This window comes from Notamacropus eugenii, chromosome 5, assembly GCF_028372415.1.
Source record: "Notamacropus eugenii isolate mMacEug1 chromosome 5, mMacEug1.pri_v2, whole genome shotgun sequence".
Classification (NCBI taxonomy): Eukaryota; Metazoa; Chordata; class Mammalia; order Diprotodontia; family Macropodidae; genus Notamacropus; species Notamacropus eugenii.
In genome coordinates this window covers 62,206,389-62,350,567 of record NC_092876.1, presented here as the reverse complement: position 1 = coordinate 62,350,567, position 144,179 = coordinate 62,206,389, and the positions used below count along the sequence as shown (strand labels likewise).

Here is a 144,179-nt window from a genome sequence, read left to right as displayed (position 1 = left end):
GGAAGGGAACTTAGAACATAAATGCTGGAATATCGAATGTCAGAACTAAGAAAAACATAGAAAATGAGTTGCCCCTCCCCCTCCATGACCAAAAGAAATCCCATGCATACCCAATCTTGTTCAGAGTCCACTTTTTTTTTCAGTTATCTGGGCAATGTTACTTTGACATGCTCACCTTGCCCTCTGTGTATACATTATCTTTTGCTCAGGGTGTCTAGTGAAGGTGGAGTCATGCTGCCCACCCCCATCCTGAACCCAGACCTGACCTTGCCATGGCCCTAATGCCCATCAGCTGGAGGTCAAGGCTGAGTGTGAAACAGTGGACAGACAGATGTGTCAGGAAGTTCAGGGTCAGCTGTTTAAATCCGCTGGCCTGTGCTTGCCTAGCTCCATCAAAGCCACTGGGCCCATATAAAGCCAAAGTAATATCCGCTTGTCAAAGGTGTAAGATCCACAAAGTGACTTCACTCAGACAGCCTGGAATGGAACCAAACTAAATATTCTGTGGAGAGTTAATTAACCAAATGTTGAAAATAATCAGTCCTCAGTCTATGCCACAGAAACAGAATGACTCTCCTCCCCCACCCCAATACACTTACGCACATGTGTGTCTAGGACTATGTTGGGCACCTGCTGACGGGTTCCCATGTGGCTCCACCTTGAATAGGACACTTGGCAGAAGTGGAACCAGGCAGCCTGAGTCCTAAGTCTGGTTCTACCAATAGCTCAATGCCTGAAATGAAGCAAGTCCCTTTGCCTCAATGAATCTCAGCTCCTTCACCTGTAAAAGCTGGGAATTAAACCATATCATCTCAGAAGTCCTTTAGAACATCAAAAGTTAGAAAGAGAAGTTAGAATACAAAAAGTGGAAGGGATCTTAGAATACTGAATGTCAGAACTGGAATGGCCTTTAGAATACAGGATGTTAGAGGTGGGAAGGTTCTTAGAACACAGAATGTCAGAGCAGGAGGGACCTTGGAACACAGACTATTAGAACACAGAGACACTCAAACCTGCCCCTAGACAGCAAGGCCCAGAGAAGTTTCTTGCCCAAATGTCACATATCTAACTCATAGCAGACAGAACCTACACCAGAACCCATTTCTTCTGATTCTGTCCTAGGCTTGACCTCTGACACAAGGCTGCCTCTCCAGTCCAGTCTCTTGTTTATCAGCCTTTAAGTGCAATCAGAGCCATCACCCTGGAGGAACACCTGTCCAAGGGGCCTGCCTGCCTGAGGTCAACCCATCCACTCCCCTTAGCAGAGCCTTCCTCATAAGCTCTGGGCCCAGTCTACATGGAGCCCAGTCAGAGGCTCAGCCCAAGGTACTGCCTCCTGGGCTAGAGCATCATCATCATCACTTCCATCACAGTGAGGATGTGTATGGTACTTTAACGTTCACAAACTGCTTTACAATTATGATCTCACCTTATCCTCTTAGCAGCCTTGGGAAGTAGGTGCCATTATTATCCCTATTTTACAGATAAGGAACAGGAGGCAGACAGAGGTTAAGGGACTTGTCCATAGTAGTAAGTATCTAGGTCTGGACTTGAACTCCAGACTTCTTGACTCCAAGTCCAATCTCTACCCACTGAGCTACCCAGAATCATCAATCCAAAGAACTGATAGCCAAGTGGGATCTCAGCTGAGGACTGGGTCCACCCTAACTAGAGGTTAGTCCCATGACTGTTGCATACAAGCTGGCCTGAAACAAAAACCTAGAAGGTACATAAGGCCACAGACTTCAGAGCTGGAAGAAACATTAGAAAACCATCTAATCCATTCTCCCATTTTATAAATGGGAGGAAAAGAGTATCAGACATATAGGAATTGCATCAGTTAATTCTCTGTTAGTAGCAGGATTTCAATTCAGTTCCTCTGTCTCCCGAGTTAGCACTCACAGGGGCCTCTTCAACAGAGCTTATCTGGAGAGCTGGTGTGTTCTTTTCAACCCGTGTCTCCTCAGGCTGAAGAAGCCACCCATCTACCTAGACATACCCTGATGGTACAGACCCTACAGCCCTGTCATCTGGCACTATCTGTGCAGGGGAAAGGAGAAAAGCAAAAGCCCTGGGAATGCAGAGACTTCCACTGACCTGCCCATGTAGAATTCCAGCATTTCCAAGCTTTGAAGGGCTCCCACAGACATCTTCCACATTCCTGTGTCCTGCTTCCCCAGCTAGACTCTCTGCTCCCTAAGGGAGGGAGCTCTGGCTTCAGTTCAATTAATATTTATTTCATCCAGGTGGGTACTCCCACTACTGAAGGAGAATATAACTACCAACTACATGAATAATGCAGGGTTCAAGTAGGGGTTCTGTGTTTTGTACATGTAGCTTATATGTGTTGTGTTCATGTGGGCCTGTCTGAATTTGACTTGAATGGAGCAGTGAAGAGATATCTCCATCTACCCTTCTCTGAAGGAGAATTCTATTCCACTTGGAGAGGAAGCAGGAGATTGGGGCCAAAGGCTGCAAATTTATACTGGATCTGATAAGGTGTCGTTTAATGATGGTCAATGTAAAGTCTTGGGCTCAGATTCAAAAAATCAATACCATAAGTATAAAATTGGGAAGGTATGCCTACATAGCCATTCTTCTGGGGGAGATCTTTGAAGATGAGTGGGTCAGGTGGCAATTTATAAAGCTCAATGAGATCTTGGGCTACATTAAGAAGCACCATGTCCAGATCTAGGATACAAGAGTTCTGCAATAGATTTTGATCACATGTGGAAAGTCACATTTGGGTTGGGTTGATGCATTTTCAGAAAGATATTACTAAACTGGAGAACATTCAGAGGAAGATGATCAGGATGGGGAAGGACGTGGAATGTATACTCTGTGAAAAACAAAAGACATTTATACCCAGACAAAGAAGACTTGGGGATGAAGGGCAAAGACACATAAAGTATTTGAAGGGCTACAGAAATGGGTATAGATTTATTTTGTTTGACCCCAAAGTGATGAACTAAAAGCAATGGGTCAAAGTGGAAAAGAATTCAACTGAGGCTTACCAGAAGGTAAATTGATACTTCCTATCAATGAGACCTATACAAAAACAATAGATGCCACCATTAAAAGGTGCCCCCTCACTGGCGGTCTTCGAGTAAACATTGGGTGACCACTTATGTGTCAGAAATATTGAAGATTCTTGTCGGCCTGTGAGTTGGACTATAATGGACCATCTCATTGCTTTCCAAGACCCACATTCTCTAATTCTGTGCTCAGATGGTAGAAAGAGTATTGGATTTGGAGTTGAAAGATATTGGCTCTGAACGCAAGAAAGAATAGCCACACTGGGGTAGGGTTTATACATGTTCAGTTACAGGTTCTAGTGAAATTCTTCTTTTTCTGGTCTTTTTTTTTTTTCTTTTTGGAGAGTATTTCACCCTAGCTGGAAGGGCAACAGCCAATCCTGGGTCCAATCCCACCACTGATCATCATGGAATCTTTGATCTGCTTTATTTCTGGCTTGAACTTTGCCTCTCCTTAGACATCTGCTCCAGGGGACTTATCCTCTGGGTGCCAGACTTAATGAAAATATCTGATCAGGTGTAAGCCCTGCTGCAGCTCAGAACTCTTGCGATCAAATGATGCACTAGCCTCAGCCTCCCCAGCAGTAAGGGTCACACTTGTGTCCTACCATCCCCCACTTCTGACAGTATTTTACAGAAACAAGAATTGTAGATCAAAGGATCAAAAAATGATTGCCCTAAAAGGGACCTTAGACTGTAGAACATTAGAGCTGAAAGAGTTAAGAATTTTAGGACATAGAATGTTAGAGTTAAAAGAAATCATATAAAATAGAATAACTCTGATGGAAAAGACATTGAAATAAGGGGTGTCAGAGCTAAAAGGGCCCTTAAAACACTGAATGTCAGAGCTGGGAGGGCCCTTAGAACACAGGATGTCAGAGCTGCGAAGACCCTGAGAACACCGGATGTCACAGCTAGAAGAGAATGTCAGAATCGGAGGCGATACTAGAACATTGTTGGAGCACAGAATATTTTGCAGAAGGAACTTCAAAAAGAGACACAGACAAGGAGGACAATATTGACACTCTATTAAATTTATTAATAATAGTAAGAATTTCTAGAGTTAGGCACCTTAAAAGTAGATGCTATTTTTACTCCCATTTTTCAGATGAGGAAACTGAGGCTAAGAGAGAAAAACAGATTTGCCCAGGGTCGCACAGTCAGCAAGTGCTTGAGGCAGGATTTGAACTGAGGTCTTCCTGACTGCAGGGCCAGAGCACTGTCCACCAAACCACCTAACTACCTCATTATAGACTTTAACACAAAACAAAGAATTTGACAAGCTGCACATAATAGATACTGACAATTTCACATTATCCCTTTTTTTCCTGTTCTTTGTAGAAAGAAACATTGCTGCTTATTAATGTTTGTCCAGTTTCTCATTTAAAAAAGAAAATTAAATAAAACTGGACTCAGTCTTCAAACACTGCCAACACAAAGAAGCCCAGATCTTGGAGCCTCTTTCCCCTTCCCCCAAATACTCCTTATGTCTTCCCATCTCTGTACTTTGTTCAGGTGAGTTCTTCCATCAGCAAGGCCTCCCATTTTTCTCCCCACATATGTGAATCCTTCTGTCCAAGAGGAAAGTAGCTCTGCCCCTAACTAGCCATGTGGATTTAGGCAAGTGACGTTCATCTCTGGGCCTCTGTACAGTCAGGGGGCTGAGCCCTGCTAAGATGGGTGAGTTCTAAGGTACCTTCCAACCCTGTTTTGATGGGTGATAAGGGAGTGTGGGAAGGGGCCATGTTTATAGCTGCCCTTCTCTAAGACACCTGACTAGGCCTCCCCCAACCCAGAGAGATCTCTCCCTACTGTGAATCACCAACTGGGCTCTTGGCAGCTGGAGCTTAATGTGGTGAGGTTGGTGGGAGACGAGTCCAGTATGGACATCTCCCGCCCAATGCAAAAGCCCTGGGTCGGGACCAGAGAGGAGGTGATGGGGACGTTGGCCCAAGGCCAGAGAGATGCGAGCAGCCAGGCCCTCTCAGGACAGGAGCTTGCCTCCCGGCAGCTCAGCTCAGCTCAGCCCTGCCTGGGCAGTGAGAGCCCATGCTCGCCTGCGGGTTGCCGTTACCATGCCGACCTCCGGGCTCTGTTTGCCGCTGTTGTATTTGATTTCATACGTTTGGAACTTTGATTGCATCATCTTCAAACTAGGAGTTGCTATGGCAGCTCGGGCCTGGGTTCCCTGGGTAGCTCGCACCTTTCTGGGCGGGGGGAGGGGACAGGCATGGCCCCTTTCCACCCTCTACTCTAAGCCCCTCCACAATTCCAAACACCAGAGAGGGAGAGTCCAGGATAATCATTCAGAAATATATCTGTGTAACCCAGTGATTGCCAAGGACAGAGCTGTCCACCTCAGCCTGCCCCGCCCCCACCCTGGGTTTGGTTTCCCCCACAAAAGAGAAGGAGAAAGAACTCCATTGGACTCACCCTCCAAAGATAACCAAGCCTTCCCTCGTTCTAGGTGCCACTCTGATGAAGAAGTACATGCCAACCCTACCTCCTCTGGAATTAGACACATATGCTCCTGGGCCTCAGTTTCCTTAGTTATAAAATGAGAGGGTTAGATAAGATAACCTCTAAGCCCTTCTCAGTTCTGATTTCTCACATTCTGTGTTCTAAGGTCTCTCCTTGTTCTGACATTCCATATTGTAAAGTCCCTCCCTACTCCAAACTTTTCTATTCTAAACTCCCTATTCCGACATACTATGCTACAAAATCCCTTCTAGCCTTCACATTCTATGTCCCAAGCTCCCTAAAGCCCTCTGGCTTTATTATTTTATTCATTCATCAAAAAAGCATTTATTTATAAAGGATCTACTATGTGCTACACACTGTACTAGGCACTGAGAATATAGACAAAAACAGAACTATCCCTGTTCCCAAGCCGCTTACATTCTGTACAGGAAATGGCATGCACATTTCTAAGTAAGCACAAAATAATTTGAGGCGGGAGGCACTATGAGTCTCTAACTCTAGCTCATCAAAGCAAAAGAGAATGCCGGTCACATTTGTGCAGGGTCCAGTCAAGCTGGCTTACTCGCTGTTCTCCTCACCCAACACTCCCATCTCCTGTCTCCGAACCTTTACACTGGTCATCTTCCATGCCTAGAATGCCTTCCCTCCCCTGCTGGTCCTCTTGGAACCTCTGCTATCTTTTAAGTCTCAACATAAACACCAATTTTGGCCGGAGGTCTTTCTCAGCCCCTTGGGTTGCTAGAGCTACCCTCTCCAAGGTTACCTTTTATTTGATTTTGTCTAAACCTATCTATATCTGTATCTATGTCAGTATTTATCTATGTCTATATTTGTCAATTTTTGCACAGTGCTCGTGACAGACATTTAAGAAATACTTGTTGGCTAGTTGGTTGGTGGATTTCACCAATCCATATCCACTGCATCTTCCAAATCATAGCACCTCTAAGAAGGCTTCCCTAGTTGACTGCACTTGGGCTCTGACCTTATACTATATTATTTTTGCTTTGATGAGGTGCTTTGTCATTGCCCAAGGGCAGGGATCTTGTCTCTGCCTCTTTTCTCAGGTATAACAAGTTGATTTAGTACCTAATGCTCTTCCAGCATCTTTCATATCTATCATCAGACACAAGCATGATCAGACTTCTGCTCCTGAAATTTACAGAATTCTTCCTGATTGCCTAGAAATGCAACAGAGATCCATTTGGACCCCTCCCTGTCTAAATATGCAAGCTCTCATGACTGCCCTTCACTCACCACCCATCTTTCTGCTGCTCTTTATTTAAGCCAGAGACTTATTTGGGGGCTGATGCTAGTGTCTGTGGTCCTGTATCCACATTGAAATAACATGCCAGCGTGTTGGGGTTTGTTTGTTTCACTTATGCTTGTATCGAACAGTGTAATTGACTTGACCAAAAGCATAAATCAATCATTTGTGTAATCAATGGCTCTGAAAACATAGTCTTATGGACATGTAGCAGGAAAGACCTTGGAATTCCTAAGAATCTAGAGAATACTGAAATGACATTGGGTATAACAGAACACATATAAGGAATGTTAGAACGCCAAATGGCAGAGCAGGAAAGGACCTTAAAATATAGGTTATTAGGGCTGGAAGGGTCCTAGAACATAAATTTCAGAGCTGGGAGGGTTCTTAGAGCATACCAGGAGTTCTTCAGTCACAGGATCTCACTTGAGGACCCAGAGGACCACATGTGGCCTCGAAGCTACAGGTTCCCCATCCCTGACATAGACTATCAGTTGGAGATCTTACAAATCCATCAGTGCATGTCTTTCATTTACCCACTGCTGCTTGGTACAAAGCACCACATGAAACATTGCCTCTGAAGTGAGAGGATCTGACTTCAAATCCCATAGCTAATGCTTACTCTCCATATATCCTTAGGCATCCCTTAACCTCTTGGCCTCAGTTTCTTTATCTCTAAATAGGGGAGTTAGTCCCTTTTAGCTCTAGAGTTATGAACTCAAGGTAAGAGAACTGATGCCCAGAAAGCTAGGTAATCTAAGGAATCCCAAGGTAACCTAACTGACCAGCCAGGACTCAGTTTTCTCATCTGGAAAATGGCATGGCAAATTAGATTATTTCTGAAATACCTTCTAACTCTAGGGGGAAAATAGGGATGATCCTAGGCCTATGATGCATTAGTTTGGGGAGCTAAAGGTATGCAGACTGCTTCCTCTGATTCAGGAGAGGACATAGAGAGTCTGAGAGTGGCCTGGGACACTGAGAAATTAAGTGATTTGCCAATAGTCAATAGCCGCTGGTATGAATCAGAGACAAGGCTTGAACCCAGATTCTCTTGCCCACCAGGCCAGCCTTCTGTCCACTACACCCCACAACTTCTAAAATTTTGTTAGTGACTATTAAGAACAGTAAGAAATCTCAAAGTTCTTCTTTAATATTCTAATTCTTCCCCAAACTGAATTTCTCATCAAATTTCTTCAACTCTCATAGGTTCCATGCTTTAATCTGCCAAAGTTTCAACATACTAACCATTTCTATAAAAATCACAGATGCTGTGCTAGAAAGGACCTCTGCGGCCATCCAACCCCTTCATTCTACTGATGAAGAAACTAAGACTTGGAAGTTGTGATTAATCCAAGGCCACGCAGGCAATAAGTGGAATTGGAACTGGGGTCCCTGAATTCCAAAGCCATTGTTTCTCCCACTAGGAGGGGAAGGAAGGGGGGAGGTGGTAAAAGAGAGAGACAGAGATAGACAGAGACAGAGAGGACTATTGTCTATAGAAGTTGCCAATAGCCAGATGAGCATCATCTATGAAAGCAAACAGCTTCTTTGCCAAAGCCCAGAGAATGCCCCCAAACAATCTCTATTGAACTTCAGCTAAGGCCACTCACATCCTTACATGTCTCCCCACACCCAGATCCAGGACAAATAGGAACTATTTCTCTCCCAGCTTCTCCACCCCCAACCCCCACACCACCTCCTAGCAGCACGTAATGACGTTTGCTGGAAAAATCAAACACTTTGCCACATGTGTGGGAGCAACATGTTCGACAATGACCCATCGGATCACAGCACATTCAACACGTGGTTCTGGAGCATGGACTGTGTGCCAAGCCTTATGCCTTAAACTCTGAGAGGAAATAGAAAAGAAGGATCTTAAAAACAACAATAATAAATCCATAGGCTATCAGAGCTGTAAGGGATACAAGACACAGAATGTCAGAACTGAAAGGGATTTTAAAACATAAAATGTCAAAGCTGGCAAGGGCCTGAGAACACAGAATGTCAGAGGTGGGAAGGACCTTGTAATGGAACACGTGAACTGGAAGGATTCTTAGAATATAGAATGTTAAGAACGTAGAACAGAGTACTAGAACATGGAATTCAGAGCTAGGAGGGACTTGACAACATAGAGTATCAAAGGTAGGCAGGACCTCAAGACAGAAAGTATCAGAGCTAGGGAGTTGGGGGCAGGAGACTCTGGAACATAGAATATTAGAGCTGGGAGCAACCTTAGAGTCCACCTGGTCAAATTCTCTTTACCAAGAAGAAATTGAAGCCTACAGAGAAAAAAATGACTTGCTCAAGGCCATGCATGTATAAAATGGAAGAGTCGTAATTTGAACCCAGGACCTTTGACACTACAAACCAGTGCTTTCTCCTCTATAAAAGAGTGCTATCTCTGTCAGAGAAGGGGCTAGAATGGTCCATAAAGGCTATGAGTCAAGTTAATTCAAGTCAACAAGCATTTTTAGAGCATCTACTGTGTGTTAAACAATGTCCTAAAGTGATGAGAGTGAAAAAACCCCACATTCCCTGTCCTCAAGGAGCTCACAGTCTGATGAGAGACACAACATGCAAACAACTACATACAAACATGATATAGATCAGCTAAATTGTTGTTGCTTTTGCTGTTTGTCCTTTGTTCTTGAAGAGGACCATGACATCAGGAAGAAGATGCCAAGACATGCAAGTGAATTGGGTTGAAGTGAGGCAGGGCTGTGCAAAGTCACCAGCTTCACTTTCTCCTCTGCCGCCATCCAGGTCCAGAGGCCAGGTATAGATCAGGATGACTGGAGATGGCCCAGGATGCAGTGGGGGACCTTGGCTTTTTCAAGCCAAAGTCTTTAATATGTCTCAGTTTGACTGAGGCAATGCCCTTTCAGTCATTAAAGCTTTAAAAGAATTGAGGAAGAAAAGGGCCTCTTTAATCAAAAAATTAAAAAAATAGAGAATAATTAGAGAGGAAAGTCTTCTTGGAGAAGGTGGGATTGGGTCTGACCCTAAAAGGAAAGGAGGGTTTTCTTCCATTTCATTCCAAGCTCACTTCTGGATGTCTTCAACCAATATTTCTTTTGTACCAGGCACTGTGCTAGGTGCTGGCAATACAAAGACAAAAACACCACATCCTTGCCCTCAAGAAGCTTACAGTCCACTGCTGAGAAGAACATGTACACAGATGGCTGAATACAAGGTAATTTAAAGAGGGGTAGAGGAGGCTTTGCACTGGAAGCCACCCCTAAGCTGAGCCTAGAGAGACTTTTAAGGATTCTGAGGCCTGGAAATGGAGGTTGAACAGTCAAGGCATGGAGAATAATATCTTCAAATACATATAGAGGGGGTGGCAGGAAGACAAACAATTAATAACTGAAAAAAAAAATTTAATTAAAAAATAAATGCACAAAAAGAGCAGATGGAATGAGAAAATCAAAGAATAGTTAGGAAGCCAGTAGCTGAGAAAAACATTATGCCTGAAAGGGACCTTAGAATATGGTTCAGTGATAAAAAGGGATTTTTGGGAAAAAGAAAAAAGCAGAGGACATTGTATGAAATAAAGCTGGACGGATAGCTTGGAGTAATAGTATAAAGAGATATGTGTGCATGTGTGTGTGTGTGTATTCACATATATATATATTGATAAGTTTATAGTTTACAGTGGGGCAATGGGGAGACATTGAAGATGTTTGAGCACAAAGGGAGTTTGATCATCAGACTTGTGCCTTTGGAAGATTCTTTTGTCAGATGTATGAAGAATGGATTGGAGAGGGGAAGCAGGGAAACTAAGAGGCTCTTGACCATTACAGGATCATAATTAGGTCATTAAGTCCAGATCCCTCATTTTACAGGTGAGGAAAGGATAAGCCCAGGAACACTAAATAGTTTGATCCAATGTGACACAATCAGCATTTGAATGCAGGTCCTATGATTTCAAGCCAGCCTCCTGCACCCTGCACCTTGCACCCTGTACCCTTTGAAGGTAGTAAGGATCTGAACCACGGCAGCAGCCATGAATGGAGAGAAGAGCATAGATGATGTGAAGATGCAATTGACAAGAACTGGTAACTGATCATACATACAGGGGGTGAAAGAGAAGGAGGTGAGGAAGCCAGACCCAGGTGATAGTCCAGGAAAGCTTGGGAGATGGTGGTGCTCTGAAAGAGAAAAGAGAAGCTTGAGGGAGGGGCCCATTGGAGGAAGGAGCTAATCAGTTCTGCCTGAGTCATGTTGCCTTGGAGACCCCAGTGGGCTAGAACGGGGTGGGGAGCTTACGTCCTTGAGCCCACATGGGGCCTCAGGTTCCCCACCCCTGGGCTAGATCCACCTGGGGGTATCCAGCAGGTAGTCAAGAGGTAGGACTAAATTTCAGAACAGAGTTTTGAACTAAAATGCTTAGATCTGGTTGCCGTCCATGTGAACTCAATTAAATAAACATTTATGAAGTATAGACAGTGTGCAGAACTCTATGAGGGCTGGTAGAGATGCAAATTTAAACAAGATATAGTACGTGACCTCACCAAGCTTACACTTTATTACTGAAAGGGGAAGAAGGCACAAACCGTTGAACAATTCAGAACAAATTCAACAAACATTTATTAAATGCTTACTGCATATAAGGTACTATGTGGGCCTTGAACACACAAAAAAGCAAAACAGCCACCCTGTTAGAAGTCACATTCATCTGAGGAGATATAACATGTGTACAGATAAGTAAATCAAAAGCATATTTAACAACTGTGAAAGAGCTGGGAAAGGAGGTGGCCCCCAGCTGTCTTCTCATAAATGATGATATGCCATGTCATGCCATGACAGGTTAAGATATGGTATAACATGTCATGACAAAACCTGAGACAACACAACACAATAAAACATAACAATATGCTATACTTATGATATGCTAAGATATGAAATGATATGATATGATATGATATGATATGATATATAATGGTCAGCAAGATGGCACAGCAGATAGAGTGCCAGACCTGGAGTCAAGAAGACCTGAGTTCAAATCCACCCTCAGGCACCTACTAGCAGTGTGACCCTGGGCAAGTCACTTCACTCTGGTTGCCTCAGTTTACTCCTCTATAAAATGATCTAGAGAAGGAAATGTCAAACCATTCCAGTATCTCTAGGAAAAACCCCAAATGGGACCACAAAGAGTCTGAAACAACTGAATAACAACAATGATACAATGTAATGTAACATAATATCACAGAACAATACAATATAATAGAGTATGCAACACAACACAATGCAACAGAATAAATGCCTTAGAAAGCTGAGTAAAGCAGTGTGTGGACCCCAAGTAAGTATGATAAGTATGTCAAATGAATGTTCCTTTTTGACCCCTGTCAAGCAAGGTAAGGGAGAGATAAATGGACGGAATTCAGGTTGCAAGATGATAAAATTGGAGTTGGAATGGACCTTAGAGTCTAGCTAATGCAAACCTCCCCATTTTACAGATGAGTACATTGAGGCTGAGAAAGGTAGTGACTTCCTTGTTCAAGGTCATGGTCTTTGGGATTCCAATCAAGGTACACAGCTTATGAATTCAATTCACTTTCTATCACAGAAAGAAGAAAATGGGCACCCTTTCACCAATTGGGGCAGGAGGAACCAATACATAGCACATATCTCAAGTTACGCTGGAACTATACCAAAGATACCACATTAGAAGGAGCTCTGATCATAGGAGACAAGATTTGTCCTGAGTTAAAATATGCACACAACAGCATAGGAAGGGTAGAAATAGGTCTGAATTTTAGTATAGACCATTCGAAAAGAAATATATTTTATTACTTAGAGAGTCAAAGAATCTCAGAGTTGGCATGAACCTGAGATGGCACATACTCTGAGCCTTCCTTGAGCTGGAATGCTCACCACACAAGTCGAACATGGCAGTCATGTGGGGTCCATGCTGCCTGAAACACTCCAAAATACAGCCAGATTAAAATGGAATTGAGAAATATTGGTAAACAAATTGGAATTGTGAAGTATTTAACAAAACAAACTGAAATCATCTTAATGTTAAGGATAACAGTATATTTTGATAACTAAATCAATATGCTACCTGTAGGGATCCTTACCTATGGAGGAGTGGTTCCATTTCTATTTGAGTTTGAATTTGACAGCCCTGGGGCATCTAGGTAGCACAGTGAATAACAGAGCATGGAGCCTGGAGTCAAGAAGACGCATTTTCCTGAGTTCAAATCCAGCCTCGGACACTAGTTGTGTAATCCTGGGCAAATCACTTAATCCTGTTTACCTCAGTTTCCTCATCTGGAAAATGAGCTAGAGAAGGAAATGGCAAACTGCTCCAGTAGCTTTGTCAAGAAAACCCCAGATGGGGTCATGAAGAGTCAGACTTGACTGAAAATTGACAACACCGCTTTACAACAGCCCACAAAAATGATCATCCAACTTCACCTTGAAGACATTCAGAGACGGGGAGCTCACTACCTCCTCTTTAACTGCGGGACATTTCACATTATTAGGAAATTTTTCTTTATATCAGGCCTAAATCTACCACTTTCTAACCTGCACTTTGTTCCTCATTCTGCCCTCTGGGGCCAAGTAAACAAACAAATCTTCCCTCTTCCACAGGCCTCTTCAAAAACTAGAAGATGGCTGTCACGTGATTCCATATCTTCTTTATCCAGGTAAAATAATCCCAGTGCCTACTCTCCCCACACCCCACCCCTTGGATGCCATGATTTTGAGTTCCTTCATCACCCTGTTTGCCTTCCTTGGGATTCACCGGAACTTTCTCATTTCTACAGTTACTCAAACTGCTACCCAAAGATTTTCAAGTAGAGATCCTGCTGGGTCCCCATGGATGAAGAGATAAGCACCTTGAGCACCAGTCACTGTACCAAAGCCTTTGTTCTCCAAAGTAGATCAAACAGGCCCCTACTAGGGTACCATTCTGGGCCTGCTTCTTTGAACACTTTCTTCCTCGATAGCGCAAAAGAAAACTTCAGTCCCGCCAGAGTCAAATTCTCAAAGTCCAAAGGAGTGGGGTCTCAATGAATGAGGTAATGCAAAGAAATGTGTGCCAAAATCTCCAGCAGCAAGTTATAGTCAGACTCTATGCAAATACGTCTGACAAACCCTGCAGCCTCAGCTATAAAGAGGTCCTTGGGGATGGCCCCACAGGCGAGGCAGCCTTAAAATAGGGTCTGCTTAGGATTTCAGAGGAAACCACATTGGATGGATTCAAAGATGGAACTGCCTTAAGGAGACTTTGATTTCTAGAGGGTTCATAATATATTAGCATTGGACGAGCCCTTAGAAATGGAATGTCAGAACTATGAGGGACTTTGGAACACAGAATGTCAGAGCTGGGAGGGTCTTTAGAACATGGAATGTCAGAGCTGGGAAGACCCTTGAAATACTGAATATCTCAGCTGGGAGGGCATCTTAGAATCTAGAATTTCAAAACTGTACAAGACTTTTAGAACACGGAATGTCAAGAGATAGATGAGACCTTGGAACATAGAATGCCAGAGCTGGGAAGGCCTTTAGAACAGAGAATATCAGAACTAGGAGAGACCTTAGAATATAGATTGCCAGAGCTAGATGGGACCTTAGGACTTGGAGAATCAGAGCTGCAAGGAATCTGAGACTTTCTAATTCAACAATCTTATTTTACAAATAAGAAAACTGAGGCCTAAACAGCAATGCCTTGACCCAGAAATCAGAGGCAGTACCAAGTCAGGCCAGAATCTACATTTTGTGTGTGTGTGTGTGTGTGTGTGTGTGTGTTGTTTTTTTTTTTTTTTACTAACTCCCAGACTGGGTTCCTACCTCTGCATCACACTATTTCAGGTCCCCTCAATTTCTGCCTTTAATATTTCAAAAGATCCATGATTTTACCTCTCTGGTCATCCCCACAACCAGCATAGAACACACAGCTTCTTCACAACTTAGTAAGCCATCTTCATGAGATACTGTGGCCAAAAGATCATCGTGTTGCCCAATTCACTGGTGGAAAGCTTGCCTTCACTTAGCTAGAATGGTCCCAGTCTCCTGTGAAGTACTTTTCTCACCATAGCCCTGGAAGCTAGGAAGGACAGATATGATTAACCCCATTTTAGAGATGAGGACACTGAACCTGAGAGAATTAGATAATTAGGCTAAGGTTATCTAGCTATTCATCAGAATCAAGCCTCTGATGGGTCTCCAAAGTCTAAGGCTAGTCATCAACACCAAAGGTAATGTTATTCCCCCCAGAGCTGCCATTTTAAGGAAGAAGCCCAGACCATGACGCGTTGTTCCTCTCATGGCTCTGTTTCTGACTTTCCCACTTCAATACCTTTACCCCAACCCACTCCACTTCCACCCTGCCCTACCTTTCCCTTCTACTGTGTGGTCTTCCCTCATTTGAATATATGTTCCTTGAGGGCAGGCATTGTCTTTTGTTGTGGTTGTTGTATTTGTATCCTCAGTGCTTGGTACACTGCCTGATACATAGAGTAAATACCAAACTGAGGCTTGTTGAATGACCCTTTCCTGACTGACTCTAGCTTATTACTCACAGTAATTATCTCGAACTTTCCCTTCTCTCTCCAAGATACTTTCACTCCCTCTTTCCCAATCCCTCTGAACAGATCTCATTTCACATTTTACTGAAAAAAATTGAGACATTCAGTTGAGCTCCTTCTCAGCTCTACTCTAAATCACCTCAGCACCAAACCCTATTTTCTCTTCTTTGCTAAGACCTTTCTCCTTCCAAGACCACTCTTTCTATTTTTTCCCTTAATCCCATTCCCTCTGTGTTCTTTGATCATATTTTCTGCCTCTGTTTCTCTGTGCCTCTGTTTCTCTGTGCCTCTGTTTCTCTGTGTCTCTGTTTCTCTCTCTGTCACTGTGTCTCTATCTCTGTCTCTGTCTCTGTCTCTCTCTGTCTCTGTCTCTCTGTCTCTGTCTCTCTCTTTGTCTTTCTCTCTCTCCTTCCCCTCTTTGTTTTCCTTCTCATAATTTTCATCCTCTCACTATCCACTGGCTCTTTCCTGCTACCTCCAAACCTGCCCTAATGTTCCTCCATTCTTTAAAAAATAAAAGATAAAAAACCACCCCCTTTCATTTGATTCTATATTATTTCCTCAAACTATCATTCTATCATTCTTCTTTATTCTTAGAGGGACTCCCAGCTCTTCTAGCCTTCCATATGGGGAGAAACACAATGAATTCTAGGAGTAGAAGACTTGAGAATTTGAAAAGCCAAAAATAACACTAGAGAGCCTTGTGAAGGTGGACCACACCTAGACAAGTGAGCCAGGCATTGTGACCACACTGTCTGCTTTCCTGCTCAGCTGGCCAGGTCCATCTTCCTGGTTTTCTGGTTGAGTCTCCTGTTCCTATTGCTCCAATTCAAAGGGCCAGGCAAGGTGAAGTGAGCCTGGGAGTCACCTCCCCCAAATCGCTCTGTCCCAAATGCCAGCTATCCTTAGAAAAGCTGTATATCTACTGCCTCTACTTCTTTACCAAGTATTTGCTTAGAGTAATCTGACTTCCCATCCTCCCACTCATTGAAACTGTTCTCCCCAAGGTTACCAGTGACCTCTCTGGTGTCAAATTCAGTGGCCTTTTCTCAGTTCTCACTTTTCTTGATCTCTCTCTAGTATTTGACTGCTGACTGCCTTCTCCTATTGGACACTTTATCCTCCCTAGCGTTTTGTGACACTGCTTTCCTGGTTCTCCTGCCTACCCAGTCAGATATGTCTTCTAAGTCTTCTTTATGAGATCATTATTCATGGCCCACCTCCATGAGGGTATAAGAGAAGGGAATAAGCTTTTCTATAATGCCTACCATGTGCCAGGCATGGTGCTAAGCACCTTTTTACCAATATTATCTCATTTAATCCTTAAAACAACCCCATTAGTTGGATGTTATTATTACCCCCATTTTCTGGTAGAGAAAACTGAGGCAAACAGAAGTTATGTAACTTGCCCAGGGTCACACAGCTGGTAAGTGTCTGAGACTGGATTTGAACTCAGATCTTCCTGATTCCAGGTCCAACACTCTATACCTGTGCCACCAACTGCTTCTAAGGTGCCCATGACTGTGACATTGGAAGTTTCAGACCTCATGAGGTCCACTGACCTCTGGTAGTTACTCAGTTTGGATTCCACCACACCTACCTCCCCTGTCAGAGAGGACAGGGGTGGATACTCCAATAATTGTGTCATCTCAGAAACAGGTGAGCTTTGAACCTCCCCACTGACCCTGTAACTGGTCCTGGGGGGTCTGAGTCATCATGAAGTCAGAAACTGAGGAATGCTGGGATAACAGAGATGATTAATACAGGTGTTCTAGCCAATCACATTCCAATGAACTATTCAGTACAGCAAGGTAATTCATGTCCTAGCACATGGCCCTTAGCAACGGAGCTTTGTTGACATGGTTACAATCAACTCTCTGTAACCAATGACCCTGCCTAGCATGTGCTCATTCTGTTCCAATACCTCTGTTCCAGAATCTCAAACCTAGTGTATTCCAATGATTTCCTAAAGGGTCTCTAGTCTTATAGGGTCTGTTTCCAGTTTGTTGCACTTCCAACACATTCTGCATAAACTGTTGGAGAAGTCTTCCTAGGGTACCACTTTAGTCATGTCATTTCTCAGTTTAAGAACCTTCAGTGGCTCCCCATTACTTACAAAATAAAAATCAAATTTCTGAAGCTGACATTGAAGACTGTCCACAATCTGGTTCCAAATGTTCACCCCAACTCAATGAATTCCCCTTCTTACTGAATTATAATCTAAATCTTAGAACTGGAAGATCTAGGTCTTAGACCTGAAAGATTTAGGTTTTAGATCTCAAAGATGTAAGAGCTGGAAGAGACTTTTAGAAGCTCTCTTGGGCTAGACTAGACTCTAGCAACTGGTTCAATCTCTAGATAGACAGACAGACAGACAGACAGACAGATAGATAGAAAGATACAGATAGATACAGATAGATAGATACAGATAGATATAGGTATATGAGGAAACTGAAGTCCAAGGAGGCTAGATATCTTCCTGAGTTGTCAAGGGTAGTGAATGTCAGAGGTCAAGTTACTGTGCATACCTGTATAGCAATCTCCAAACCATTCTCCAGATATGCCTGGCATTCTCCCACCTCTTTAACAGGTGATGCATTATAATGATGGGAACACTGTACCTATAATCAGGAGGCCTGGGTCTGAGGATCAGCTCAGGCACTTACTACTATATAATCATGAGTAAGTCAGTTCACATCTTTCAATCTCAGTTTCTCATATGTAAAATGCCTAATTCTTACACTAGCTACCTTGCAGGATTGTTAAAATTAAATGCTTTGAAACCAGTCACCAAGAGCCAAGTGATTAAAGAATAAAAACACAGTCTCCCCCAAAAAGAATTGCAATCTATTGACAACCAAATAAAAAAAATGCTCCTAATCACTAACAACAAGAGAAAAGCAAATCACAACAAACCTGAGTGAGAACTTCACACCCAACAAGTTGGCAAAGATTACTAAAGATGGGAATAGCCAATGTTGGAGGGGCTATGGGAACATAGGCACACTGGTATTGTTGGTAAAGCTGTATATTAATACAACCATTTTGGAAAGCAATTAAGAATTGTGCAAATAAAGTAAACCATCCATCATTTTACCCAGAGATTCCATTACTAAGGTTATCTGCCAAAGTAATTCATTGATAAGAAGAAAGTCTCCATAAATATAAAAATGTTTCTAGCAGCCCTTTATATGACATCAAAGAATTGGAAACAAGTAGATGCTCATCAATTGGATAATGGCCAAAGAAACTGTGGTACATGAATGTAATGGAAAATTATGTGCTAGAAGAAATTATATATGGATGAATACAGAGAAGTGTGGAAATAATTACACAATCTGATTCAGAGTGAAGTAAGCAGAACCAGGAAAACAAGATACAAAATAACTACAAGAATGTAAATAGAAAGAATAAAAGTGAATGTTGCAAAATTATAAAGACCAAGCATGCCCCCAAAGAAAATAAATGAGAAAACCCCTCCATCCCATTCCTTTGCCTCCAGAGGAGATCCACACTGTGGTGCATTACATATGCAGACTTTTCCCCCATGTATTGACTGGGGCTTTTCTTTCCCTCCTCTTTTTCTTTTTTTTCCTTAAAAAAGTTTGTTATACAAGATGGCGGAGTAGAAAGATACACATATGCAAGCTCCGAACCCACAGCCCATAAAATACCTGTGAAGAAGAACTCCCAACAAATTCTGGAGCAGCAGAAGCCACAGAACAGCAGAGTGGAGGAGATTTCTGTTCCAGAGAGACCTGAAAAACCAACACGAAGGGTCTGTCGTGCACTGGACCCAGAGCAGAGCCCAGCCCTGCCTTGGCGCAGCACTGGGGGAAGCAGATCTGAGCAGGCTTCAGGGACAAAATCTCCAGCAGCCGAGCAGATCCCTCCACCCACAGGCCCCAAAGGTCAGTGAGAGGGTCTTTTCAGCTCGCCAAGACGGGTGCAGGAGTCCCCACAACTCAGGCCCCCTTGGGAGGCAGCAGCAGAGGCGTCAGCAGACAAGGGCTCCCAAAGTAGGCAGGAGCTCAGATCCATTGTTGAAGGTCTCCACATAAACTGAGCCCCATGTGGTGGCCCTGCCCCCACCTGAGCACCTAAACTTAATCTCACACTGAATAGCAGCCTCACCTCGCCAAAAGCCCTGAGGCTGGGAAGCAGCATTTGAATCTCAGACCCCAAGCACTAGCTGGGCAGAACTGGAGGCAAGGTGGGTGTGGAGAGGACACTCAGAAGTCAAGTAACCCACTGGGAAAATGCCTAGAAAAGGGGGGAAAAAATAAGACCTTAGAAGGTTACTTTCTTGGTGAACAGATATCTCCTCCCTTCCTTTCTGATGAGGAAGAACAATGCTTACCATCAAGGAAAGACACAGAAGTCAAGGCTTCTGTATCCCAAACATCCAAAATAAATATTCAGTGGGCTCAGGCCATGGAAGAGCTCAAAAAGGATTTTGAAAATCAAGTTAGAGAGGTGGAGGAAAAACTGGGAAGAGAAATGAGAGAGATGAAAGAAAGGCATGAAAAGCAGGTCAACATCTTGCTGAAGGAGACCCAAAAAAATGCTGAAGAAAATAACACCTTGAAAAATAGGCTAACTCAATTGGCAAAAGAGGTTCAAAAAGCCATTGAGGACAAGAATGTTTTAAAAAGCATAATTAGCCAAATGGAAAAGGAGATTCAAAAGCTCACTGAAGAAAATAGTTCTTTCAAAATTAGAATGGAACAGATGGAGGCCAATGACTTTATGAGAAACCAAGAAATCACAAAACAAAGCCAAAAGAATGAAAAAATGGAAGATCATGTGAAATATCTCACTGGAAAAACAACTGACCTGGATCCAGGAGAGACAATTTAAAAATTATGGGACTACCTGAAAGCCATGATCAAAAAAAGAGCCTAGACATCATCTTTCATGAAATTATCAAGGAAAACTGCCCTGAGATTCTAGAACCAGAGGGCAAAATAAGCATTCAAGGAATCCATCGATCACCACCTGAAACAGATCCAAAAAGAAAAACTCCTAGGAACATTGTGGCCAGATTCCAGAGTTCCCTGGTCAAGGAGAAAATATTTCAAGTAGCTAGAAAGAAACAATTCAAGTACTGTGGAAATATAATCAGGATAACACAAGAACTAGCAGCTTCTACATTAAGGAATCGAAGGGTGTGGAATATGATATTCCAGAAGTCAAAGGAACTAGGACTAAAACCAAGAATCCCCTACCCAGCAAAACTGAGTATAATACTTCAGGGGAAAAAATGGTCTTTCAATGAAATCAAGGACTTTCAAGCAGTCTTGATGAAAAGACCAGAGCTGAAAAGAAAATTTGACTTTCAAACACAAGAATGAAGAGAAGCATGAAAAGGTAAACAGCAAAGAGAAGTCATAAGGGACTTACTAAAGTTGAACTCTTTACATTCCTACATGGAAACACAATATTTGTAACTCTTAAAACTTTTTTCAGTATCTGGGTAGTGGGTGGGATTACACACACACACACACACACACACACACACAGCACAGAGTGAATTGAATAGGATGGTATCATATCTTAAAAAAATGAAATTAAGCAGTGAGAGAGAAATATATTGGGAGGAGAAAGGGAGAAATAGAATGGGGCAAATTATCTCTCATAAAAGAGGCAAGCAAAAGACTTTTTAATGGAGAGAAAAAGAGGGGAGGTGAAAGAAAAACATGAAGTTTACTCTCATCACATTCCACTAAAGGAAGGAATAAAATGCACATTCATTTTGGTATGAAAACCTATCTTACAATACAGGAAAGTGGGGGAGAAGGGGATAAGCAAGGTGGGGGGGATGATGGAAGGGAGGGCAGGGGGAGGAGGGAGCAATTTGAGGTCAACACTCTTGGGGAGGGACAGGATCCAAAGAGAGAATAGAAGCAATGAGGGGCAGGATAGGATGGAGGGAAATATAGTTAGTCTTACACAACACGACTATTATGGAAGTCATTTGCAAAACTACACAGATATGGCCTATATTGAATTGCTTGCCTTCCAAAGGGAATGGGTGGGGAGGGAGGGATGTAGAGAAGTTGGAACTCAAAGTTTTAGGAACAACTGTCAAGTACTCTTCTTGCTACTAGGAAATAAGAAATACAGGTAAAGGGGTATAGAAAGTTATCTGGCCCTACAGGACAAAAGAGAAGATGGGGACAAGGGAAGGGAGGGATGATAGAAGAGAGGGCAGATTGGTGATAGGGGCAATTAGAATGCTTGGTGCTTTGGGGTGGGGGGAGGGGACAAATGGGGAGAAAATTTGGAACCCAAAATTTTGTGAAAATGAATGTTAAAAGTTAAATAAATAAATTGGAAAGAAAAAGTTTGTTATATAGCATGACTCACTGAGAATGGAAAGGGGGAGAAGGTATTGTTGTTCAGTTGTTTCAATCATGTCTGACTCCTTATGACCCCATTTGGGGTTTTCTTGGCAAAGATACTAGCATGGTTTGCCATTTCCTTCTCCAGCTCATTTTACAGATGAGGAAACTAAGGTAAAGAGGAGAAATTCTAGTGATATTAAAAAAGCAAAAGATATCAATAAAATTTAATTTTTTAAAAAGAAAAAAGAAAGGTTTTGGGCACCTTAAACACTTTGGAAATACTGGCTATTATGTAAACTCTTTGTCCTCTCATCTTGTTTCTAGGACACCTTCCTACTCCTCCTCCAACCCAATCTCACTTCTCATGGAATCTCTGAGTTAGACATCTAGGCTGACCCTCATCTAAACAGAAATCCCTTCTAGAACATTTGCAATGAGTCATCAACCATTTTCTAACTGAAACACTGTCAGTAACAGGGAGCTCACTACTTCCTATAGAACAGATCTCATAACTTGGACAGTCCTAATCTTTATGGTGTTACATTCATCTAAAATTTCACTCCCCTCCCCATGACCTTCCACAACATTTATTGTCAGTATTCCTCATTTAGTAACATATGGACTTGGGAAAGCTCCTCATCAGTCATCTTGCACTGATACTTAAATAGTTTATAAGTTAACTTTTCATATGTCTAGGTAATGGACTCATCTTTTCTGCTACTTATAATCACAAAATAATGGTGCTGTATAAAGGACATTAAAGCATGGAATTTTAGTAGCAAGAGGAGGCTTTTATAAAATACAAAATGTTAGAACATGGAGTGTTAGAGTCAAAAAGGAACATGTAAACATTGAATTTCAGATCTGAGAAGGGACATTTGAATAAAAGATGTCAGAGCTGGGAAGGGCCTTAGAACACAGAATGTCAGAGGTGGGGGTGGGGGTGGAGTGGGGATGTGGTGTCCTTAGACATAGAATGTCAGAGCTTGGAGGAAACTTCAAATATCATCCAATCCAGTGTCCCCATTTTATAGAAGAGAAAAGAGCATACACTCAGTGCATTCAAGGCAGCATGACAGAGTGGAGAAAGCATGATGATAAATGCTGGAGCTCTCCCATCCACCCCCACCTCTCTCTCTCTCTCTCCCTCCACCTCTCTCAAAAGCAAAGCAAATAACAATTTCTTCACTTTTCCTCCTTCAAATAATGGTAATTTCCTCCTTCAGAAGCTGGGAAAATGTTCTCTTAGGACATGCTCTCCTGACTGATGAATCGCTGGCCAGAACCATCACTTCATGAGGGACCCCAGCCATGCTCACTTCACTCCCAACTCCATCATTCTCCAGGCTTCCTTCCTCTTAGCAGCAGCTTTGTCCTCTTCTCCCCATCTCCCACCTCTCCCACAGAAAATTTCCCCTTTTTGTTCGAACTTTCCCTATTAAAATGTAAGCACCTTGCAAAAAGGAAACATCTTGAACTTAGCGCACTGCCTGGTCCATAGTAAACTCTTAATAAATGCATTCCCTTTCTGTCTATCTCTCTGTCATCTCTCTGTCTGGATGACTTCTTTCTATTATCAGTTGATTAACAGATCTCTCCATCTATCTATCCTACAAGGAGAATTTCACTCAGGGACTGATTCTCAATGATAGGGAGGAACTGATATCTAGGTTAGAAATACTGGGAACCTTGGGGGAAAGGGGGCCACTCCATCCTAGAGTTTTCAATAGAAAAGTAGAGGAAAAATAGGGACAGTCTGGCATGGACCCTACATTTTGGGAAAGCATATTTCAGAGGGTTCATACAAGTCAAAGTCCATGGTCAACAATTCTACAGGAGAAATCAGTCCAGGAGGAATGGAAAATACTCAAGAAAGAAATAAAAATATAAAGTCTTCTTCCTTCAAAAAGGCATGAAGAAAAATTATCTTGATGAAGAGAAAAACTGGTAGTTGTCTAAAAAGGTGGATGTGGACACACAGGGAACTCATCAACTAACTGATTTTTTTAAATGCCCAGAAGCTAGAAACAAGAAGAAGTTGAATAGAATGTGAGGTGTGACACTATAGAATATGATCAGGAGTGCTAGAATTCAAAATGAGCTGAGCTTGGGGATGGAACTGAAAGGCAACCAAAAGATTGTTATTTTTTTAACTATTCTGGAGAAAAAGAGGAGTCTCAGAGCAAAACAAAACAAAAAGACAGGACCGCTGCTTTGGGTAAATGGGATGACAACTGATGGTAGAGAGAAGACAGACTTTTGCCAGGAAGTGGTCAAGCTCACTGGCAGATAATTTGCAAACATCATTCGCTCCTTTATTGAATTCAGGATAATATTTACCCTTCTCCAGTCTCGCACCACTTCTCCCATTCATTATAATCTGTCAGACCTCACTGTCGGTGGCTCAGCTGTCATAATCAGTCCATTCAGCAAAAGAGGGTGTGGTTCATCTGGGTCAGATGATTTGAAGTCATCAAGCATGGTGAAGCAGGTACCGTGTCATTATCTTCCCACCCTATCAAAAGTAAGTAATTTTCCCTCTTTGCACCTCAGTTTCCTCATCTGTAAAATAAAAGATTAGAACCAGATACTCTCGAAGGTCCCATCTAGAGCTAAAATTTATGTTTAATCCTGAAGGTGATAGGGAACCATTGGAACTTATTGAGTGAGGGAGCTGGGAGGTAGTGTAGAGCTGGAGGGGAGGCAGCATGGTCACTGACGCTTCAGGAAAATCAATTTGGCGGCTGTGCCTCTCCTCACAAGTGAAAATAGTCTGTCACGGCAGTTTGCCCAGACTTCTCTTTTACACTTCACTCACCTTCCTTCATATCATGGTTGAATGTGCGTATTTTTCTGTTAGTTTGTAGATTGCTTGGGAGTCCAGTCTGTTGTATCTTATATCAGTTACATTAGGTACTTTATAAGTGGTAGCTGAAAATATAAGGAGACACTGTCTCCCTGTAGCTCCTGCATTTCCCCTCCTCATCTAGTGGTCCTTCACCAGCCTGTCACTTTGCCACACTTATGGCCAATCTGGGAGGGTCTTAGAATCACACCTCTGCACTGCTCCATCCCACTCACCTTCTCCTAGCCCTTTCTCCTCCAACACACACACACACACACACACACACACATACACACACACACACACACACTCAACTGCTTTTGTTCAAAGCAGTTTTCCTAGCTGTAGGAACCCCAGAACCCCATGTTCAGCCCTGGGGCAGACAATAAAAATATTCATAAGACAAGATCCCTCCTTTCAAGGGTTCACATGGAGTCTAGAAATGGAAGACAGCATACACCAACTATAAAATGAAGTTATATATTATTCACACATAAGAAAGGGGCAAACCAAGTTGTGGGATGGGGAATCATTTCTGACTGGGGGAGCTGGGGTGTAAGATCTAGAAAGATTTCCAGGAAGGATGATATTTGAGTTGGGCCTTAAAAGTTGGGCAGGAATCCAACAGAAGAAGACTTTAGGAGAGAGAATTCAGGATCTAGATGCAGAGGCAGGAGAGTATAGAATATGGAGAGGGGATGGCTGGCCAGCTAGTTGGACCTGAGCAAAGGGTATATGTCAGAGAAGAGGAGATAAATTAGAATGGTATCAGATTGCAGAGAGCCTTGAATGCCATGCTGAGGAGCACGGTCTTCAGCTCTTTCTGCCTCCTGTCTGAAGTGTCGTCAATAACACTTTGACAATAAACAGTTTTGTCTTCTTTTTGGACAAAAGCCATGATCTCATCAATGTAGGGAGCAACTGGTGAGAAATTTCCTCCAGTGGATAGAGTGCCAGATTTGGAGTCAGGAAAAGCTGGATTCAGATCCTACCTCCAATATTTACCAGTCATATGAAGTTAGGCAAGTATTTTCACCCCTGTAAGCCTCAGTTTCTCCTCTATAAATTAAGATGGCTTCTAAGGTCCCTTCGAGCTCAAAAATCTCTGATCCTCCCAAAGCAGATTGGAGCCTTCTCTGGAAATCATGGTCCTAGAAGGCTGCCTGGGGCACTGAGAAGGATAAGGAATATGCCCTGGGACAGAGCCCAAGTCCGGCCTTGAATATTCTTGACCCCAAGGTCAACTCTTTACCCATAATGCCACACTACAACTTTAGGGTCTGCCATACTCTTTCTCTGCAACAATGCTGTGAAGTGTCATCTTTCAATTTTCCACTTGTGTGACCTTCACCAAATTAGTCCCTGGGTTCAAATCTCAATTCTGCTCCCTCCTAGTGATGTGATTTTAGGGTGCATATCATGGGGTCTCTGAGTCTCCATTTCTTCATGTGAAAAATGAGGGAGCCATTGGGGTGCAAGGGAAAGAATACTAGGTTTGGGGCCAAAAGACTTTGGGATCAAATCATTTTACCTATGGAACCTTGAGTAAGTCCCTTAATTTCTCTGGACCTCAGTTTCCTCATCTGTAAACCTCTGTCAATGGACTAGATCAGAAGTTTCAAACATGTTGCCCAAAATACAGCCTGAAACATTCCAGAGAGTGTGGCCAGAACCAGATTAAAATGTAACTGGGAAACAAAATAAATAAATATACAAAAAGTGATAATTTGTGATTTTCTAAGTCAATATGCTACAGAGATTCTTATATGTGAGGTTTAATGACCCTACTTCCATTTGAATTTAACATCACTAGACTGGATGACCTCCAAAGTCCCCTCCAGCTCTAAATCTGTCAGCCTAGGCACAGAGAGGTTACACTACTTGTCCAGGAACATACAGCTAGAAAGTTGCAGGGACCATCTCTAGTCATCCTGACCACTGGACCCAGATGGTCCAGAGGAAAAAATGAGGCTGGTGACTTTGCACAGTCCTGCCTCACTGTAATCCAATTCACTTCAAAGTCATGGCATCACCTTCCTGACGTCACCATCCTCTTCAAGAACGAAGGACAAGCAACAATCTTATAGAGCTTGAATTGAACCTAGAGAGCTAAGCTGGACTGAGACAGGACTCTTCACAACTCTGCTTTGTCTTCAAGATAACATTGCTTTTCAAATCCAGAAAACATCCAAAGCACTCTGCCTAGAAGTTTCAAAAAATAGAAGTCCCACCTAAGCCCACATTCATGGTCCCCAAAACTGGGCCCAGGAGTCTGAAGAGGGGAAAATGGGAAATTCAGTGTATGTCATCTCCCAGTTTCCCCTGCAGGGTCCAGGGCACCATTTTTATGCACTTGTGAAATCACAACAGAGAAGTATCCCCTCCTAGGGCTCATAATTTCTACTGCCTCTCCTCCCTTCTGTACCTTCTTGGAATAAAATACCCTCCTCTACAGATTCAAGCTGAAAAATTCAGATTTATCGAGAGAAAAAAAGCCATCATCAGAGAGAACTGGATCCCACCCCAGGAAAATGTCAATGAGGCCAGATTTGGGAGCTTCCTGCAGCCTAGGACACTAAAGCTAGGAGGACCTGAGGATATCAGAACTCCAGGGAACTTTGAATATAGAATGTCAGAGCTAGAAGGACCCTAGAACACAGACTGTCAGAGATGGGAGGGGCACAGGATGTCAGAGATGAGAGGGGCCTTAGAACATAGACTGTCAGAGCTGGGAGAGTCCTTAGAACAAGGAATGTCAAAACTAGGAGGGTCCTTAGAACATAGAATGTCAGAACTAGTAGGGACCTTAGAACCCAGGGTGTCAGAGCTGGGAGAGGTTAGAACCCAGAGTGTCAGGGTTGGAAGGGCCCTTAAAATACAGGATGTCAGAGCTAGGAGGGACTTTAGAACATACAACGTTCTATATGCCAATACAAAACTTTACAAGCAGGGGCCATTCAATCCAGGATGTTCACTCTGACTGGTAACAACCATAGCTGCCCACTGACCCCAAGGCCCTTGGGTGGAGGCAGTCTCTGGAGACCCTGGGAAATGGGGCCTCCTAAGACCTGTAGGCCTAGTGGTATTTACTGAGTATCCAAGAGCTATGAATATTTTATGGCCTGTTCCTAACCTGAGCCCTTAAGCCAGGGACTTAGTCTCCTGGATAACCCAGAAGAATCAGGCAGTCTGCCTCTGATAACTAAGTATCCAAAGTGAAGTCTCTGGGTCTGGCTGCAGTTGCTTTTTCCCAGCAGCCCAGTGTACCCCTTCCTCCCTGCCCCCCACAGGTGGCTTTCTTAGGAGACTCCTCCAAGTTGGCTTAAACAGTCAGACTATTGCTCAAACTCTGGTTGGAACACTAAACTCAGTGAATCTGCTTTGATGGGGCTGGAGAACCATAATGAGGCTGCACCCACACACAGACATGCCTCCCTGCAAGCTGTAGCTGTTTCTACATGGCGCTCTGACACTTTCCCAACACCCAGACTCATCTGGACAATTTGGAAGGAGTGTACTGATTAATGAGCTTGTGTGTTACAATGGAAGATCACTAAGACAAAAAATTATACAGCTAACAACTTCCCCTTTCTGTGTCTCACTTTCCTTAGCTGTAAAATTAAGGGAATGGGCCCTCTAAGGGCCCTCCCACCTCAGACATTCTGTGTTCTAAGGGTCCTCCCAACTCTGACACTCTGTGTTCTAAAGGTCCTCCCACCTGTGTCTTTTTTATGTTCTAGCATTCTATGATTTTACCGATGCCCCCTTATAAAGAGACCTCAAAGGGCTAAATCTTGGTGTTTGAGTCCCAAACAGCCTTGCCTCATTCTAAGGTCCCCTCAAGGGCACAGGACAGACCCATAGCTCCCAGGGCTCTGGTTCAATCACTTTCAGCTCCAGTTGCCTGCCCTGAATCACCACAACAAACAAACCCCTCAGCCTCACCAAGCAACGAGTCTTGCCCGAGCTCTAAGTTAAGACAGAGTTCAATTCAACAAATATTATCTTTAGAATCTTTATCTGCAGAATCTTGGCTGAGCTGACACCTGTAGGTGCCCTGTAGCTTTTTTTTTTGTAAAAAATGCCCAAGTCTGAACCTGTTATTAGATCATTGTTAAGAGTTTCGGTGATTACACTCTTTATTCACGTAGTTACAGAAGTAGAGAATGACAGCTAGCTTCATTTAGCAATCTACATGATCTTCTAATCAAAGCTAGAAGAGGCCTTAGAACACAGAATGTCAGAGCCAGGAGGGACCTTGGAACATAACGTCAAAGCTGGGAGGGACCATAGAACACAGAATGTCAGAGCTGGAAAGGATCTCAGAACACAGAATTTCAGAACTGGGAAGGGACATTAGAATATAAGCTGTCAGAGCTGGGAGGGCCTCCTTAGAACACAGGATGACAGAGCTGGGAAAGAATCATAAGTTCATGTATTTAACACTGGTAGACACCATATAAGTCCAAATGTCTCATTTACAGTTGGAAAAACTGAGGCCCCTAAACAGGGAAGTGATTCTCCCAGTGCTACACAGCTTGTCCATGGCAAAATGAGGACTAGAGAGCAGATTCCTAGAACCCCAGCCCCTTGATCCCCAGTCCAGGCTTTTCCTACCACACTTCACTGCCTTAAGTGTTCATCACACCAAGTGCTTCACCATTAGAAAACTCAATGCCACTCACTTACAATGTGTCCTTGGAAAAATCTCCACCCCAAGTCCATTTTCTCAAGTAGAAAATGAGGGAGCTAGACTAGGGGACCGCTCCCAACTCTTCCATTCTAGGTTCTTAGGTCCCTTGCAGTTAAAACTGATGATCACTGGTGATGTTCTTTCAGGTCTACAGGTCTCTTTCTTCTCTCAATTCCTCCTTTCTCCTTCTCACAAAGGCCCAATGACTTCCCAAACAAAACGGAGGAATAGGCAGGTAGACAGTGTGTAGGCATGTTCCACTTGAAGGAACCAAAGTATTATTGTCCTCAGGTTCAAGGAAGCTCTTTCCAGATGTTGCTAAAAACTAAGTGTTCCTCCTGGCACACCCACCAGTGTCATGAACTCTCGCACTAAAGTTCCCTGAGCTGCTGAGAGTTTCTGAAGGAAGTCACTTTTTCTGAGCCTTGGTTTCCAAATAAGGCAACCTCACTCTAATGTCCCTTCCAACTTTACAGCTATGGTCTATGTTTTAAGACATCTGAGCCAATCGAAAATATATTTTGAGCAAAACAAGAACTTGAAAGTCTTGAATCATTAGAAATTTTATTCTATCTGTACAAAAATATTTATAGCAATGCTTTCAAGATGGTAAAGAATTGGAAACTAGGAAGATGTTCATGAAGTGTGAAATGGCTGGAAAAGTTATGGCATGTGTTCATAATGGACAACTGTTGTGCTATAAGAAAGGATAAAGAGGATGGTTTTAGAGAAACCCAGGATGATTTATATGAATTGATGCAAAGGAAAGTGTACAGAGCCAAGAGAACATCATACAACAGTATGATAATGACAAACAACTGTGAAAGACTTAGCTACTCTAATTAATACAATGATCTATGAAAATTCCAAATGACATGATGAAAAACACTATCCACCTGGGGAGAGAGAGATGATGAACTCTGGGTACAGATTGAAGTATTTTTTCATTTCTTAATTTTTCTTGTTTTTTTCTGCAACATGACAAATATGGAAATGTGTTTTGCATGGCTTCATATGTACAATGACTTCTCAATGGGTGGAGGAGGGGTACAGGGAGGGAGAGAATTTGGAACTGAAATTAAAATTTAAGGAATGATAAAGAGAATGGTTTTAGAAAAACCTGTATTTTAAAACCTGTGTTTTAGAGAAACCCAGGAAGACCTGTATGAACTGATGCGAAGTGAAGTGAGCAGAACCAGAAGAATGGGATGGTGGTGGTAGTGGTGGTAGTGGGGGGGAGGGGTGTTTGTCTTTCATTTTTGAAGAGGTCCAGTGGCATCACAGGGTATTGTCTTGACTTACAAGTGAATTGGATTTAAGTGAGGCAGGGTTGTGCAAAGTCATCAACCTGACTCTCTCTTCTAGAGTCATTGAAGAGTCCAGAGTCCAGTGGCAGAACAAAAGTCAAGAGATTAATTTATATGGCAACAGGAACATTATAAAGATAAGTAACTTTGAAAGACTCAATAACTCTGATCAACACAATAGAACCAACCCCAGCTCCAGACGACTCAGGATGAAACACGCTGCCCACCTCTAGAGAGAAAGCTGATCCTCTCAGAGGGAGGATTGAAGCAGCTGTCTTCATATATGATGAAGTAACATACATGAAACCTCATATTATATACATATATATTGGATATGACTAATGAAGAAATTCATTTTGTTTGACTTTACGCAATTGTAGTTGGTTTTGTTTTCAGATTTTCTCAATGAGTGGTGGAAGACATGGAAGAAGGTGAGATTCATACCTGAAAATAAAATATGGAGGGTTTGAAGAATCAGAGATTCACATTTGGGGAAGGAAGATTGGAAAGGACCTAGAAGAGGAAGGAACCACAAGAGCAGAGATCTAGAAGTGAGACTTCAGGGACAATCTGGTCTAACCCCCTCATTTTAAGATGAGGAAGAGAGACCCAGGAACTTGGGATCATAGAACCACAGCTTTAGAACCAGAAGAGGTCATCTAGTCTGATCTCTAAGTTATCAAGGATAATAAAGTGTTCTTTTAAAAAAAAAAATGGAAAGGCCTCAATAGGAAAACCAAGATTGAGGCTCCTACCATGGTCTATTTGGACTAGATGGCTACTGAGATCCCTTCCAACCCTGACGTCCCATAAAGGTCTCTCCCAGCTCTGATACTCTATGTTTGAAGGTCTCTCTCTCTTCCTCTCTCTCTCTCTCTCTCTCTCTCTCTCTCTCTCTCTCTCTCTCTCTCTCTCTCTCTCTCTCTCTTTCTCTCTCTCTCTCTCTCTCTCTCATTCTCTCTGTCTCTCTGTCTCTCTCTGTCTCTGTCTGTCTGTCTGTCTGTCTGTCTCTCTCTCTCTCTCTCTCTCTGTTCTAAGGATCCTCCCAACTCTGATAAGTTCTAAGGTCCATTCCAATTCTAATCTTATGTATTCTAAGTTTCATCCCAGTTCAAACATTTTGTATCCTATGAAGCCTTCCTACTCTGACATTCTAGGTATTGAGGCCTCTCCCAGTTCTGACATTCCATGTTCTGCTATTCTATGACCTAAGGTTCTTTCCAACTCCTCTACCACATTATAACATTCTATGTTCTAAGATTCTTTACAGCTCTAACATCCTCTGGTCTAATAGTCTCTGTTCTAAGGTGCCACCCAGGCCTAACACTTTATGGTTCTGTGGTCATTCAGGTGTATCTGAAACCTACCCAGCAATTTGAACATTCTCTCCTGGGCCCCCCTGCTTCAGGTTATTCCCTGGAAGGAAGGGCTGTCCAACAATACAGAAGCAGCAGAGATGGTGGTCCCCAATGTGTAAGAAAAGGAGATTGCTTCCAGGTGACCTTTGCCCCTGGAATACAGTCATAAAGAGGTGTCCCCACCAGAGCTTAGAAGACCTGCATTAGGGTTACCATTGGCCCAAGGTCATCCAGGTCACCAATGCCACCACAGAGTCACCATGGTTACTCCAAGGCCCTTCTGGCATCCTCCTTACATCTCAGAATAGCAGCTACTTCCTGTCAGTGATGATAGGAGGGTATAGAGACCTCCCTTCAACCTAATAGGTAAAAGTTCCCTTGTTCTCCCTGCCAGAACAGTGGATGCATGGAGCCAGGTGGACTCTAAAACCTGCTGGAAACCAGATCACCCAGAAGAAGGCTTTGTGCAGAAAGATTTTAGAAACATGAAAAAGCCAGGGTAGGAAAAGTCTAAGTGCTTGCTTCCAGAGTTACCACACACACACACACACACACACACACACACACACACACACACACACACACACACACACATTAGTGGCATTTCTGATGCTAAAAAAGCATAATACAGTTTGAAAAAAGTTTAGGTACCATTACTATGTCCCTACCAGAAAAATCTAAGTCTGAAGAAGGGGTGGCATTATTTGAAGAGGACCTACTGCCATCCAAAGGAAGAAACCCCCCACACATACACTTGTGGATAGAGCACAGAACAAATCCTGAATACAAACTTCACAGAACAAATTAGTGGGGAAACTTCAGCCTTGAGGCCACATATGACCCTCTATGTCCTCAAGTGCAGCCTGTGGAGTTTGGATTCGATCACAGGGCCATACTTGAGGACCTAGAGGCCTCAAGGTCACAGTTTCCCCACCCCGGCTAAAGATTTCCAGAGTAGAGGAACCTATTATCTATCAAGGCAGATCTTTCCACTGTTGGACAGGTCTGGGTTAGGAAGCTCTTGGGACCAGTATTTGGAGAGAGACAAGATCCTGGTATTAAAATAAAGCATTCCTACGAATTAGCTTTGACCGGTGCCATAACCAACATAGTGTCTATCTGATCTGTGATTAGGGAATATGTGATGAATAGACTCAACTCCTTTATTTGTTAATTACATGCTACTCACCAGGAGTTCTTAATCTGGAGTCTGAGAACTTGGTTTCATTTTAATATTGGATAATAACTATATTTCAATATAATTGGTTTCCTTTATAAACCTATGAATTCAATTGTATGCACTTAAAAACATTACTCCGAGAAAGGATGTTGTCAAAGATGTTGTCAGATTGCCAAAGGTGTCTATGACACAAAAAAAAGGTTAAGAGCCCCTTCTCTAGACAGAAATCTGATCACTGAATTAATTAATTGACAAGGATTAGTTAAGTGCCTGTTGTGTGTCAGATACTCTACTAGGCATTAGGATGCAAATTTAAAAAATGAAACAGTCCTAGTTTACATGGTATCTCCCCCATTAGAGTAGGAGTTCCCTAAGGATAGGGACTGTCTTCTGCCTTTCTTTGTATCCCCAGAGCTTAGAACAATGCCTTCTGCACAGTAGGTGCTTACTACATGCTTGTTGGCTTGACTTAATGAGCTTACATACATACATACATTTTTATCACAGAAAGCAACACACTCATACATGTAAGTAAATATAAGAAAATATATACAAAGTAAAACTGGATGGGGAGGAGGAATCGATAGTGGAAGGATCAGGCAAGGTCGCAAATAGAATGTAGCATTTGAGCTGAGCTCTGAATAAAGCAAACTATTCTAAGAGACAGAAGAAAGGCAGGAGGATATTCCATACATGGGAGACAGCCTGTGCAAAGGCATGGTGATAAGAAATGATTCTTCTATAAGGAAAGTGAGCTGGCTGATTTTGTTACAAAGGAATTCATGAAGGGGAATAATGTGTAAAAAGTAGATTACAGACAAATTGTGAAGGGCTTTAAATGCCAAACAGAAGAGTCTACTTTTTATCCCAGAGGTAATAGGGAACCATTGGAGTTTCTTGAGTAGGTGAGTGACATGGTCAGATTTGTACTTCAGGAATATCAACCTGACACTTGTGAGGAGGTTGAAAAGGAGGGAGAGAATGGAGGCAGATAGACCTGAAATGAGCTAGTGGGCTTGAGATCGGTAAGTAGATAAAGCATTTTTCAGACTTACAATGCCAGGCACTATGCCAAACTCTGGCTATACAAATAGAAGCCAATCAAACAGTCTCTCAAGGAACTTGTATTCTAATAGAGAAGACAACACAGAAAGGGAAGCTAGAAAGGGGAGGGGGAAATGGGAAGGAGAAAAGGACAGGGAAAGTAGCTAGAGAGGAAGCAGAACATCAAACAGTCAAAAGAGCTTTGGATTTGGAGACAATAAGGTCTGAGTTTGAATCCAGCCTCAGATACTTACTAGCTGTGTGACCCTAGACAAGTCACTCAACCCTGTAATTACGTGCTACTCACCAGCCACTAAATAACTTCTCTTTATTTGTATCTGTATCAGTTTCCTTATCTGTAAAATGAGGAGAATAATACCATTTACCTCCCAATGATTTTGTAAGAATAAAATGAGATAATGTTTGGAAAGAGCTCTACAAACGTGGAAGTGCTATATCCATGCTAGCTATGCATCATCACCATCATTATAGCCAGTTCTTAGGTGAGCATGACTGAGGCTCCTCATGAAATGGCTAGGAAGTCACCAAACTGGAGAGTGGGTCTCAGGTTATGACAACAAGCATTTTTATGAAGCCCCTGTTATGTGCTGGGCATTGTACTAAGCGCTGGAGATAAAAGGGATAGTCTCTACCCTCAAGGAGGAGCAAGTATATCAAGGAGATCTTTCCTGACATCTTGGTTCCAACCTCGATGTCCTCCTTGATGGCTCACTCTCATTCTCCCCTCTGTATCCAGTTTCTAAATATTATTATTTGTCTCACCACATCCACTCTTGCATTCATCTCCTTTTCTTAATTTATATGGCCCCCGACCCTACTCCAGAGTCTCATCTTCCCTCTCCTGGGCTATTATGATATTTTCCCGATTGGTCTCCCTGCCTCCAATTTCTCTGTTCTCCAACTCATCCTTCTCCTAGCTGTCAAAGTGATTTTCCTAGAGTGAAGGTCTCACATCACCGCCCCCCCTACTCAATAAACCTCAATGACTCCTGATTACCTCTAGGATCAAAAACAAATTCCTCTGTTTGACATTTAAAGCTCTTCACCTATCCAATCTTCTTATCATCACTTATCACCACACACTTCAGTATGACCAGACTTAACTATTTACTGTTCCTCACACCCAAAGCTTAATCTTCCATCTTTATCTTTTGGCACTGGCTGTCCCCCATGCTTCGAATGTACTCCCTCTTACTTCTGTCACTTCTGCATCCCTTCAAGACCTATCTCCATCACCACATTCTTCTGCACGAAGCCTCTTCTGATCCCGCCAACTCCTAGTACCCTCCCTCCTACCACAAACTTATAATCATTGTGTACATACATACTCCACGTGTCCTTATATACATGCCTGTTGTCTTTTCCATTAGATTATAAACTCTTTGAGGGTAAGGACTAAAGTTTTACTGTTGTCTTTACATCCCCAGAATGCACAGTACTGGTCTCAAATCTTAAAGTGTTATATAAATGGGATTTATTCCAACTATAATTCCCATATTCCCTAATTTCTTATTTCTAACATTTTGAGATAGAGTAGAAGAGATTCCTGGTTAAGTATAGGTTGGTTTGATGACTGATGAGGTCATTTCTAACTCTCAGATTCTGTGATCCTCATTTTGCAAATGGAGTAAAATTAGAGAGATGGTGAATTGTTCATGGGCTTACAGGAAATACAGCTGGGATGAAAACCCAAGTGCGTGAACAACAGGTCCAGCATTGTTTCTTCAACCCCACAACACTGCCCAAATCAAGAGCTAGAAGAGGAAAGAAGGACCACAGAGAGGAACTGATCTAGGATTTTTTGCCAAGGGAAAATGATCAGTACAAGAAATTCTGAAAGTGGGAATCATGCAAGACAAAGCAGCCAGCATAGAGAGAATTTTTCAAAAATTCAATTCAATGTTTATTAATTTCTTTTTTATTATTAATTCAACAGTATTTATTAAGCATCTCCTATGTGTCAGTCAGTGAGAATACAAAATCAAAGATAAATACAGTTTCTGCCCTCAAGGAGCTTATATTTTACTGGGGGAATACAAAGATACAAAGTTCATACAAGATACAGTCCTTGCTTTCAAGGAAATTATACACTTATAAAGAGACATACTGCATACATAAATAAACAAGATGTAAGCCAAATGTACAGCAGAGGTACAAGTAAAGTTTGGTGTGATGCCTGAAAGGGAAATGGTCGTTAACAACTCAATGAAATAACAAATTAGGGACATCACAAATCACAAGGTCACAAATTGAGAGCTAGAAGAGACAGAGGGATCCAACCTCAACCCCAGCCCAACCTGATAAAGAATCAGGGACAGTTTCATGGGAGAGGGAGCATTAAAGTTGAGTCTCCTAACCTCTCTTGACCCCAGCCTCCTCATTTGTAAATGAGAGGAATGCTTTCCAACTCTAAATCTTATGATGCTATAAAATAGGAATAGGGATTTAAAAAGTCAAAAGAGCAGAGAAGACATGTCAGCTAACTATTGTTGCAGGTAAATAAATGGTTATTAAGATTCGAATCCAGGTCTTCTGACTCACTATCCTGGCTCTTTTTACCTCACTACACTGTCTTCTTTTCTTTGGTTAGAGTGTCTGCCTTCCTAGAACTCACAGTCTAGGTTCTTAATAAAAGGATTTGTTCTGTGAAGTTTGGATTCAGTCAAAGGGCCACACCTGAGGACCTAGAGGGCCCTTGTTGCCTCAAGGTCACAGAATCCCTTCCCCTGTCTAGGAGGACCAACAAAGCATATGCAGATGACCAAAATAAATCCTGATACATGGTAAATGTATTAGAAAGGTACAGATCTAGAGCTATGTGAGTTGATGGTCCAAGGGGACTCAGAAAGGTCTTTACTGATCAGGGGAAAGACTGCGCAGGAGAGATTGTCTTTACTGGAACCTGCCTCTAGAAAATACATTTATTCAATAAATGAATGAATAAATAAATAAGAACTGGATGTCCTGTAGGCATCACAAATTAAGTTACGTCCAAAATAGAATTTATCTTCTGGGGTCCCCTCCCAAGACCTCCTCTTCCAAACTACCTTCACCTTTCCAGGTGCCTGCATTCACGGTCTCAGTTTCATCCTTGACTCCCCACTCCTGTTCATCCCACGTTTCCAATCAGTTGCCAGTCTTGTCATTTCTCTCCCCACAGTACCTCTCCTATACATTTTCCCCCTTTTACTCAGACAACCAGTTCAGGCCCTCACCACCTCTTGCCTGGATTAGTGTGTTTGCCTTCTAAGGGGTCCCCCTGCCTCAAACTTCTCTGCATTCCAATCCATTATTCATTCAGCTGCCTAAAGCAGAGTAAACATTCTTCTACTCAATAAACTTCAATAGTCCCCTATTACTACTAGGATCAAATATAAAGTGCATTTAAAGCATTCTACAGTTCAGCCAGGCTGGCCAGTGGGACACGAAGACTTCCCTGATCCTGCCCACCCAGGGACTAGTACTCCCCCCAACCCCAGTTTGCCTTGTATCATTTGTTTATATAAACTCTATTAGTAGATAGAGTTTTATCATCTGGGATGAGTGAAATCCCAGGCTTAGCCCCTACCCCTTTCTATTTTTTAGTGCATAAGCTCCTTCAGAGGGTTTTTACCTCAACCCTTAGCACAGTGCCTGGCACAGAACAGTTGCTGATTAATTAGTACTGATTGGCTAACAGATGAAGGAGTCATGGCTTTGTATATCTACTTCCAGTGCCCACTTCTGATGATGCCCTTTGTAGCTACAACTGCACGTGGGGCCGATAACAACCAGGAAGACTCTCTGGTGATTCCAAGCTCCCTCTCCTGAGTTATAGCTAAGCACTCAGGCATCTTCCTTATGGAAGGATAATAAGTGCACGCTTGTCTACATAACCTCATACCCCTTCCCCCATCCCACTCCAAAGTGTGCTGTAATTCCCTTATTCAAAATTACCCTTCCGCCCATCCCTGACATTCTAATGCTAGAATATTCTGTCTTCTAAGGCATAAATCCCCAGCCCCAGCTCCCTCAAAACACAAAACTCTCCAGCATGGAGAGCAAAATTAAAATGTAATTGGGATTTTTTTAATGCAGTATCACATAGATAATGTTGATTTTTAGTTTTCTAAGTCAATAATGTCAAGAAGTCAAAATTATAATACACTTTCTAAGTCAACACAAGGATCCGTTTCTCTCTGAGTCTGACACCGTTGGCCAAGGTGTCTTCTGTGTCCTAAGGTCCCTCTCAACTCTGACGTTCTATGTCCAAAGGGCTCCGACATTCTGTTTGAAGGCCTTTCTACCTCTGACGTTCTAATGTTTCTAAGGTGTGTTCCATTTTTAATAGTCTAGTTCCAAAGCCTCTTCCAGCTTTGACATCCTTTGTCCCAAGGCCCACTCACTCTCTTCTTAACCCTTTGGCTTCCAGCCTTGTCATTCTGCTGCTCTCCCTAAGTCACCAGTGACCTTCTGCTTGACAAATCCAATGTGCTTTTCTCATTCCTCATTCTCCTCCATCACTCTGCAGCCATTGCTAGCATTGATCTTTCTCCCCCTTGATACTCTCTTTTCTAAGTTTTCAGGACACCACTCTCTTCTAGTTCCCCTCCTACCTCTCTAAACACTCCTTCTCAGTCTCCTTTTCTGGATCCTTCTCCAGATCATGCCCATGGGTGTCCATCAGGGTTCTGTCCCTCATCCCTCTGGGCTCTCTTCTTTTCTCCCTCTATACTACTTCATTTGATGAGCTCATCAGCTCCCAGGGATTTAATGACCGTCTCTATGCTGATGAATCTCAAGTCTGTCTACTCTGTCCTAATCTCTCTGCTGGCCTCCAGTCTCTCATTTCCAACTGCCTTTCATACATTTCAATCTGGATGTCCAATAGACATCTTAAATTCAACATGTTCAAACCAAAACTCATTATCTTTCCTTCCTACTTTCCCTATTTCTGTGGAAGAAACACCATCCTCTCAGTCCCTCAGACTTATAACCTGTGTCATCTCAGATTCCTCACTATCTCTCATCCCCCAATCCTCACTATATCTCATCCAAGCTTTTTCCAAGATCTATTGATTTCAACTCTGCACCATCTCTTGAATACACCCCCTTCTCTCTTCTGACCCTGCCCCCCACCCTGGTGCAGACCCTCATCCCTTCACACCTGGACTGTTGCAATAGCAGCTGGGTCTGCCTGCCTCAGATCTGTTCCCCTGTTCCACTCTATCCTCCACTCAGCCACCAAAGTGATTTTCCTACTGAACAAATCTGACCAGGTCAACCCCCTACTCAATAAAATCCAGTGACTCCCTCTCACTTCCAAAATTGAATACAAGATCCTCTGTTTGGCATTTGAAGCCCTTCCTAACCTAACCCCTTCCACCTTTCCAGCCTTCTTATGCTTTACTCCCCATCATGTACTCTTTGATCCAGTGATGCTGGCTGTTCCATGAACAAGATACTCCATCATTCCTCTCCAGGCATTTTCTCTGGCTGTGCCCATGTCTGGAATGCTCTGGTTCCTCATCTCTGTCCACTGACCTCCTTGACCTCCCTGTTTAAATCTCAATTAAACTCTCCTCTTCTACAGGAAGACTTCCCCAACCCTTCATAATTCTAGTGCCTTCCCTCTGCTAATTATTTCCTATTTATCCTATTGTCTCCTTCATTAGAGTATGAGCTCCTTGAGGTCAAGGATTATTGTTTGCCTTCCTCTGTATCCCTAGAGGGCAGCTTGTTGACCTGGAGACAGAAAGACCTGAGTTCAAATCTAGCCTCAGACACTAGTTGTGTGACCCTGGGCAAGTCATTTCACCCTGTTTGCCTCAGCTCTTCATCTATAAAATGACCTGGAGAAGGAAATGGCAAACCAGTCCAGTATTTTTGCCAAGAAAACCTCAAATAGGGACACAAAGAGTTGGACATAACTTAAATGACTAAACAACAAAAAATATCACCAGAGCTTAGTACAGTCCCTGGTATAGAGGAGGCAGCTGCTACACATTTCTTAGTTGAGTGATAGTCTAACATTTCTTCCAGCATTAATGTTCTGTGCTCTGAGGTCTGGTCTTCTATATTCTAAAGTTCCATCCAGCTCGAACAGCCTGTGTTCTATGGATTCTACCTGGGAGTAGGAAGTGCAGAATCCCAGCATCACAAAAACATGCTGTAATGAAAAGGGTCCTGGACTGGGAGTAACCTGGTTTTGATCCCTAGTTGTTATTTAACCCCTGTGATACCGGGCTGGTCACTTAGTCTCTTGGAGCCTCAGTTTCTCCATCTGTAAACTGAAGTAGTTGGAGGAGATAGCTAAGGTCCCATCTAGTTTTAAGTCCAACTTAAAATGAAGTTCTTTAAAGAAGATGCTCAGGGGGTTCAAGTGACTTCCAAAGGTCATTCAGCAGGTAAATAATAGAATTGAGACTCAAAGTTCTCTCTTAGGAATCATTGGATCTAAAGCTGGAAGAAACAAATCATAGGGCTCTTCCAGACTTGATGCTATAGGATCCATGGGAATCACATCCAGCTTGATATTGGTCAAGTCATTTCATTACTCTTGGCCTTGGTTTCCTCATCCACTAACGAGGGGTTTAGTCTAGACCAGGGGTGGGCAAACTGTAGCCTTGAGGCCATGTGACCTCAAAACCATAGGTTTCCCCATCCCACCCCCTGTTCTAGACAGACTCTGAGGTCCAGCTCTCCCTTGTGAGCCTATGAACCTATGACTCTAGTCCTTTGACATCTTGCCATTCAATATGACACATAGTAGGTGCTTTATAAATGTTTACTGATTGATTGATTGATTGATTGGTCCTTAGTCTCAGTTTCTTCATCTGTAAAATAAAACTACTTAGTCTCATCATTTTTAGAAGGGGGATTCTTAGCTTTATTTATGCCATGGACACCTTTCACAGTCTGAGGAAGACTCCTCAGAATCATGTTTTTAAATAAAAACACAGGAAATACATCAGATTACAAAGGAAATCAATTATACCAAAATATAGCTACTGAAATATTTAAAAAAAAAAAAAGATCATGGATGCAAGGTTAAGCACCCTTGATTTAGACAAGAAAGAACCTCAGCCATGATCTAATATAACTCCATTTTATAGAAGAGGAAAACAACCTGAGGAATGTTTCAATGGTTTGCTGAAGGTCACACAGGTAGGATGTAGTAGAGCCGGAATTTGAACCCAAGATCTGTGTCTCTGTCAACTCCATGACACGGACTTCTAATTAGGAAGGAAGGGATCCTCTCCTCCATGCCCAGCTCTATGACAACACCAGGCTTGGGGCAGCTTTAAGCACTGAACTACAAGTATTTCTCCAAGGTCCACTCTTGGGGGGCATATGAGCAGGGACCATTCCAATGGGCCAAGCCCCCATTCATGTGAGGTCAACCTCTTCCGTGGCAGCTGGTGGCCAGTGGTTCAAGGTTTGGTTCTTCTCTTACTTAACAGAAATGGTGAGAGGCCAACTGCCTGCTGTCCTGGTCTTTGGGCCCAGGGTAGCCAAGGCAACCATTTATAGTTTACCCTCCTCATTTTTTGGCAGTGGACAGCCCACGTCGCCCGTCTCTTCCCACATCTCTGGCTGAGCAGCCTCAGTCAGAGAAGGTGTTTCCTGCTTGGGGGATCTCTTTGCCTGGCAAGACCCAAACCCTTGCCTCCCACCTCCAGAACTGGCCAAGCCCAGAAATCTCTTTGGATTCCCTGTCACGTCTCTGGCTTGCTGGCCAGTTACCTGGCACCATGCCCAGGTGCTTTTTGAGAGCCAAGAGGAGCAATGACTCTGTTTTCGAGGGGGCATAAAATCAGTATCCAAACTCTTCCAAACCCGTCAATCCCCAACCCTTCTTACTGCTACCAAGAAGGAGCACAAGACTGGGGGTCAAGAGAAGCTGATTCTAGGCCCTGCTCCTCTCCTGTGAGGTTTTGGCTTGAGGAAGTTGGGCAGCACAGTGGATGAAGCACTGGGCTTGGAGCTGAGAAGACTCAGGTTCAAATCTAGCGTCAGACATTTACTAGTTATTTGACCCTAGACAAATCACTTAACCTCTGTCAGCCTCAGTTTCCTCAACTGTAAAATGGGGATAATAACAGCACCTACTCTCAGAGTTATTGTGAGGATCAAATGGGATCATATTTGTAAAGTGCTTAGCACAGTGCCTGGTACTCACTATATGAATATTTGCTATAATTTTACATCAGTTCACCCCTTTGGGAATTGCCTTCAGAACCAGTATATGTTAAAAACAGCAGTAATAACAATTTTACTATCATTTGAGTCATAAAATCATAGCACGTCAGATTTGAAAAGGACCCTAGAATATAGAAGGTTGCAGGGTGAGGGTTTAGAGGAAAGGTAAAGAGTTTTGCTTGGGACGTGTCAAGTTTAAGATATCTACTGGACATCCAGGTTGAGATATCTGAAAGGCAGTTGGAGATGAGAGAGGTTGGGGAAGGACAGGTAGGTCTGAGAATCATCAGCATAGACCTAGTAATTAATTCCATGGAAGCTGATGAGATCACCAAGTGTAGAGGGAGAAGACAAGGACCCAGGACAGACCTCTGAAGGACACCTATGCTAAACCGCCTGATCTGAAGAAATATCTAACAGAGGAGAAGGAGAAGGAACAGTCAGACAGGAAGGAGGAGAACCAGGAGAGAGGAGCGTCCTAAAACCTAGAAAAAAAAAGAGTATGAAGGAGGAAAAAGTGATCCACAGTGTCAAAGGCTGCAGGGAGGTCAAGACAGAGCTGCTCAGTTCCTTCCAAGAACAACCTTTGCCCTGAAAAGGACAAAGCAGTAATGACTAATGGGGAGTCCCAAGTGGGGATACTCAAGATACCCAAGAAGCATAGAGAGATAGCAAGTGAGAAGCTTTGATGAGTTCAAGTCATCAAGTCCCAGATGAACTCCATCTCATATTACTAAAACAACTAGTGGGTTGGATTATCTCAGAGAATTCAAGAAGTGCTGCAGGATGGGAGAGGATTGTCTTGGTTTTCAAAAGAAAAGAGAAGAGAATGGAATTTGTGAAGTAGAGGCCAGTGAGCTTTTCTTCAATTCTGGGTAAAATTCTAGCATATATTGTTAAAGGGGTGGCAAATGAATATCTCGAAAAGGAAACAGTAATCCCATAGAGCCAGTCAATACGACTTGGTATTTTTTTAAGACCCTACCAACCTTGTACTACGGAAAGAGTCACAAGACCTGAGTCTTACTATGTTTTGTATTGGTTAGAATTCATCTATAGTATTACATTTACTTTAGGACCTTGTGCCCTCTGGTCTTCCTCCTCCTTTTCCTTCTAAACTCCCCTCCTCCCCCTAACTCTAGCTTCTGAACTGACCCCAAACTAGGCCACTTGGACCACTTCCCAGTCACCTCCAAACCAGGTTCAGAATTACGGTTAGCATCCTAGGAATTGGAATTAGTTTTGGGGAAAAGCATCCTGCTAGCACAACTTTCTCCTGAGTGTGCTGAGTTCTCTTGTTAGATTGTAATCTTCTTGAGGACAAGGACTGTGTGGTTTGCTCATATTTGTAGCCCCAACATTCAGCACAATGCCTGACTGATACTAAGTGCTTTTAATAAATGAGTTTTTCATTTATTCATTTATTTGTTCTGGGCACCACATTTTAGGAAGGATATTGATAAGCTGGAGAGGGAACAAAGGAGGGTAAGCGGGACAATAAAGGGCCTTGAGATTAGGCTGCAGGAGAACCTGTTGGAGGAAATAGAGATGTTTAGCCAAGAGAAGAGGAGGCAGTAAACATGACTGTTGTATTCAAGTATTTGAAGATGGTTGGTGGTGGTTGTTCTTTGTTCTCGAAGACAACCAAAATGACATCACTATGAAGTTTCAGTTTGTCTGACTGTGGCTGATCAGACCAATACGAGCTTGGAATGCTCTACCACAGGTTGGGCACAGATAGTCCTTGTGAACATTTGGGGTGGTTACTCCAAATTTGTGCATCCTACGTTTCCTTTGTGCTGTTTCAATTATGCTTTGCTCATAGAGCACAGCACCTTTTCTGTTGTGGGCACACCATGCTGAGCAGTCCTGTGCCAGTGTCTCCCATGTCCCACAATCAAATCCAAAGTTCTTGAGAAAGACCTTGAGAGTGTCCTTGTATCCCTTCTTCTTGCCACTATGTGATCACCTGCCTCATGCAAGTTCTCCACAAAATAGTCTTTTTGGCAAGCATACATTTTTTATTCGAACAACATGGCCAGTTCATCAGAGTTACACTCTCTGAAGCATAGTTTGAAGGTTTGGCAGTTTAGTTCAAACAAGGACCTGAGTGTCTGGTACCTTATTCTGCCAGGTGATCCTCAGAATCTTTCTAAGATAGTTCAATTGGAAGCAATTCAGTTTCCTGGCATGGCACTGGTAGACTGTCCATATTTCACAAGCATACAACAATTAGGTCAGCAAAACAGCTCTGTAGACCTTCAGTTTGGTAGTCATTATAATACCTCTTTTCTCCCAAACTTTGCTTCAGAGCCTCCCAAACAATGAGCTAGCTCTGGCAACATGTGCATTTAGCGTTAGGATTCTGGATAATGGACAATGCTCTCGTGCCTTCCCAGTCACCAGTGTAGTGAGACAAGGCTGTGTGCTTGCTCTCATGCTTTTTAGCATGATGTTTTCAGCCATGTTGACAAATGTTTTCAATGAGGTTGAACGTGGCATCAAGGTCAACTACCATACAGATGGCAAGTTCTTCAATTTGAAAAGGCTACAAGCCAAGACCAAAGTGGAGGGAGTGTTGGTACATGATTTTCTGTTTGCAGATGATTGTGCACTCAATGCATCCACTGAAGCCGAGATGCAACAAAGTATGGATCAATTCTCTGCTATCTGTGCTAATTTTGGCCTAATAATTAACACCAAGAAAACACAGGTGCTCCATCAAACACCGCCACACCATCCATATGTGGAACCATTGGATACAACAAATGAAAAAGTTCTGAACGCTGTGGATAAGTTCACTTACCTTGATAGTGTACTTTCCAGGGATGTACACATTGACAATGAGGTATTTGAAGAACTATAAAGTGAAAGATAGATTAGATTTTTTTCTACTTAGCCCTAAAGGGAGGAGCAGTGGTCAAAGTTGCAAAGAATCAAATTTAGATTTGATGTAAGGAACATTCCAGAAGAAACCTCAGAACACAGAATGTCAGAGCTGGGAGGGCCCTTAGAGTACAGAATGTCAGAACTGGAAGAGGCCTTAGAACTCAGGATGCTACGGTTAGAAGCTAAGATTCCTAAAATACAGAATATGAAAACTGCAAGAGATCTTAGACCATAAAATTCTAGAACCAGGAGAGACCTTAGAACAAAGAATGTTGGAACTGGAAGGGCCATTAGAATATATTGGTACTAAATGAGACCTTAAGGTCATGTAGTCCAAACTCCTTCCCTTTACAGCTGGAGAAATTGAGCCTAAGAAAGGCACAAAGGTATAATTAACATCATCCACCGAGTAACAACATACATGAGATCACAAGTAGTATTGTAGCATAGCCATAAAAGCATGGCAGTTGAAATCCCAGCCCTACCATCTAATAACTCTGTGACTTTAGGAGAGTCATTCAACTGGTGACTCAGCTTCTTCATCTATAAAATCAAGACAATTATAGTTGCCTTGCCAACCTCATAGAAGTGCACAGAAACCATAGAGCAGTCTAGACATGTGAGCTATTAGCTAGTATTACTTTTATAATTAATCCTAAGGTCCCTCCCAGCTATAAATCTTATGCTTCCATGTGAGTGTCAATCAGGCCTTCATCCACGGAATCTGAGCAACCTGGGCCTCCCACGTGGTGATTGTGACCTGTCAGCAATGTTTTCCCCAACCCAGAGTTCCTATGGAGTTTTATAAAAATACAAAGGTAATGACAAAAAATGCTTAAAAGATGCTTGATGTCATCAAAGCCCTATCTACGGTAGGCTTAGTGAAGATATAAACTGAGAAATGGACCCTGACCTCAAAAAACTTACTGTCTAGGCTGGAGATAGCACAGATAACAATAATAACATGGCTGGGTGGCCTGTTAGAGAGAGGACACTGGACATAATGTCAGGAAAACCAGACACTTCCTAGCTGTATGACCCTAGGCAAGTCACTCTTAACTTCTGCCTGCCTCAGTTTCCTCATCTATAAAATGGAGATGATAAGAGTGCCTCCTTCCCAGTGTGGTCATGAGGAGAGAATGAGATATTCATAATCTATTGCAAGCCTATAGAAATGTGACTTGTTATTATGTAACATTGAATGAACATGCATGGGACGCACATCAATTGGAGAATGGCCAAACAAGTTGTGATATATAATTGTGATGGAATACTACTGTGAAGTAAGAAATGATTAGCAGGCTGATTTTTTTAAAATGTGGAAAGATTTGCATGAAATAATGAAGAGGGAAATAAGCAGAACCCAAAAAAATGTTATATACAGTAACAGCAAACTATTCAAAGAATAACTGTGAATGACTAAGCTATTCTGAATATTATAAATATTCAAATCAGTTACAAAGGACCTATGAAGGAAGATGCTACCCACCTCCAGACAAAGCTGACAAATAGAAATATGCATAGTATGGTATGTGTATGTGTGTGTGTGTGTGGGTGTGTGTGTGTGTGTGTGTGTGTGTGTGTGTGTGTGTGTGTGTGTGTGAGAAATGGTGGCCTTCTCTAATGCAAGGTGGAGAGAAAGAGGCAGTTCAAAATTTAAAATATAAAAGAAAAATAAATTAAATTAAAATTAATTTTTTAAAATTAAATTGAAATTGAAAATTGAAAAAAGAAAAAAGAAATCATTAGAAAGATGTTAAACAATATGTTTTATGAAGACCAAGAGAAAAGGCCACTACCAAAACCAGGAACACAGAAGGTTCCTGGAAGTTCAATTGGTCAATCAGTTAACAAGTACTTATTAAAAGCCCACTATGTGCCAGGCACTGAGTTGAGCCATGGGACTCAAGAGAGGGGAAACCCATTCACTCTGTCATAAGGAAACTCAGCCATTTGGGACAACTCTCAAAGAGGGGAATTTTTGACTTACCCCTAATCTCCACCCCAATCCCTCTGATTGCTCCATCCTTACCCTCACTCTCTGTAAAATTCTACTTCCCCTATCCTAGATCTCATCATTTTCATTCTAATTTCCTTTCTCTATATCTTCTCTGCCATTTTGATGGAACTGATCCTTTTGTCCAATATGGAAACAGCTGAACAATTTTGTTTAATGATAGGTTAGTCAAAATTAGAGAATTCAATAAGAAACGAAGAAGTCAAACCATTTGTTTGTCATTGGGAGGCCCAAACCATCAGTGACAGGTATAAGAGCAGAAGAGCGCAGCTGGGGTCCAAAGCTATAAGGTAATTTTACAAATTCACCTGAGTCTGAATCAGAGTGTGCAACATTTAGGAGGAGCCAATAATTATTATATTTAATAATAATGACCACTAAAACGTCCATAATGCTTTAAGGTTTGCAGAACCCTTTGAAAATTTTAAATTATTTTATCCTCATAACAACCCTGGGAGGCAGAAGAAGAGAAAAGGGAACAAACATTTAACAAGCACGTACTGTGTGCCAAGCCCTGTGCTATAATCATTTTATAGATATTAACTATACAGATCCATCGGTAGGTACTATTATGATTTCTGTTGAAGAGGAAACAGAAGCAGAGCAAGGTTAAGCGACTTGCCCAGGGTCACACAGCTAGTAAGTGTCTGAAACCAGATTTGAACTCAGATCTTTCTGATTCCAAATACTAGAAAACAATGCTAGTGTACAGATGTGGAACTGGCCAATCAATGTTTCTACACCCTGTGAAGTGGGTAGGCTACGGCGTACATTGGTTGGAGTTCCCCTCTGTTAGATGTGGGGCTTGCCTGCCAATACTCAGGTAAGGAATTCTTGCGTTTTATCTGGGTTTCCTACATTTCTATACTCTAGGTCCTAGATATTCCAAAGAGAACATCCCAAAGTTGGATCTGAGTGATGATAATGTGTGTTACAAATTCAGCCTAGTGTTGTCATCTGATAAATGTTTGGGGGCGGGGGGGGGAGCTCCATCCTGGACACTGAGATGGAACAGAAGTCAACTAATCCCTTGGCAGTTGACTCAGACTGACCGTTGGTATCACAGAGACACTCTTAGGCTGTAAACTTCAGAAGGCAGGGACTCTGCTTTAGGTAAGTCCAGGGTACAGTCATACCCAATAAGACAGTGAATTTAGACTTTCTAATGGAGCTGGTGAGGGTGATAAGAGATGGTAACATTCATGTTAATGGGAGGAAGATGGGTAATAGTGATGGTAATGGTGGTGTTGATGGTGATACAGTCAGACGTGCTTTAGAAAAATCTTTTCAGCTGAGAATAGAAGCAGAATATTAATAATAGAATAGAAATATTAATAAGTATTTATTAATTGATAGGTGGATAAATTGAAAAGGCAATACTCTGTATAATAAGACATTGTATTTTAAAAGATGTCTCTGAAAAGAGGGCAATACTTAGACTAAAAAGAACCTTGTCTCGTTGACCTGAGCTGGAAAAGGATCTCAGAGAATTTCTAGTCAAAACTCCCATTTTATAGATGAGAAAACTAAGCCCTAGAGAGTTTAAATGCCCAAGGGCATGTAAGTAGTGTCATTGGTGGGATTTGAACTCAGGTGTTCTGACTCCAGAATCATCTTCTTTCCACTGCATTGTGCTATCTCCAAAGGGGACATTTTAGGCCCGTGGATGTTTCTGGTATAGAGGAAAAAAATAGAGGTACAAACCCTGGCTCTGTCACTTAGGAGCTTTAACAAATTTTATCCAACAAGCATCCATCAAGTGCCAACATAGCTACCATGAACTAGGCTCCAGGTTGGGGATGCCAAGGGAAAAAATAGGCTTCCAAGAGTCATAAGTGGTACCCAGGATAAAGCCCTGGGCTGTCAGGAAGACCTGAGTTCAAATTCAGCCTCAGACACTTACTAGCTATGTGACCCAGGGCAAGTCACTTAGCCTCTGTCTGCCTCAGTTACCTCATCTTCAAAATGAGATTAATAGCAGCACCTGCCTCCTAGGATCAAATGAGATATTTGGAAAGTGCTTTCCAAGACTTAAAGTACTGCATAAAGGCATGCTATGATTAAGAAGAACCCTCCATCTAGACAGATGAGTACAATGGTAGGTAGGAAGAAGAAGGATCAAAGGATTTCATTTCTTGGGACCTGTTTCCTCCTCAGTAAAATGGTCTCTTCAGCTCAAAATCCCTATGATCTTACCTGAATGAGGGACTGTTTTGGGCCCAGAAGTCCCTGAAATCTCACTTTCCCTGTGGTGGGGGCCTGTGCCAAAGGGCAAAGACTGACCTCTCCTCCCTGGTGCAGGTCAGCTCCTCCAAGATCCATGATTCCACTGCTTCCTCTGAGGTTTGCACTTTAGAGAAATGCACCCGCACTGAAATCACTGAGGGACAGCCCCATGTGAAGCTCTGAGTTTGTTCAGCCGTTTTGGGCTCACGGTGGCGGAGAGAGCTGCCTTAAGCAAAGTCCAAACTGACCGCAAGTTTCCAGAGAGACTTCAGAAAGGATGGTCTTATTTATATTTGGTGAAAATTATATCCCCACTTCCCGCCTTGTTTGTTTTGTCAAACTCTTCCTGGGTTTAGGAAGCATCCCTGCTTTCTACCAGTATCTGTTCTTTTCCCGGCAGCTTAGAATTGAAAGTCCAGGCTAGAGGATGAAAAGACACGAAGGAGCATGATGGAAAAAGCAAGAGATCTGGAGTTAGAAAACCTCGATTCCATTGCCAGATCCTAAGTCACTTTCAATCTCTCAGTCTGAAAAATGGAAGAGAAGGTTGAACTAGATGACTGACAAGATTCTTCCAGTTCTAATATTTCACATTCTAAAGTCCCTATCAGAGTGGAATAGCATAGGAGATACAGGAAGTCAGGAAGGCCTGGGTTCAAGTATTGATATATACTGGCTGTGTGACCTTGGCCAAGTCACTTTACTCTCTCCAGCAATATGTAAGTGTGTATCCTCTGTATTTTTCAGCAAAGTGAAAAGGTCTTAAGGGGCAAGAACAGAGGTGATAAGATCATTTCAGGTATAAATGAAGTATCCCATACCTAGGAAGTGGACTAAGGCTTTGAACGACTTAATTGCATAGAAAAAGACCATCAAAGACAATGAAATTTCCATAAAGGCCAAATTGCCTTAATTCCACAGTTCCCAGTCACTCACTTGCATAAGACCCCAATAGAAATCTGGGAATGTAACTGGTAAGTAAGAGAAGGAAGGAATCCAGCTTTGAACTAGGAAGAATTCTCTAACAGGACAGCCTATACTTCTCCCTTCTCTAGTCTTGGAGGTGACACAACTTGGCGCTGAAGCCCTGAGGGGGCACAAAACTGAGTGGCCAATCCATCACATAAACAAACTTCATGAGGTATCTGCATGAAGGAGACCATCCTGATGTTTCAAAGTTGAATTACCTTGGCCACTCGGGATCCCTACACATATGCCTCATTATTTGTGCTTTGTCTGTTCCTACTCTCTCCTCCCTCCCCCCCCTCCCCCATGGACTCTGAGTATATTTGTGAGAGCAATTTGGGGAGGAAATATTTGGTAACTAAACTCCTTGCTGTGCCATTTGGATAAATACCTTTGCTAAGAACTGAGTCTACAATCTGATTATTAATTGGAAACACACCAATGAGGGCTCATGAACTGCAGTTAAAACCAGTCAGTCAGGCAATAAACATTATTAACCATCTACTCTGTGCCAAGCACTAACAGTCCTGCTCTCAACGGAGAGTAAAAGGCAAACGACTATGTACAGACGAGATATAGACAGGATGAATTGGAGATTATCAATAGAAGGAAAGCCCTAGAAGGAAGGAGGGTTGGGAAAGGCTCTTTGCAGAAGGTAGGATTTTAGGTGGGATTTGAAGGAAGCCAGGAGGAAAAGAATTTCAGGCATGGGGACAGTCAGTGAAACTACCCAAAGTCAGAAGACGGAGTGTCATTCAAAAAAACAGCAACAAGGCCAGTGTCACTGGATCAGAGAATACATTGGAGTAAGCTGTAAGAAGCGTGGAATAGGTGGGGGTGGAGGGTGAAGCAGATTATAAAGGACTTTGAATGTCAAACAGAATTTTACATTTGATCCTAGAGGTGAGAGGGAGTCGTTGGAATTTCTGAGTAGTGGGGAGAAGAGGGTGACTTGATCAGACTTGTACTTTTAATCACTCCTTCTGAGGACCCAACTCACCAGCACAAGTTCAAATTTGGAGAAATAATCCACAAGGCTAATAGCAAATATATCATAAACTGGCAACTAATCTATATTGACAGAAGGAATTTTATGGAGCTGACAAAATCACAAATCTGAATGAAAAAGGTGTCTTCTATCTCTGCCACTCTCGGATACGACCAATCTTTTATGTTCTACATCCTAAAGTCCCCTTTGGCTCCACATTCTGGGTTCTAAGGTCTCACCCTCCCCGGGATTTTCGTTCTGTATTCTAAGATCCCTCCCAACTCTGACATTCTGTTCTAATATTTCATAGTTTAGGGTCCCAATCTAGCCTAATATTCCATATGCTAACACTTATCAGTTCTATGATTCTAGTGGATAGGGAAGATTTAATTGTGTCTGTGCCCAACACCCTAGTTCCCAGTCCCAACAGTCTCTAGGGTTCTGGGAGTGAAAAAAAGCTCTTCCTGGTATTGATGCTATTGTCATGAGTATATTACGGCAGAAAAATGAACCGCAACGGAAATTAATGAGAAAAACTCATGCAGAGTACATGTAACACAAACATGCTTATCCCCATTTGATAGATCAGGAAATAGAGTCTCTGAGACTTAAAAGTAATTTGAGGAGACTTGATGATACAGTAGAAAGAGATATGAACTGGACTGAAAAGACTTGGGTTCAAATCCTGCCCCCCCCCAACTATTACTATTCTGTGTAGTGTTAAGTAAGTTTCTTAACTGATGGAATACAAGTCCCTTGTGGATAGGGATTTTCTTTCTCTTCACTTACATTTGTAAATTCCAGGTAGGCAATAAGCATACTTTCCAGAGATGTCCACACACATGGTGGGGTTGATGCACACATTGCCAGAGCTAGCTCAGTGTTTGGAAGGCTCCGAAGAAAGGTTTGGGAGAGAAGAGGTATTAGACTGACTACCAAACTGAAGGTCTACAGAGCCATTGTGCTGACCTCATTGTTGTATGCCTGTGAAACATGGACAGGCTACCAGTGCCATGCCAGGAAAATGAATCGCTTCCATCTGAACTGTTTTAGGAAGATTCTGAAGATCACCTGGCAGGATAAGGTACCAGACACTGAGGTCCATAGTCAAACTAAACTGCCAAGCATTCAGACTCTACCTCATAGAGCTCAACTTTGATGGTTTGGCCATGTTGTTTGAATACCAAACATACTTTTGCCTAAAAGACTATTTCATGGAGAAGTCACCCAAGACAATCACTCACAGGAAGGTCAGAAGAAGTGATACAAGGACATTCTGGAGAACTTTGAAACTGATTGTGTGACAAGGGAGATGCTAGTACAGAACCACTCAGCATGGCATGCCCTTCATAAGAGAAGGTGCTACGTTTTATGAGTAAAGTAGAATTGAAAGAGCTCAAAGGAAACATGAGATGTGCCAAACGGTCATATTTGTGCCCAGCCTGTGGTTGGGTCTTCTGAGCTCGTACTGGACTGATCATCCACAGTCAGACACACTGTCCTTTGACTCCAACATCCAAATGATAGCATTTTTTTCCTCTTTGAGTATGAACAGCAAACAACAATAGTTTGCAAACTCAATGCCTAGCACAGTACTTGGCACATAGGAAGGACTTAATAACTGATTGTTCCCTTTCTTTTTAACTTCTAGCCTCAGTTTCCTAAACTGCAAAATGAGGAGGATTGATTAGATGGCATCTGAGGTCCCTTCTAGCTCTGGCTATGATTCTATGATCCAAAGCCTCTTACTTCGTCCCCTCTTCCTCCTCCTCCTCTTTCCCCTTCCCCTTCTCCCCAAGTGATCCTATGTGATTTGACCACAGTCTTAGAGCTAATGCGTCCCCACTCCAATCCTCCACTCAGCTGACAAACTGACCTTCCTAGAGCAGAGTCTGATTATATCGACCACTGGTTATTCAATAAGCCCCATTGGCTCTTTATTTCTTCCAAGATCAAATAGAAAATCTTCTGTTTGACTTTTAAAAGCCTTCACAAACCCATCCCTTCCTATCTTTCCAGTCTTCTTACACTTTCCTCTTGGTAGGCTGATTCAGTGACATTGGTCTTCTTCTGGCTCCTCCCACTCCACTGCTCAACCTCCATGACTTTCTGGGGGCTGTCCCCCACATCTGGAACACTCTCACTCCTCACCTCTGCCTTCTGGCTTCCCTCAAGATTCAACTCAAATCTCCCCCTTGTAGAAAAGGCCTCTCTCCCTCCCTCTCCCTCTCTCCATCTGCTCTTTCCACTCCCTTTACCCACCCCACCCACCCCAATCCCCCCAGTTCTTTCTTCTGTGATGATTTCCATTGACACATATACTTGAGATGTATTTGGTTGTTTGCCTATTGCCTTCCTGTTAGAATATAAGCTCTTTGAGGACAAAGGATAATTTTGCCTTTCTTTGCATCCCTACCATTTAGCAGAGAGTCTGGAACAAGAACACTTCTTGACTGATGCAGAAAGGGTTCAAACTCAGTACTCCTGTGCCCAGAACATCTGTTGGTGTTCAGTTGCTTTTTGGTTTAGTTTTAGTCATGTCCAACGCTTTGTGACCCCATTTGGGGCTTTTTTGGCAAAGATACTGGAGCAGTTTGCCATTTCCTTCTCTAGCTCATTTTACAGATAAGGAAACCAAGGCAAACAGGATGAAGTGACTTGCCCAGGGTCACAGTGTCTGAGGTCAAATTTGAACTCAGATATTCCTGACTCCAGACCCAGCATTCTATCCACTGAGCACCTAGCTGCCTCACTCAGCACGTAACAGGTGTCTGTTAAATGCTTTCCTATGTGGATGCTTGATTCAAATGTACCACACCACCACAATGCCTCTCCTTCAGTATGAGAGCCCTGAGGTGGCTTATAGGAATATGCGGAAACTTTCTGGGGGAGGTTGGCCAAAGACAGAAGACTGAAAGTTTGTTTGACCAATGGAAGGGGACAAATTGCTTTCTGCAAAGCCAGAGATGGGTGCTAGAGAAGCCAGGAAGCCTAGCACACCTGGAATAGGCTGAATTGTATGGAATTTGCTGCTGAGAGTGGAGGGGGCCAGCTGGGGGTCAGAGGCAGAAGCTGGAACAAATGTATAGGGACAACTGATGAGCGTGCCAATTCCAAGGAGCATGCCCAGGTCTCTGCCAGCCCTGAGACTCTCTGTTCCCATTAAATGAGCCCCTGGGGGTCAAAAACTGCTTCTTGCCTTTCTTTCTATCACTAATGATCTAGCACAATGCAGGCATACAGGATGTGCTTAATAAATGCTTGATGATGAGAGTGATGGTGGTGACCTAAGGTCCCATCCAGGTCTGGCATTCTGTGCTTGAAGGCCCCTCCCAGCAGTAATGTTCTCTCTTCTAAGGTTCTTCTTACCTCTGCCATTCTGTCTTCTAAGGTCCCTTCCAATATACTGTTCTCAGTTCTCAAGTCCCTTCCAGCTCTGCATTCTCTGCTCTAAGATCTTTTCCAGCTTTGATATTCCCTGTTCTAAAGTCTCTCCCAGCCCTGACATTCTAGATTCTAAGTGCCCTCCCAGCTCTAACATTCCCTGTTCTAAGGGCCCTCCCAGCTCTGTTAACCTTGGAACACTGAGTGCAGCAGGGTCTCAGAGGCAGGAAGGACCCTGAACTTCCAAAGTCAGAGGAGGCTTTGTGGAGAAGGTGGAATTTAGCTTCTGAAGAAGGAACAAGATTCAGGTAGGCCGAAAGCGGTAAAGGAGCTGCCACCCTTCCTTCCACAGCAGTTAGCCTTTTCTGTAAGATGTTTTCTACACCCACAATCCCAGAAACACAACCCCCCTCCCCCCTAGCCTGCCAGGCAAGGGTATTTATAGCCAACATAAAGAAAACCTGAAATGCCCATCTGTTTGCTTAGCAGCACTGTTACAGTGTGAACACTCCCAGAATCACCACAGACAGACCCTTCTCTTCCGCCTCTCCTATTTTTTCCTCCCAGTTTAGTTTTGCATCATCTTGACTTCCAAAATAAACCTCCTCCCCCAAACTGAACTGCCTCATTTTTAAGTAGCATCACTTCCGAGATCATCTCTCCTATCCGGCCTCCCCCATCTTCCACTTCCCCCCAAACCATTCCCTCCAAGGTAGTAGAACCCAGAGTTTGGCAAACTTTCTCTGGATTTAAAAGCAGTCACTTCCACTTTCTCCCAAACTGTCTTGACCACCCTCTTTACTAGACGTCATCCATAGGCAGGGTTCTCTGAGCCAAGACTGGATACTCTTCTGGCCCAGAACCCTGAACCTGCCCAGACTCAGCCCTATAAGTACAATGAATCAACCAGTCAATCACCAAATGCCTATCTACCAAGTGCCTATTATGTGCCAGGCATAGGGCTAGGCACTGGGGGAAAGAGAGCAAAGAATGAAATGATGCCTACTCATGATGTGGGCCCTCTGGCATAATCTGTGCCAAAGGATTTTAGGATGCAGAGTTAGAAGTAATATTAGCACAGAATTTCAGACTGTGCAAGGGATGTCAGAGGTTATCTGGTTCGGACTTAAGAAAGAAAATCTCTCCCCAAGGAGTGGTTCAACCTTTGCTTGGAGACTCCAAAGGCCAGTTCATTCACTCAATCCCAAAAGGTCCTGAACACAGGACCCTTCATCCTAGCTGCCCTTCCTTTCCATGTACCCCAGCGTGTCAGTGTCCTCCCTAAACTGTGGTGCCCAGAACAGATCATGAGATTCTAGATGTGATCGAACTAGGACAGAAGACAGCAGGACTCTCCCCTCCTCATTATTGTCTCCTGCTATGTACTGACACAACTAGCTTCTTCAGTTCCCTTGTTTTACAAAGGAGGAAATTAAGGCTCAGAATTCTTTACGCCTTAAACTCAATTCACGATAACCAAGTCAGGTTGCTCACTCTGGTTGATTCTTTCCTTTAATGTCGCTTAAAGCAACAATTCAACAGATATTTATCAAGCACCTAAAGAGTGCGATATATATACATATATTGCACTATGTGTTACATTCTGGGAGCTGGGATTACCAAGATGAAATTTTCTCCTACTTTTTTCCATTCCCTTGGTTGTCACCTCCAGTTCAGACTGGATCCAGATGACTCAGGAGTAGAAAGTGAGGCTGGTGACCTTGCACAGCCTTGCCTCACTCAAATCAAAGCCATGTCATCATCTCCCTGATGTCATGGTCCTCTTCAAAAACGAAGGACAAACACAACCTCCAGTTCAGCCTCCATCAACTTTCAACCAGCACTCTTAGCCATCTGAGTTGGGGCAAGTCACTTGACCACTGTGGGGTTCAGTTTCTTCATATGAGAAAGTTGGACTCAGTGACTTGGAAGGTCTCTTCCAGTCCTAAATCTATGACCTCAAGGCCTCCCTGCTGCCCAATATTTCCCCTCTGGTCTCTCCGACAAATCATCTATACACATGATCTTCCTTAAATACAGACTTTACTACATCATCTTTCTGTTCAGAAACCTCCATTGGCTCCCTAGGTCCTACAAGATAATTGGTCAGACTAGCATTCAGGGCCTCCATATCTGGCCCTAACCTAACCTTCCCATCTTACCTCCCATAGCTCCTCAGCATGCATTCATTCCAACCAGATCAGTCTGCTCACTGTTCCCATTCTGTAACCAATCAGAATAATAGTCCAAGTTCTGATTCTTCTACTTGCGTGGTTCACATTGGCCAGTCACTTAATCTGTTTGACTTCTGTTTTCTCCTATGTAAAATAAGAGACTGGACTAAATCACCTCTCTGAGTTTCTTTCCAGCTACAAATACTGTGATATCCCTTTTCCAATCCAAATCCATCTCTGAAGTTCTGTATTTTAAAGGCCCCTCCAGCTCTGACATTCTGTGTTCTAAGGGCCCTCCCAGCTCTGACATCTTGTGTTTTAAGGGCCCTCCTACCTCTGACATCCTGTGTTCTAAGGGTCCTCCTACCTCTGACATCCTGTGTTCTAAGGACCCTCCCAGCTCTGACATCCTTCATTCTAACATTCTCTGATCTAAGGACTCTTCTGGTTCTGACCTCCTCAGTTCTAAAATGCTTTCCAGATTTAATGTTCTCTGATTTTGTGATGTTAACAAATCCATTTTCAAATTAATGGTTTTCCCTGAATTATTCTGAATGGCCCCTGTTCTCCCAATAGTGCTAATTATCAATGACCTTTCCCTCCCTGATTTTTGGCATCTTAGGGCTATTTCTCAGAAATGATAATGAAGGTGTTACTATTATAGGTTGTGGACTGCTGTGGAAACCTAGCCCTAAGCAAACCCTCCTTGGGGTAGTCGATCAGTGACCTGCCATTCTCCTCCACACAACCAGGCTTCCTCCACACCCTCTGTTCTGGCGGCAGGAAGGGGCCTACCCAGCCTGGGTGCTAATCAGCCATACCAGAGATTGGCCAGAGGAGCCGAAGAGCAAATCCAGGGATAACACAGGACAAGTGCATATGCTGCTTGGAAATAGCATTGTAATTGCCTCTACCTCTTGCTTGGCCTTGACACCAGGCCTCTTGGGTAAGCTTAGGGCAACTCAACAAGTCTCTTTTGAGTGTTAGCTCAGTGTTGGGCTCTAGCTGAGGGGGAAAAGAAATGCTCCTTACCTTCCAACTACATGGAGTCTAGTTGGGAGATAAGAGGGACACAGAGGAAAGAATAAAGTAAAAATATTAATAGCTGACATTCATATACATAACTATATTTCAAAAAAATAAATGTATTTATATATAAGTATAGAGTTTAACATTTTCAAAGTGATTTTAATACATTTTATAATTGAGGATCAAATGAGATAATATGTCAATGGCTTCAAAACTTTTAAGTGCTATATGTAAATGCTGAATATTTTCTATCATTATTATTATTTAATCTTCTTTGCAACCCCATGAGGGAGATACAATTATCCCCATTTTACAGATGGGAAAACAAGTTGAGTGCGGATTTGCCTAAGGTCACTTAACTGTAAGAATCCAGGTCTTCCTGATTCCAAGTTTAGTGTTCTAACTACTGCACCACCTGACCTCTCCAAAGTAAGCACAAGGATAATAACAATCCTCCGGAATGTGTTGACTTCTTCAGTAAAAGGTGGAAAGAGTTTTGGAAGCCATCATGTCCAAGTCACTCATTTTAGAAATAGGGAAACTGAGGCTGAGAGAATTAATGGGATTTGCCCAGGGCCATAAACAGCTAGAAACTGGGAGGATTTGAATTCAGATCCTTTCTGACTCCCTTTCCAGCTCTGTCCCTTATACCACCTCTCAACAGCCTCCTGACTGAAGCAGTAATAATTGTCCCCTCTTTATATATAGGGAGAATGAAGTGTATACAGAAGTAACTCAAAAAGGAACAGAACAATTATTTATTAAGCACCTACTATGTCCCAAGCACTTTGCCTCATTCTCACAACAACCCTATGTAGGTACACGCTTGTAATATTTTATTCTAATAATTTATTATTTATTGCTATCCTCATTTTTTTTTACAATTGAAAAACTGAGGCAGACAGAAGGTAAGTGACTTGCCCAGGGTCACACAGCAGTAAGTAACTGAGGATAGATTTGTACTGAAGTCCTCTTGACTCCAGGTCCAGTGTTTCAGCCATTTCACCATCTAGGGTCTCAGGTAACAAAATTAAAAAATTAAACACCACTTCCCATTCCTCACCCAACACTCCTCACACTGGGGTATCCCAGGCTGCTTGCTACCTCCAACTCTTAGTCCTGAAAGGGACCTTCAAGTTCATCCAGTCTAGTGGTTCCCATCTTGTGGTTCTTAAATCCTTTGGGGATCCAAAAAGATGGTCCATAGGGGTAGCACTGAGAGTTCTCTAATGCTGCCTTAAGCAGTGAATAATTGAAGAAGAGTATGAGTAGTATATTAAATTACCCTGGGCATTCACAATGTGTTTTTTGTTATTGAACGGGGTTCAAGAAAAAAAACAGTTGGGAACCACTGATTCACCCTTTATTTTCTAAATGAAGAAACTGAAACCTAGAGACCTCAAGGAGATTGCCCAGCACCACACAGCAAGTTTACAGCAGAACAAGGACTAATATAGGGTCTCCTGGACTCCATCATAAGGGCTTTTTTCTACTATACCAAAAGCAAAGGAAGCATGTAATTAGGTCACCAGAGGAAAGATTCGAGGAAGGGAGAGATCGATGTAGGCCAGAGCAATCAGGGAAGGTTTTGTTGGAGAACCAAAGGATAATTGGCATCCCATTACGGTATTTATTAACTTCTGTCACCCAACTCCATACTGGAAGCAGCACCTTGGGTCTTTCTGTACAAGCGTCTTTCCTTCCCATCCATGACCTCACTGCTTTGTGAAGGAGTAGGATTTCCATTTGACAGAGGGAGAAATAGGAGGCTCAGAGGTGGGGAGTCAAGCAGCCAAGGTCACACATCGAGGTGGAACCCAGATCCTATGGTTCCCTGTTCCTCTCATTAGCCAGATAGCCATGGTCTCCATGGGTTTCTTATCCCCCCTGTACTGTGCAACGCTGGGCTCTGTGGAGGCCTTTCCCAGGACAGGGAATGCTCCTCAGAACACACAAGGTAAAAGTAGAAGAGGTCTCAGAACCGAGAGTGCGAGAGCAGAGAAATACTCCTTAAAACCAACAACGTCAAACCTAGGAAGGGTCATTTAGAAACCTTAGGGTTTATCAATCATTAATCGAAAGGCATTTATTAAGCTTCTCGATCTAGCCAGGCACTACCAGCCTACCCCTCTAATTTACAGGTGAGGAAACAAACTCCAGGAGAACTCTCATCTCCCGGCTCCCCCCTCAGGGTCCTTTGAGCCTGTCACCCCAGTCCCTCGGCTGCTGAATCATAGGATCCCCGAATGAGAGCTGGAAATCTTTGAAACTGCCTAGTAGGATTGCTAATTTGTGGTCTATGAATTTCTTTAAGAATAAATTTGAGGGGGTCCCATGCGTTAATTTTTTAAAAAATATTTTGATTACTGTTTTCAGTATTAATGATTTCTTTGTAATCTCTGATGTTATCACATAGATGTAAAAACCTTATTCTGAGAAGGGATCCATAGGCTTCAGACTGGATCAGGTCCATGACACAAAAAAGGGTTAGAACCTCTGATATAATCCAACTCCCTCACTTTTCAAAGAGGGAAAGTGAAGCCCTGGGAAGGGAAAATTATTTGCCCGGGGTCCCAGAGCGAATAAGTGAGGAAGCTGGGATTTGAAACGAGGCCCTTGGAATTGAAACTGTGTCCCTTTCCACTACAGCGTGAGAAAGTGGGGAAAGTAGGGCTGCAGACCCTAGAAAAGCGGTGAGGGCTGAGCCAACGCGGTGCCTGGCCGGATGCAAGTGGTCCGTGGCCAGAGCACCCAGAAGTGTAGGCAGCTCGCCCCTTGCTCCCCCTAGCCCAGGAGGGCACTGGCTCCGAGACTCGCAGGGCCCCGTGTGAAGGCAGGAAGAGCCGTGTCACAGCCCCCTGGGGCCTCGGGCTGGGTCCTCGCGGTCCCGGCTGGCCGGGGGAGCAGGAAGGGGAAGCAGCAGCGAAGCGCGCCGCGGACCGTCCCGGTCTGGCCAGCTCCGAGGCCCGGGCCGCGCTGACCCCCGGGCCCAGAGGGAGGCCGGGCGCAGAGGGAGCAGGGAGCGCGGCCAGCCCCGGGCCGGGCCGGCCCGCCCCCCGGGGGGTGTCCCGGGCCGCTGGGCCCGCCCAGGTAACCCCATCCTCGGCCCGCCTCCGGCCCGCCCCCCCGCCCGCCTCTCCGCTCCCTCCTGCGCCGCATCTCGGGACTCTGGGGCTGCGCTGACAGTCGGCTCGGCGCGGAGCCGGGCAGCGGGCGCAGCAGCCGCCGGGCAGCAGCCGCCGGGCAGCCCGCAGCGCAGAGACCAGGGAGCGCCCCGCCGGCCGCCGCCCGCCTGCTCGCCGGCCCCGCCCCGCCCGCCGCGCCGCCCCCTGCCCTGCCCTGCCCTGCCCTCCCCTCCCCGCCCGGCGCGGGCCCCGGCCGGGCCCCGGCTCTGGCTCCCGGAGTCGGACTCGGAGCCCGCGGGCTGCCCACCTGCAGCCCCGACGGGAGGGTCCCAGCGCGGCCGCTGCCCGGGCCGGGGGCGGGCGGCACGATGAGTCCGCGCTCCTGCCTGCGCTCCCTGCGCCTCCTGGTCTTCGCCGTCTTCTCGGCAGCCGCCAGCAACTGGCTGTAAGTGGGGCTGGGGGAGAGGAGAGCCGCCGAGCAGGGCTCGGGAGGGCAGAGCAGGGCAGGGCAGGGCGGGCAGGGCAGGGGCCGGCGGGCGCGGGGTGGTGCCAGGCGGCTAAGGGCACTGGGCACGGGGGGCTAGGGAGCTGGGCTGCCCGCACTGCGCCGAGCAGGTGTTCTTCAGACTCCCTCCCGCCTGCCCCCCGCCACGGAATAAGAGCCCCCAGCGGGTACCCCAGTCCTTCGGGGCCGCTGTTGGCCTGGGCAGCCCCGAGCCAGTGAGGAGCCGGAGCTGGAGCTGGGGGAGCGCGAGGAGTGGGAGTGGGAGATGGCAGCTGGGGCTGGGAGAAGGGGTTCCTGTCCCGGGCAGATGGGCGCAGCTCTCCTGACTGCCCCCGCCTCCTACTCCCCGGGCGCTCCTGCCTCCCTCGCCCCGGGTCCCCTGCCCTTCCCCTCTCCGGCTGGGGCTCGGCTGGCGGGGCTCGGCTGGCGGGGCTCGGCTGGCTCGGCTCTGACAGGTCTGTTGTGAAAGTCAATTACTGAGAAAGGCTCAGGGATTTAATAGCAGGTTAATCCCAAGAAGAGTCCCCGGGAGCTGCCTGTGCTCGGGTTGAGGTGCCGCCGCCGGCAGCCCGCGGGAGAGCTGGCGTGTAGGGACCTGTTTGTGCCCGGAGGGGCCGGAGCTCGGGCGGGGGCCGCGGCGAGAGGGGCCGGGCTGGGGCCAGTGTGGTTTCTTAATGGCGGGTGCGATGTTGCTGACCTGGGTTTGGTCCTGAATCCCTTTCCCCAAGGAAGAACGCAGCCTGAACTGAATGAAAGGAGGACCTCTCCACCCAATACCCGCTCCAGCTCCCAAGCTTGTAGTTGGGCCAGTGGCCTTCAGGGGTCCCTGGGGAACTTAGCTCTCCCTGGCCCTGCTCTATGTGTAGGGGAGCTGTGATCCCAGCAGGGTCACCGAAGCCTGAGATGGGAGGGGGTGTTGGAGCTGGTCTGGGGAAAGAGGCCAGTGCAAGGAGAGGAGGGGGGAGTCGTTCCTCCTCTGCCTCCACCCTGGCATCTGCCCCCCTCCCATTTCCCCCAGATGCAGCAGCACCTGCAAGCATAATCCAGTCCTGTTTTATTTCGCTGCCCAGGGAGCCTAGACCCCAATATTGATCCGAGGACTAAAGGGGGGATATAACCAACAGTGTAGCCTGGGGTTTCCATGGAGACCGAGGAGAGAGGAAAAAAATTTTCTCTCTGCATGAAGACTGGAGAACAAACGTCTCCCATGAGTTTGTCTTCAGTGTCCACTGGCTGTTGCTATGAGGTCATTGTGGCCTGCCGGGCCTGCTGGGAAGGAGCTGTGTTCAGTTGGGGTCAGAGCCACCGGGGAGTTTGGGGACTGAGGTGATGTGGAACTTTCCCAGCTGCTCAGGAGACCCACTTGGGGCAGAGCCTGGGGGAGGCTGCAAGTGGCTGGTAGACAGTTTTGTTTTTCTTGGATTCCTAATTTGATTAACACTTCGGGAGCTGCCCCGTGCTGCTTACACAAACCCAGGCCAGCGCCATATATCCCCCCACACCCCTAGTTGGGTGGGAACTGGATAGTAAACCTCTAAAACTGGAGGAGGAGACCCCCAGGCTTGAGCCTTGGGTGGGGACCGCCCAGGACAGTACCTGAAGAGCTCTAGGCCTGTCACCTTGTAAGCAAAGTTCTGGCCTCCACAGGAGAGAGTTGGGGTCCCAGGGGTCAGTGGCCTAAGCTCTGTCTGAGTCAGGGCTGTTTGTTTGTCTTGGGCATCTCCACAGTGAGCCAAGTGCTACATGCAGCCCATCCAGCTGGGGTGGGGGCTCTCCTACCACCGGAATAGTGGGGAGTGGAAGTACATGGAATTAGCCAGCATTTCTACAAGGCTTTCTAATTCAGGAGGCATTTATTCCACCACAACCAGATGAAATGATCTCCAAGGTCCTTTCCAGTTCTCAATCCTGTAATCCCTCTGACCTTGGCAGGGAGATGCTGTAGATCCCTATCTTTCTATTTTACAGATGAGGAAACTAAGACTTTTTTTACAGATGAGGAAACTGAGGCTTAGGGGGGAAAAGTGATTTACCCTAGGTGACATAGTCAAGTGACAGAACCAGGAACCAGCCCCAAGCTTTCTGAAGCCGGGTCAGGATCTTTCCCACTGCCCCAAATGCTGATTTCTGTTGCGGCTGGGAATTGTGATCCCTTGGGGATACCTAGAGCACACACCAGCTCCACCCCACCCCCAAGCAGGAGAAGCCCCTTCCCACTTCCCAACCACATGGAAGCCACTCAGTGGGTCCCCATACAGACCAGAGGGGAACTTCAGCAATCCAATTTTTATATCATGGGAGCAGGAAGCAGCCACGGCAGCAGAGGTTGGCAAACCTGTTCTCTGGGGCCAACAGGTGAATTGGGTTGTGGGGCAGCAGATCATGGGGATAGCCTCACCGGCGCCCCTTCAACCACCAAAGGCCAAAGGAAGGTTTCTGAGGCTACACTACCCTGAGCATTGGCATCTCGGCTGCTGGCTGACTTCCAAGATGAGGTCAATCTACAGGCATTCCACATGTTTCAGAGAATCCAGGGGGACTAGACTCTCCAAGTTGGAAAGGACCTCAAAGGGCATCTAGTTCAGTCCCAAATGGACAAACAGATATTAAACTGAATTACTGATCATCTCCGATGTGCCCAGGGCTAGACTAAAGGCACATAGCACACACACAGCTTCTGCCCCCGCACTCCCCTCCCACCACAGTAGGAAATAGAAAGAAAAAACAGCAATAATAGTTCATATTTCTCTAACACTCAAGTTTATAAAGTACTTTTATAAACAAAGTGTCCCAAAGGTCTTAATGAAGTTTTAAAGTATTATAACTTTTGGCTGCACTAAGACTTTTGGGACACCTAGTATATTATCCCATTCCAGCTTCCAAAAAGTTGTTGAGATAGGTACTATGCCCCTCCTTTATAGTGACCATTAAACAATTTCCCCAGCATGGTACGCTGGAAAAAAGCAAGTGAGTGGGGGAGGGCAGAGTGAAGTAGAGAACCTGAGTTCCAATCCCCTCTCTGATACTGACTGCCTATGTGTCCTTGGGCAAGTCACTTGACCTTCTCTGACCTTAATTTCCTCATCAATCAATAAGCATTTATTTAGGAACCTGTAATTTTTATTTATTTATTGTTTATTTAAGTGCCTCCAGGTGCTGGGGATACAAAAATGAAACAATCCCCTCTGTCCAAGCACTGAAGCAAATGTTGAAAATGGGGGGTTGTGCTTGCTGGGCTCTAAGGTCCCTTCCAGTCTAGACCTCTGATCACCAAATGGAATCCTGGGATCCATGGTCACAGGGCTACTAAGCACTGAAGCCAGTCTTTGGGGCTCCCAACTCCAAATGCCCTAATTCATCTACTTGGTCATATCTTCTGCATCAGATGCTCTCTGCTTGAGAGTCCTGATCCCTCAAGAAGCTTGTCATCCACTTGGAAGGCAAGACTGATCTATGAAATAACAGAACATTGGAAAGTATGCTGAATCTGTCCTCAGGGACCTGAACAGAATTCTGGTTCTGTTATTTAATGTCTGTGTCAGTCAGTTAGTGGATAGACATTTGTTAAGCACCTACTAGGTGCCAGGCTAAGTATTGGGGATACAAAGAAAGGGAAAAGCCAGTCCTTGCCCTGGAGGAGCTCACAGGAAGGGGGAGAGATCAAATGAAAACAAGTATGTGCAAACAAGGTAACTTGGATGGAACCTCCAGGTTAGGTACTACCATTATGGGGAATTGAGGAAGACTTCTTGCAGAAGGTGGGGCTTTAATTGAAAGAAGCTCATTGGCAGAATTGTGTGAGGAGAGGGTTCTAGGCATGGGGGACAGGCAGGCAGTGAAAATCCCCTTGAGAGAACAAGGCTTGTCCTGATGCGTGTAGGCAGTGTGCAGCTGCACTAGGTATGGTGACCTGCTCTGGACGGAGATGGGATCTCAGTGCCCTTCTGAAAGCTTGAGCCAATGGTGAGGAGAATGTGCTGGTCCTTGAGAGAATGAGGTTCTCCTCCTGGCTTGGCCATTCACTAGCTGCTGGACCTCAGACAAATAGTTTGCTCTGGGTAATGACCATGCACCTGGGGTGTTCTGAGGATCAACTAAGACAGTGGCTGCAAAGTGCTTTGAAAAATTGAGACCATCAGATAACAGAGGAGGGGGAGGGAGAGAAGAAATGAGGAGGAAAGGAACTGTTGTTTTCCTGAGAAGGAGGAAGGCACAGTGGAGTCAAGAAGACCTGAGTTCAAATCTAGCCTCTGACGCTTGCTAGTAACATGACTCAGGCAAGTCACTTAATTGTTGTCTGCCTCAGTTTCCTCAACTGAAAAATGGGGATAATAATAGCACACTTACCTACCTTCTAGGCTTGTTGTAAAACTCAAATGAGATAATATTTGGAAAGCACTAAGCACAGTGCCTGGCACATAGTAAACCCTTAAGAGATGATAATTCCCTTCCCGTCCCACTGATAGACCCTCAGGATGGGCCAAGGCAAGGCACTAGTCTTGACCTTTGAAGAGCACTTATTCAAAGGGCTGAAGCATTTTTCATACTGAGGCTTCATCTTTCCCAAAGGAGCAGCAGAAAGAGCCCTGGAATTGGGTTCCAGAAGCCCTGGGTTCATAGGATCCTTGATCTAGAGCTAGAAGAAAACTGGTCTCCCCTCATTTTATGGATGAACTGTATAAATTGAGGCTTATAAAGGTGACCTGCCCAAGGTCACACAGGTAGAAAGCAACAGAGCAGGCTGGAAATCAGATCCCCTGACCACTCAATCCAGTTTTCTTTCCACTGTTGCCATTAAGTGAGCCCTGTCACTTCCTAGCTGTGTGGCTTCGGACCTCTCTGAGACTTGGGTTTAGACTTAAAATGAGCTGGAGAAGGAAACAGCAAACCACTCCAGTATCTTTGCCAAGAAAACCTCAAAGGGGGTGACTGAACAGCAATGAAATACACAGTGCTGGGGGTGGGGGGGGCAGCCAGGGAAGGGCAGCATTGGCATCCTCCCCACATGGATGTCCTGAAGACCATTGTACCTAAAGCACCACAAACTGGAAACTGGTGTGCGTACATCGGTTCTGGCTCCTAGTGAGTGAGGAGTGATTGTGCCTGGCAGTGATTCCCTTGGGAGCCTTTCTTTTTTGTCTTTGCGATAGCAGCATGTACTGCATAGTAGGCACTTGTTGAGTGAATAGATGCATGGAGAGCCTGTGCTTATGGAGGAATGAGCAGGAACTGGACTGGGAGTCAAACACCCTGGGTTCCCATGTTGCATCTGCTACTTGCCATCTGAATAACCCTGGGCAAGGCATTGCCTCTTTGCAAATTCATTGCCTCCTCCTTCATGAAAGCTGCCAAGAGGTAGATGTGGACTTGATGTTAGAAAAGTCTTACTAGAACTTTGGGCTGTCCAGGAATGGAATGGACCACCTGAGGAGGGAGTGAGCTCCCTGTCCCTAGAGATATTCAAGCAGAGGGTGAAGGATCACTTGTTGGGGATTTTGTGGAAGGAATTCCCATTCAGGTCTGGGTCAGATCCAAGGGATGGTCACTTAGATCCCTTCCAACTCTGAGGTTCCAGAGTAGAGACAGGCTTGGACTAGGTAAGCTCCTTCCCAATGTTCTTATGATCTTATACTTGGGCTGGTAAGAGACTTGGACCAAAGGAAGGTGGGGAAGGCAACGGGGGTGCACTAGCTTCCTCCCTGGCCCAGCTTTGTAAGCACTTGCTCTGTCTAGACAGGATTATGGGCTGGGTCCCAAAGATTGGGGAAGTTTCCCCTTTTGCCTGTTATCCTATATTCCATATTATTATGATAATTCCATCATGATCATCATAATGACTGACATTTTATATAGCACTTTAAGGTTTGCAAAGTACTTTACACACATTATCTCATTTAAGTCTCAAGATGACTCTCTTAAGGTAGATACTTTTATCCCCATTTTATAGGTAAGGAAATGGAGGCTCAGATTTGCCCGGGGGCACGGAGTTAATAAACGTCAGTGGCAAGATTTAAAGCCAAGTCTTCCGGACCACCAGATCCAGCAGGGTGCACTCTACAGCACACAGCTTCTCTTCTAAATAGCCAGATCTGGAAGGGACCTTAGGGGTCTTCTGGTTAATCCCCTTTGTTCTAAAGAAGACCACCCTGGAGCCCAGAGATGGGGAAGGGACTTGGGAGAAGTCTGGGCAGGCAATAGCAGATAGCAGATTGGGGATTTGAAGTTTGTCTTCTGACTCTTCTCTCACCACACCTCACAGATAAGTAATCTTCCAGGCTGGAGAGAGCAGGGAGACCCCACCTGGCTTCCAGAAGACACCTCACGGTGACTGGTTGGCACTGCCAGGAGGGCTGCCTGAGCCTTAGCAGGTATGCCCAGACCTGTCTCAGGGCACACAGTGTTCAATGCCCAGCCCCATTCTGATTCCCCAGGTGTGTGTGTGTGTGTGTCTGTGTGTGTGTGTGTGTGTGTGTGTCTCAAGTATGTCTGCACCCTGGGGCATGTCAGAAGGGCACAGGCCCCAGCTGGGTGTAATTCCCCAAATGTGGGTGTGGTATGGTATGGTGTGCCACTGTGGACTCTGATGAGCCAAGCTTGCAGCTCTATTCCATGTGCAGGGTGGATCTGGAGGGCATGCATCAGTCTGAGCCCAGGTGTGTGCCGCTGAGCTGGCTCACTCACAGGTGAGGGTGTGCCCCACCACCCCTGTGAAGCCACCCCCTGGGAAGGATCTCCCCCACATCTCCAGAGTCCTGTCTCAGGTTCTTTGTGCCATCCCGTGCTCTCAAAGAGTCACAGATTTCAAGTTGGAAGGAACCTGAGAAACCATCTAGTCAATCCTCTCATTTTGTAGAAGTGGAAAATTTGAACCCGCCTCCTCTGACTTCAAATCCATCATATTTTCCATTGTGCTACAAAGCATTGCATTAAAGCTACATGCATACGATATTTAGCTTTAAATTCCTTGGAGCAGTAAAAAAAAAAATTCAGTAAAAATTGGAATGAATGGAAGGAATGAATAAATGAATGACATTTGGCTCTAGGAACAGCGGGCTTTGAGTTAAATATTAGAGCTAACGTCGATGTTGTTGTATCTCATAAAATCATAACGTTTAGGGATGGAAGAGACATTGGAGGTCTGTTCTACAGACAGAGAACATAAAACCCAGAGGGATTAAGTGACTGAATCTTCAGCAGCTCCCTATTGCCCCTGAGATAAGTTACAAACTCCTCAGCTTGGCACCCAAAGCCATTCACAATTTGGCACCAGACTGCTTTTCAAAACTTATTTTCCTTTGCTTGCCTTCATGCCCTCTGGGGTCCAGTCAGACTGGGTTGTTTACTGTTCTCTGAACTCAAAGTTCCATCTCCCATCTCTGTGCCTTTGCATAGGCTGTGCTCCCACACTTGGAATGCACTTCCTCCAGCACCTCCTTTTCTTAGAATCCCTAGCGTTTACTTACTTAAACTGTATCCTCCTCCCACCCTTACCTATACACACACACACACACACACACACACACAATATAAACCCCAGGGAGATAAAAGTACTACTTCCATTTGTCTTTGTATGCCTACTAGTAGCATTTAGAATCATGTAGCACAGAAAAACACACAGAATAGATGTTGGTTGAATTGTAGTGAGGAGGTATCAGACCTGGCTTGCAAACTCAGCTCTTCCAACTCCAAAATCCAGGGATCCATGGCCTTGAATCCTCTCTGAGGACCTGGGTCTGGACTAGGGATAGGTTTGGTCATCGTCCCATCTCCTTTCTCATAGGCTTAGGCTCTGGTCCCTGAAGCCTAGGGTCTGGGCAGGTGTAGTCATGTGCACAGCCGTGTCCAGAAGGTGCATGCATGCATGCTGAATCTGGCTCTCACCCCAGGCTGTAGCCCTCAGAGCCAGGACTGATGCCCTCTCTCCCTCTGCCTCAGAAGTCCAAAGATCAGGGTATTCCAGCAGGGTTTGCTCAGCACCCCCATGATCCAGCTGCTGTCTGCTGCCTTTTGATTTTTCTCTGGGGCTCCTGGATTAGCAGCTGAGTGGCTCAGCCAGCATCTGACAAGAAGGGGCTCCCCAAACCTGTCAAAACTCGCCCAACTCCCAGCCCTCTGGCTCTGTTTGGAAAGTGTCTTGCTCACACCGAACTCTCCTCCCAGAGTCCTCAGACAAGGCCCTGAAGCAACCCACAGAGCCAGTTGGGCTTAGGGGAAAGTGAGGGGAGTGGGAGAAGGGAGCTTAATGCCCACCCCCAACTCCCTAAACTTAGCTTTAAGAGGAGCAGCACTGCCTAGGTGCTAGGTACTAGAACTAGGATAGAGTACCCAAGGGAAGTTGAGTCCCAGCACAGCTATTGACCTTAGACAAGTCACTACCCTTCCTTCAGACCTTACTCCCCACCTTTGTCATATAAGGGCAATGAATTAGAATTATCTCTAAGCTTCCTCTCAGCTTGGATAGTCTATGTCCTAAGGACCCTGACATTTCATATTCTAAGGTCTCTCACAGCCCTGTGTTCTAAGGGCCCTCCCAGCCCTGACATCCCATGTTCTAAGGGCCCTCCCAGCCCTGACATCCTGTGTTCTAAAGGCCCTCCCAGCCCTGACATCCTGTGTTCTAAGGGTCCTCCCAGCTATGACATCCTGTGTTCTAAGGGCCCTCCTGGCTCAGACATTCTAAGCTCTCACATCCTAAGGTCCTATCCACATCTGCATCTTATGACCCTCCATTTCAGATACTGAAACCAAAAGACTGTTTGTGAAATCCACTCCCTCAACAAACTCCGATGCTTTCAACCCAGCTGGAAAGTGACCCTGTGACCTGGCTGGGTCTGTCTCCAGATTTCCCCATGGGGACTGCCAGGTTTTATCTCTGTGTCCCAAATCTCATCCTCTGTGACTTAGCCAAGGGCAGAAGGAGGCCCAATCCCTGCAGTGACCCCCATCAGCCGCATTCCCTGAACCTCCCTCCCTCTCCCCACTCAACCTTCCTTCCAGGCACACTTTACACCAAACCACTGCAAAAAAATTCCAAGTCATCAGAGAATTCCAGGTCTGAGGGAACTCGGCTGAGGAGAGGCCAGGACAGAGAGGAAAGGAAGGAGGTCTTTCCCAGAAGGGAAAGAACCTAGTCTAAGAAAAACATTACGTCTGCAGAGAGAGCAGGAACCCATTGCCGGGAAAGAAAGGGGAGATTCTAGGGGTCCCCTGGTGCTTTGGGTTGCTACTGCTCTGAGATGACTCCCTTAGGCAGTTCAGTAATAGTAAAAGAAGCACTGGACTTGTTGTCAGGAAAGAGCTAGGTGTGAGTCCTGACTCTAACACTTAACAAAAGCTACATAACCTTAGAAGGGCAGCTAGAGGCCGCCATAGTGGATAGAGTGCTGGCCTGAAGTCAGGAAGACTCAGCTTCCTGAGTTCAAATCTGGCCTCAGACGCTTCCTAGCTGTGTGACCCTGATCAAATCACTTAAGTCTGTTTGCCTCAGTTTCCTTATCTGTAAAATGAGCTGGAGAAGGAAATGGCAATCTACTCCAGTATCTTTTCCAAGGAAAATCCCAAATGGGGTCACGGAGAGTCTAAAACAGCTGAACACCAATAAAAATTGTGTTGGGGATGGGACAAGAAAGGGGAGGAATTACCTTGACTTGTTTCGCTTCTCAGTTTGAATCCTGGCTTCTTTCTGATCTCATTCAGTGCCTTGCCTGGAGCATCAGAGACATTTTATTCCTAGCATGGACATATTATCTCAAATGAGTTAATAGTTGTAAAGCACTTAGTGATGTGCCTAACATACAATATGCACTTAATAATGCTTATCCCTTTCCTATTTCCCCACTTTACCTCCTCAAGCATCTTCTGGTTCACCATAATAATAATAATTCCCATTTCTAAAGCACTTTAAGATATAGCAAACACTATACTCCTAACAACCCTATGATTCATGTAGTGTAACTATTACCATATCAGGTGGCCTAAACATAAATGTAATTTTGTTTAAAATAGACAAAAACAAAAAGGAAGGCAAAAATTCTAAACCAAGCAAGGGTTACAGAAGTGAACATTCAAAATAAAACAGCTTCAATTATATAAAATCATATAAATATAAAATTATATAAAATAAAATAATGTAATATATGATAAATATATCATATATAATATATGATATATTATAATATAATATAATAATAAAATTAGATTAAAAAGTCCATTTTTTGCAGAAATAAAATCAATATACCTAGAACAAGAAAAAAATGATCAAGAAGGCAAAAATCATTATATCATGGTATCTAATATATAGAAGGAATTGACATAAATTTTTGTAGATAAAATCAAGAGCCATCCCCAATGAATATGTGGTAAAAATATAAGCAAAGTGTCAAAGATCAACAATGATACCCCAAAATTTTCCAAATCACAACTAAAAAGAGAAATGCTATGAGGTTTCACCTTACCCACCAGGTTGGCATAGGTGAAAAAACTAAAGACTGAAACAGCCAATGTTGGAGAGACTGACCTTAAAGACCCTGATATATGGTTAAGTTCTGAATGATACCAACCATTCTGCAAAACATTTTGGAATTCTGGGGGCAAGAGCAAGGCCACTAAATTGCTCACATCCTTTGACATAGTGGTCCTACTACTGAGCATATACCCCAAGGAGATCAATTATTATATGTAATTATCATCACTCTTTTGGACCAAGACAGAAACTGAGACTCGGAAAAAATGAAATGGCTTGCCCATTGTTGGGCAGTTAGAAAGTACAGTATCTGCGTCAAGACCCAGCCTCAAGGTATCTGACTCTATATCTGTCATCCTTTCCACTATATTTCTGCCTCTTCATGATTTGGGAGTGGGGGGAGACTGAAATACTCAGAACTAGGATTCTGGGGATGCAGTCCATTAATTCTGTGAACAGCGCAGGTATTTCTAAGGGAAAGTAACAGGATAGATTGTGTGTCAGAGCTGGGGGGTGAAGGAGCAGCGTGGAGAAGTCTTTGCAAATCTGTACCTGGGAGAGCCCAACCTTTCAAACCAAGTGCCCCAGAGTCCTCTGAACACCAGTCTGATTGTTCATTTTTCCTACAGCTGAACTAAAGATTGTGCCCTTGGTCCCCTCCTGTCCTAAGGACAGGATCCTTCGGAATTCATTGGGAAATCCTGGCAGGGGGGTGGGAGTTGAGGAATCCAGCCTGGACTAGATAGGAATCTCCCCTAGAGTTGGTTATTGGGTAAACTATGCACCCAGTACCCTGATCCTGAGATAACCATTACAAAAACACCTGGTCTCCACTCCTTCCCTCCAGGCCCAGGCTCCACTGGTGCAGGCAACCATACCAGCATGGGCCTAGTAGCACCCATCTAGCTCTGCACCCAAGGAAAGGGTGCTGCCAGTACTGGGGATTCCCCAACAGCCTTGGCTACTGCTGCTGCCAGCCCCACCCAGGGTCTTGGCAGTTCCCCTGGGAGCAAGAATCCAAAGAAATGCCCTTTCACCAATATTTGGATGTAGGGGAGGGGCAGAAAAGAGCCCCAGGAACTTGGTTGGGGAGGTAGGGCCCACAGGAAATAGCTAGCATTTATATGCCTTAAGATTTGCAAAACACTTTACGTATATTATCTTGTTTGATCATCGAGAAAGGCAGTGGTTGTTAGGGCAAAATCTCCATCCCCCCCCCCCCCATTCCTGGGACACTTCCTAGCTCCGAATGCCTGATCCCTACCCTCCTGCCTCTCTCATGTTAGGCCCCAGTAACCTTCCCCTGGGAGGTATCTGCCATCATTTTATTATCCCTGTTGTACAGATGAGAAAACTGAGGCTATGAAAGGTTAAGTGAGCTATCCAGAGTCATGCAGTTATTAAAAGTCTCAGGTAGGATTTGAATACAAGTCTTCCTGATTGCAGACCCAATGGTCTATCCATTGCATGACCTAACTACTGAGGAACAGAAAACAGAGAAGTCAAGACCCTCAGAGATGGGGCTGGGGAACAAGGCCATCAGGATAGGAAATGGGGAGGACTAAACCCTCCAAAGATAAGTGAAGGGGGCTGGACCCTGAAGGCTTGAAGATGTGAGGAGCTGGGCCATCAAGATGGAAGGTGGGGGGAAGGGGAAACTGGGCCCTCAGAACAGGAAGTTGGGGGTCTGAGCCATAAGGCAGAAAAGGGTGAATGGACTTTCACATTTTATTGAATGTGAAGGAGCTGGACCATTGGAGCAGAAAGAGGCCATTGGTGTTCAGAGACACAGTCAGAGACTTGGCATCCTATCTCTACTCTGACCTTCCCTAGTGATGAGACCTTGGACAAGTCACTTTCTCCCTCTGTGAAATGGGATTTGGAATACTTATACACCCAGTACGCAGAGGTGTTATCAGAGAAAGTGCTCAGCTATAGGAAGAAATGTGGACCTTTAGAGAAGGGAAGTGAGAAACTAGGCCCTCAGAGATAGGAAGTAGGGGAGGGGGGTTGAGGTGCCTTGGCACTCAGGACAGAAAGTGGAGAACAAGGCCCTCAGAAACAGGTTGACAGACTTAGAGTCTGTAAAACCTAGGTTCCAATCCTGCCTCACATACCCCTAAGCCATTTTTTCCACCTTTGTAGGACTCAGTTTCCCATCTATAAAATGAGAAGGTTGGACTCCATGACCCCTAATGTCCCTCCTATTCCCGAAACTCTGATCCTCAGGAGAATTGGGCCTTCAGAGATAAGAAAGAGGAGGAGATGGGGTTCTAAGCCTTCCAGACAGGAACTGCGTGACCAAACACTCCAAGAAAGGAAGCTGGCACCTTAGCATGAACAGTACGGGGCCTGACTCTCAGATAGGAAGTGGGGTGGAGGCAGAGCTTTCCGAGCCAGGATGTGGAGGGAAGTGGGTTTCCCAGGGATGGGGATGGTATGTTACCCCAACAACCACTCAGCTTTCCCATGAATCAGGCTCTAGAGACACAAATGCCCTCACGGTGACTAAGGCAGCCACAGCTAGGTCAGCACTTGGCTCCATCCAGCCAAATGAGCCCAATGGGGCATTCCATCCCCTTCCCACCCACCCCATTGGTAGGTCTGGCCATCAGCAAGGAAGTCCCAAGGGGAAGAGGATGAGAAAGACGCAATACCTACATACACGGTGCAAAAAGTTTCTATTTCTCCTGGCCCACACCAGTGGCCAGCCCTATCAACTCTCTGACAAAACCCTGGCCCTCACTGCAAACCCCTGACTCTGGGGGTTGCCCCTGCATCCCACTATCCCCTCTAGTGTGCATCTGGGGTAAAAAAAAAAAAGCCACAAATGACTGGGGAGGTCAAGGCCCTGAGGACTCTCAATTCTTCTCCATGAAACAGTCCCTTGTACACAAAAAGATGACTTATGCAATAGGATGTAATGAGAGAAGACCTGAACTGGGAACCAAGAGATCTGGGTTCAAGTCCTGGTGGATGGCCATGAGCATAGACATAATAACTGAAACTGAAACAGGTTCAGTTCATCAGGGGAAAGACTATAATTGAATTAGATTAAACAAGCCTATATTAAGTTCTAGCTATCCACCAGGCACTGTGCTAGATACCTAGAGATAAAAAGGCAAAAAGGAAACTAATCTCTGAAGTAACGTGTCCCCGAATAAGTAAAAATAAAATATATACCAAGGACTTTGAAAAGGGAAGGGCACTAGCGAGTAGAGGAGGGGGGGTTAGAAAGACCTTCTTTTCCTTTGAATTGAGCTTTGAAAGAAGGAATTCTAAAGGGAAGGGGTGAAGGAGGCCATTGTGGACACAGGCAACAGCCTGAGACAGGAGATACCTCATACAAGGAAGCAGGTTGGTCTGGCCACAACATAGAGTGTGTGAAGCCTGGTAAGAGCCTAGTGCCACCTTGTGAAGGCCTTTGAAAGATATTATTTTATTCTGTGGGCAATTGAGAGCCTCCAGAGAAACTTCCTGAGCAGGGGAGTGGCAAAGGTCAGACCTGTGCTTTCAGAATATCAGCTTAGCAGCTGTTTGGTGATTGTATATTGAGAGAGGGGAGGCAGGAGGCAGGGAAACCAACTAAGAGAGACTACTTCTGTAATCCAAGCAAGAGAGGATGGCGAAAAGGCTTAAGAGATGGTGTGGAAAGAAAGCCAGTAACATTGGTCAACTCACTAGATATGGGAGTAGGAAAGTTGGGAGGAAATATGGGCGTAGAGGAAAAGATGATGAGTTCAGTTTGGGATGAATCTGAGATGCTTTGGGAGCATCCAAGCGAAGGCATTTTGAGATGAAGGACTGAGCTTAGGAGACAGACGGTGGCTAGCAGTCATGATAGTCATGGTGGAGATGTCAGCGGGACTCATGGGAGCTGATGAGATCAGAGAGAGAGAGAGAGGATATGGGGGGAGGTACATTTGGGTATATAGTGGGAGGTGGGATGTGGATGATAACTCTACAAAAGAACAATCCAAGATGTAGGAGGAGAATCCAGAGAGAGCCTTGTCATTAAAAACAAGATGGCAGGTGGGATTGGGGGCAGGGAGGAGAGGGTGGTCAAACAGGGTCAGATGCTTCCAGAGAGGTCAAGAAGGATGAGAAGTGAACAAAGGCCATCAGCTTTAATAATGAAGACATTGGTGGCCTTAGAAGGATCAATTTCAATGGGGTGGTGGGGGATCCATAATGGCAAGGGGTTGAGAATTAGGCAGAAGGTGAGAAATAGAGGCAAGAGGTATAGATGAAATTTTTCTCGGAGTTTGTTTTTGTGAAAAGGAAGGGTACAAGATGAAGGCTTGAAGGGGAGGTGAAGGCAAGGGAAGGGGTTTTTAAGGATGGGGAGACCTAGGCGTATTTATAGGCAGAAGGGAAGAAGAGAATGACTCAAGAGAGATTGGAAATGAGAGGAAGAAAATGAATGAGGGGAATGGAGAGAGAAAAGCAGAAGAGACAGGTTGCTATCCTAGGTTACAATGAGAAGCAAAATTTCCAGGAGAGAGGTAATAGTTTTCTTCTACTATTCCCTGGCCCATCCCTGTCTGGACTATTTTGTTTAGTTATAAACATCATATTTTAGGAAAAACTGAGAAAAGTTGGACGGTATCAAGAAGGAGGTGACCCAAAAGAGAACATGAAGAATATATCATATGAGAATCAGTTGAAAGAACTGGGGGTTTTTAACTTGCAGAAGATTTGGAGGAACATGACTAATGTCTTCAAGTAACTGAGGGACCGTCATGTGGAATAGTCATAGCTACCAGGTAAATGGCAAATTTTACATGCATCACCTCATTTGATCCTCAAACAGCCCTGTGAGGTAAACACCATTATTATCCCCATTTTAGAGATAAAGAAACTGAGGCAGAGAGGCTATCAATGGCAAAGCAGGTTCCAATTTGCTGTGGCAGGATCAAAGATTTTGGAGCTGAAAAAGACTTTGGAGGCCATCCAGTATAACTCCCCTCTTTACAGATGAGGAAACTGAGGTTTAGAGATACTCCAAAACCAACCACCACTTTTCCCCCTAGCTACAGAAGTAGGAGCAGTGGGTGAAAACTGTGGAGAAGTAAATTCTCTTTTGAAATGAAAACCAAACAGTTAGAGCTCTCCTCCCAAAGAAAGGGGCTACCTCAAGAGGTGGTGGTCTCCCCCTCACTAGAGACCTCCAAACACTCATCCAGGGATTCTGAGGAGGGGACTCTTGGTCCAGCTTGATGGCTCTGAGATACTTGGGATTGATTTCTGTGCTTTTAGAATCACTGGCCCTCAGGGGGCAGGAGGGACCTCTGACGCCATCCTGTCTATCCCATACTTCTAGGCAGGTAGGTGGCACAGGGGATCTAGTGCTGGACCTTGGAATCGGGAAGACCAGAGTTCAAATCCAGCCTCAGATAACTTTATAGTTAAGTGACCCTGAGCAAGTTACTCAACTTCTGCTGCCTCAGCTGCCTCACCTGTAAAAAGGGATGATAATAGCATCTATCTCCCAGGACTGTTGTGATGATCAAATGATATAATATTGGTGAAGCACTTTGTAAACCTTAAAGTCGCATATAAACACTAGCTATTATCATTACTAATACTTGGATTTCCCATCTCACAGGGGGTCATGAAGAAATCTCCATGTTTGCCGTAAAGCACCAGAGAAATAATTCAGTTCTAATAATCTGTGATTCTGTCAGTGCTCTCCCCACCAACAAAGATCACGGATCACAACCCCACCTCCACCCTCCACCATGCCTCAATATCACAGCTCACAACCTTCCCCTTCCCTGTGACTTTGTAGCCTTAGAGGTAATATGGTATTGAGGGGTTTGGGAGTCAGAAGACCTGGGTTCAGATCCCGACTGTGGCTTAGACAAGTCTCTTAAGCCCTCTGAGCCTCAGTTTCCCCCTCTGTGAAATGGGAATTGCACTATTCACACTAACCATATCCCACAGTTGTTGCCAGGGAAAGTGTTTTGTAGGAAAACGGGAGCTGTGATTGTTCTCATATGTGAGTCATTTTGACCAAAATAAACCAATCCCTGATGGCCAGCCTTCTGGTGATGGGTCTCCACCCTTGCTTGGCTGGTCCTTCCTCACCAGGTGTAATCAAAGTCTTTCCAGCCAGAGGTAGCACCTGTTAGGACTTGTGCTCCATCGACATTGTCTTGGAAAGGCCTTTAGAGATCACCTAGACCAAGAGTGGGGAACCTGGGGGTAAGCTTCTCATTTTACAATTGAGGAAACTGAGGCCTAGAGAGGAGCGGTTTGCCCAAAGTCACATCATCTTATGTGCCAGAACAGGGATTTGAACATATTTCATGTTTCCTTTCCATCTACAAAGGAATGTTGTCTTTTGTGATCTGTGGGGGGATCCGAATTTGGGGCTTCTGACTAAAACCAGGGTACTTTCCATAGTGAAGCATTAGAAATTGCTAATGGGGGTCATAAAATATAACTCTCATAATCTTAGTCTACATTCACAAAATTTCAGAGTTGGAAGGGACCTCACCGACCGCTATCCAACCTAGGGTTTTTCAGAAAAAAATTCTCTATAGTACCCTCAAGGAGTGGTGAGCCAGCCCCTATTTAGAGACCCCCAAGGAAGGGAAAACCACCATGTCCCAGGGCAGCCTCTTCTATTCTTAAATAGTTCTCATTGTTAGAAAATTTTTCCTGACACCCAGTCTACACTGACAGGGAGTGGGGAGGAGTGTAGGGATGGAGGAGGGCACAGAACTATGATTTTATTAGTATAAGGAATTCCCAGAGAGAGAATTTCTTCTACCTGGGCACATCAGCACCTGCTCTACAATATAAACTTCAGGGAATGTGACTGGCCCAGGGCCATACAGTAAGCAGCAGGATTTGAACTCAGGTCTTCCAGACTCCAGGTCCAGCTTTTTATTTACTGCACTACCTAATAACAAGAATAAAACATTTACTATGTGCCAGGAACTGTGCTAAGTGCTTCACAATTATTTTCTGAGATATATCACATTATATTATGTTGTATCAGATGTATTATCATATCATGTCATCCTATCAAATATGAGTATCATTTGCTCCTCACAATAACCCTGGGAGGTAAATGCTATTATTATCCCCACTTTACAGATAAGGGAACTGAGGCAGACAGCAGTTAAGTGCACTTACACAGCTAATACTTAAATAGTAAAGAACTTTATACACCACCTCCTCACTTGATCATCATAGCAACCCAGTAGCGTAAGTGCTATGGGCCCCATTTTACAGGTGAGACATCTGAGGCTTAGAAAGGGTCAGTCACATAAGAGTCTAAAGCTGGACTTGGACCCAGATCTTTCCATCTATAATTGACCAACTAACTGGCCTGCCCCACCCTCAGACACCACCAGTTTCAGGTCCCTGCTTGAGGGTCACAGTCAGCCCACCCAGCTAGCTTACCAAATCTGAGCCTGACGATCACTGGACAAGGAAACAGAGAGGACAGTCCCTGCTGCTGGTCCAGAAGCTCAGGATGGGAAGCCTGGACAGCTCAGATCTAGTCCAGTCTCCACCATGAGGTCCCTCTGGGCTCCTGGACAGCTCATGTCCCCTCTCTCACTTCCATCATCTCTCAGGTGTGGAGAATAAGAGGTGCCTCCTTGGGACAGGTGGAGGGGGCAGTTTTAACTTTCAACAGAAGGAGCCTGAGAGGTCCTCTAGGGAGGTAGAGGAAACAAGTCCTAGATTTCAGATGCAGAATGAGACAGACCAGCTTGGGGAATGACCAAGACGGGGATTTGTTTGGCCTGACTGCATATTTGCTACGAGGGTTTTGTTTTTTCTTTTAAAAAAAGATGGGGATGGAAAGGAAAAGATAATAAATTCTTGTTAAGAAAAAGAAAAGTCAATTTTTTTCTTAAGTCTTGGGTTGGCAAGATCACTAGCAGAGTGACTCTGTGCAAGTCCTGAGTTCTTAAAGCTAGAATGGGATCTTAGGCATCAAATAGCACACCCCTCTCATTTTACAGAAAAAGAAACTGAGGTTGAGGGAGAGGTGGGATTTATACCAGTATCAAGTAGAAAGCCAAGCAATCCCTTGCTCTTCCGTGGCCTCAGTTTTCTCATCTCTAAAATGACAGATCCTTGGAGTCCAGCTCTCAGTATGGTCTTGAGAAATCACTTTGTAAGTCTGAAGTGGATAGAGAAGCGTGGGCATCATTATTCTAGCTATCCTCAAGTGCCTGGTTCAGGCAGGAGTCAGTCCAGGCCCCTGGGTTCTCTGCCTCACTTGTTCCAGCCCCTTGTTTGGCCTCCTCCACCCCCAGGGTGGTGATAATGGTGAGGGCCATAAAGTCTCTAACTGTGACCCTGGGGTGAGGGGCAAGGCAGAGGAGGGAGTGGACAGCCAGGCTCCAATGGCCTGGTTGGTGTCCCAGCCCCCACCTGGGCAACCAGAGGGTCATGGTGAGACCTAGGCATAAGCCACTCTCATCTGCCTTAGCCTCCCAAGCCCTGCAGCCATTTCCTATCCGCTTTCAAGGACCTGGCTCTCTCCAGAGGCTGAGCCAGTGGGGAGGAGCTAGTGAGAGCTCCGATTTTTACTCTAGGAATTTGTACATTTAAAAAAAAAAAAAAGGAAGAAAGAAACCTGGAAGAGCTTGGGGCCGGCCCAGCTAATTTTAGTTTTAATGAAAACAGCAGGTGGCCAAAGGGATCGGATCTTCCTGGCAGGCCTGAGGCCTTCAAGACTTCTAGGCTGGTGGCCAGGGGGAGCCAAGCACAGGGGGCGCTTCTGGGAGGGCCCTGCCACCCCCATTTCAGGGAGACCCTTTTAGAAATAGAGGAACTGGTCCCTCAGCTGCAGGGAGGCAGGCTCACAGGATCTTCAGGGCCAGTAAGGTTAACCTGACCAATGGCGATGGGATGGCTAAGATCCTTGGCGGCTCAGGAGCAGGTGGTAAATCAATAACCTGATATTTAGAGCCAGGACGAAGCCTAAATGCGGATGTTAAAGATGGAACCAGAGAAGTGGCTTGAAAAAAGGCGGGTCCTTCTGTAGGCCTGGGATGGGAGGGGAGCAACTGGGCCCAGGGACCCACTCACCAGTCCCTTCTTCTCTGAATGTCTCCAGGAATGGCCTGTGCCATATTTGAGTTCGGGCGTCTCTTCCAGGAGGAATAAATGGTCCTCCTCTCTCTGGGGGAAAGGTCAAGCCATTATATAAGCTGGAGAGACTCACTTCTATTACTGTGGGGCCCATGGGGCTACCTAAACAGCACCAGGCACCAAAGTGATAAGAGCTTTAAAAAGATTTCTCTTGATCCGCTAACTAGTCTTTGGTCAGGCCCTGCTCCCATGGGTATCCCTCAGGATCAATCAGCTAACGGCAGAGGTTCCCTATCACAAGTCCTATAGCTGGAAGGAAAATTCTGTAGAACACAGGATGTCAGAGCCAGGAGGAATCTTAGAATATAAAATGTTAGAGATGGAAGGAACTTTAGCTTAGAATGTGTGTTCGTCCTTCGTCCTTTGTTGCCGAAGAAGACCATGCCATCAGAGAAATGATGACATGACTGGCACTTGATTTTGTCTTGAGTGACGGAGGACTGTGCAGGTCATCGGCCTCACTTCTCCTCCAGAGCCATCTGAATTCAGTGATCTGATATTCATCAGAAGGACTGGAGATGACCCAGGATGAGGCAACTGGGGTTAAGTGACTTGCCCAAGGTCACACAGCTAGTGAGTGTCAAGTATCTGAGGTAAGGTTTGAACTCAGGTCCTCCTGACTCCTGCACTGGTGTTCTATCCACTGTACCACCTAGCTGCCCCTTCGCTTAGAATATTGCATGTGGGAGGAGGGGAGGTGGCTTAGAACATCGAATGTTAAAACTGGAAAGGACCGTGGGACACAAACTGTTGGAAGAGAATGTCAAGGCTAGAAGGGACCTTAGAAATCATCTTGTCCAACTTCTATCCCATTTTTCAGGTAGGAAAACTGAGGTGCAGAGAGAAGAGTGGTCTCTGCTCAATTAACAATGGAAAGCAAGGGCCTAGTAAAATCTCCTGTATATACCCCTCTCCTCCTCAGGGGCATTTGACAGTAGGAGTCAGTGAGAAGAAAAATGGTCCATGCCTGGGTCAGAGGTGGGGGAAGAAAACTGGAGTTCTGCATACCCCCAGCTCCTCTTAACTTGGAAATGACATGGGACCCCACAATAAGCCAGTGATAGGCCATCAGCCAAATCAGCCCACTCTTCCAGGGGTAGCAGGGAGGCTATGGAACAGTGGGAAAGGTTCTTACTTTGGACTCAGGGGCCCTTTGTGCGTGACCTTGGGCAAGTGTTATAAAATATGGGATTGAACCAGATGATCGAGGAGGCTCTTCCACATGGGCGCCTATGAATTGACTCCATGAGCCGGGCCGAGAGCCCAGCACTCTCCGCATCCTCCATTTCCTTGCTCATGCTATGTGTGGGTAGGAAAACTGAGAAGCCAAAGATCTTCCAAAACCAAACTCTAGCGTAGAGAAGGGATGTCTTCCAGAGAGCCAGAGGCAAGATCTGACCTGGACTAATTCAGAAAGTAATGATCCAGACTCAATCCTGATTCCAGAGAAATGTTCCCTTCCTGACAGTAAGTACAGTTGCCCCTGTCTCTAGAGAAAGGTTCTAATCAGCAGAAATGTCTCTCCTGGCCAGGATGTACAAGGGTGAGCAAGTCCAATCACTTGGGAACTTCAGAGAATAGTACCAGCCATAGTTTCTATAGTCCTTTGTGGTTTAGAGAGAAGACTTGGGTCTGAATCCTAAGTAGCCTATGCGATCCTGAGCAGGTCTCCCTTGGTCTTCACTTCACCATCTACAAAAAATGTGTCAGTTGGATTAGGTGGTCTTGGAGGTCCCTTCCAGTGTAGAGTTCTCAGGATTCTTGGATCAGCAGAGTGGTGTCTCTAGTGACCCTTGCATCAATAACCACCAATTAATGGTGTATGAACCTAATGAAGTACAACACAGATGGAAGCTGCACAGAGACAAATTTTAACTTAACGAGGATGGGAAAGATCTTGCTAAGAATTGGACCTACCCCAAATTAGAACGGACTGACTTTTTGAGGTAGTGAGTTGTCTGTCCCCAGAAGTCTTCAAGTAGAGCTTGGAGGGTCACTTGGTGAGGATATTGCATTGAGGTCTCCATGTCAGATCAGATCAGATAGCCTCTGAGGGCCCTTTCAGCTCTGAGGCTCCCAGGAAGATTCATTCATTGGCTTCAGCACCTTGAGAGCAAGGGACCATCTTTTATTACCATTCTTTGTATCTTCCTGTACTTAACGTAGAGACTGGCATACAGTGGGTGCTTAATAAAGGCTTGTTGACTAACTGGGTGACTTCAGAAAGTTAGAAACACTAAGGGATAATGATAGTGAGTCTGTGAATCGGTCCATCTGAGCCCCAAACTCATGACTCAAGGAAATGAGGGGGATACAGATTGGAAAGATGCCTCTGGTGATTTCCTGGACCCTCCTCTTGCTATCCACTTTCAACCCTCCAATGTACACACAGCAGCCCCTGCCTTACTGAGGACCTTGGGATGCTGGAAAGGTTGACCTGGAAGATGAGATTAAGGAAGAAATGCAGGCCAGAAACAGCTGCAATGAGGCCCTGTATGGACCCAAGGAAGCCTGGGCTCAGGCCTTGGAGGATTCAGTGACTAGGAGGCCAGCTGGGACAGTGGAAAGTGGTGCTGGATTTTGGAGTCCAAAGACCTGGATACAAAATCCAGATCTATTATTTACTACCTATGTGACATCAGTATCTCTGGCTTTGAGGATCCTCCACTGTGAAACATAAGGGCATTGATGATGATCTCCGAGGTCTTCTCCAGCTGTGAGTCTATGATCCCAATCAGGGGCCTGAGCGGGGACAGCAGCCCAGTCCCCAAGATCCTGTAGAATTCTTTCTTATCCTTCAAGCCCTATTCCTTGTTGCCTCCTACAGGCAGCCCTCCCTGATCATCACCTCCCTCCCCAGTCCCAAGCTAGAAGGGAGCCCTTCCTATTTGAATCTGTCTTTGAGATGCTTAAATCTCTCAGGACTTCTGATCTGGGCTATTCCTTGAAACTAATGACACTCTGACTTTTTTTTCAGTCTAGATATGATATAATCACCATTACCGTATTTGAAATACCAACATTTTTGTATAGCGTGTGGCAGACACTATGCTAAGTGCCTTACAGTCCTCACAACAACTCTGAGAGGCAGCTGCTGCTATTATCGATACTTTACAGATGAGGGAACTGAGGCAAACAGAGGTTAAGTGACTTGTCCAGTGTCACACAGTGTCTGAGGTCAGACATGAAGTCAGATCTTCTCGATTCCAAGGCCAGAACTCTATCCACTGCACCTCAAAGCTCCCTCCAATTTCTTTCATGCAGGGAACTCCTGGTAAGGAAACTTCCCATGGATGAAGATCAGCAACTTGTTTGTAGTTTATAGTCTCTGAGAGCTGCCTGGGAGATGTTAAGAATTTGAATAACGCACCCAGGGTCACACAGTTAGCATGCATTAAAGGCAAGATTTGAACCCTGACTCCAGGGTTAGCGTTCTATCCCCTGTACCACAAGTTCTCACTTTTGGACTCGTGGACAGAGATTTGTGCCCGTGTCTCAGTCCCTCCCACACTCGCCCCTGGATTCAGGGGAGGAATCGCATGTTATCTCATCTCTAGATTCCCAGTGCAAACAAGCTCCAGGCCTGCCTCGCCATAGGGGAGGTGCTTCAGTATCATTTTTGAATTGGGGCCGAACATCTGCAGGGAGAGGAGGGGGAGACCAAGTCTTGAGCCTCAGGGATCCCTCCCCTGACAGCCCAGAGTGTAGCCTCAGCATGGAGGGCCAGGGATCACAGCCTGCCTTCAGTACCGTTTACTCAGTGACCTTGGAAAAGTCACTTCTGTCTTTGCTTCACTTTCCTCAGCTGTTAAATGGAAAGGCTGGACTGATTATCTCTAAGGTCTCTTCTGGTTTTGACATTTCATGTTCTGTGTTCTAAGGGCCCTCCCAGTCCTGACATCCTGGGTTCTAAGGGCCCTCCTAGCTCTGACACTCTGGGTTCTAAGGGCCCTCCCAGCTCTGACATTCAGTGTTCTAGGGCCCTCCCAGCTCTGACATCCTGTGTTCTAAGAGCCCTCCCAGCTCTGACATCCTGTGTCCTAAGGGCCCTCCCAGCTCTGACATCCTGCGTTGTAAGTGCCCTCCCAGCTCTGACATTCTCTGTTCTAAGGGCCTCCCAGCTCTGACATCCTGTGTTCTAAGGCCCTCCCAGCTCTGACATTCTGTGTTCTAAGGGCCCTCCCAGCTCTGACATCCTGGGTTCAAAGGGCCCTCCCAGCTCTGACATCCTGCGTTGTAAGTGCCCTCCCAGCTCTGACATTCTGTGTTCTAAGGGCCCTCCCAGCTCTGACATCCTGGGTTCAAAGGGCCCTCCCAGCTCTGACATCCTGCGTTGTAAGTGCCCTCCCAGCTCTGACATTCTCTGTTCTAAGGGCCTCCCAGCTCTGACATCCTGTGTTCTAAGGCCCTCCCAGCTCTGACATTCTGTGTTCTAAGGGCCCTCCCAGCTCTGACATCCTGGGTTCAAAGGGCCCTCCCAGCTCTGACATTCTCTGTTCTAAGGGCCCTCCCAGCTCTGACATTCCATGTTCCATGGTCACTCCCAGATCTAAATCCAATGATCTATTTAACTCTGTCTTCTGAAATGGGAATAATGCCCCAAAGGGTGCTGTATATTTTGTGAGAGGAGACTGCTTTGTCACTGTGGGCTGCTGTAAGTCGGGTGGTTGCTGCTCACCTAGCCAGCATTAGTACTCCTAACCAAGGAGGAGGAGGAGGGCACTGCGGCAGCCCTGAGCTAGTTGTGAGCCATTGGCCAGCTGCCAGGGGTGTTCTGCAGGGGGAAGTCTTGTGTAGCAGGTACAACCCTGGGCCGGGTCCAAAGACCTTGCCCCCAAGTCCTGTCTCCACTTTGCCAGCTGCGTGGCCCATCTTCACTGTCTGAGTCTGTTTCTCCCTCTGGGCATATCAACACTTAGGAGGCTGAGGGCAGGAACTCTGGCAGCTCCAAAGTGCTCACTGAACATGAACAGCGGCTGTCATTATAACACTGGGGGTGCCAGGGGCTGTGCCCAGGGAGTGGTGCTCTCCCTCCATGGCGAGATTTCCAGTCTTTTCCTGGAACATGCCCGGGTAGGGCATGGTGCTGGTCACAGCCCAGGACTTCCTTCAAGCCCTCCAAGGCCTGGCGGCCAACAGCCTGAGGCACTGAGTCTGGACCCTGAGTGTCGATCTTGGTGCTCCCTCACCCCAGCAGTCCTGGAAGCCTTCTCTCCAGGGAATCCGAGGGGAAGCGGGGCAGCAGAGAACAGGAAGAGGCAATAGCCTCTCCTCATGTTCAGGAGGGTTTTGTCTGGAAAATATGACTCCCTAGCCTGACTTCCCTGGTCCTACTCCCTCCTACAAACGTGCAAACTCTTAAACATCTCTGGCAAAATAGAACAAGCATTAGACCAAAACCCAAAAGACTCAGGTTCTAGACCTGACTCCGCCACCATCTGGTTGTACAACCTTGGACCTCAGTTTCCTGGTCCAATGAGGAGACTGGACTAGATGACACTATACGTTCCCTTCTATTTCTAAATGCTGTAGTTAGCATAGAAATAAGAACACCAAGTTTTTAGGAGAAAGGGAGTGCATGGCAGGGGGAGGACAAACATTTATTTAAGAGCCTACTATGTGCTAGGCACTTTGCGAACAGTTTTACAAATATTATCTCATTTGATCCTTATAACAACTCTGGGAGGTAGGTGCTATTATTATCCCCATTTTATAACTGAGGAAACTGAGGCAGGCAGAGGTTAAGTGGCGTGCTCAGGGTCCCATAGGCAGAGGCAGGACTTGAAATCAGATCTTTCAGACTCCAAGTCATTGGGCTCTATCCATACTGCCACCTAGAACACAGTAGGCACTTAATAGGTGTGTACTGAATTGTAGAATATCTAAGTTCAAATCCTGCCTTTGTCAATTAGTATTTATATGTATGTAAATATGTGTACATATACATACTAGAGAGAGAGAGAGGGGAGAGAGAGGGAAAGAAAGAGAGAGAGAGGAGAGGGAAAGAGAAACAGAGAGAAAGAAAATTAATATATTTTGTATGTAGAATAATAACTTTAGAGTTGAAAAGGACTTCTGAGTCTATGTTATCCAACTTCCGTATTTCACAGATAGGAAACTGAGGTCTAAAGATATTAAATGATATGCCCCAGGTCACAAAAGTACTTAGTGGAAGAGTCAGAATTTGAACTCGGACCCTCCAAATACACGTTCAGTCCTGTTTCCACCACTTGTCTGCCTCCTGTTTACATAGTATCTACCCTAAGAGAGTATAAGCTCATTGAAGGCAGGAACTATTTTTTTTTCTCATCTCTGTATCCCCAGTCCCTAGCATGGCACATAATTAACCAAATAGTTAATTGATTAATTAATGCTTGGTGCTTGATTGGGGATGTGAGACACACAATGCTGAAAGAAAGAGGTACAGACTCTATTTCTATCACAGGCCAACATTTCGGAGAGGAGACGGATCATGGGGTTTAGAGCCAGAATGCATAACCTCAAAGGTCATCTATTTCAAGTCCCTCATTTTTCAAAGGGAAAACTGAGGCCCAAAGAGGAGAAGCACTTTGCCCAAGGTCACACAACCAGTAAAAGTCAGAGAGAAGACAAAGATGGTTATAAGCAGGGACGAGGAAGTGAGGAACAGTCCCCAACCATGGTTCCCCAGCACTGTGGGGATCCTGGGGACGCAGCAACCTTCTCCCCAGTCCCTTGGGACCTGGTCAGCTGCATTGTAGCCTCTGTCCAAAAGGGGCCTAGAGGGCCATACTCCCTGCCCCTTCAATGGGGGACCCCTCCAGATGCCTGGGTATCTTAGAGAAGCCACAGACTCACACCACAAGCTTGGCTGTTGGTGCCCCCTGCAGGCCTTTGGTGCTATGCACAACAGAAAGGGGTCAGGGTCAGCATCTGAGGGTGAGAGGATGAAGGGCCAGGGGTAAGAGGACATAGGTTAGCTCTCATTTTATAAGACTCCCCAGAATCTTTCCCCTAAAGAGCCATTTTCTCATCAAGCAAGGTAGTCCTGAGGGGAGAGAGAAGAGTTCGAAAATATAGGAATAAGGATGTATGGGTGAGTGAATGGGTGGATGGATGGATGGATGGGTGGATGGATGGATGAATGGATGGATGGATGGATGGAGAGGTGGGAGGGAAGATGGGTACATAGCTGGGTGCTTAGATGAAATGAGCAGAAGAGAAACACCACTTCTTTGTCCAAGTCTCCCAATCTCTTTTCCTTCCTCTCTGTCTCTGTCTCTCTCAAACTATCTCTGTTTCTGTGACATACCCTCCTCACCTCCAGCCCTGACCATTCATTCTGTCATCTCTTAAATTCTGAGCTGTCCAAAACTAGAAGGATCCCTTCTGCAGGTGAGTTTCCTAACACTCAAGGGCTTCAAACAGGGAGTAGATAACTACTAGTCCAGAAGTTGTACAGGGGGTTTCTTTTCTCAGGGAGTGGTTTGAATAAGATATCGCCCACCTCCAATCCCTTTCAGCTCTGAGATTCTGCAATTCCAGGGGCTTCAGAGCATTGGCTTCTCCAAAGGCGACCTTCCTGCCTGGGGGAATGGCTTTCTATGGTCTACATCCTAAAGTATATCACAGCACTGCAAGCCCTAGGAATCTGTAGATCCAAAGAAAGGGGAAGGAAATGTGGGAAGGAAGATGAGGAGCCACAGCTCAAGAAGGTTTACGTTGTTCTCATCCCAACTCACTCTTATACCCTGTGGTGGGGTTATGACCCAAAGGATCCAGGCCTCTCTCTTCAGGGGATGGGTGTAGGGGGAATTAGGAGAAGGCCTTTCGAGCAGGACCACAGGGAGACAAAGTCAATGAAGTGATGGTTCCCAGGCAATTGCTGGGAATGGCAGTACCTAGTAAAGTGAAAAGACTTGGAGTTCAATTGGGGTTCAAGGCTGACTCTAGCATTTGGGATCAGAAACTCAGTACCAGAAGGGGCTCTCCAGCTCATCCAACCCAATCAGACTTTTCATTTTATAGAAGAGAAAACAGATTCAGAGTGACTTGCCACTGGTCACACAAGAAGTTGGCAATGGGACCAGAACTTGAACCCAGGTCTTTTTAATTCCTAGTGTGCTGTTCTTTCCACGATGTCATGCTCCCTTTCCTTCAGCAGCCTCAGACCTCTTTGGCCTTTTTTCATCCCCAGCACTCAGGTCAGTGCCTGGCACACAGTAGGCACTTCATAAATGCTTACTAAATTGTTTTGAGAGCTGACCGACCCTCATAAACCTTAAAGTACTACGGAGGCATAAGCTGATTTTATCACAGCCTCCACGCTCCAGGGCACCACAGAATTCAGCATGGTGGGAGCCTTGGGTAACCCAGTGAGGTGCGCCAAGTGTGGACTTGAGAGGGTGGTGGTCATGAGGAGGAGCTGACTGGGTGTCAAGGGAGCCCTGTGGTGAGGGGTGACAGCTGCCAGGCGCCCCGTGCTGGCTGCTGATTTTGGCTAACTCCAAGGGACCTCAGATTTTTCCTAGTAGTGCTTGGCCAGGGTGTTTCCTGGGCAGGAAGACAGGGCACATTGACATGGCAGAGAGCGCCACCACCCTCCCCACCCCCATGGCTTCCTGAGAGTCCTGAGAGCAGAGAAGGGAGGAAAGAGCAGCTGCCAAGCCAGGAGAAAGCTTGGCACATGGGCCTGGTCCCCAAGGCAGGACAGTTCCTGAGAGTCTAACTTGGAGTTTCTAGCAGTGTCCAGAACTCCTGAGAAAGAAGCCCTGGTACCTCATGGAATCTGAGGACCTGGAGCTAGAAGGGGCCTGAGAGGAAGCTACAGCCCGAAGAGAGGGCTCAGCTTGTCCAGGGAAGCCGAGGCAATTCATAGCAGTACTGGGATTCACACCCACCCAGGTCCTTGTCCTCTGGAGTTGGAGGAGATCCCAGCAGGCAGAACAAGGTTCCAGGAAAACAGATTTCAGTTCAGCAGAAACAGCTTCTTAGATGAAAACTCTGCAAGTAGAACAGGCTGCCTCCAGAAGAGGGGCTTCAGAGGATCACAGCATCAGAGCTGGGAGGAACCAAACTCTTCATACAGATTAATAACAGTGAGAGACAGGGAGGTGGCATAGTAGAGACAGCCCCAAACCGGCAGTCAGGAAGACCTGAGTTCAAATCCAGCCTCAGACAACTTACTAGCTACATGACCCTGGGCAAGTCACTTAACCTCTGCCAGTCTCAGTTTGCTCATCTGTAAAAATAAGGACAATAATAACACCTATCTACCAGGGTTGTTGTGAGAATCAAAAGAAATTATCGTTGTAAAGTGATTAGCACAATAGCTGGCACATAGGAGGTGCCGTATAAATGTTAGTTATTATTAATGGGCAGCTACATGGCACAGTGGATAGAGTGCCAGGCCTGAAGTCAGGACACTCATTTTCCTGAGTTGAAATCTGGCCTCAGACACTTACTAACCGTGTGACCCTGGGCAAGTCACTTAACTGTGTTAGCCTCAGTTTCTTCATCTGTAAAATGAGCTGGAGAAGGAAACGTCAAATTCCTCCAGTATCTCTGCCAAGAAAACCCCAGATGGGGTCACAGAGAGTTGGACACGACTGAAACAACTGAACCACAAAATCATTAAAATTAATAGTAAGCTATATAGCAGTTTATGTTTCACAAAGCACTTTACAAATATCAAATCATTTGATCCTCACAATAAACCTGTGAGGGAGGTGCTATTATTATCCCCACTTGACAGACAAGGTAACTGAGACAAACAAAAATTAAGTGGTTTGTCCAGGGTCACAGAATTAAGTAGGTGTCTGGGGCAGATTTTGAACTCGGGTCTTCCTGATTCTTAAGTCCAGAGCTCTAACTAATATACCACCTAGCTGCCTCTAAACCAGGGGTAGGGAACTGAGCCTCAAAGTGATCATGTGATGTGATCCTCTAAGTCCTCAAGTGTAGCCCTTTGACTGAATCCAGACTTCACAGAACAAATCACCCTTAATAAAAGGATTTGTTCTGTAAAACTTAGACTCAGTCAAAAAGCCTCACCCAAGGACCTAGAAGGCCATATGTGGCCTCAAGGCCACAGATCCCCCACCCCTGCTCTAGATGAAGAAACAGGGGTCATATAGCTAACAAGAATCTGGTAAGGATTTGAACCTCTTCCTGACCAAAAATTGAACATGTTTTCCACTTCACTATGCTGCCTCTTAGGCACCGACCAGATGCCCTCTGAGGTCCGTTCTAGTATAGACAGTATAGATTCTAGTATAATATAATTCAGGGAGGAAAACTTTCCTGACCACCTAAAGTGTTGAAATGGATGCCCTTGAGGGGTAGTGAGTTCCCAGTCACTGGTTCTCTTCAAGTGGGAGCTGCATCATAGAGGAGAGCCCTGTTCGGGGTGGGGCTGGATGTGCCAGCTGAGAGATCCCTTCCAGCGCTGGGCTTCTGGGATTGGGCAGAGAGCGGGTCTACAGGGCCGCCACCTCACCTGCTCGCTGTCCCCTCTCTCCTTCCCCAGGTACCTGGCCAAGTTGTCCTCGGTGGGCAGCATCTCTGATGAGGAGACTTGCGAGAAGCTGAAGGGGCTGATCCAAAGGCAGGTGCAGATGTGCAAGAGGAACCTGGAGGTGATGGACTCTGTGCGGCGTGGGGCACAGCTGGCCATCGAGGAGTGCCAGTACCAGTTTCGAAACCGACGGTGGAACTGCTCGACTCTGGACAGCCTGCCGGTCTTCGGCAAGGTGGTGACACAAGGTGAGGGGATGGGGGAGGGGGCAGGGTCCTGGAGCCCCCATCCTGCCACATACATCAACATTTCTCAGCTGTCAAAGGGGGGACCCAGGGATTAACACAAAGTAGGTGCTTAAGAAGTCCTTTATTGATTGATCGATGGGTCATTCATTTCTCTGAGCCTTAGTTTCTTCATCTGTAAAATGGGGGTAATGATAATTTCCCCTGCCTTCCTCACAGGGGATCATAAGCTGAAATCCTGGATGTAGAGTTAGAAGGAACCTTAATAGCTATCCAACACAAACCCCTTGTTATACAGATGAGGAACTGAGGCCTTGTCTGGCATCACACAACTAGTATCTGAGGTGGGATTTGAACTCAGACCTTGCTAATTCTGAGTCTAGCTTTCTATCCACTATACCCAGGTGTTGAGGAAAAAGCATTGAGTAAGCCTCAAAACTCAAAGTATTTGAACGAATCTGGGATGTCATTCATCTGGAAGCTTTCCCCAAATGATGCTTACATAGTGCCTGGCACACAGCAGGTGCTTAATAAATGTTTATTGACTGAATGATGCAGATCACAACCCATCCAATCATGCCCACCTTGCATGACTCTTGTTCATGTTCACCCATGATTTAACCACAGAGGGAACCACCCAATACATTGGAACATGAAAGCTATGTATCAGTTATGCTTCATAGAGAGGGAGAGAGGGAGAGAGGGAGAGAGGGAGGGAGGGAGGGAAGGAAGGAAGGAAGGAAGGAAGGAAGGAAGGAAGGAAGGAAGGAAGGAAGGAAGGAAGGGAGGGAGGGAGGGAGGGAGGGAGGGAGGGAGGGAGGGAGGGAGGGAGGAAGGAAGGAAGGAAGGAAGGAAGGAAGGAAGGAAGGAAGGAAGGAAGGAAGGAAGGAAGGAAGGAAGGAAGGAAGGAAGGAAGTTACCTACTATGCACCAGGCACTGGGCTAAGAACTTTATAAATATTATCTCATTTGATCATCACAACAACCCTCTAAAATGAGCTGGAGGAGACATGGCAAAACACTCCAGTTTCTTTGCCAAGAAAACCCCAGTGGGGTCATGGAGAGTTGGACAGGACTAAACAGAAAAACAAAGCCCTAACTCCAGAGCCAATGCCCTTGGTACTCTACCATGCTGCCTCATACCACATGGGGACCACCATACATCCTACCTACAGAGAGGGCCTCCCACCAGCCCTTTTATGTACACATGTGCCCCATCCCTGGATACCCTCCCAAGCCCCATAAATAAGGGGGATGGCCCAGTTCACTGGTCAGTCTTCCTGATTCTAAATCCAGAACTCTAACTAATATACCACCTAGCTGCCTCTAAATCAGGGGTAGGGAACCTGGGCTTCAAGGCCACATGTGATCCTCTAGGTCCTCAAGTGTAGCCCTTTGACTGAATCCAGACTTCACAGAGCAAATCCCCCTCAATAAAAGGATTTATTCTGTAAAACTTAGACTCAGTCAAAAAGCCTTACCCAAGGATCTAGAAGACCACATGTGGCCTCAAGGTCACAGATCCCCCACCCCTGCTCTAGATGAAGAAATAGGGGTCATACGGCTAACAAGAATCTGGTAAGAATTAAAACCCAGGTCTTCCTGACCAAAAATTGAATGTCTTTTCCATGTCACCATGCCACGTCTCAGGCATTGACCAGATGCCCTCTAAGGTCCTGTTCACTGGCCAGCTCTGGACAGGGCTGAAGATAAGAGTTGAGCAACCTGGGTTCTAGTCTCTAACATTGATATTTCAAAGTCAAATACCTGCAGTGTTGCTGATGTGAGAACTCCCAGTGTAGAAATGCCTTCTCCTGCCAGATCAAGCAAGCAAATATTCCCTCTTTCTATCTCTCGAGTCTTCTCTCAGTTTTCTTCCTTTATGATCCACTGGCCTTCTTGTTCCTGGTACACAACACCCCGCCCTGCCCCTGCTCACCATCCCCACTCCCCCAGGCTTGGAATGCCTCCTCACTTCACTGACTTCCTTTGAATCTCACCTGAATTCCCACTTTCTGGAAAAGGCCTTTCCAAGCCCCCCTCACTCCCCTCATTTGTTCTTAGTATCTTCCATCTACCCTCCTTATACAGACATAGTTGTTTGCCTGCTGTTTCCCTCTTATTAAACTGTGAGTTAGAAGCTGGTTTTGCCTTTCTTTGTATCCCAGCTATTAGCAAAGGAGTGGGCACACAGCAAGCACTTAACAAATGTGTTTTGACTGAGTGACAGAATTAAGCCCCTCCTATGTGCCAGGTCTGGCAGCCTGTCTCCAACTGAGTCTTAGCTAGCCAACTGCTGGAGCTCAGAGAGGTGAGTGATTTGCCAGTGATCACAGTGTCAGAGGTGACTGAAGCTCAGGCCAACATTCTGTTCACCACCATGGCCTCTCGGCCTTCAACAGATCAGTGACTCACTCAAAGAAATGCAGCAGGAGCTACAAATGGAAAGAAACTCACAAGAACAAGTAAGAAGAAAGGCTTTTTAAATCAAGGGAAGAACTCAAGCTAGAATTAAAATATGCTATAAAAATAAAAAGTTAGGAGAGAATCATGAAGAAAATGGTCAACGTGCAGAAAATGGAAAATCTCCAAAAGTCCAGAGAAGCAATAAACAAGAAGTAAACAAGAAGGAAACATGACGGCTCCCAACTAAGAGGAGAGGTTGAAAAATCACTGAAATATCCAAAGAATTAAGGGATCGGCCTAGAGGGTACATCATGACACAGCAATCTCAGAATTATTGACAATCCAGAAGATTCAGAAAAACTAAATGGAAGAACAGATGGGAAACATTAGTATAATTATATCTGTGTCACTATTGGGTACCTCAGTTTCCTAATTTGTAAAATGAGGAAGTTGGACAAGATAATCTCTAAAGTTCTCAGCTGGGACACTCTCTGTTCTAAGGATCCTCTGTAACAGCAAGCCCCCTAGCACACCCAGGATGGCCTGCTAGCACAGGTTCTTTGATCTGCTTTTAAAGGAAAGACTGCTCAAAAAGGGGTTAACAACCCTACTTTTAATTATTCCCTAAATCATTTAATTAATTCACTAGTTCAGGGGAAAGATCAGCATGCTGAACTTCAGAGAAAATACAGAGAAATAAAGACCATCAGACAGGGCTCTCACTGCCTGAATCAAAGCAATATTGACTTGACATACAACCCTGGATCAAGAGAGTCTTTATATCTGAGCAGTCAGGGCATCTCAACTAGGCTTCTCAGAGTCTGGACCAGGGAACCAATCAGTGCTTCTCATAAGCGAACCCCAAAGTAAAACACCAATCTCCCAGCAAAGACTTGCCTCCTGATTGGCTCAGTCAGTAGGCATGAAACCCATGTGACTCAGCACAGCTGTGAATTATGAGAGTTTGAAGGAGATCAATCCCTCAGGTACTCACAAGTTAGCCTGAGCCTGGGAAACTGAACTCCCAAAAGAAAACAACAAAATCTCACTTTGCTTGCTTTTACACCCTCCCAGCTCTGACATCCGGTGCTCTAAGGTCCCTTCTGGCTCTGACATTCTATGTTCTAAGGACCCTCTCAACTCTGACATTCTATGTTCTAACACTCCTACTAGCTCTCAGATAATGTTCTAAGGCCCCTTCTAGCTGTGACATTCTGTGTTCCAAAGGCCCTTCCAACTCTGACATCCTGTGCTCTAAGGCCCCTTCTGTGTCTGTCATTCTATGTTCTAAGGGCCCTCCCAGCTCTGACATTCTATGTTCTAAATTCCTTTCTTGTCCTGATGGACTTTGTTCTAAGCTTCCAACTCTCCCCAACATTCTATATTCTATGGTTCCTTGAAACACTAATGCTTGTTGGTCTCTATCTTTTTCAGTTTTTACATTGTCTGTTCTCATAAAGTCCCTCCTATGATCTAAATCATAGTCAATGGTATTGAAAACTTTCTTCTAACCACCTCCCTGCATACATCTTCCGTGCTCTTGAGGAAGCTCACAGAAGTCAATGAGGAGATAACTTTTCCTTCCCTTCAGTAATTTGTACCACAATAGCAGTAACAATAATGCCTCCATTTCTTTGGGGGTATCCTCTGAGTGCCCCCCAGGCTCACTAGCTAGGTGGCTTCCTCCACTCCTCTCTCACGCTCACCCCACATATCCAGTCCACTGCCAAGTCTTGTTTTTTCTCCCTTCGCACTATCTCCAATATATAAACCCTTCTTTCCACTCATGTGGCCACTCCCCTCATTCAGGCCCCTCTCCCTTGGACCAATGCAATAGGTTTCTAACTAGTCTCGCAGCCTCAACAAGTCTCTCTCCCCACTCCAGTTACCAAAAGGTGAATCTGACGGCATCACTCTCTCCACAGTTATCTCCAGGAGCCACTATTTCCTCCAGGATCAAATAGAAAAATCTGTTTAGCCTTAAAGTTCTTTACAACCTGTTTCCTTCCTACTTTTCTATTCTTACACCTTGCTCTCCTCCACATACAATCGAGCTACGCTGGCCTCATTGTAGTTCCTGGAACAGGACACTCCATCTCTGTATCTGTGACTCTTGTCTCCATGGCTGCCTCCCATGCCTGGAATGGCCTGCTCCCTCACCTCTAGCACTTCGGTTCCCTGAGTCTTTCAAGACTCAGATCAAATCCCACCTTCCCCAGGAGTCCTTTCCTAGGCTTCTCAGCTACTAATGCCTTCCCCTTTCAGAGTGCTTTCCATCCACTCTGTTCTTTCTTTCTCTCTCTGTCTATCTCTCTCTATGTGTATATATATATGTATGTATGTATGTATATACATATACATACACACATATATATATACACACACATACATACATATATAAGCATTTGTCTATGTGTGTATATATCTATATCTACATCCAGTTATTTACTTCTTATCTCCCCAATCTCTGACATTTTGTGTTCTAAGGCCCCTTCCAGTTCTGACATTCTATGTCAGGAATTTACATTCTTTGAGAGCAGGAACTCTTCTTGTCTTTTTTTTTTTTTTTTGTATTCTCTATATGTGCACATGGCATAGAGAAAGAACTTAAATGATTGTTGACTGATCAATGAGATTATTATCCCTGTTCTTCAGATGGGTAAAACTGAGTCCCACAGAGTTTAAGTGACCTTCCCAAATTCACACAGTCAGGAACAAGTGGATTCACACAGCCAGGAACAAGTGGAGCCTAAACTCAAACCTAGTCCATCTGACTCTAAATCCTGTGCCCTTTCCACTATAAATTAGGACTCAATAAGTCCTGAGGGCACCTAGGTGGCACAGTGGATAGAGGGCCAAGCCCAGAGGCAGGAGGACCTGAGTTCAAATCCAACCTTACTAGCTGTGTGACCCTGGGCAAGTTACTTAACCTTGTTTTCCTCAGTTTCCTCATCTATAAAATGCAGTACCTTTGTCAAGTCTGAAATGATTGAACAGCAGAAGAATGTTTGCTGAATACCTCTGCAGTGCCAAAATTCACCTAGTTCAAAACCTTATGGTTAACCTCAATTCTCCTCTCTCCCATAGCTCTCATTTTCAGTCAGTTGTCAAGTCCTTTCACTCACGTGTCCTGTAAGATCTCTTTCATCTGTCCCCTTGTGTCTTTGTCCTTATTCACCAAACTGAGAAAGATACAAAGATTGAAAAACAGAGTCCCTACCCTTGAGAAACTTACAATTCAAACCTAAGAGAAGAGGATGGTATAAAGCATAGTCAAGAGGCAAGGGGCTATTGGCATTGGGATACTACAGATTATTGTCCTGACCAAGTTGTATGCTGGGTAATTAAGGCATTGATTGATCAAGGAGTGCAATGAGTGCCATAAAGGACTAAGAGAAAGCAGATAAATATGTCACAACCAAAAGAACGAGTGAATGGGACCAGATGACCCCAAGGGTCAACCCTATGATCCCATGAGGAGGACAGCCCAAGTACTGGTTAGAAAAGTAGTGAGAATCAGGGAAAGCTTCCTGAATGAGGTGACCTTTGAGTTGGGAGGTTTGCTAGAAAAAAATAAAGGGAGGGCAAAGAGATGGCAGAGCCCTCATTGACTCCCACGCTGAAGTTGGCAGAGCAAATACAAATTCGCTGATGCTCATTTTACACAATACCATCTCTCAGCCTAGCTCTTCTACACACTAGCTCCCTAACCTTGTGGAAGTCATCTCTTGTACTTGGACCTCAGTTTCCTGCTCTGTAAAATAAGACAGTTGGATGAGGATCACAGATTTCAAGTAGGAAGGGAAGTTGGAGATTAACTCATTTAAGCCCTTTATTTTCTATAGATGAGACCAAGTGGCTGGCCCAAAGTCACCCAGTCAGTCAGTGCTAGAGATCAGATTCCTTGAACCCAGGTTCCTTGACACTTTCAATTCCATCACAAAGTTCCCACCCCAAGGAACACCAAGCCCTTGTTTTTCTCTAAGTGAGGCTCAGTGCTCACAAACCCCAGTCCTCTACTCCCCACACTACCAGCCTGCACTGACCTTCCAGGTTCTGGATCAAAAGAACATCTTGAGTCATGAAATCTCCCTCTGTTTCCCACTAGGACATCTACCCCCGTAATTTAGGCCTGTCCTCTGTCAGGGGGCTCCCCTCCCAACCCCTACTCATCCCCAACACTCTGGATCACCCCTACCACCACCCCCCAACCAGGCTAAATGGTCCATCTTCCTCCTTGGATTTTACACCCTACAAATATCTCCAGATTACCTCAAGGTCCCCGAAACCCTTCCCACACCCACACCCACACCAAGCTGTCTCCTAGCCAAGTCAAACAACTTTGTCTCCTCTGATCCCTCTCCTGAAAGCTAGTTCCATCCCCCCCAACACATGCATATGCATACACACACACACACATCTTAATTTCTTTCGAATCTTAGTTTTTGTTTATAATTTTGGTGCCCACTTTAAATGCATATTATCAGATACCCAATTCTTAGGTTCATGGGGAAGGGAAGGAAAGAGGGGGAAGATAGATACTCTGTCCTCTCAGTGACTCTTGTGGAAATTATCCATCACCGGCTCATCACGGCCGTCTCCCCCTGCATAATTCCTGAACGACTGAAATTCCACTGGCTAACCTCCACTTTCTTTCCCCACCCAGACCTGTCAGAACCAGAAGAGACCTTAAAACAGAGAATATCAGGGTCCATAGGGTCCTTTGGGGCAAGAGAATGTAAGATCGTGGAAGAGACCTTAGGCCATAGGATATCAAAGCTAAAAAAGATCCTTGATGATGAGATGTCAGATATAGAAGGAATCTTGAAACACAGAATGCCAGAGTTTGAAGGGATGTTAAAACATGGAATGTCAGAGCTGGGAGGGACCTCATTCAAAAGTCCCTGCCCTCAAGAAACTCATAATCTTCCTGATTCTTTGGGCCTCAATTTCCTCATAATGATCCTTATATCATTATGTCTGGCCTCAGACACTTACTAGCTGTGTGACCTTAGGCAAGTCACTTAACCTTTGTCTGTCTCAGTTTCCTCATCTGGAAAATGGGGATAATGATAGTACCTACTTCCCAGGGTTGTTGTGAGGATCAGATAAGATATCTGTAAAGTGTTTAACACAAAGCCTAGCACATAGTAGATACTACATAAGTGATTGTTAATATTATTAGCATCAACATTTTAAAATGACCTACTTTATAAGTTGTGATAAGAAAAAATACTTTGTAAGCTAACTATTCCACATATAAAAAAAGAAGAAGAAGCATGTTTATCAGGATGAGCAAAGGTGAGATATGACCCAGGATCGTATGGGAAATGAATTACCATAGCTAGAATTACGCTGTAGCATTAGCTTGCATACCAAGCTAAGAAATTTAGACTGTGTAAACCCCGCCAATTGGGAAGATCTGAGTTGATATCTGTAACACTGGTCTCTCTTAAATTCTGTTTCATGAAATTTCAGTCCAGGACAGAAAAATTAGGCTTTTCGGAACCCATAGGGAACAACTGGCACCAGCATCTGAAAACAGCACTGACCCCCAAGTCAGAGAACTTGGGTTCAAATGTGTGTGAATCGCTCTGGGTCTCAGGTTCCCCATCTGTAAAATGGGGATTGGATGACCTTAGGCAGAGTGGCTGCCTGTGCTAAGTACATTTTTCTGCTGAGTTCAAATCTCCACATCTCTGTGGCAGACTTTTACCAACCTGTCCTCTCCTTCCCTGGAGCCTATCACAGTCCAGGCAGCAGGTATACCCCAAAGTCCAGCTCTACTGGCCTTTGGCCTGGTTGACCCCCTCCTGGAATATTCTTTCTCCCCACCTCCATCACTGAGAATTCTCGGGGTCCTTCCAAGTTCATCTCACGCTCCACCTCCCCCTGAGGCCCTTGGTGGCCCCTCCCCCAGCAACACCATCTTCCATCTATTCTACATGGATTTTGTCTATAACCCATGTTGTCTCTCAATTAGACTGGGAGCACCTTGAGGGCAATGACTATTTTTGCCTCGTTTTGGTTTTTTGTTTGAGGCAATCAAGGTTAAGTGACTTACCTGGGGTCACACATAGTGAGTCGAGATCTGAGGCCCCTTTTGAACTCAGGTCCCTCTGACTCCAGGGCCAGTGCTCTATCAACTGCACCACCTCACTGTCCCCTTTGCCTTCCTATGTATCCCCAGTGCTTAACACAGTGCTTGGCACATGGTGACCACTCTATAAATGTTCATTGGCTGATATAATGGTAGCGGAAAGTCATGAGTGGGAGTAGCTTAGCGTGCCCCAAGTGCATCTTCTGCCAAGTCCCTACCCAATGGAGACAGTGTAGGTTAGTGGGGAAAGCTGAATTCACAGCTCTGGTCTTTCTACTGACCACCGAAATGTAACCTTGATCACTTCCCTTCCTTAGGAAACCTTTTCTTCATATATAAAATATAGTGACTCCTCCAGCTATAGTGGCTATGACTCCATCCCCTGTCAGGCAGGATTCATCCCACTTGTCCTGGTATCAGGGAAGCCTGGATTCTGTCCTAGTTGGAAGGGGCATAAGCATTTATTAAGCACCTACTGCATGGCATTAAGCACTTTTTACAAATTTCCTCACAACAAACTTAGGAGGTAAGTGCTGTTATTATCTCTGTTTTACAGCTGAAGAAACTGAATCAAACAGGGTTAAGTGACTGGCCTAGGGTCACACAGCTAGCAAGTGTCCAAGGTCAGATCGGAACTCAGATTGTGCTGACTACAGGTCTGATGCTCTATTTACTAGCAGCCTATACAGAGACCGTCAGATTTGGAGTCACTGCCTTGGGATCATGGATTTAGAACTTAAAGGGAAGGAGAGGCAGGGAACCTAAGAGGTCACCTATGTCAGACCCTTCTTTTCATAGATGAAGAGGCCCAAAGAGGCCAGTGTTAGACCTTGGAGAAAACCTCAGGGCACAAAGAAGTAGGAGAAAGAAGGAACCTCAGATTATGAAATATCAGAAGAGGAAGGGATAGCATTTCAGAGGCTGAAAATCCCTAAGAAGGACCTAGGGATTTTTGAACATGGAATGTCAGAGCTGGGAGGAACCTTAGAACACAGGATGTCAAAACTGGGAGGTGCCTTAGAACAGAGAATGTCAGAGCTGGGAGGATCTTTAGAACGCAGAATGTCAGAGCTGGGAGGGTTCTTAGAACACTGGATGTCAGGGCTGGGAGGGTTCTTAGAACACTGGATGTCAGGGCTGGGAGGGTTCTTAGAATACTGGATGTCAGGGCTGGGAGGGTTCTTAGAACACAGGATGTCAGAGCTGGGAGGGCCCTTAGAACCCAGGAGGTCAGAGCTGGGAGGGCCCTTAGAACACAGAATGTCAGAGCTGGGAGGGCGCATTGAACACAGAACATGGGGGGAGGGGGTGGGTCAGGGATTTGCCCTAGATCACCCAGATGGCTCAATAACTACCAGAATTTCTGTTGGAACTCAGAAGCTGATCCCATACCCACATCCCCCTCCCATGTGCTGCTTCTCCTTGCCTTCCCATGAAGAAATAAACCAAAGGAAGTGGGTTTAAAGCACTGTGTGAGAGATTTAGGATAGATACCAGGAAGTACTTCCTGACCTCAAGTTTAAAAAGTAGTAAAAGGTCCTTCCCTGGAAATATTTGTCCTTCCATGGTGCAGGCTCCTGGTCCCAGTAGGGAAATAACAGCTCTAATTGTTGGGTCCTTATCTCCTGGATTGCCTTCTCCATTTTTATTTCTTCATTCAGAGCAGGAAGCTATGGAACCATAGAGACTACTTATAGAGTGTGTGTGTGTGTGTGTGTGTGTGTCTGTGTGTCTGTGTCTGTGTCTCTGTCTGTGTCTGTGTGTGTGTCTGTGTGTGTGTGTCTGTGTGTGTCTGTGTGTGTGTGTAAGCAAACAGGTAGGCAAGTAGTGTAACCTGACCCTGTATGACACAGGGGCAGGAAAGAGGCCACTGTTCTCTTGGAGGGCACAGAGCTGAGTCTCTGTGGGCTGGCCAGCAGAAGAGGCACCTCAGACAAGGCTCCAGTCCCCTCTCTGGCATCTGGTTCCAACCCTGCCCTCTAAGATGGGCAGCAGCCTGGGAGGGTGATCAAGCCCAGAGAGTTCATTAGCATGAGTGGGGGCAGGGGGAGGGAAGAAAGAGAGGGAAACTGCAAGAACAGAAGGGGAAGATGAAGCCAGATGGAAAGACAGTATGGGCAGGAGGGGGAAGGGAGACACAGATTTCAGAGGTCCTGGGAGATACTGGATTTGGAACCAGGAAGACTTTAGCCAGCTCAAATCCTGGCTCGGTTCCTTACTAGCTATGTGACTTTGAGAGCGTCACTTAACGTCTCTGAGGCTCACTCTTCTCCTCAACAAAATGACTGAAATAAATCATTTCTAAACTTTGGACTGTACCATCTCTTGACCTCTGAGCATGGCAGGATCCAGCTGAGCCTGGCCTATACCAGATGGGAGCCTACCTCCCCTTCCCCTATCACCTCCTTTTGCCTCCAAATCAACCCCATCTCCCAACTTAACTTTTCTCTCCCCATCTTCGGGGCACAAGATTTGTGCTGGTTCAGGCCTGGAAATGCCAGAAATACCAGAAACTGAAGTCGTCTCTTTTACGGCAGCCACAGCACAAACCAACCAACACGATCCTGCTATTAGCCTCGATTAACTTGGAGAGAATTCAGTCCCCACAATGGCTGAAGCCCGCAGGCTCCCAGCCCCCAAAGCAGCTCCCACTGCCAGTCCAGAGCAGGGGCTCCCCACCCTGTCCTAGGCCCTAACCCCCAGCATGTCCAGGAAAAGGGAAGGGAGAGAGGGTGTCATATGGGGAGGGGGGAAGGCTCCTGGAGCCTGAGCCTCAAGGTGGGAAGCATCATGTCTCCAAACAGACTGGGGTGGAAGCTGCGTCCTGCCCCCAGGGCCCTGACCCTCCCTCCCTCTGGCCAGCAATCCAGCCCATCCACAAAGGAGGACACAGAAGAGTCTACTGTTCCCTCCTGACCACGGCGACTACTCTCTGGGACAGCTGGGAAAGCAGCGCCTGGTGTCCCAGGAGATAATTGCCAACCACCAGGCCAATGGGCTGCCCCCAGCCGCCCCCACAAACACAGACACCCCCAGTGAGAGACAGAAGGACAGTCACCACCACACAGAGCCCTACACACGGTCCAGGAAAAGGATAAGGTCATACACGCCATGCCAGAGCCGCACAGTGTGCATACACACAGAGATAAAACAAGTAATTTCTATAACTTTAGAAGATTTACAATGTGCTTTCCTCAAAATAACTCTGTGAGGTAGGTGGTGCAAGTAGTATTGTGCTCTTTTTACAAGATAAGGAAACTGAGGCACAGAGGACTTGCCCAGCTAGGGATTAAAATTAAGTTCTCTTAATGCCTAGTCTGGTGTTCTTTTTTCAGTGTAGATATAATACACACATTCACTCCAGAAAGAAACCCTCCTGTCACTGATACCCACAGTAATTGAGTCCTTAGGGACATGGTTCCTGGGAGGGCAGAGACACACCCAGCTACAGGTCCACTCCAGGTTAAAGGAAGTCACAGAACTTCCAAACACATCCCCTTCATCATACAGACAGAAACCACAGAGGTTCTAGCCCTCACTGAGCCCAGCTTGCAGTCATAGGCATTTTTTTGTTCTCCTGGCTCGAATATTCCTTGTCTTAAAATCACTGCCGCTCCAACGGTCTATAAGTCATAAGGTCACAGAAATAAAGCTAGCTTGTGGTAAGCAGCATGGGAGGAACAAGTTAGCCTAGCCACTGCGTCCCTTTTTTCCTGGCCGCCTATATGGGATGAACTATAATGGTTTCTAAAATCCCTTCCAACTCTGAAATTCTATGATTCTGGGTAAATCAAACCTCTCTGTAAAATAACGATCTCTCCCTAAAATCTTCCCTTGACTTATCGAGATATGGAATTGTTCCTGGGCTCTCAACACCTATGGGGGTAAGCTCTGTCAGGACCCACAAAGGTAGGAAGGCTTTGAGTCTGGACTCAAAGTGATGAAACCAGTGGTAAAATGGTGCCTATCACCCAAGGACCAACTTACCTAAGTGTTGTGAGCAAGGGAGTGAAATAGGAGAGAAGGGTGAGTTCACAAAATCATGAAATTTCAGTTGGAAAGGACTTTAGTAATCATCTAATCCAACCCACACCTGGGAGAAAAAAATCCCTGTACTAATACCTAACCTGGCCCTTTACAACAAACTCACTAAATAATCATCCAAGTTTGCTTGAAGACCAAGAAAGACAGTATCTTCTGAGATCCTTCATTCTACTTTGGAGTAGCTACAATTTTAAATAAGTTCCTTCAACTAATCCTTACATGGTATAAATCCTTATCCTCTTCACCCTCTTCTATGCTCTTTAGCTTTTCGATGTCCTTTCTTCATAAAATGTGGGTCTCACCCCTTCTCTTTGGTGCTGAGTTGGGGGAAGTATGGATACAGAGAATCGAATATGCTATCAGATGATTATGTCCATCACATCCAAGGGCTTTGCTTAACTTTCTCTTTGTTACAAGAGAACATTCATTTGTGTGGGGAAGATGAAGGTAGATAACGCTAGAATATAAAAGCAAAAGTCAGTCATAAAACTTATTTTAAAATGTGGAACCCTAAACTGAACACAGTACTCAAGAGGAGATCTGACCAGGTCAGGGGAAAGTGAGACATTCCCTCCTTATTACTGAAAATTATATTATAACTCTCAATGCAGCTCAAGACTGGATTAGCTTTCAGGGCTACCATATCATCATCAATTCGCTTTGAAGTGACCCACTGAAGCCCCCAGATCTTTTTTCAGACAAACTTCTCTCTAATCATGGGCTCCCCGCATTGTGAAGTCTATTTTTTAACCCTAGGGTAAGAAGTTATATTTATCCTTTTTTTCTTGTCATCTTAGGGTTCTAAACTTGGTAAACTTCAGGGGGTTTAAGTACTTAGATGGGGGGGAAATGCCATTTTCACTAATCTTTGGTTTCTTTCATAATCCTACGTATTTTATTGTATCCACTTAAAAATATGGTTCTGAGAAGGGCTTCACCCATAGGCTTCATCAGGACACAGGACAACATTATAAAATCATATTAGCTTCACTCTGATGTTCTAGGTTGATATTTTTGGATCCTGACTCTAGCCTCCAGTATGTTATCTCTTCCAGTCTTTGAGTGTGAAAAGGAGTCATCTAGGTCTTTACCTAGGTCATTGATAAAAATATTAAAAACAAACCAACAAAAAAGCACAAGGTGAAGCAGACTTCTGGTGCACTCCACTGCAGAGTTCTTTCCAAGTTGACTTCATGATGTTAATTCTTCAGGTTTGGGCATCTAATCAGTTTGGAATCCATGTGTGTTCTTCTCTAGCCCACATTTTCAGCTTTCCCATAACACTAATAGCAGAGATTAAATGACCCCCTATCTGCACCAGACACCCCTTCCAAGTACTTGTGGGTACTACATTTTTAGGGAGGGCACTGACAAGGAGAGTGTCCAGAGGTGGGCAACCAGGATGGTGAGGACAGGTTAGGGGAACTGAGAGTGGTTAACATGGAGAAAACTTGGGGCAGGGGACAAAGGACAAAGGGAAGGGGGGAGATCTGAACTAAGCAACTAGTAGAAGGTTCAAAGAGATAAATTGTGGCTCAATATCATGAAAAACTTTCTCCCCATGAGAGTTGTCCCCTAGTGGAGTGGGCTGCCTTGGGAGGTGGTCTGTTCCCCGTCACTGCAGGGCTTCAAGCCAAGGCTGAGCAACCACTTGTCCGGTGTGTTGGGAAGGGCCTTGAATTGGACATCATGACTACTGGGATCCTTTCCAACTCTGAAATTCTTTGATTCTGTAAGAGCAGCCTCTTTGAATCTCTTCCCATGGGCCCTGGGTCAAAAAAGCAAATACCTTTCTCTCCCAGGACACAGGAAGTTGGGAGGTGCCTAGAAAGGGAGGAGGAGCTTGGGGACCACTCAGGAGGCACATAGTGGGGCAGACAGAATAGTAGGAAAGCTTTCCATCAGGGTCCCAAAAGGAGGAACAAAGCAGGAGGAAAAGGGGGAAGGAGAAGGAAAAGGAGGCCAACCAGCACCCAAGCTAGGAAGCAAGAGGCAAACTGGCTTCTATTTCAGCCCATGACCACGTCCCCTCTCTCCTGAGTGCTGACTCAGACACCCTCCTCCTTTGTCCTTCCCTCCCCACCACCAATCCAATTAGGGGCACATTAACAGAAAGAAGGTGAAAGTTGAGTCAGAAGAGTCCTGGGTTAGAATCCTGGCCTTGGCCGTTTGACTCTGGGCAAGTCTCTTCAATTTACTGAGCCTAGGTGTCAGTAAAATAGAGATTATAATCCCTTCACTACCTGATTGGTGGCTGTTGTTTAGTCATGCCTGACTCTTTCTGACCCCATTTGGGGTTTTCTTGTTAAAGATACTGGAGTGATTTTCCATTACCTTCTCCAGCTCATTTGACAAATGAGGAAACTGAGGCAAACAGGATTAAGTGATTTAGCTAGGGTCACATAGCTAGTAAGTATCTGAGGCCAGATTTGAATTTAGGGAGATGAGTTTCTTCCTGATTCCAAGCTCTATCCATCACCCTACCTGTCTGGTGGGTATAGTAAATTTTAAAATGCTATGTAAATGTGAGTATCTTTTGTTATCAAAAGGGACTGAGCTGATTCAGAGGATTCTCGGACTGAAAAGGAACTTGAAAGACTATTTTATTCAAGCCTCTCATTTTACAAAGGAGGAAATCAAGATGCGGAGGTCTTAGACAGTACTTGGTCAAGGTCCTATGATGCTGTGACAAGAACTTTTGACTAGTTATCCAGTCTGTTTGAATGCTGATGCGTTTATATTATATAATGTTCCCCCAAGAGAGGCAGTGTAGTATAAAGGTTAGGACAGCAGACCTGGAATTAGGGAGTAGGGGTTTGAATCCTGGTTCCAACACTTACCAATTGTATAAGTTTGAACAAACTGCTTAATATCTCTCAACCTGTCTCATCTGTAAAATGGACATAATATTTTCACTGATATTTCGAGGAAAGTGCTTTTACAGTTGAAAAACACTATAGAAATGAGTTATTATTATGATAACCTCTCACAGGGAGCCAAGTGTCTTACACCAAGGGACTGTCTGGACATGATGCCTTAACCTAAAGAAGTGGCCACATCACAACTTTTAGGCACTGTAGTAAGCTTGGTAGAAGGGGCATATTTTTAAGCATATGTGGTTTTTGGGATCCCTCATGTAACGTGTTCTTCCCACCTGACCTTTCTTCCCTGGTGTGGTCAGCGTAGTGAACTCTGGGAGACCCTGAACTAAGTGGGGTGGGGGGGATGAATAGGGAGAAGGGGAGGGACCCACCTTGCCCTTTTCTGCCCTAACAGGGACCCGAGAAGCAGCCTTCGTCTATGCCATCTCCTCTGCAGGGGTAGCCTTTGCCGTAACTCGGGCCTGCAGCAGTGGGGAGCTGGACAAATGTGGCTGTGACCGGACTGTGCATGGGGTCAGCCCAGAGGGTGAGTGCCAGGAGGAGGGGAAAGGGAAAAACTAGGGTTCTATCAGCCACAAACCACCAGGAGGGTCCTTCCTGGAATGGCCTTCTTGGAGAGGTGAGCCCAAAGGACCTTCCCCAAGGGAAAGCCTCACCCTTGGCCCCTCCACCCACTGCAGGCTTCCAATGGTCAGGCTGTTCAGACAACATTGCCTATGGAGTAGCCTTCTCCCAGTCCTTTGTGGATGTCCGAGAGAGAAGCAAAGGGGCCTCCTCCAGCCGGGCTCTCATGAACTTGCACAACAATGAGGCTGGAAGAAAGGTGAGTGCTCCCCAGTTCTGCCCCCTCCCCATGCTCTGCAGCTCCAAGCAGGGAAAGGATGCTCCCGCTCCTTTGAGGACTGGACCTGTTGGCCCATGAGATCCAATTATCCTCCCATTCTGACTCCACACACTCCCACCATATCCCACATTCTTCCTCTTTCATCTCCTTCCCAAGCCAGCTGCACCAATCTGGGCCCTACATGTACCCTTTCCTCCTTCCTTTGGACCCTCAGACATCCTCTCTAGCTCCACCCCTCAGATATCCCCCTTTACATTTCCCTCTAACCCAGTCATCCCCCAAACCGTGATTCAGAAGACATTCCCTATTATGTCCCCCACCCTAGAAATATATTCCCATTCCTCAAATACCACCTCTACACCTTCATTTCTTTATCTGTAAAATAAAAATGTACTACTAAAAATGAGGGGCTTGGACCAAATGGCCAGCTCTAAATCCAAGAGACTTCTCTATTCATGCTTATGTCTCTGGGACCCTTTGTATTCCCCTCAGATTCCCCCCCCTCTCTCCCCCATCATCACCTGGATGACCCACCCTTCCCTCTTCACCCCTAGGCCATCCTGAACCACATGCGAGTGGAATGCAAATGCCACGGTGTGTCAGGCTCCTGTGAAGTGAAGACCTGCTGGAAGGCCATGCCACCCTTCCGCAAGGTGGGCCACGTCCTCAAGGAGAAATTTGACGGGGCCACGGAGGTAGAGCAGCGGCGAGTGGGCTCCTCCAAAGCCCTCGTGCCGAGGAACTCCCAGTTTAAGCCGCACACAGACGAGGACCTGGTGTACCTGGAGCCAAGCCCGGACTTCTGCGAGCATGATGCCCGCAGTGGCGTGCTGGGCACTTGGGGTCGCCAATGCAACAAGACCTCCAAGGCCATTGATGGCTGCGAGCTACTGTGCTGCGGCCGAGGCTTCCACACCTCCGAGGTCGAGGTGGTCGAGCGCTGCAGCTGTAAATTCCACTGGTGTTGTTTTGTCAAGTGTCGTCACTGCCACCGGCTGGTGGAGACACACACGTGCCGGTGATGGGCTCCCCACGGCCCCCCAGGACGGAGACAAAGGAACAGAAAGATGGTGAATAGAGGGGGAAATAATTTAAAGGCTACCACCACCCCCCCCCAAAAAAGATGCTGGTTGTATTTTTTTTTATGTCTTCATAGTATTTATTACAGAGGTCAGAGGATCCCCACCTCTCATCAACTGATCAGAAGGACACCAGTCCCCCCAGTAAGCCTCCTCAAACTAGTGTTTTCTCTGCCTGTTGTAGATGCAGACTTTTCGGACTTTCAGGGGGAAACACATACAAATCACCACAAGGGTCAGACATCCACACTCCCTGATGTGTCTGTGGGGAAGGGGAGTGGTGTGAAGGAAGATCCCCTCACCCACTGGGTTTCCTTGAGAAGTCAAGAGCAGCCAGTCGGAAGCAGCTCAGGAGACCACTCTCAGAAAATGGTTGTGCTCCTCCTCCTTCCTGTTTCAGAGGCCTCTGGAGGGGCCACAGTGTCCCTGCAGATCAAGAAACCTCCCGCCTGAGCAGATGGAGCATCGAATAAATGATACCATCCCAAAATCACACTATGTCAAGGTTGGAAGACACCCTAGGGAATCAATGAGTCCAATGCTGTCCTTTGACAGAGGAGGAAATACAAATCTAGGAAACAGCTTGTCCGAGATCACACAGCAAGTGACAAAGCCAGGGTTAGAAGCCAGGTCTCCTCATCCCAAGTCCAAGGATTTCACTGCCCCTCAACCCATGTGGAACTACTGACCTACTGCCCCAGAGGAGATAACCCTGAAGAGTCTACATCAGGAGGGTCCCCCCTGAATGCTGAGCTGGCAGTAGCTCCTGACCCATCCGACCCACTCTTCCCTCCAAACCTTCCCCATCACCAGCATATATTCCTACCAGGGGTTAAAAGAGGTGAGGGGGTTCTCAAAAATCTGGTCCTAGACCTTCAGTTTAAAAATGAGGAACCTGAGGCCTGGAAAGGTCAAACTACTTTCCTAAGTTCACACAGGCTGTTATCAGAATTCCTGTCTTAGAGAACTTGGATCCTTGCCAGGGTGCTTTTCCATTGGAGGGGAAGCATAAGGAGGTATTATGTCCTCTCAAAAGACAGGGAAACAGATGCCCCAAAAGGGCCTCTTGCCAAAGGTCATACAGTGAGTCAGCGTCAGGGACAGAACCAGGGACAGGTCTCCTCATTTCTAGACCTTCAGTCATTTCAGTCATGCCAGACTCTCTGTGACCCCATTTGGGGTTTCCTTGGCAGAGATACTGGAGAGGTCTGCCATTTCCTACTCCAACTCATTTGACAGATAAGGAAACTGAGGCAAAAAAGGTTAAGTAACTTGCCCAGGGCCACACAACTAGTAAGTGTCTGAGACTGGATTTGAAATCAGGTCTTCCTGACTCCAGGCTCAGTGCTCTATCCACTCCACCACCTAGCTGCCCTGGTTTCTAGTCCTAAATTTTCCATTATACTCCAAGGCTTGGGCATGGCTACTTTGACTCTACCTCTAGCCTCTGGGCCAGCTCCAGAGAGGCGGAGGTTGTAGGGGGAGAGGAGAGGAGGGAGCCAAAGAACAAACTGAAGAATGGCGCACCCTCCACCCCCAAGTTGGGGGAGAAAGGTTTTCATGAAAGATTGAAAGCTGTTCCCAAGGGATATATTTGCAGCCCAGCCACCAGTACCCACAGCCCACTTAAGAGACTAGGAGCCCCATTTTCTCTGCCTCCCCTCTCTGTGGGCGGTGGGAGGGCTGCATATGGGCTTAGTCAGATTTCAGGCCTCCAGGGAGATGAACCTCTCTAGGGGGTCAGCATCTGTCCCTCTGCCAAGTGTCCTGTCTGGCCCCTTCTCTCCCCCTCCATATCCCTTTCTTGGGGTGGGGCAGGACAGCCATGGAAAGAATGAGTCAGCAAAGACCATCCTTCACAGAGGGCTGACTCCCTTCTAGGCCAAGGGAAAAAACCAAGGGACAGGTACTGAATCCCATCTGAGCCAGGACTGAGGAGGCCCTGGGCCTAGGGAATAGGGGGTGAGAGAGGCAGGGGGAAATGAAGAAGGGAGGAACATTTTCCAGAGAACTAGGACCCATATGAGACATGACAACTCAGCTGGACTGTGATCTTTCCCTCAACATCCCCAACCCTTAGGCTTCTGCCCACAAGGAGCAGTGGGGTTCTCCAAAAAATATCCACTTCACTGAGATCACCAACAATAGACCCCAGCCCATCCCAGAGATTACCTGAGATGAATGACTCCCTGGGAACTGCACCTTAAAGAGAACAAATAAAAAACAAACCACTTTCCAAACCCAGGTCCCTCTCCTCATCTGTTTTTCCAGGACCTACACCCCCAGCTCTGCCCCATGCCGGGCCATAGGACGTCAGAGCTAAAAGGGGCCTTAAATATAAAGCTTCAGAGCTGGGTAAGGCCTCAGAACACAGAATGTCTGAATAGGAAGGTCTTGTGCCCTCCGAATTTTACAGAAGAGGAAACTGAGACCCAGAGAGAAGTGATTTCCCAGAGGTCACAGAGCAACGAGCTCCAAGCTTGGCCTCCTGACTCCCAGACTGGGGTGTCTTCCACTGAAGCCCCTAATTCTAGGTTCAGGGGCTCAGAACTGGATGTCCTCAGCCCTAGGTTTAGGCATGTAGGGAGAATCTTCCCAGGGCCTTGCGGTTTCCCTCCCCATGTTCCCGAGTTTGTTCAAGAAGGGTCAGCAACCTCAGGCCCTGGGCCAAGTTTTCTGCTCATTGTCCATCTAGGAAAGAGGCCAAAGCTGAAGGAGATGCTACAGATAGAGACTCTTGGTGCAGGGCCCTGGCTTGGATGTGGATGAAAGATGAGCTGCATAAATGTCACTGCAACATCCCGAGCCCCCTCGGCTCTGTCTGGCTCCACTCAATTGTCTCCTTCAGCCCCAAGAAGGGCAGGGAGGGAATTACTTATTTATGGAGAAGTCAGATGCAGCCAACAGGCAACCCCTGAAAGGAATGTTGGGGACCTCTCTTCCTTCAGACAAAGGGACACCAGTAAATTCATCAGGAGGTCTCGTGTGGCCATTAAGTGACCATCTAGTCCCCATGAAGCCTGGATTCCCCTTGGAGCTGGGCCAGTCCTGAGAAAACCTGAGTACCTGGGGAAAGGACTGAAGTGGAACCCTAAGTAGCTGCTTCTCATGCTCCCTGGGGACCTCAGGAATGTGCCTGGTGTAGGGCAGATCTCAAGGCAGATATAGCTTCCCGTTGCACAATCTCATTTCCCTCAGCACCATCTCACCAATCAATGCTTCCCTTATGTACTGGCCCACTTCCATTTGGTGCCTCAGCCCACCTTCCACTCCAGGGTGGTGACCCGATCTTCACAGTTTAGAGATGAGGCATCCACACTGTCTGAAGACCAGGGTTGACCTCTGCCCTTGGATTCTGAAAAGATGGCAGCCATGGCCAATCCTGCCTGCTCATGCCTGGGAGCTTTTCTCCCAAAGTGTGGCCTGGCTGGGGCTTGTTCATGCCCTGTAGTCCCAAACTAAGCTCATTACCCTCTCCCCAGCTCTGTTTCTGCAAATTGGTCCTCATAAATCAAGACATGGTCAGATTTTCCAAAGACTTCTCGATACCTGGTGGGTGCCCACCCCACCAATTTCCCCATCTGTGCAGACCTGGGGACAAAGTGAAAGGTCCAAGCCAGAGTAAAGGATACGTCTATCCCCTGGCCTTGGTCCATCCAAGTAACTCCTTGTTGTGTTCAAGGAACTGGCAGTTTGTCTGATCAATTCCCTCCTGCCCCCCTCCAATGCCCTGTGGAAAGGGGAGGGAGGAGGAGAGTGCTCCATTCCCTGGAAGAGGTACCATAAACTCTGGATGCTGCTACCCTCCTCCTGCTGTCCCCTCCTTCTGGGGATCCCAAATCCTTGTTTTTATACTTAATTGCCAGGCTAACCTGACAATTTGAGGGGAAGCAGTAAGACTCACATTGTAGTGGTGTTCACTATAAAAATGGTTATTTCTTTAACTAGGCTGTGTGGCTGTGACTTTGTTGGGGTCTGGGAATGTAGCAGAACAGAGAACAGGCATCAGACTTGACCCTGAAGAAGTCTATAAGGTCTAGACCTGAGCCTGCAGAAACACTGAGTCTAGGCTGAATCAGCAATGCTCAAGAATCCACCTGGATGTAACTTGAGGGACCTTTCCCAAACCAGCTTCATTGAGCTGCTGAGGCCTGAAATTCCACCCTCAGAGAGTCATTCTTTGTACATAGAGCATTGTCCCCTGCTTTAACACAAAGATCAACGGGGAGAGAGTTGCTCATTTAGCAAAGAGATCTAGTGGAGAAGGTTGGAATTTCCCATTTTTTAGAATGAAATTCTCTCCCCGAGCTCCAGAGCCAAGAGGAGGGAGTGCCTGGCCCCAATCTGTGCTTTAGACTTGATTGATTCATGTGATGGTAAAGAGAAATGGGCTTGCAATCACAAGACTTGGATTCGAATTCCAGTTCTGACACACAGGAGGCAAGGTGAGATATAGTGGGGCGGGCACGACCTAGCTGGGTAGTGAGCACTGGAAGTGATATTTGAACAGAGCTTAGCCCCATGTCTGGTACAAAGTGGGTGCTCTAAAAAGTGTTTATTGACTATTGACTGACTCTGACCCTAGAGTCAGTGTTTCCTTTGATGCAGGAATGATGGTAACCCCTTACCACTCTAGGGGGCTTCACCTCAGAGGCCGCATTTGCTCTTCATAGTGGCCTCCGAGAGGGAGGTAGAGCAAGGGTAACTGGACCCCTTCTACAGCTCTCTTTTTAATATCAGAGTGGGAAAGGACTTCAGGGCCACCTCATTTGACCTTCATGTCACAGGAATCCCCTCACTGTAGCCCTGACAAGTGAACATCCAGCATTGGCCTGAAGACCTCTGGGAAGAAGGACTCACCTGTATGGGCAGCCCATCCTAATGTGGGATTGTGCTGAGCTTCCTGATGGAAGCCTTTCCTGAAACCACACCTAAACCTGCCTCTGCCACTTCTCCCCCACCCTCTCCTTCCATTGCTCCTGGTTCTGCCCTTGGGGTGAGATGCAACAAATGAAACCCCTCCTCCATTGGAGATACCTTCTAGAACCTAAATGCTGCTACCATTCCGCCCCCCCCCATGCTGGAATCTTCTCTTCTCCAAGATAAATATTCCATTTCCTTCAAATGAGCACCCCATGAACTAGGCCCCTCACCATTTGGGTTCCCCTCCTCTGGACCCAGTCCAGATTTTTCACTGTGCTTCCTCAAAGACCTGAACACATACCCTAGATATGGTCTGACCAGAGGGGAAGGCAGCAGGACTATTCCCTCCCCAGGCCTGCACACAACTCCTTCCCTAATGGGACCTATGATCCCATAGCTAGTTAGAGGCCAAGGTAGACCTCTAGAACTTGGGTCCCCTGATTCCTGGAGGAAAAGACTATTTCCAATTTCCACTCAGGCATAAGAGGATGATCCCTTTCACACACTCCAGTCCTGAGCCTTCCCCTGAATTCCATCCCACTCTCCATGCTTCTGCAGGATCCACTGTACCCTCATCCCCCACTGCATAATGTAAGCTCCTTGAAGGGAGAGACTATTTTTCATCATTGCCTTTTCTTTCCAATGCCAAGCACAATGTAGTGCTGAATTATATATGTATGTATAAATGTAGATAGATATAGATATATACAAAACTAGCATTTATATAGTACAGCAAAATTTTCAAAGGGCTTTACAAATATCTCATTGATCCTCACCATAACCCTGGGAGATAGGTACTATTATGATCTCCATTTTACAGAAAAGGAAATTGAGGCAGACTTAGAATAGAAGTGACTTGCCCAAGATCACATAGCTAGTAAGTGTCTGAGGCTCAAAATTAAATTCAGGTCTTCAAGGTCCAGTGCTCTATCCATTGTGCTGCCTAGCTGGTGTTCAATACTCAATTCAAAGGTCTGTTGAATGAACAGTTAGATGAAAGAGGAACGATCACATTCCTTCTGGGTAAGTGTAAAACTGGGCCAACATTCTTCTCCAAAATATGAAGGATCTTTTGTAACTGGCACATCATAAGTAGTGTATATAAAAAAGGAGAAGTCTACATTAAGCCACTGTCCCATTTCAATTTAGCAGACAAGCATTTATCAGGCTCTTACTACCTACCAGGGAATATGTATGCTGAGCACTGGAGACCAAAGAAAGGCAAAACACATTCCCTGCCATCAAAGAGAGAAACTTCTCATGGGGGAGACAAGATGTAAATAACTAGATCATACAAGATATGTGCAGGGTAGATGAAAAGCAATGTGAGGAAGGCTAACACTCACAGATGGAGGGACCAAGGAAGTTCTCTTGCAGAAGGTGAAATTTAAGCAGAATGTGGAAAGAAGATAAAGAAACTAAGTCATGGAGGTGAAGGGGCAGGTGTAGACATGGAAATGGACTTTTTTGTTTGAGGAAATGGGAGTAGGCGAATGTAACTGGACCATATGGTGTGTGGAGGAAGTGACATGTAAAAAGTCTAGAATGGAGGAAGTAGGAGAATTTTGAAGAGTTTTAATTTACAAGCAGATGATTTTTCTACTTCATCCTGGAGGAAATAGGGAACTGGAGGAGTTTATTAAAGGTGTGTGTGTGTGTGTGTGTGTGAGAGAGAGAGAAAGAGAGAGACAGAGAGAGACAGAGACAGAGAGATAGAGAGAGACAGAGACAGAGAGACAGAGAGAAGGGGAGCGACAGAGATCATCAGCCAGCTCTTTGGAAAAATCACTTTAGCAGCTGAGTGGAGAAGGGTGGATTGGAGTAGAAAGAGACTTCAGACAGAGAAACCAGTCAGAAGGTACTATAGTAGTCCAGGCACAAGATAAGAGTCTGAAGTGGGGTATTGGTTGTATAAATGGAGAGAATGAGATGTAAATAAGAGATGTTATGAAGACAAAAAAGATAAGATGTGACACATGGGGTGAGTGTGAGTTAGGAATGGAGGATAACACATAGATTTTTGAGCCTAGGTGACTAAGTGGATGATGGTGCTTTCCACAGCAATAGGGAATTTTGGAAGGAAGGAAGGTTTAAGAGGAAAGGTCACAGATTCTGTTTTGGGCATGTATTTGAGATGTCTATAGGACATCCAGTTCAAGTCATCCAACAGGCAATTGGGAAGGGGTGATGAAGGGTCACATTCCTTCCAGGTAAGTATAAAACTGGGTCACTCAGCAGAGAGATGAAGACTTCACCTATAGGTCTGAGAATTTTCTGCTGAGAGATGATCATTGAGCTTATGGGAGCTGATAGGGTCACTGAGCGAAAAGAGAAGGGGATCCAAGACAAAGCACTGGAGAATATTTAAGGACATACTTAAGGGAGCGGACATGAAAGAACCAGCAGTGGAGACTGGAAAGAAGCCCCCCAAACAGTTAGATAGGGGAACTCAGACTCACTGATTCTGGGTGCTGACGCACCAGGTTAGGCATCCCTGGAAATAAAAAGACAAAGACACAACAAATAGCACTTCCTTTTGAGAAGCTCACACAGGTAGGTATCATCCCAGAACTGGGGGAATCGAGGAAAGCTTAGTGGAGGAAGGAGTCCTTGGACCAAGCCTCAGAGAAGAGAGAGAGAGAGCCAGATGAAGAGAGCTCCTTCTGAGGAGAACAGCTGACAGGAGTGCCCAGGACAGTACTAGTGAAAGTGGTGTAGATATTCACAGAAATAAACTGGCATTTGAGCCCTAGAATTAAATAGGTGGAGGGTCACACAGGGGCCGCTAGGGGTCGCCATAGTGCATAGCATGCTGGGCTTAGAACCATGAAGTCTCATCTTCCTGAGTTCAAATTTGGCTGCAGATATATATCAGATGTGTGACCTTGGACAAATCACTTCACCCTGTTTGCCTCAGTTTCCTCCTCTGCAAATGATTTGTAGAAGGAAATAACAAATCATTCCAAAATCTTTGCCAGGAAAACCCCAATCAGGGTCAGCGTCAGACACAACTGAACAACAAAAGGTCCTTTTGGGGTCACACGGCTAGAAAGTAGCTGGGGCTGGATTTGAACTCAGGCCTTCCTGACTCCAGGCCCAGCATTCTGTTCACTACACCACCAGCTGCATCTTATGATCATCCTCCGAACTCATACCTATCATCCTTTATATTCTCCAAAGAGCTTTCACATCATCTTGAGTCTCCAAATAGCCCCTTGAGGTAGTTCGAGCAGGCACCGGGATGCCCATTTCACAGATGCCTCAAGTCACACAATATCAACATCACCAGGGAGGCCAAGACTAAAATCCAAGTCTCTTTCATTTAAACTCCAAGGTCTCCCCTTCCGCAAAGGCCAAGAAATGAAGAATGAGCTAATGGAGAGAAACCGAAGGAGGGTGAAGGGGAGACTGAGGAACAGTGAAAAACAACTGAGAGACTAAGAAAGAGTGAAGACAGAAGGAAGGGGAAGGAGGGGGCAGTGAGAGAGAGCTGGGAGACTGAGGGAACATGGACCATCGACAGAACTGGATGTGGTCTTAAATTCTCCTAAATGTAGAGCTAGAATGGACCATCAAATTCACCTCCATCATTTTACAGGAAACTGAGGCTAGGAAAAGGTCATGAATCGCACTGTTGGAAGTGTCTTGAGCCAGGACTGCAACTCCAATCTTCCTGATGCTCTGTCTACTACCACACCTCTGGCAAATATGAAGGGCAGAAAATAGAAAGAAACTGAAAGGCTGATGCCAGAGATGGGGGGGGGGGGGGGCGAGTGAGCCCCAAGAGGGAGACTGGCGAGCTCCCCAGTGCCAGATAGTTAAGGAGAAGAAAGCCTAGGAGATAGAGATACAAGCGAGGAATTGGGGAGAGAAATTGGGATGAAGAAAATGGGTAAGTCTGAAGGATAGGTGGGTTAAAGAAGGAGCAGAGCCAGAGAGGTAATGCTGGTGGGGAGGAAGGAGACTACAGGTGAAGGGGCCCAGCCTCCTGGTAAAAGGAGAAAGTGCTTCACTCCAGGGAGGAGGTAGGTGAGGAGTGTTATGGGGGAGGGGGCTGAGAAGCAAGGCCTGGGACAGCCAGAGAACAGAAATGACATCATGAGCTGCTCGCCCTCGACCCCGGCCTCCTTGCCAGCCCCATAACCCCCAATCTGCCAGGGGAAGGAGGGGGAGAACCTGCAAGGGCAGGCGCCGACAGGGGAGAAGGATGGGACTCTTCATAGACTGGAGGTGGGAGGGAGCCCTGACCCTGAGCCAGGGCACCAAGGTCCAAATGGCACTATGCCCACCAGGGACGAGGGAGGAAAAGCCTCCTCCTACCCCAAACCTGGGCCCACAGCAGCTTCTTGGGCCCCACTTCGGAGGCAATTAGCAGCCCAGCTGAGCTAATCCCCCTGCCAGCCTTTCCAACATAAACAGGGCAGCCGGCTTGGGCCGGGCCCCTGGGTGCACACTCGCCTCCCTGTTTGCTGAGGGGGGCCAGGCAACACAGGCCAAGAAAAACAGCAGTAACCCCGAGCCTTCTTCAGGTTAAGAGGCGGCCCTGAGGCTCAGCTTTGCCGTTCAGGCCATTCAGGCTGGGAGAAAGGCAGCCTCTGTTCCTAGATGCAGGACCAGCTTGGGGGGAAGGAGGGGAGTGTTGTACGGCAGGAGCTAGGAAAGAGAACAGGACACAAGGAGCCGTGTATTCAGGAGCTGGAGAGAGCCAGGGCAGAGATAGGGCAGAGGGCCCCTCCTCCTTATTTTAAACAGCACCTGCAAGGTCAGAATGCCCCCCTCCGTTACTTCCTCTTCCTCTTGACCATTCCCCAACCAGGCTGAGATGCCCACCTCATCCCAGCAGAGGAATCAGATGCAGCCTGGCACAGTCACCAAAGTGCTGCCTCTAAATCAGGAAACCAAGAATCAAACACTGGCTGCAGAGCCCCCAAGTCATAGGATTTGGGGTGTTGATTTCGTTTTCTTGAACCTGTTTATTTTTTTCTTTTTTCATTTGTAAATTCAACTTAATAAGTATTATTAAATGACTCCTCTGTGCCAGGCACTGTGCTACTTGCCTGTGATACAAAGATCATTCCCTACCCTCAAGGAGTTTATATTCTACTGGGGATAAACAAAGACAAGTACAGAATAGACACAAAGAAAATCAAGGTACTAGGTGAGTATCAGAAACTTCATGGGTGATGCTGGTCAGACCTCAGGCCTGCGCAGAGCTGGAACTGACCAGTGGCGGATGGAGGGATTCCAAGGCACTGAGGGAAGATGGCAGAACATTCCAGACACAGCTGAGACAAAGGCATGGAGGGAAGAGTCTGAATGTCTTGTACGAGGAACAGAAGTGGGGGCAAACAGTAATAATCATACTGGCACAATCTACCTCTCAGGACTGTTTGGGGAAAGGTCTTTGGGCTTTTTTAACTGTAAAGTCCTGCAGAAATGGCAGCTGCCATTCACACCAGAGAATCTCAGAAGCTCAAAATTGGGTTAGGGTGAGACCCTCAGCTGTCATCCAGTCCAGCAACATCCCTGACCAGTGGCCACCAGGCCTCTCCACCCAGTGATGGCGAACTCACTCTTTCCAAAGGTGGCCCTTTTAACATTGAAACAATTCTCAGGGTAGAAGAGTTTTCATCCATGGAGCAGAAATCCGTCTTCCTACAACGTCCCCTTCTTGGTTCTAATTCTACCCTCCAAAGCCATGTAAAATGAGTCTATTCCCTCTTCCACATTTTGGCCCTTCCAATGTTTGATGACAAAGATTGTCTATCCCCATCCCCCACCCCACCCCACCTCTGCTCTTCTCCAGAGTGTACATTCCTAGCTCCTCCAGAAAAACAATGCAGTGCGGGTGCAGGGGAGCCCACATTCATTGGCTCCCCAACTCATCTTCATTACTATCTGGCCCCACTTCTGCTCCCAGCGTAAGACATGCAGACACTCACCTCTAAGCTGTGCCTAGAATGTCCTCCCGTCTCCCCTTGGCCTCTTGGAGCCCCTCCCTCCTCCACTGATACGCAGCTGACCTGATGGACAACTCACCAGAATCGCCTGCCATTTCTACACCACCCACCCACTACCTTGATTTTCTTTGCATTTCTTTGTCTTTATACTTGTCCCTAGCAGAATATAACTCCTTGAGGGTAGGGAGAATTGTCTTTTTTGTCTTTGCACCATGGGCATACTTGCACAGGAAGTCGCACAGAGTATTAAATTCTGTTTGGCTTTTAAAGCCCTCTGTCCCTTGGTCCATTTCTATCCTTTCATCACTCTCCTACCCCACACTCTCGATCCAGTGATACTGACCTCCTCACTGGTCCTCGAACTACATTTTTTGCCCCCCAATTCTGGTTATTTTTCACAGGCTGCCTCCCAGGCCTGAACTCTCTTCCCTCCTCATCTCCACCTCCTGGATTCCTCAGCTTCCTTCAAGCTTCAGCTAAATTCCCATCTTCTGCAAGAAGTCTTTCTCAATCCCCCCTTAAATAACTTCCTTCTATATATCTTTTCCTGCCTGTATCTTGTTTGCACAACATCTACATGCTGTCTCCCCCATGACACTATGTGTTCCTTGAAAACAGGGACTTTTACCCTTTTTTTTCAGCCCTGGCTCTCAGTACAAATACCTGACATGTAGTAAACTCTTAATATATGCTAGTTGACTAACTATGGTCATAGCAAATAGAGTGAAGACCCATGCAAAGTAATCTCAGAGGGAAGGCACAGCAGTCTGGGGGAACTTAAAATTAAAGCTTTGTTGTGAGTTCAGGGTTGTAGTGTAGGAGGGAAGAATCGTTAGCAGAAACATTAGGAAAATGAAAGGAAAGACATTTGAACGAGGTCCAAGAAAGGCCAGACGAGGATCACCCATTCAGGGTTCGGGTGGCTGCAGAAAAAGCAGTCTCTCCCAAGACTGCTGTGAGGAAGGAGATTTGGACCAGCTGCTCAGTGGCCCCAGATGGCAGAACAAGGGAGAGCAGAGGGAAGCTGCCACGAGGTGCATTTCATCTTGACATCCGGAAAAACTTCCTAACAATGGGAGTGCTCCCCAAGTAGCCTGGGCTGCCCCCAGAGCTGGTCGGTTCACCCTCACAACACATCTTTCAAGGAAAGGCTGTACGGATGATGACTCACTGGGACTCTTTCAGGTATGAGTTGGACTAGATGGCTGTCTGACGTCCCTTCCAACTCTGAGATGCTATAATGTGGAACTACAGGGTGGAACCTGGGGCCCAGACAGAAAAGACCTCACTTTGGCAGTGATGGGAGGATGAGAGGGAGGGGGAAAGGGAGGGAGGGACTCAGATCAATGGAAAGTATGAACGTTCTGACTGAGATCACAAAATTCCAGAGTTGTGGGAGGAACTTAGTGGACATCTGATTCAATTCATACCTGAGATAGCTAGTCTTTACATTTTGGGGGTGGTGGTGGTGGAGGGGAGACAAGAGATAGGAGAGGGGGACCTCCCTAGGCCCAATTCACTTTTGAGCCCCCTCAATTATTAGGGGATTTTTTTGACGTAGACATTTCTCTCTTTACATTCCCACCCGTGACTTCTAGTATCGCCTTCTGAGGCCAAACTGAACTAAGTCTGATACTCTGTTCCTTACAGCACCCCTTTGGATACTTGCAGACCACTAACATGCTCCTCCAGAGACCTTTCTTCTCCCAACTAAACCTCTCCTGTTCCTTAACAGATTCTCACATGGCACCATCTCAAGGCCTACTGCCATTCCAGATGCCATCCTCTGGAAGTTTACCAATGAAAAGGGACTACTTCAGATGGCATCCAAACAATACAAAGGACAATGAGACTCCCACCACCCCAGGCCTGGACCCTTCACTTCTATTAATACAGCCTGATGAAGAAGGAAGTTGTTTCAGCTAAGTAAGGAAGCCACTGTTCTTAAGCAGACAGTCCCACGACCACCCAGCACTGTGCTAGCTTGCCACTAACTGAATGACTGAGCTCCGGATATGCCTATGCTCCCCATGTTCAGACTCTGACATTCAAGGCCCTCTACAAGCTGGGGTTACCTTCCGTTTCCAGCCTAACCTAATTTCTCCTTTCGATATATCAAACACTCCACCTTATCAGTCTATTTCCCATATCTGGAATATCCCAAGTGTTCCTCCACCTATTGCTTCATGCTCTCCCTGTACCTGTAATGCCCTCACTCCCTTCACCTGTTGAATTCTGGCCCATACTTTAGAGCCCAGCCTCCTCTACGAAGTCTTCCTTAAGCCCCTTCTCCATCTCATTTCTGCTATCTTTTATGTCTTTAATGCATTTATCCTGCAATGCTGTGCAGCATAGTTATCTGGGTTTGTATGTTGGATGGCCCTCCTGTGCTCCCCTGTGGCTAGGGCTCCTCCCCCAAAATGACCGGATCCACAGGGGTCTTTTGTAACCATCTAGTCCAAACCCCTCCTTTTAGAGAAAATGTTTGGTGCAGTAGATAGAGCACTGTACCTGGAGTCAGAGGAGACGTAGGTTCACATCTGGCCTCTAGCCCTAGCTGTGTGGCTATGGGTAAGAGGCTTAATCTCTGAGACGCACCATCCTCCTTAGTAAAATGGGAATAATGCTATCTGTAGTACCTCCCTCCCAAGGTTGCCATGAGGCTCAAATCAGGTCATGTGTGGAATGCACATGGCCAACTTTTTGGTGCCATATGAGTGAGTCATTACTACCAAGGAAACTCGGGGGCAGAAGGAAGAAAAGACTTGCCCTGTGATGCGAGAGACTAAGCCAGGAGGGCCGAGCTGGGACAATTTTGTTATTGTAGCCTTTCAATCCTGACTCTTTGTGACCCCACTGGGGTTTTCTTGGCAGAGACACTAGAATGGTTTGCCATTTCCTTCTCCAGCTCATTTTACAGATGAGAAAACTGAGGCAAACAAAGTTAAGTGGCTTGCTCTGAGTCACACAGCCAGCATGGCCAGATTTGAACTCATTCATGAAGATAAGTCTGATTCCAAGCCCAGTGCTCCATCTGCTACGCCACCTAAATACCAAGGGGCAATATCTTATCTAAATTTTTTATCTATACCAATGATTGGCTCAACCACAGGCACACTGAAAGCAGTCTCTGAATATTTACAGAATGAATTAATGAAGGAATGGATAGTGTAAAACTGAAGAGTCTTTAAGGGAATGTGTTGGGCCTAACATATCTCATATACTTCCACAAGAACACGTGAGTGTCAGAACAATTGGGGCACAAAGAAATTGGTGGTTAGGAATTATGGGTCAGGGTCAATTTCCCCATCTACAGCAGGTTCAGACTCAAGTCAGTGGGAAGGAGTAACTCATTAGCCACTCTACAGTTCTCGTGCTTTCTCATTCCTGGAAGGCAGTAGTAAATCTGGGAGCTCATCCTTAGATAACTACATAAAATCTTTTTGAGCAATTGAGACTATTGCAAGTCCAATCTCAAAATTAAATCAAAAATGCCTTTGTCCCAGGCTGCTATATAGCCAAGGAAAAACGGAGAAGTTCCTCTCTCTAAGTTTCTTCTGCTGTAAAATAACAGATTTGTACTTGGAGGGGTGCTAAGATTGCTTCTATCCCTACCGTATCTTATAGGTACTATGGCCAGATGGAACAAATTAACAGTAATTCAGTGTGATACTATGGAAAGACCTGTGTGCCAAAGAATGTGTGTTCAGCTCTTAGCTTCTGCACTTCCTGCATGACCTTGGTCAAGTCACAAACTCCTTGAGTCTCTAGCTAAAGAGTGAAGAGCTAAACCCGATCTCAAAGGTCCCTTCCTTTTCTGACATTCTATGTCTTGCAGCTCTGACACTGTGATTCTCTAATGGTGTTGAATTTCAGGTCAACAAGTGAGTGAGTGGGTTACAGGCAGTTCTATTTTAGAGTATTAAAAAAAGGAAAGGAAAGGAAAAGCCTCAGCCTGATTCCATCTCTCGCTCTTTCTTGGTGTATGATGAAGCTGGCAGTAGGAGTTCTAGTCACTGTGGTAGAGAATTGATTTTGAAGGAAACCTGAACTCGAGAATTAGCTCTGTGACCTGGAGCATGTCACATCAACCTTCTAGGCCTCAGTTTCCTCAATTATAAAATGAGAGTAATATTCATATTATCTACCTCCCAGGGTTGTCGTGGAGATCAACTGAGATAACGTAGAAGAGGCCTTTGTAACCCTTAACAAATTATGTCAGCTGTTCTCATAATTACATGTACAGGCCCGGAAATCAGTTTTGCCAGGAGTCTGTGGGATAGGAACTTTCTCCCAGAACTCTAAGGGAAGAAGCATTTGTTCCAAAAGAAAAACAAGAATGACTACAGAAGTGGCAGATGATCCTCTAGTAAGTTACTTCTTAGTTCCTGGGCTTTTACCAGAAGATAGAACCTTTCTTTCCCATTTAAAATTCAGTCTTTCCTAAGATTTTAGCTGGAAGATCAGGGGGTTAGGATCTAGCTTCCTCAGTATTCCAAAGAGAAACATTTTGGGGATGGAGAGAGTGCAGAGAAAAGAGCTAAGCAGAGTTAACACTGATGTTCAATTCAATTCAACAAACATTTACTAAATATCAACCATGTACTAGTTATCACTCCAGAGAAAAATCTATTAGGAGGACAGTGACAAGCCCATATCTGTCCTGGAGAGATAAGGATCCAGGACGGTGAGGGGACTGCAGACCACACTATGGAAGGTGAAGTGACAGTAATGTATTCATACAAAGGATTCACCTTGCTCTGCTTAGCCTCAGTGGATGGCAATATGGAGGGAAATTGTAAGGATGCAGATTTCATCACATTGTTAAGAAAAATCTTTCTCATGACACCCGGCCATCTTTTGGGCAGGTTTTAGAGGTGATTTTTCTTCTGGCATCTGTTGGCCTAGGTAACCTGTCCATTCCCTTCCAATCCTGAAATGTCATGATTTTGAAATTTCATGATTTTCACATCCACTAGGCAGAGAAAGATCTAGGGGTTGAGCTTAGGGAGCTGGACAGAGATCCATAACTGCTTCGTTTCCTTTGTGTCCTGGACTAATCCATGTCCTCTGAATGTCTCAGGGACCTCAATGCAGTACTCATTGCTATCTATCTGTCCTCATTATTCTAGGACCAGCCTGTCTCCTTTTTCTGTTACACAGGTCCACAAACCATAGGATTTTACAACTGGAAGGACCTTAAACCAAATATGCCGACCCCTCATTTCCTTCCCCTTGATTACCCGTCCTGGTAACCACATATCCTCTGGTCCCCTGCTGTCACATTCTCATTGTCTGCAGCTAATCTTTAACACACTTCCTGCCCTTCAAAGTATAAGTAGAATATACCAAAGTATCTACAATAGATGGGAATTTTGTTATCACAGAGATGCCATAAAAGTAATGCAATCCCCTCATCTCACTCAAATCCCCTCTCTACATTGTCTATCTCACAAGGACCTAATCCCATCAAGAGATCCAGGAGTCTGACCTGCTGTAATGTGAAGTCATAGACAAACCAGGTCTCCTCCTCTATTAAAAGGGGAGATTGAACTAGAATTCCTTCCATCTCTCAACTCTGCAATCCTGTGGCTTCCTGGAAGGGGACCCACATAGGCACTGCTGGGGTATGCATGAAACCTTGTTAGAGCCTATTGGTCTAAATGGAAAAAAATGCTTACTACAGGATCTGATCCAGATAGCACCTTCTGATGGCCCCAGCAGGAAGGGATTGATAGTCACAAGTGTTCTCATTCTCATTCATTCCTCTCTCTCTCTCCCTCCCTCCCTCCCTCCCCCACCCCGGGGCCCTGTCTGTCTCTCTTTGTCTCTGCCTGTCTCTCTCTTCCTCCCTTCTCCATCTGTCTCTATTATTTTCTATCTCTGTCTCTGCCTCCCACCCCCCTTATCCCTTCCTGCTTCCCCCAGGTATTACCATGCTTGGATACACCTCCATCTCTGTCTGAAATTCTGGAGCCATCAGAACCACACCTCACCACCAGGGGGCCCTGAAAACCATCTTTGACATCTTCATGGAATTGGATGGCTTTCGTTACTTCTTCCACTAGTACATATCATCTCCTGCTAAACATTGGTTATCCATAAATCCTCCAGAGAAATCACTCAGCACAATGGAGATGCCCTCCTAGTTCTTTTACCATCTCAAGAGTGATTCTCAATCAAGAAATTCTCATAACTGATTGGTCAGTCAATGAGCTTTGATTAAGTGCCTACTATGTGCCAAGCACTGGGCTAAGCGCTAGGCGTATAAAGAGAGGCAAAAGACAGTCCCTCCCTTGAGAAGCTCACAATCTAATGGGAGAGATAACCTACATACATACAGGACAAATAGAAAATCATTTACAGAGTAAAGACACTAAAATTAAGAGGGACTGGGGAAACCTTCCGGTAAAAGATGGAATTTTATGGGACTTAAAGGAAGCCAGGGAAGCCAAGGAAGCCAGAAGGCAGGGATGAGGAGGGAGAGTATTCCAGGCATTCCAGTCAGAGAAAATGTTTGGATGGAGATGGGAGTGCCTTGTTTGAGCAATATGAGGCCAGGGTCACTGGGTCAAAGAATATGTTGGGGGAAGAGGGTTTCAGGTATAAGACTAAAAAGGGGCAGAGTGGAGGGTAGGTTATGAAGGGCTTTGAATATCAAACAAAGGACTTTCTATATTTTCTTAGAGGTAATAGGGAGCCACCAGAATTTGTTGAGTAGGGTATGACATGATCAGACTGACACTTGTGCAAAATCCCTTTGGTGGCTGAATGGAGGATGGACTGGATTGGGGAAAGATGAAGCACGCAGACCCACCAGGATTATTACAACAGTCCAGGCGTGAGGTGATAAGGGTCTGCACCAGAGTGGTAGTAGTGTCAGAGGAGAGAAGGGGGTGTGTTCAAAAGATGGTGCAGCAGTGAAACTGACAGTTCTTGGCAACAGCTTAGATATGGGGGATGAGAGACAGTGAAGAGTCCAGAATGATGCCTAGGTTGTGAGCCTGAGGGACTGGGAGGATTGTCTTCAACAGAAATAGGAAAGGTGGGAGCAAGGAAGGATTTAGAGGGAAAGATGAGTTCTGTTATGGTCATATGGAGTTTAAGATTTCTACTGAATATGTCTGAAAAGCAGCTGGAGATATAAGACTGGAGCCAGCAGAGAGGCTGGGGCAGGTTAGGTACATTTGAGAATCATCAGCACAGCAGTGATAATTAAATCCAGGGCTTTTGATGAGATCACCAAGTGTATATAGAGAGAAGTAGTATATAGAGAGAAGATGGCCCAGGATGAAGCCCTGAGGGACACCTGTGGTTAGAGGGCATGATCTGGAGGAGGATCCAGCAAAGGAGACAGAGGAGAGGTCAGATAGGCAGGAGAACCAGGATTGGTCACCTGCTTTTCAAAGCATAACATGTCCTTGTCTTCTGCACAATTTGCTGAGCTCAAGTCCAGGGACTATAGGACATTAGAGCAGAGACAGATCTTGATAATCACCCCAAACCCCTAATTTTAAAAAGAAGGAAACAGATCTAGAGAGGGGAAATGAGTTGCCCAAGCTGATAGACCCAGGAAGGAGTAGAGGTGAAATTCAAAACCAGTTCCTGATTCTTCATAAAGCACTCTCCTGTACCAGCCTGCTGTATGTCCACATTGAGCTTGTCCTTTGCCCTTTGGGGTATCTCATTATTTGGATTCTTTTGCTATCAAATGAGATAATATTTATAAAGTGCCTGGTACACAGTGAAGGCTTATTCCCTTTCCTTCTGAGATCCTAGTGTCCCAGACTCAGCCATATGGCCCCCAATAGCAGAATATCCAATGGTGTTTTTACAGTACAAGCTGCTTGAACTCCATGAAAATGCTGGTCAGTTATTCGTACGAGGTCAAGCCAAATCTCCACCTAGTTAATTCTGAGTCCAACTCACTCAACGCAAACAATCATGCTGAGTGTGAGTGCCAGGGCCTAATAAACACTCCAGGGATGTCTAAAATACGCCCTGCCCTCACCTAGTTTATAGTATAGTAGGGAGATGACAGAACAAAAACCTTTAACATTTGGCACAACATGCGAAGCCAAGGCACTCTGGAGAAAATGATTAGACTTGACCAAAGTCTTAGAGGGGAGAGGGACCTTACATACCAATCCAACACCTTGACTTTTCACATGAGGAAGCAGAGGCCTGAGTTAAGTGACTTTCCGGGATCACCCAGCGGTAATCTGAAATGCCAGAAGTCCCACTTTCACCACTAGCCATGCGAATGTGAACAAGTCCCTTCACCTCAGTGAAGTGGACCTCAGTTTTCCTCTATAAAATGGCAGCAGTAACTACTCATACTGCTTTCCTTAAAAGATCAAATGAGATAAAGGCTATGAAGAACTTTGTCAACTTAAAACACTAGACTAGGGCTATTGACTTTCATGATTATCATTTCCTTTCCTTAAGTCAAGATACGTGGGGAATTTTTCCAAAACAAGAGTAACAGAGCACAGACACTCAAGTGTTTCCTAAGTGCAGATGCGAAGCACATCCAGCACTCCCAGCACCGCTCATTCCCTATTTAGTCTCCTTCTTTGACCAGCTCTTCCTGGCTAACACCCTGCCCGGCTCACAGAGTTATGGCAGCATGTGCTTGGTAAACTTCTGTATTGGGGCTAGGAAAGGAATAGGCTTGGATAGCAGCAGGTGAGTGAATGAATAAGAATTTGAAAAGTGCCTACAAACATCAGGTAGTTAAATGCTAGGGACACAAAACCTACTGGGAACCAGTTGAAGAGCGGGAACTCAGGGACAAATTAGCTCTACTCCCCACTACATTTCTATTGATATTTCCTCCAAAAAACTAGTATTAAGAACTCAGAGAACTTGAGGCAATGGTATGGCCAGGGTCAGGAGGTGACCCCCTGGCCAAGTACTGCATAAGAGTCAAGAACTATGTTTGAAAGCTAGGGAGCATGAAGATGGAAATAAGCATTTACTAAGCACCTACTGTGTACCAGGCATTCTGCTAAGTGCTTTATAAGTACTATCTCATTTGATCCTCACAATAATGCTGCAAGGTAGGTCATATTATCCCCATTTTATAGTAGAAGGAACTGAGGCAGACAGAGATTAAGTGAGTTCCCAGGGTCATAAAGCTAGTAAATGGCTGGATGACTCCAGTTCTTCCTGACTCCAGGCCCAGCATTCTATACCTAGCACCACTGAGCTGTCACCTGGCTCTCACATCAGCCATATGACTAGAAAAGTCACTTCTCTGAAACTATTCCCCCTTCTAAAAAAAGGAAAAATCACTTTTTAAGCCTTAAAAAGCTATAGAAATACAAATCATTGCCATTTACCAATAACCCAAAGAATGCACCCAATCCCAAGTGGCTGCTTTGCTCACTCAGGGCCCTCTGAAAGCTTGCCAGAACCTCAGTGACCAAGGCAGTCTGCAGCACACTGTTGTAGGTTCCAGGCTCGTTCAATTAGCAGGAAGGAATGGGACGACTGGGACGCAGGGTGCTGGATATTGTACTGCTGCAGGAGGTGCTGTCTGCTATAAAACAGTCAGACAGTCTTGGGAGCTGGAATGGCTCCGAGGCCAAGAGGCTGACCTTCCTTCCCAGCCATATATCTCCAGGAGGGGGACAGGCCTGAGACATCTGAGATAATAAAGACCTGATTGTCTTATCAGCAGTGCTTGTCTCCCCTTTGTCCCAGAAGTTTTAGGCTGCTGGGGCAAGAGGTGCCAGCTGGGGGAGGGAAGAAGGGAAGGATACTACTTATCCTTTCACCTGGGAAATGGAATGAAATGGAAAAGTATTTATTATGTGTTTGTTATTACTCACTAAGCATAGTGCTAAGCTCTGAGAAAACAAATAGAAAATTCAAACAGCATCTGTTCTCAAAAAGCTCACATACTAATAGAATTCATTTAAAAGGGAAGTCATTCTTATGGTGCAGCAACAGAACAGATGGCGAGGCCCACAAGGTGCCTATGAGTACATCGACAGAAGAGATGATAATGTCACGGGGTCTGGTGGGCACAGTGGTAGAACAGCTAAGGCCCAATAAACCTTGGGCTCAGTGGTAGGGGAGTTGGTAAGGCTTGATGGTCCTCTAACTTATGAAAAGGCTTGCAGTTATAGGTTCAGGATCATTGACGGGGTGAAAACAACCATGTTCATCTTGCATGGGCCCACAACCATTTGAAAGAAAATAACAATGATCAATGAAAGTTGTACTTCTCTTCTGTACTCCTGTGTGTGTTTGTCCTTCATTGCCGAAGAAGACCATGCCATCAGAGAAATGATGACATGACTTGCACTTGACTTTATTTTGAGTGAGGGAGGAATGTGCAGGTCACCAGCCTCACTTCTCCTCCAGAGCCATCTGGAGATGACCCAGGATGAGGTAATTGGGGTTAAGTGACTTGCCCAAAGTCACACAGCTAGTGAGTGTCAAGTGTCTGAGGTGAGATTTGAACTCAGGTCCTCCTGACTCCTGCCCTGGTGCTCTATCCACTGCACCACCCAGCTGCCCCTATGTACTCCTGGAGGTGTCTTCAAGGAAGTATTGTCTTTCTCTTATCCTTCATGATAATAGCAATTTACCTTCACATGGTACTTTATATTTTTACAAAGTTTTCCTCATAATAACCTTCTGAGGGACAGAATGATAGAACTAATATTTCTCTCTTAAATAAAAAGAAACAGGACCATGGTTACAAGGTAACTTGCCCAAAGGTCACAGCTCTAAGTACCCAAGAGTCCAGGGAAAGGGCTATTTTCTATATATCAGCAACATCCCTGAAAAGATGATTAATCAGGGCTTCTCGATTACTATAAATTATGTTCACAGTAGTAATCCCTAGTCAAGTGTTTGGAGTTGTTGACACAGTAGAACTATGAGCAGAAGAGGAAAGGGAAAAGAATTCTTTTTTTTCTGGGGCATTGTTTCATTCTGAAATCTTAGAGCTGAAAGACTTAGTGACCAACTAGCCCACCAACTCTTCTTTTAAGACAAAGAAACTGAGGCCCAGAGAAAGGAAGTAACTTGCTCAAAGGCATCTGGCTAGATTAGTTCATGGTAGAGCCAGTACCTGAATTCAGGTCTTTGTGATGCCCAGTTCAGTGTTTTCCATTGCACCTTGCACTTTGAAAAAAAGGTCAGTCATGCTTCAGCACCTCAATAGCCCTACACTCAAATGTGGTTGTCTTTCTTTCAGACCCCAGCAGACACCAACACAGGAGACAGACCTCTACCTCTCATCTAATGATGGACCGACCCTGAGGGAGATGGACAGAGGAAAAGGGAAACCTAGTTGTCTTTTTTGCTGTTAAATCGCCATCTAGTGGTTTTGTTCAATCAATACAAGACTGCTACAAGTTTGACCAACTAGGGTGTGACATGTTTACTGATGGAGTTTGAAAGTTTTCATCTAAATATATGATGGAAATCCTCACCACTGTTTTCCACAAAGCCCCTTCTTACAGAATTACAGAATGCTGTAGCTAGAAAAGACCTTAGCAATCATCCTGCACCTAGCAGAAAGTTTCCCACACACTGGGAATTTTGTTCATTGATGGCTGAGTTAATTCATTGCCCAGGCCAGTTTCTTCCATTAAGCACCTCCTGTTCCAGCCAAATTATACTTCTGTCCTTCATCACCAAAACCAACAACCAACCCCCACAGGCACACTGCCCTGCTGCTTGGTCCGTGTAACCTGCCTCTCCTTGCCTTCTGACTTCCCATCCATCTTTGAAAACCCACTTCAAATGCTACCTTCTCCAGAATCTCTTTCTGGGTCCTCTAACACTAATATTACCCCCCAAAAAATCCTTATCCCCATAAACTTGATAGCACTTTCCTTGATATTCCCTAATGCCATGTTTCATAATATAGATGTTTCATATCTTCTTGCTAAGATCCAAGAGGGCCAGGTATTCATCATTTTTAAACTTTATATCCCTCTGCACCTAGTACAGTGTTCTATGTTCATTGTCAAAGTCTATAAATTCTAAAAGTAAATGCAACTTAAACCTTTATCTGAAAAATCTCAGGGTCCATACAGTAATTGAAAAAAAAAAAGAACTCTGCTGATGTAGTCAAAATATTTACTGTACGCCCCTGGTAAGTCATTTAAGCTTTGGGTTTCCTCATCTGTAAAATAAGGATAATACTGATAATGTCCAAATAAAAAATGCATTATTGCTTTATTAATATTTTAAAGGTAATGCTTCACAAACCTTAAAGCTCTACAAAAAAATGTGAGCAACTGCTATTCAGTCTGATCAGTCCTTAATCATCCTCAACCTCAGCCTGGCACTGGCCCCTACCCATCTATGTGGGGACTGGCCCCCAAAGTGGCTAAACTGCCAACTCTTGCACACTCCTGAAGAATACTAGACTTACTGAGCAGCCTAATTGCCTTCCTATTCTTGTTTTTGGGACTCAAAATCCACTTAGCATCCAGAAAAGAAGCAAAGTACCTTTACCCAGAACGTGAAAAGTAAAGATTTGTAAAGGATCTCAGAACACAGAATGTCAGAACATGGAATATGAGAGGTGGAAAAAATGATAGATATCTAGTCTAACCCCCTATTTTGAAAGATAAGGAAATTAAGATCCAAGGACAAATGTTTGAGGGACAGTCAAAATGAGAAGGCAGTTTCCCTAAACCTCTTGTCCATGGCTTTTTTGCAGGAAGTCATAATGCCTTCCTTAGCCTTTCCTTCTCGCTTGCACACGTTTGCCTTTCTCTTGTCTGACCTGTCATGTAAGGGATATCAGTTTTTCAACTGGCTCCCCTCTCTTGGCCACAGCCACCCCTCCAATTGAAACCCTGGGTCCAGACTAGGTCAATGGCTTTCCCTGACTTCCCATCCTAATCTTTCAGGACATCAAGGCCCAACAGCAACACCCCAAAGAACATGGCCTTTGAAGGCATTACTACCCTCACCTTTGGTACATATCTTCAGCTATGCCCTAGGCATAAGCCCTCCTAATTGCCAACAGAATGAAACTCACCTCAACTTTACTTCATCTAGCTAGAAGATGTTTCATACTCTGTCTGGCCATGCAACCAGGACCCTGCAATCTAGACATACCCAGCATTTTGCCACCTACCTAGTCACCATAGTATGCATAACAGCACATCCTACTTTCCATCTCTTATTTTTGGAACAATTATTATTAATCGAATATAGGCTACCATTGATACTGGAAAGGTCATGAAAATCTATTGCCCAGTAGCATGCATTCACAATCTTGGCAATGTTCAAGATCAAATCTCTCTTCCCTGACCACTATTCTACATATTACTTCTTTCCATTATGCAAGTTCCCTAGAGGGCCAGGGGGGTCTCACTTCCGTATTTGCATTTCTGGCACTCAGTGGAACCTGACAGGTAGTAAATAATTAATAAATGCTCATTGACTAATCCCACCCCATTTTGATCAATCCTTGTAATTTCAAGACTCCCCAAAATTTAAGTTCTGGCAACCAACCAATGATCTATAAGAGTACTATATTCTGGCTGAAATGGCTCTGTCCTCAGTCTGATGAATTATGAAACACATAATTACTAGTCCTCTCCAGTAGTTTTTAGCTAGTCGATTACTTAGAAAAAATTAATTCCTACTAAATAAACTTGTAAATAAAGTTAACCATCCTTTGGATGTTATAGAATGAGAAGTTCATAACGTTTATTTGGTTCAATAACCAGAGCAAGGAAGAAAATCACCACTTCATGGGAAACTAAAAGGCAATGGTAGATATCAGTAAGCCCACAAACAGGGGAAGACTGAGGAAAGCGATTCGGAAATACAGGACAATAACTTGGAAAAAAATGGACAGAAATCATCAACAATCATTTCAAAACTGAATCTTCCAACCAGAGGTCTATGGTGTCCAGATCAGTAAGTGCTACGTGTGGTTTCTAGTTGGTCCTAATCAAGCTTCATATACCCTCTCTTACCTGACACAATGCACATATCCCACCTCACTGCAGTTCTGGAACCATGATCAAATGAATCTTCAAACAGCTACTGGAAAGAATATGCCAGTATACTCTCTTACAGCTCCAATCAGCATCCCTCTAATTTTCTAAATTAAATTTCATTTTATTTTCAGTCATATTCTCTCCTTACTATGTCTATCCACAACCAATTGAGAAAGGAAGAAAAACAAAACCCTTATTATAAACATGTATAGTCAGGCAAAACAAATTCCTACATTGTTTACATACAAAAAAAAAATCTCAATCTGTGGTCTGATTAGTAGGTCTTATCACAAAGTCCTCTGAAATTTTGTGGTTCAGCAGACAGAGAACCAGACCTGGAGTCAGGAAAACTTATCTCCTTGTGTTCAAATTCAGCCGCAGACACTTACTAGCTGGGTGACCCTAGACAAATCACTTCACCCTGCTTGCCTCAGTTTCCTCATCTGGAAAATGCATGGGGAAAGAAATGGCAAACCACTCCAGCATCTCTGCCAAGAAAACCCCAGTGGGATCATGAAGCGTCAGACACAACTGAAAAATGACTGAACATTGCGGTGAACAGAGTTCCTGCGTCTTTCCGAGGTATTTGCTTTTAACATCATGCTGCCATTGTATAAATTGCTGTCCTGATTCTGGTCACTTCATTCTCCATCAATCCGTACAAGTCTTCCCAAGTTTCTCTGAAACAATTCTAGTCATCATTTCTTACAACATAATAAAATTCCGCTACATCCATATCCATCCATCACATCACCATTTATTCGTCACTGATGGATATTTCTTCAGTTTCTGAAGTTCTTATCTATAGTTGCTATATTCTTATATATGGAAAACCTTTCTGGCATAGTTCAAAATTGTTTTCCAGAATGGATTTATCATTTCAAAGATTTACCAATATTGTATTAATATTCCAATTTTGCTGTAGTTCCTCCAGCATCTGTAATTTCCTCCCTTGAAAACTTTGCCAATCTGACAGAAGGCAGAATTCAAGAACTGCTTTAATTTGCATCACTTCACTACTGTCTAGAGACATTTTAAAAAATTTGATAGCTTAGATTTCTTTCCGAGAAATACACATTCATATCCTTTGACCATTTGTCTATTGGGGAATGATTCTGATAAATCTGAAATCAATTTCCTATATAATTTTAGAGATGAGATCATTAACAAATTTCCTGATTTTACTTCTCTTAGAAATTTTCTCTGCATCAATTTATGCAAATATTTGATTTTATGTCATCAAAACTGCCCATTTTCTCTTCTATGATCCTCTCCAGCTCATTTGGCCATGAATTCCTCTACTCTCCACACACTAGGCAAGGAATTTCCTCCTCCCTTCTCTAATTTATTAATTTATTTACTAATTAATTTATTTATTAAATTATTGATCTGGCCTAGGACAACTCATTTTTTTCATAAATTTCCTTGATATTCTTGATCTTTCTTTCCTGCAAGTGAATTTCATTTTTTCTAGCTTTATAAAGTAATTTTTTTGTAGTTTGGTATGGCCTACATAAGTACATTAATTTAGGTGGAATTGTCATTTTATATTAGCCAAGCCTATCCAGGAGTAACTAATATTCCTCCAATTATTCAGATGTCTTATTTGTGCAAAAAAAAAAAAGTTTTCTGTGTTGATAGTTACTGTGCCTTAGAAAGTAGACTTCCAAATATTTTATACTTTTCTATTTCTTCCTGAATTTTGTCCATAACATACAGAAACGTTGGCAATTTGTGTGGATTTTCTATCCTGCAACTTTATTGAGTTGCTAATTGTTTCAATTCTTTAGTTCACACTCTGGAGTTCTCTGCTTAAAACATCATATCATCAGCAAAAAGTATTTCTTATTTGCCTACATATAGTCCCTCAGTTTCTATTTCTTCTCTTACTACCACAGCTAGAATTTCTAGCACCATATTAAATAGTAATGGTGATAACGGATATCCTAGCTTTACCACTGTTTATTTGAAAGTTTACTACTTTTACTACTATTGAAGACAACACTATCTCTTGGGTTTTAATAGTTGATACTTACCACTTTATGGGAAAATCTGTTCATTCCCGTTTTTTCCTATGTTTTTTAATGTTTATAACAAGAATAGGTGTTGCAGTTAGTTCATGATTTTGAAAAATTCAATTTGATCTTTAGTTTCAAATTTTCACCCTCCTATCTTGCCCTCCCCCAACTCATTGAGAAGACAAGAAAGAAAAATGTTACAAATATGTGTGGTCAAGCAAAACAAATTTCCACATTAGCCATGATCAAAGAAAAGAAAAAGAAAAGTACACTTCAATTTGTACTCTGAGTCCATCACCTCTATTTCTGGAGATGAATAGCATGTTTCATCATGAGTCCTTTGGAAACTGTAGCTGGTCATTCATTATGTTAATTGGAATCCCTACGTCTTACAAGTTGCTTGTTTTTACAATATTGTTGTTATTGCATATATTGAGCTCCTGGTTCTGCTCATTCCATTAATTCATCCAAGTCTTCCTAGGTTTTCCTGAAACCATTCCCTTCACCATTTCTTATAGACAGGTGTTTTCCATTATCTTCACATGCCATAACTGTTTTAGCCATTCTCCAACTGATGGGCACCCATTCAGTTTCCAATTCTATGCTGCCACAAAAGGGCATACTACACATATTTTTGCACGTATGGATCCTCTTCCTCTTTCTTTGATCTCTTTGGATTTTAGACTTAATAGCAAAATCAGTAGGTCAAAGGGTATGCATGGTTTAGTAGTTTTTTGAGCATAGTTCCAAACTTCTTTCCAGAATGCCACAGACTATTCTAGAATCCAACAAGAGTACAATGAATGTACCTGTTCTCCAATGGACCCTCTAAGATTAACATTTTCTTTTTTGGTCAACTTGACCATCTCAAGAGTGTGAGGTAATACCTCATAGTTGTCTTAATTTAACATTAACATTAAATTTAACATTAACATTAAATTAACATCTACTTAATAATGATTTAGAGCATTTTTACAAACAGCTATTAAAAGTTTGCATTTCTTCCTGAAATATATTCATATCCTTTGCCATGTCAATTGAGGAATGACTTTTTCTTCTAAATGACTAAATTCACTAGCTAAACCATGAGACTTCTATCAGAGGAAATTTGCAACCAAGGTGTTTTTTTCTTACTCCCCCAACTTCCAACTTCTAGTTACAGCTGCAGTCATTTGTGCAAAAACTTTAATTTTATATAATCAAAATCATTCACTTTACCTATCAATCTTGTTTTGTCATGCATTCTTCCACCATTCATAGATGTAACAAATACTTTCTTCCATGCTCCTCTAATTTCCTTCTGATATTGGGGTTTTTCTTACACAGTATGAAAATACCAGTCTATAACTAGTTTCTACTAGAATGCTTTCTAGTTTTTCCAAGTCTTCGTTGAATACAGTTCAAGGATCTTTGGGCTTATCAAACACTAATAGCCTAGTGTGCTCATGTTTTTACATATCATGTGTCTAATCTGTTGCCCCGATCAATCTATTACTTAGCCAGTAATAAACTAAAATTTTATTAACTTCATAATATAGTGAGATGTGGTACTGTTAAGTACCCTCCTCACTTTTTTCACTTGTTCCCTTGATATGCTTGACCTTTAGTTCCTCCAACTGAATTTTACCTTTCCTAGCTCTATAAACATGTTCTTTTGAATAATATAGCACTGAATAGTCATTTTGTAATAATGGTCAAGCCTATCCATAAGCAATTAATTTCTCAATTCAATTAGATGATTATTTTTGTATAACTGTATTAATAGTTCCTATGTCTTAGCATGTAGAAAGGAAGTCTACAATTACCTTCAATGGAATTTGTCTACCTGTCCTGCTGGATTTGGTAGCACACAGAAATGCTGATGCTGTGTGTGGGCTTATTTTATATCTGGCAATTTTGCTGAAGTTGCTGTTCCAATTCGTTTTTCAGTTTATTCTCTAGAGTTCTCTAAGTAAACTATATTCACCAAAAAGTGATAGCATTGTTTCCTCTTTCCTTATGCTTAATCCTTCAGTTTCTTATTTTTAGCATAATATTATACTGGAAACACTTCTAGCAAAATACTAAATAGTAATGGTGATAATGGATATCCTTCCTTCACTGCTCAAAAGGCTTCTAGCTTGTTTCCATCATAAGATGATGATTCTTGCTCTTCAATTGGACGCTACTGATTTTAAGGAAAGTTGTTTACTCCTATGCCTTCTAGCGTTGGGGGGTAAGGGTAGAGGTAATCAGGGTTAAGTGACTTGTCCAAGATCACACAGCTAGTAATTCTGAAGCCAGATTTTAAATTATATTAGGTCCTCCTGACTGCATAGCCATATCCACTGTGCTGCCCACCTGACTCCACCTTCTAGTACTTTTGATAGGAATAGATGCTGAATTTTCTCAAAAGCCTTTTCTGCATCTACTGAAGTAATCATGAATTTTGTTAATACTGTCAAGAATCTATGTTTTCTTAATCTTTTAACACTCAAGCATTCCCAGCTAGAATAAATCCAGCCTGGTCATTGTGTATAATTTTTGTGATATGTTTCTAGTCTCCTTGTAAATATTTAAAATTTCACTCAATATTCATTAGGGGTATTGATCTGTAGATTTCTTTTGACTCAGCATTTCAGGTATCAATACTACACTTCTATCATAGTGGGAATTTGGTAGGACCTGTTCTTTACCTTTTTCTCAAACAACTTGTATTGGAATCGTTTATTTAAAGGTTTGATTGAATCACTTTTGTAAATCCATCTGGACCTGAGTTACTTTTTCTTTGAGAATTCACTGATAGCTTGTTCATTTTCTTTTCCTAAAGAAAGGTTAAGTACTCTATTTCCTGTTCTGTTAACTTGAGCAATTTATATTTTTGCATATTCATATATTTTAGTCAGTTTTATAGACAAATAATCGTGGACAAAATGTCTAATAATCATTTTTTATTTTTCATTGGTTGTAGTTCACAATTAATTTTAGTTTAAATGTGAAATTCAACCCAGCAGGAACTATTAAAAAATCCAAGGCTTCATCTAAGGTGTCAAAATTCAATTAATTCAATGTGTCATCAATCTATATTTACCCATCACTTCCAAGTATTTAAATTATGAAATTAGTTGTTCCTTAAGCTTTTGATAAATTCACATACAAATCCATCTAGTATTTTTTCTTTGCTACTTCATTTATGATTTCCTCAGTTTCTTTTTCTAAAGTTGGTTAAGTCCTCTATTTCTGTTCCATTAACGCAGGCATTTTGTTTTTAGAAACATTACAGCATTTCATTTAGATTTTTTATTTTACTGGCATGTGATAAGGTAAAAGTTCTCTATTTCTTGATTGGTTCTGATTTTCCCTGTGATTTTTTTATACCGATTATTTGGCTTCTTTTTTTGAATCAAATTAGATAATGCTTTATCACCTCTTTACCACTTCCCTCCCCCTGCAAAAAAAAAGAAAAAAAAATCAACTCCTAGTTCTATCAATTCAATGGCTTTTTATTAACATCATCTTTTGATTTTCAGGACTCCTATTTTGTTATTTGAGAGTGGAGGTTAATTTACTGGTTTTCTAGTTGTATTCTCAATCTGTTGCTCTTCTTTTATTGGTAGATTTAGATATACAACATTTTCCAAAATCTTGGCATATTCCCAATGTTTTCATTATCTGTAATGAAATTACTATGACTCGTTCTTTGATCTAATCATTCCTTAGGATTAAATTAGTCCCAAATTGTTTCACTTTTGGTTTCAAAAGCCCACTACCGAAATGTAATTTTTAAGGATGTATTTAGGGTATTTTAGTGTTTTATGTATTTGAGATGTATTTAATATTTCTGTTCTTCTGTATTTGCAAGGCTTGACAGTCTAATATATGGTCAATTTTTGTGAAGGATCAGACACGTGGTGTTCCTTTTTACTCTCATTAATTTCCAGGTCTAGAATATCTAAATTCTAAAATTCTACCCAAATCCTTAATTTTTTATTGGATTTATCCAGGTCTAAGGGTTAAACCAACATGCCCAATTATTAAGGTTTTACTAGGTTTTTTTCTCATTATAAAACTCATTTAACTTTTGCTTTTAAGAATATAGATGCTATGTCAATTGGTATATATGTTTGGGTATTCATAATAATTCACTGTCTATGGTTCAGTTGGTCATTTTAAGGTCATGTCCTACTCTTCATGACCCCATTTGGAGTTTTCATAGCAAAGATATTGAAATGGTTTACCATTTCCTTCTCCAGCTCATTTTACAGATGAGGAAAGAGGTAAATTGTATTAAACTGATATGCTGAGGGTCACACACCTAGTGTCTGAGGTCAAATTTATCAGCACTCTTATCTACTATGTCACCCAGCCGTCAATTTTGCTATTTTTCTCATTTAACTTTTTGCTACTGCTTTGTCTGAAATCAAGATTTCTATCTACCTTTGATAATTCAACTGAAGTTTAAAAGATTTGCTCCAATCTATTATTTTAAAATCTGTATGCAATTTCTTAAGACATAGGATCCTGCTTTCTTAATCAACTTCCTATCCTTAGTTTTGAGTGAATCACCACATTTACAAAGACATTTGTCTATTTCCTTCCAACTTGTCTTCCAATATTCCATATTTCCTACCTCCTCTTTAAGCTTGTTTTACTTAAAATTAATCCTTCCCCTTAATCTGTCCCCCTCTTACTTCTCCTTCTCCTCTTTCCCTTTCTTTTGATGAGTAAAATGTATTTCTGTATCCAACTTCAAGTGTATTCTTTCCTCCTTTTCAGTTTAGATCCAAGTGAGGCTCAGCCATCACTGGCCCCGTTTTTTGGAGACTTCCACTTGAGCACATCAATTATGACAATTTTCCCCATCCTTCCCCTTCCCTTCTAAGTCATATATTATTTTTCATTTCCTTTCTTCTTTTAAGGTTTAAACATCAAAACATAATGGGATCACTCCTCAAGCCTTTATTAAGACTCTTTTCTGATACCACCCTAAGCATAGAGTTTGAGGGGGTACATATTATTTTTCTCCATTTTAGAATAGTTTGTCCTTTTTGAGTCCTTATGATTGCTCTCATACGGTTACCATTATAGTTACCATTTTGTTTCTCTTGAATCCTGTTTGTAAATAAAAGAATCCACTCAACTTTGACTTTTTCCAATTATGCCTGACAGTGCTCTTTTTCATTGAAGATCCATGTTTTGTCCTGTAAGATTGTGCTGGGTAAATTATTCTTGGTTGTAAACCAAGTTTGTTGTTTTGTTGTTTTTTGTTTTTTACCATCTGTAATATTGTGTTCCAAGCTCTCCATTACTTTAGTAGTGGCTGCTAAATAATGTGATCCTGACTGTGGCTCATTATTTGAATGTTCTAGTTTCTTACAGCATTTTTCCTTTGACTTGTAAACTCTAGATTTGGGCTATAATATTTCTGTTAGTTTTCAGTGTGCAGTTTCTTTTAGGTGGTGACTTTTAAGTGGGCTTGCATTTTCTACTTTGCTCTCATGTTTCTAGAAATATGATATCTAGCCTATTTTTTTTTGGTCATGGATTTTGGGCAGTTTGATTTTTAAGTGCTATTTTTAAGGTCCTTTGTTTTGCTATGAGATACCCTACATTTTCTTCTATTTCTTTTTTCATCTTTCTGATTGGCCATTTCTGGTTGTTTCATCGAGTCATTTATTTCTATCTGATCAATTTGAATTTTGAATGAGTTTTTCCCCCTTGTATAAGCTTCTGTATCTCTTGTGCCAAACTGTTCTCTTTCCAATTCTTTATTCTACAACTTTCATTTCTTTGGCCTTTTTATTGTAGTTGTTTTAGCACTCGTGGTTTTTAAAATCATTTTTAGGTCTTTTTTAAACTTTTGCTTTAACCCATCCAGGAAATCTGGTTGAATTTGTGAGCAAGCTGTGTTTTCCTTTGAGGTTTTGTTTGTAGATATTTTAAGTCATTCTCTTCATCTGGGTTTGTGTCCACCTTCTGAATCAGTGTAACAACTCTTTATGGTGCTAGAGCTGAGTTCTATGTACTTCTGGGGGGGAATGCCTAAACTGAGCTTTTGTCCAATTAGTTCCTTCTGCTGCTTTCTTGAGCTACTAAGTGCTACTATTCTAGGTTCTTAGGGACAGTTCAGATTGCAGCTTGGAACCTGCAAGCTTTCAGTGGTTTCAAAATGTTGTGATCCAGGGAAAAGACTGATCACTGCCCTCCTTCCTGGTCTTTAAAGACTTGCTAACCCATGTCTGGGTCTGAACAACACTCCTATTTGGAAATTCCAATAGACTTGCTGAATTTAGCCATTCTCAGCCAACAAGATAAGTTTCATAGTTTCAGTGATAGAACTGGAGCCTCTCCTTTGGTGTGGGATTCGTGACATGATTATTCCATTACAGGGTCCGGAATAGGCTAGAGGAGACACTGTTCCTCTAATTACCACCATACAGCCACTGACACTTTTGAGCTTACTAGCTCAATACATGGCTTAGGGCTGACAATCATTCCTAAGTCTGTCCCATGGGCAATGAAAGCTTCCTAAGTATATCCTGAATCTGCAAACTACCTGAAACCAGATACTGAGCAAGAAAGCTGCCAACTGACACCTGTCCCCACAACCTGCAAAAGACTGTGATGCCCTAGTACGGGACTGGTTCCTCTTCTTTCTCTTAGGCTGAGCCTTGGTCCACCTTCAGTCCTTGGGTGCTGGAATGCTCCTCCCAGTACATTCCTCATCAGCCTCCATTCCCAGTGTTCACATATGCCAAAGTGGTCTAAATTTCTAGAAAAATGGTTGACTTTTCTTAGTCTGGTGCGTTTTCTACATCTTTATGGAAGACATGTTGGGACAGCTAGGGAATTCCAGCAGAAGACAAGGATGGCAAGAATGAAGGTAACATGGTTTGGAAATGGCTGAGGAGCAAGGCAGTGATCTGGTTCTGGCTTGTCTATCTCCCACTTATTGCTTTGTCTAAAGCCTTAAGACTTAAAAGACAGATGAACCACCCTGGTCCAAATGCCGAGTTAACTGACCTGTCAAAGGTCACATAAGCACCATTTGAAAGAGCCAGGTTAAGGTTCAAATTTTGGAACTCTTATTCCATCTCTGTACATTATAATTCTGCCTTCCCAGGAAACATCTTAATGCCCTTAAGACTGTGTTTAATATCCTTAATTAACATATAAGGAAATCAATGCCCAGAAAGACAAGTGACTAGCCTCTAAGTGTCACAACATGACCCTATAGTCTGAGTCCAAATGCAGGATTCTTCCCATGGCATCCCAGAGCCACATTATCCCTGTGTGCAATAATGCCCCACCTTTAAGGAGAATCCAACAAAAACAAGTATCAGGAGCACTACTTCTCAAGGAGAAAAACAGCACTTAAATTGGCTGAGACTGTCCCCTCTGCATCATGATCCCTGAGCAGTCATAGGTCCTGACTATCCTTAAGGGATTCAGAGGCAAAGGAATCTGCTGAGTGCTATAAGCAAGATTTCATTATACCACTGGATTTTCTTACCTCACAGCATTTATCATTCTTGTCTTATAACTACGATTTTGTAGCAATTTCTGACATTAGTACTGAGAGTTGCCTCAAGAAATAATTTACTCACAAATATTCTAAAATGTAGCACACCTTTTTAGTCTCCATCTCTAGCTGTCAACTTTATTTGAATTCAGGAAGTTTGGACATATCTGAAAATCTGCTTGCAAAATGGAGTTCTATATTAAATATGATACATTCAGACAGAAGGAAAGCCTGCCAGGTAAATTAGGTCACTGTAGTGAAAGTTCACTACAGTGTTTATGCATGAGAAAAGAAAATTCTCTGTGGAACTGAACCCAGTGTGGACAAATATCAGCGAATTCAAATTATGTCTTCCTACGCTGTATAATTTGTAAAGAACTTACAAAAATGGAAGGCCCAACATTACTTGCCCCGCATAGCTCATACCAAGAATATAGTGTTCAGTTTTGAGAGCTGTTTTAGGAAGCATCAAAGAAAGCAACTGAAATGGCAAGAGAGCTAAAG

General features: G+C 44.6%; 1 protein-coding gene and 1 long non-coding RNA gene across 2 annotated transcripts; both read left to right on the top strand.

Annotated features, from left to right (window-relative positions):
- The first annotated feature begins 61,317 nt into the window (after window positions 1–61,317).
- Window positions 61,318–113,226, top strand: WNT4 (Wnt family member 4). Its single transcript, XM_072609220.1, has 5 exons — window positions 61,318–61,542; window positions 91,695–91,930; window positions 107,754–107,885; window positions 108,040–108,182; window positions 108,758–113,226. Exons 1-5 carry the CDS (start codon window positions 61,466–61,468, stop codon window positions 109,223–109,225), a joined length of 1,056 nt encoding a protein of 351 aa, XP_072465321.1. The 5' UTR covers window positions 61,318–61,465; the 3' UTR covers window positions 109,226–113,226.
- Window positions 113,227–121,654: 8,428 nt separating this feature from the next.
- On the top strand, window positions 121,655–131,550 carry LOC140504376 (uncharacterized). Its single transcript, XR_011967081.1, has 2 exons — window positions 121,655–122,091; window positions 131,381–131,550. It is a non-coding gene; the product is annotated as an uncharacterized lncRNA (long non-coding RNA).
- Window positions 131,551–144,179: the final 12,629 nt, after the last annotated feature.

Excerpts from the sequence above, each read along its gene's own strand:
- WNT4 (XM_072609220.1), top strand. The coding sequence starts at position 61,466 with ATGAGTCCGCGCTCCTGCCTGCGCTCCCTGCGCCTCCTGGTCTTCGCC. Across the intron at positions 61,543-91,694 it reads GCAGCCGCCAGCAACTGGCT|GTACCTGGCCAAGTTGTCCT; the intron begins GTAAGTGGGGCT and ends CTCCTTCCCCAG. Across the intron at positions 108,183-108,757 it reads ACAATGAGGCTGGAAGAAAG|GCCATCCTGAACCACATGCG; the intron begins GTGAGTGCTCCC and ends CTTCACCCCTAG.